Source organism: Pseudopodoces humilis, chromosome 6 (genome assembly GCF_049639895.1).
Source record: "Pseudopodoces humilis isolate 2021_Gansu_Grassland_sample_001 chromosome 6, ASM4963989v1, whole genome shotgun sequence".
In the NCBI taxonomy this organism is placed as follows: domain Eukaryota; kingdom Metazoa; phylum Chordata; class Aves; order Passeriformes; family Paridae; genus Pseudopodoces; species Pseudopodoces humilis.
The window spans coordinates 56,804,028-56,919,169 of record NC_142205.1 but is presented as its reverse complement, the minus strand read 5'-3'; the positions used below and the strand labels follow the sequence as shown (position 1 = coordinate 56,919,169).

The 115,142-nt window shown below is 41.1% G+C and overlaps 2 protein-coding genes across 10 annotated transcripts; both read right to left on the bottom strand.

The window, feature by feature from the left end:
• Positions 1 to 16,255: 16,255 nt before the first annotated feature.
• Positions 16,256 to 39,772, bottom strand: MMAA (metabolism of cobalamin associated A). Of its 7 annotated transcripts, none has more exons than XM_088056256.1 (10): positions 38,731 to 39,772; positions 38,347 to 38,394; positions 37,676 to 37,798; positions 36,832 to 37,145; positions 21,172 to 21,648; positions 20,017 to 20,139; positions 18,782 to 18,952; positions 18,402 to 18,487; positions 17,908 to 18,057; positions 16,256 to 16,619 (listed from the first exon to the last, which is right to left on the bottom strand). In XM_088056256.1, exons 5-10 carry the CDS (start codon positions 21,590 to 21,592, stop codon positions 16,332 to 16,334), a joined length of 1,239 nt encoding a protein of 412 aa, XP_087912382.1. In that variant the 5' UTR covers positions 21,593 to 21,648; positions 36,832 to 37,145; positions 37,676 to 37,798; positions 38,347 to 38,394; positions 38,731 to 39,772; the 3' UTR covers positions 16,256 to 16,331. The 7 variants fall into 7 exon arrangements, with proteins under 7 accessions (XP_087912382.1, XP_087912383.1, XP_087912384.1 ...); XM_088056257.1 differs by lacking the exon at positions 36,832 to 37,145 and adding an exon at positions 36,543 to 36,790; XM_088056258.1 differs by lacking the exons at positions 38,347 to 38,394; positions 38,731 to 39,772 and adding an exon at positions 38,058 to 38,170.
• Positions 39,773 to 39,916: 144 nt separating this feature from the next.
• Positions 39,917 to 82,625, bottom strand: SMAD1 (SMAD family member 1). 3 transcript variants are annotated; one of them, XM_088056253.1, is made up of 7 exons: positions 82,458 to 82,625; positions 61,497 to 62,120; positions 49,655 to 49,912; positions 46,902 to 47,018; positions 43,873 to 44,094; positions 41,659 to 41,915; positions 39,917 to 40,256 (listed from the first exon to the last, which is right to left on the bottom strand). In XM_088056253.1, exons 2-7 carry the CDS (start codon positions 61,894 to 61,896, stop codon positions 40,113 to 40,115), a joined length of 1,398 nt encoding a protein of 465 aa, XP_087912379.1. In that variant the 5' UTR covers positions 61,897 to 62,120; positions 82,458 to 82,625; the 3' UTR covers positions 39,917 to 40,112. The 3 variants fall into 3 exon arrangements, with proteins under 3 accessions (XP_087912379.1, XP_087912380.1, XP_087912381.1); XM_088056254.1 differs by lacking the exon at positions 82,458 to 82,625 and adding an exon at positions 82,198 to 82,331; XM_088056255.1 differs by lacking the exon at positions 82,458 to 82,625 and adding an exon at positions 69,903 to 69,920.
• Between the last annotated feature and the right edge of the window lie 32,517 nt (positions 82,626 to 115,142).

Sequence of the window (115,142 nt, the reverse complement as noted above, 5' to 3'; positions counted from 1 at the left end):
GTGCAATTGCATTCCAGCACAGTTAGAAGCAGTGCTTGTTTTAGCAATAAAAATAACTGGATCTTTCTTTCCTGAAACTGAGAAAACATTTTAAATGGGATGGGAATGTAAGTAAAGATAAATAGTCGCAGGAAAGTTCCCTCCATCAGCAGGGTTCTGAAATAATATGAATACATCAGTGGCTGTCACTCATGCAAGTGACACTTTTTAAATGTACCAGAATAGCTCTGTTCACAGGTGTTACCAGAGCAATGCCCACTTGCACTCTGAACATTTAGTAAGCAAGCATTAAGACTTCATGTTTTTATACTTAGATCCCTATTTTTAATGGGACTGCATACCCAGAACTTAATGAAAAGATCTAAATATAATGTCAGTGTGATTTAAAAATATGCACTGCATCTTTTAAGTTGACATTTCAATTAAAAATAAATAAGATCCATTTATATAGTGATACTGTGATAAGATTGCATCAGTCAAGTTTCATTCCTACTCAAAGTGACAGATTTCTCTAAGTCAGAGCCAGGAAATTCAGTGCTCCAGCAACTCCAACCAGGAAAATATAACTAAGGGTGAATTTAAGCATTTCACAAAAATTAGGGTATCATGTTTCAAGGATAAATGTATTTCACAGAATCCTATAATCATTAAGGTTAGAAAAGACCTCCAAGTCCCTCCTTTTGTTTTTAATGAATTTATTAAGACTTTTTTTGTTATCTTTCACAGGAAAGGCCAGATTGAGTTGCAGCTGAGTTTTCACCTTTCTAATTTTCTCTCTGTATGACCTAATGACATCCTTGTACTTTTCCTAAGTTGCCTGCCCCTTCTTCCAAATGTCAGAAATTCTTTTTCTTCCCTGAGTTCACCAAAAGCTTCTTATTCAGTCAGGCCAGTCTTCTTCCCCATCTTCACACTGTTACTATCCTGTGACTAGTCTATTAAAACTAGTAACCACACTCAACTTTTGTATTTGCCATTCAACCCAAGTCACATGAGTGCTGTCATTAGTTTTTTTCTGTCACCTAATCAATAGCTTGTCAAGATCCAGGCTCTTATTTGGTGATGGAGACTTCAAGAATCCTCCACATTTAGAGAGCCAATAGAAAACAGATGTGGTATGTTTTGCACTGTTCAGAAAATCTGTTTCCCATTGAAGTCTTTTAGTTTCTTGGGCTAGTTTATGAAAAGGACTGAGAAAACTCAATAGTGATGGCCAGATATAAATAAAAAGATCACCCAAAACTGTCACTGGCAGCAAAGAGGTCAGGACTCTGAAATGTCTAATGGGAATGTTTCCTAACCTGCCAGAAGCTTGCATGGTTCAAAGCTTGCTCTTGGCACTGCCAAATGACCAGGGACTACCTCCTCCCATGTCATCTGCCAGTTCATGACAGGCCTAAAACTCATAAGAAATCCCTCAGCTCTGCAGCTCTTTCTAGAAACTTCAAAAAGTCAGGCTATTGACCTCTGACTCCTCTGAGATCTGCTGTCTGTACATATGTTGACATTGAATTCACTGTGCAAACACTGGAAGCCAGAGAACTTCCACCCCAGCAGAAGTGCACGTACCTAGTCTCTTGCAGAGGGTGGACTGCTTGTTGTAACAGGTTGCAGCATCATAATGAACTCAAATCAGTTCTCTTGCTTCCAGTGTAAGACTGCCAAGTCCCTCACATCATCACAAGCTTTCTGAAAAGGACTTTCTGAAGACTCCTTTTCTGTAAACCAAAAAGGAAAAAGCACTTACCCAAGAACACAATTAACATTGTCAGTCAAGCCAAGTGAAATGTGACATCTTACACCATCCCAAGGATGCATTCAGCTTGAGTTCTTAGGGTATCCTTGTTTACCCTCTCCCTCCTGGCTATAAAGAGAACAGCCAGCAAAGAAAGCTACCCTCAAGGAAAAATACACTCCCACCTCTTTCAAAGGTCTTTGAAAGATCTCCCAGCAAGGTGAGAGAGCACAGGGAAACCTTCCAGCCACAGACAGAGACTGCTGCTAAGTGCAGAGGAAAATTACACCCTCTGACTCCAGGGCAGCCTGGGGCACTGGGCAGAGGCACCAGAAGACAGCAGCCTGTCCTCACACCATCCTAGTGCCCAGCCCAATGTATCTTGTGGGGTTCTTGGCAATTAGCACAATTTCTCTTGCTAATGGACAAGCAAGCATGTGCCAAAGCCCACCCAGTCTTCAGCTCATTACAAGTCATTACATGACCTGAGATTGGTAATAAATCTCTCCAGGAATGGAGAGGCAGGAGTTTGAGACTCTAATCAAAGACCTGCTGGAGGGTCCTGAAACCAACCCTTTCTCACCAGCAAGCTCAATATGGCTGTGTCCTGACAGAGCCTGCAGGTTGTTTTGGACATGAGAGGTGTCAGAAAATAGATTAATGCAGTTTAACTAGGAAATGGGTAATGCATATCTCATAGGCTGGCCATGAAGACAAGCAACTGGTTTTTTTCTTAATTTATAAGGCATGGGAGTTAACCTTGAGGTACTTCAGTTCAAAATGTGGTTCTTTTTTCCTGATAATGATCAAACAGAACACTGTAATTCAAACTCACATCCTGAAAAGGTGAAGAGCAGCCAGCCTTACCAACTGCTCAGGGCACCTGCTACCAATGATCTACCCTCTCCCTTGCACAAATGTCAGAAGATGAACACCTTCTTTAAGTAATTCCCCCTCCTCATCCCCTGCCTGCACATGTTGGTTTGTCTGTGCTCGTATCACATACACATTCAACTATTCAGGATCTCTTTAATTCAAAGCATGAATTAACATAATTACATGATTCAATTTAAAATAAAATAAAATTAACACTGTCATTTATAAAAAATGTTAATAATTTTATTTATTTTATTTAATTTTATTTTTTAATAAAAGTTGCCACGGTGCAGCAACTTTTTCAACACATCAGAAATAATATTTTCATTTTTTGCAGGAAAAAACTGTAGACAACTTATGTCGGAAGACAGATTAAAACAAACCAGTCTTTCTGAACAAGGTGCTTTTTCTAGAGAGTTGGGCTCATTCATTACCTTCAGATTTAATGGACTGCAGATTCCTCAGCTTTTGGGAAATACAATTTGACAGTTTGTAGAAGAAGACTGATTTTATTTATACACATCTATAAATAAAGGCTTCATACTGTGGCATCAGCCAGTCAGATGCAGGATATAACTTCAGTATCTCTTGAAGAGAAACAGCCAGGATTTTGGGCAAGAGACTATAGCATGGATCATTTTCTAACTCCAGATGAAAAATGCATTTTCCTTCATCTAACAGCGGTGAAGAGAGCTGCACCTGTGAGGTACCTGTGCCAGCATTGCCCTCTCAGGCTAGAAAGGGGTCTGTCAGTCATTGCCAAACAAGTCACAAGACAGAGATGCAAAGATACAGAGTGGAAAGAAATGAAAGAGAAGTGCTTTGCAAAAGTGGGACTTTGCCTCTAGTAATTAAAGGTAGCATGGATTTCACCCCAGCTCTAGCAGCTTTCCCTCTACAGGGAGAAATAAGGAAAAGGAGAATACACAATACAATTCACTGTGTGAATTATACAGTACTTCCAAAGAATCTAAAAGTATGAGCAGAAGGAAGCTTTGAGGAATGGATAGCTTTAGCAAAGCCACATCACATAAGCAAAAGATACCCTGAAAAAAAAAAAAAAAAAGGAAGAGTGTGAGGTGATCCAAATGGATTTTAATCTATTTGGGCTACAAAAAACAGGTTTCCTAAGAGAATGCCTTGAATGACTTAATCACAAACAGGCCTCTTCAAAAAAGTTATGCCCTTAAAGTTATTTACACGACAGCTGGGACTCTGAATTTTCCCAACCCTGCTTCTCCAGTGACAAAACATTTTATATCCTCAGCAGCTCTTGCCCGTTGCAAAGCAGTGAAAAAACCCTTGCCAAAAAGAGTCAGAAATGCAGAACTGAAGGGAATGAGACCTGAGACAATTGATTTAGGACTTTGCTCACCATTTTTTTCCTCCTGGTTCCAAATAGCCCAATACGCTTCTGAAGGACCATGGAGCAGTTTGACACATTGAGGAGGGAGGAAAAAAAGATGGTAACAAGTGGTTGTTCTTTTTACCTCAGCTGTAAATCTGAACACAACACCCAGGGAACAGCATCAATTCCAAACAAGTGCAGGCAGATATACAACATGCTGCTTGCCCTGATCAAGCCACAGAGCAGCACAAAAAAAATAAGGCTCTCTAGCAAGACATAAAAATACTCAAATCCATTGTAAGCAGGAGTTCTTAGTTTTAAGGAGGTCTAAACTCTGCTAACTCCAGAAAAACAACACCACTACCTAGACAGAGTAAGCCCACCCACATTCCCAAACAGAATTCCTATAACAGATGCAAATTTCAGCTGGCAATGTGAGCATTTTTAAGGAGCAGTGTGGTGCAAGAAGGCTAAACACTAGGAAATAACATATTCAAATCAGCTAAAACAACATCTTTGATACAGGCAACAGGATAGCTTAGATCCTGGTGAGTTTTTAGGGAGAAATAAAGAGGCTCTGAGGAAGCACAACTATCCCCATGTGAACCATCCAGGAATTTTATGGTAGGCAATCTAATCACCAGTGCCATGATTGCTTTGCTCTGAGGCCAGCCAATCCAGTGATGGCCAACAAAATCTACGGGTTGTTTCATGCCATGCTTGGTGCTTTAATCCTGTGTGTTTAGACAAGGAAAGTTGAGGAATGACAGCAACTCCACGAGCTCCTGGAAAGGATTCAAACCATGAAGAACCACAAAACCATCTGATGCCAGAAAATACAAACCACACAGACTTTGAAACCTCCCTTTCTGCCACAAGAACTCAAGCATGCTCCAGACCAGGAGCATGAACTAAGACACTCTAGAGAAATCATTTGTCTCTTTTTTTATTGGATGTTTTACTTGGGTCTCTCTTGAGCTCCCTAGTAGGTAAAGCAGATGTAGTCAATACTGAAATTATGTATCCATTAGCATTTGCCAAAAATCATTTGGCCTCAATCACAAGATGGGATTTTTGTCTCTCCCAGGAAATGTACTGGTTTTCCTATATGGCACTGCTTGACTACCTCTGGCTGACCTCACCATCTGAAAGAATGAAAGCAGGATGCCCAATCAAGTACCAAACATCACTCAAAACCACTAACGTTTACAATTCAATCTCTGATCAACAAGTTTCAGTTGTGAAAACTCAACTGTGGTTCAAGAAAACCAAACCAAAACACACAAACACACGGTGGGGGCGGGGAACAAAAAGTCAACCCAACTTCAAAAACTCTGAACCCACCAGAAGATAGTTAAAGATGAATTAGTAAAACAAGAACAAAACCAAACAGCACAATTCAGCACAAACAACAAACTAGATAAAGACAGGGAACACTGACATTGTTTTTTCAAAGCAGTGACTATTATGACTGGTACCTCTGAGAATGAAACAGAGCAAGCTCTCCAGTGTTTTGACCTCCAGAAGGTCATGCTCACTAGTCAGTGGCTGGAAGAGCCAAGCTGGCATTCCCAATGCCCACAACAACAGATCCAATTACTTCAAACAACAAGCATTAAAAAGCAAATGCAGCACATAAAGCTCACATTGCTCTGTTAATTCAAATACATATATCCACAGACATGAGTTCAGAGGAGACAACAGCACCCTTGCCATCTCTGGATGCTGTACGTGCTCTGCTTAACTTTCCTTACATATTTTGGCTTCCCCATTTCTTTCCCTGGTGTTTCCCAGTTTGGAGACTCTTTACCCCAAACTCAAACCATAATGAGTGAATATCAATTAATAAATTGATTCAATACCTATTTGCTTTGTGAATGTCATTCTTCCCACCATTATTCACTGCAATTCTTCAGACTTGGCTAAGGCAAAATACCATTTTGTTCTTCTTTCAATTGCAGATGCATAGATCTGGGTGCTTGGTGAAAAAATAAACTTGTTTCCTACATAGTACTTTTGAATTTGCTGAATAACCTAGCAGGTCAAATAATTCATTTTGAGAAGAAACAAAATCCTTCAGTAAATACACTGCTGAAGTAAAAGAGTTCAAAGGGGATCAACAACATTTTATAAAAGGCAAGTTGAAATAAAAATCTACAAGATCCAACAGCAGCTACCACATACCCCATCCCCAAGGTCATTTGAGGAACAGCTGGGACCAAACTTCAATGAAACCCCTTCACAGAACCATCTACCCTGTCCCACTGGGTGGGGATGGGGTTTGCCTGCCCCTCTGGGGAGGCCTAAGGCCATCACCAAACCTGGCAGCCCTGTGGGCTCCCATCCTCGTACCCCAGCTGCTGCACTGCCAGGTATGACTGCCACCAAAATCCATCACCTCTCTGTTCTCCTCAGGCAGAGCGAGCTCTGCTCAGTGGCTTCCGAGGGGCAGAGGAGCTGTGCTGACCTGAAAGGTGAGCTGGATATTGCAGTTTAATGTGGCTGCTAATCAGGAGGCCTTTCATGCCTACTTAGTAAGTGTCTCTATTTACTTTAAATAAAACTGTTAGAAGAGCCAAAACAAAAATACCTACCCAGAGTATAGCAGACAAAACTGTGAAAGTGATCCTGCTGCAGAAAAATATGATGTAGCCCATTTTGCACGGTTGCTAAATTATGTATTACTAAGGGTGACCTATTACACAGTGACTTGTTAATACATCTAGAGCCCTTTGTTGTCCTATTATCAATAACAAACCTTCTACACTATTTTGGGAAATGACCTTTCTCCACAGCGTGGTGTAGCACAAGCCAGGAACCTCCTGAGCTGTAATTCCAGCTCCACCATTGACTTGCTGTGTGGTGAGGGAAAGTTGCTTTAATGTCCCAGGTGCTGTTTCTTTTTCTATAAAGCTGTAGACACTGGCCACCCTCTCAGCTCAGTGGATGCCTTACTAAGTTCAAATATTTGAGCAGAGCTTTGGGGGTGCAAAATGCCACATCAGTGTGACACATTGCTGCAGCTGCTTAAGGACATTAACAGAGCAGAAATTCAGCTGCAGCTGGAAGAACATATTGTGCTGAGCTACAAGATTCTCTTTTCACAGGTGAGAATTTATAGTCACCAGCTTTAGGCTACAAATCACCACCCAGTAACTTGTCAGTGTTTTCAAGCCAGAGTTTCTTTCTCAACTCACAAGAAAGAAAATGTCAGTGCTTGGTCCCACCTACATGGCAGCAGAATTCAGGTTAATGTTAACAACCCATACACCTAAAATAACAGCATACAGGGACCACAGGATGAGAATTCCTGGGACAAGAGGAACGCACAGCAGATACTCAGCCTGGGACATTTCAAATGTCAGAAAAAAAAGTTGGGTTATAGGAAGTTTCAGAGATTAAAAACATAGACCAGAGAGAGCGGAGACTGTAACACCAGCTCTTTCTCTCTCTCTCTCTAAATAAACAAATAAAAGTCATGACTAAATGAAGTCATTCTGAAAACATGAACTATTTCATGTGCGTATTTTATTTGCTTTGGCAGAATATTCCCAGGCTTAACCCCCTCAAGCTGCAGGAACAGGTGTAAAACACAAAATACAGGAACGTGAATAAGCATGCAGTGAAACTATAGGAAGGCTATATTCCCAACTTAGAAAAAAATCAGTCACATAACTCCTTTCCAAGGGGCAGAGATCAATTTGTTTTCAATACCTCACTTCTCTCCTGTGTTGTTACAGATGATACCATCAGTATTTGAAAGTTGTCTAATAACTCTCTTTAATAATTTAACCAAGAGTTTCCAAATAAAATTTACTTTGCGGCTTTGAAACCCATCCTGCTAGAGGAAATTCCATTTCAATTCCATAGTAATTGACAGCACAACTCAAATTCCTAAATCTGTATCCCCAGTTCTTTAGAAATGAAATTTCACAGCCTGGAAGATTTAACCTGAAAGTCACACCATCACACCCATATTTACATCAGGAAGTTCCCAGGGTGAGCACTATTCTTCCATCAGGATGATCCTCGAATGCCCTTTAAAAACTCCTTAACTATTATTTAAAAGCCCTTTGTTTTACAGACAGGTAGCAATACATTTGGCATGGAAGTTTAAGCATGACATGATTCAAGTTTATAAGGACTACATTTACAGCAGTTATTGAAATCCAGGCTTGAATTTAATATTTAATCTGTCTCTACTGACAGATTTCATTTACCCTCCTAATTACCAGTGCCCAGAGACTGCATTTTCACCTTCTTTAGCCTGAACTACGGCCAAATGTTAGCTCTGAAGAGGGGCACAGGCATCCCTTAAGGCAGCAGAGGAGCCGACGAGCCGAGTGCTGCCATACAGCACCATCTAAGGGCTCTCCATAAGTACTGCTGAGGGGATGTATGGAATGACACCTATGGATTGGCTCGTGGATGCTCCCAGCCAAGCACACACCAGTGTCACCACAGCAAAACTCTCTGACCAACTGTTTCCTCTCTGAGTCGCTGCCACTGATTCATCAGGAATCACCTGGAAAACAAAGTTACCGAGAAGCTGCCTGAGGAATAATTTTCAGAATAACAAGATTTACCTCTGTCATTGGCAGCAATTTGTTTCTCTCTGTGGCAATCTCTTGGCATGCAGACAAGGTGGTTCATTACAAACACTCTAAGAACAGGAGGAGAAAATGTTATAGCTTCTAGATTTAGAAACTGAGAAAAAAAGAGTAGTTTTAATTCTACCCAGCTTGTGCAGTATTTAAATCTCTACTTCAGCTTCTCCAGGCAAATTTTTTTTTCTTCGTAACTTATACAAGTCTTGCTCATGAAAATATCTTCTTCTGCAGTGGTTTTGTGATGCAATCTACTTAAGGAAATACCATACTAACCAGAGGATCCACTTAGTCCAGCCTTAATCTCAAGGAACACCCAATAAAGAAAAAAAAATTATGAAAGCAAAAGTATTCAAACTGTCCCACAGAAATGCCTTGCATGTTAGATGTTTGTTAAGGTTCAACATTTAAAAATGTTAGATGAAAGATATTCAGAATAGACTGGTTTACAGGATCCGTGCCTGTCTCCACAGCAATGTTTTCTCAGATGAAAGAATTGGCAATGGGCCAAACAAAATTATTTGGATTATCCCAGTTTCCCTCTTAGATTTCCTGTCCTAGTGCAGATGAAGTTTACCACCCCAAAAACGGAGAACTGACCTGCCTAGCAGGACAAACCTCAGGCAGCCTTTATTCTAGGACCTTATTCCATCACATGTCGGCACATGCTCCACTGCTGACCTCTCCTGACCTCAGGGTGTGGAGAAGCAGCAGCATTTCTGACATGGAAGGAATTGTGTGTGATGAAAGCGAGTGTCTGGAGCAGTGTCTCCAGCTAAACTGAAAGCCACGTGCATTGTGCAAGACATGAAACTGGGACTTTCAACAAATCATAATTCAGAATAACTGCTTAATGCCAGTACGCAAATGAAACATTCAGTGGCTTTTAATCGTACTAGTGCTGTACAGTGGCAGTGCTCTGCCCCATCGTTGCAGGTATGGAAACGACAGTACTAAAGAGTCCCACATTAAAGACTCCTTCATTTCTAAGAATGTCACATTCTAATGGATAGTGAAAAAGAAAAGTGAAGGACAACAATATTTGAATTGAAATCTGAAACATTAATTCTCAAATCTCATCCGTTTCTATTGCCACTGCATACAGAAAGAACCAGTCAGGTTGTAAGAGCCGCATCGTAGCAGTCTTAAACAACAAAAAAGAGGTTTTTTTACTTTTACTGAAACTGTTTCTAAAAGCTTATTGATCTTGACCAGAGGTCCTTACTTCTGTAAATCAGAAGTTAAGAACATGACTTCAGCTTCTTGTTTTGAGTCCTGCAGATATCAGATATTAGCAGCTGTTGTTCAGTGAGGACAGACAAATCGTACTCACAGCTCAAAATAAAGAAATCCTGTTTGGGTGAACACAATTTGCTCTGTTCATCAAGGGCATGAAAAGTCATTCCTTTCAGCCTCAAAGAGAAGTCAAGATTTACAGGTAGATAATTTTGTTAAGATTCATGCAATATAAAAAAAAATAAAAAAGAAAAAGAAAAAAAGAAAAATAACAATATTTGCAACATAATTCCCTTTCCCATTTGCTGAATACTTTACTTGATTGAGCTCTGCCAGATACCATGCACTTGCCATGCTTTTGACATGGCATGTGTCTTACACAGCTGCCTGTTCTGGAATGAATATCTGATCTATCTGACCTCAATTATGCAATTACAGTAATATTAGTCCTTCGTGAATTTTACAAGACTGGGATAGCTGAACAGCAGAGTTTCTCTTTAAACTTCAGAACAGGAGGGACACCAGAGCATAACAGGCTTTTGAAACACATGCTGACCTTTCAACACATTGACCTGTCATGCTCTGAAAAGCTACCAATGAATAGAGGGGAAAAGTCAGTGCTGGAAGTGACAGGGTGGAAAGGAGAAAAACACCACACTGACAAGGCATTATTTTCCACCTAGTGTCCATGAGCACAAAGGTGGCTCAGGATAACAACATTTCTGGCAGAAAAAGTACACCCAGCTGTTTCTTACTCAGATCTAGGTGTAAAAGACATGCATCTGAGCAAGAGTAAAAGCTCCTGGTCTAAGCTTCTGATGTTGCAAGGCACATTAATTGTTGCAGCTTCTGGTGTCACTAAAGAGCCTTTGTCCAGTCAGACTAACAATTTACAATTTAGAGTTAAGGTGAAACAAGCAACTACTTGCTCTTACTTTACAGGCTTTGCCAGATTTGATCAGATAAAGGCACACATTCAGTGCAGACTGTCAATCATTTCCAACCACGTTCAATACCCCTTCTGGTTCAGTCTGTGAAATCTCTTCTAAAGGAGTTAAACCAGAAATTCTTAGCACCCCGATTTCCCTTTCCTCTATGGATTATTTTGCCCACTTCAAAATACTAGGAAAGCTTCTCTAAATAAGACTAGACCTTACAGTGATGGCTGAAGTCTTTTTCCTTCCATGAGAGGAGGGTCTGACATCACAGTCTGGGAACCAGCTTAGCTCCTCTTCTTGAAAAGAGGCAGGATACATCTTAGTATAGTTAACTTGTCCCTGTATTTCCCATCCTCCACATCTTCCTAGGATGGTGCCTGCTTTCTTCTAAGATTTGATGAGAGAGAGAAAGAGGAGTAAAGGGCAAAGGTAACCAAGAGGTCAAGAAGAGACGCATTCCCTCAGATGCTGCTAACAAGGCACAGCACAGGAGTTTCACACGGCTTCAGAAACCCTTGTTCTCCACTGGTGAGCTCCGTCCAAGCCCGGGTTCACTGAGGTTACAGCAAAAGAAAAGGTTGCACTTTTGTTGATCAACGCTGCTAAGCAACAAGTCATAAAAACCAACATCACCCTTGTCTTCTGCTGGTTGCAATTAGAGAACTACAAACAGGATCACAGATTCAGGGCTGGGAGAAAACCTTTAGCAGCGAGTGTGCACTGCTCCCAGCCACACAGCTTGTGCAGCAACTTCTCATTAGACACACATTCCGCATCCCCAGCCATTGCAGCCTGCACAGGGCAGGTCAGCCCAGGCCTCTGAAGCTGTAGCAGCCTTTGGCTTCTCATAGGTTGTAATCTTTAGGTTGTAGTGGTCACTTTCAATTGAAGAAACAAAGCAGAAGTGTTGTCAGTCCCTGATTAACTTCATGAATATTTGAGTCATGTTAAAATGTGTATAACTAGAGCTTTTATAGGCTACTCTACCAGCGGAAGAGATGTAAGAGAATATAAAGACACAGTAACACAGAGCAGGAAATCACTTTGACACAGTATTTTAAGGAAAAATACAGGAATTTTATAATGCTTTCTGAAAGGTGAAGCTTTTAACTTGTTAGAAATAAACCATGTTTTACTCAAACTACAAGAACTTCTAATTATTCCCCACTTAGAGCACAATTGCAAACAAACCCACCCAGTGCCAAAGGACAAGTGTCACATGGTCCCATGCAACACACAAATCCAAAAGTTAGGAATGGGAGTTGAATTTATAGTTTTTGTAAGTCTCACACAGCAAACACTGCCAGTCACATCAGTTTCTGTGGTTTCACAGTGAATTATCCCGGATAATTCTTATGCTCCCACAGGAGGAAAAACAGAAAAACAGGCATTCTTCCTACTGCTCCATAATGTACCTTCTCCATATACTATCATGAATGTCAGCTCTTCTTTTCCTTCCTTGTTCATCAGCTGAACCATACCTCAGTATAACGAGAGGGAACAGAGTAAGTCTGTCATCCTTTCATTCTAAGTATGCACTCTAATTGTGAGTCTTTAATTCTGAAATTTTTATTCTCAGTTTACAAATGCTGGTAATGTTCCATTATGAGGTGGGTTACTTTTAAATAAACTGTAAGGAATATTATTGTGGAGTAGCTGAACTGGTTTTCAGAAGAAGAATCCTGTTGCTAGTCAGTCTGTGCACTGATGATTGTCCAGCTCTTCAGGGGAACACGCTAATGTTTCCTTAAATACACTCTCTATCAACTTTTGTTCAATCTCTCACCAAATTATAGATGTTTCAGAACAGTCCAGTAGGAATACTTACAGAAGCACTAAGCTCTACGAAAATGTTTTTCTCATTTTAACTCGTGGAGTATGTTACTTACGACTCTGCATCCAAGGGGGAGCAACAGAGCACTCTGAGAAAGGAAAATAAAGGGGAAATAAGGATGTTTGCACTAGTAGAGAGCAAGTCAGTAATTGAATCCTGCCAGTCAGTAATTGAATCTTCTTTCTTAAGAAAGAAAACTTTAGGAAGGGGAGTACATACAGTTTACAGAATCACTAGGCTGGAAGAGACCTTCAAGATCATCAAGCCCAACCCATGTCCTAACACCTCAACTAAACCATAACACCAAGTGCCACAACCAATCTTTTTAAAACAAGTTCTTTTGTATTATTTAGCTTTACTAAACTCCCATGCCACAAAATCTTGAATAGCCAACATATTGCAGATTTCACAAATAAGCAATATATGTGAGGAGAATATAAAGGCTGAAGCAGCATGCAGAACAGGAAGTAATGCATTTACAGAAGCCAAGGGCAGATTAGATAGCAAAGAAAAGTTTTTTATTACTTAAAGCAGGACATTACAACAGAACAGTAGTCAAGAAGGGGTCACTGGGTCCTGTCACTGAAAACAGAGAGATTAGATATGAAAGGAATAAGTCACACTAAGAGCATGAACTTGCTAAGAGCATTTTTTCAACCTTAAGTAACATGGCTGTAAATATACGTGGGGCTCAGAGTAAAGACTATTGAACTGCAACCCTTACACTCTCTGACCTGTTTCAGAGTCCTGGGTAAATCACTTGATCTCACCACTCTTGTTTTTTCCAGCTGTGAAACACCAGAAACATGTATTACACAGGGACCTGGGGAAAAGTTTAACACTTACAGACAACTGCAAGACTTTGTAGGAATCGACCTCGTGTATCTGAAGTTTACTCCTTACCTCCCATACTAATCTGTCTAGCACTTTGTCATACCTTCATCTAGCTATTGGCTTCTCATGAAGTTACATCATTTTCCCATACAATTCTGCAATAGTTGTGGGTTTAAGTGTTAACATGAGAGCAGCTTGACAGCTCTAGAAACTAAGAATATGTCAACATTGTACTCAACAGATTTGTTTACTATCTTTTTTCAGAAGCCTGTTTACTTGGGTAACAATATTTTAATGCATTTTAGCCAAGTTAATCCCACAGAGCTAAAAATGATGAACTGAAACGTTCCTCCCTATCTTGGGACATAGTGGATTGTTTACAGAGTTGCAGCTGACCAGTTCTGCAGTCCTTCTGAAGACAATGCACCTGCCCACCCCACGAGAACACAAACAAAACTGCAGAATTAACTGAACAGCAGTTGACTCCAAAACACATCACAGCAAAATTTTACAGGCTGTAAAACAAACTATTTCATTATCACATGGAAGGCCCAGTTCACAGTTTGCATAGGACAGCTTTTCATTTTGGTAGAGGAATCACTGGAAAAAGAAAACAGGGACCTTCATTTACTGTTTTATTTCCAAAGACTTCTTTCAATGTAAGGATATTTCTCCATCTACTGAAGCATGAGGCATAACTGAACACATAAAGAAGGCAAATCAGATTTTCATTTAATGCTCTGCTTTAAGAGGAAAATGCAGTTTGAAGAACCTGCTTAAGCCATTGCTAACTTCTGCTAAGAGCTCATTTGTAAATTAACAATACTATAAAAGAAGCAACAAAATGAGAAAGTAATGATAGCCCATGGCTTGAGTGGATCAACATATCTGCATCCAGAAAATAAATACTGAAGAAGCTTATGAAGAACATATTCTGCTTGAGCAGGTGCCATTTAAACAAAGCTGCAGGTTCTGTTTTACTTGCTTGGCAGCTCATGTATAACAGACAAGGAAAACAGCAGCCCCTGACAGGAGTAATGACCATAATAAGGGTTTGATTTAACAGATAAAACACAAATGAGGTCACCTCAAAAACTACCACCTGAAACAAAGGGACAATCAAAAAGTTGAAAACTCACCAGCTAAAATGCTGCAGCTCTCATTAATTAATTTCCTACCTGACTCTCATTTCTTTTACAAGGTACCATAAAATACAGTCAGCATTTAAAGCTGAAAGGACTCAAAGGACGCAAGACATTGCTTTTGGTTTGGGGCACTCTCTGTCATATTCAACAGAGCTTGTTTAAATAAAAAAGAAACTGTAAGCACTGCATTTCTCTCACAATTCAGCATGGCCATAACGAAGTCACTGTGCTTCTGCCACTCCAAACATTCCTTCAGCTGCTTCTTTGTGACTGACTGCAGCAATCCCAAAGGAGTGATTAACAAACAGGAATAAGTGGCCAGAGCTCAGAAGTTCTGACAATTTAGGTGGTGGAAACCACTAACACCAGCTACCCCAGCGCAAACTTTCTTACCAAAGAAATGCTTCAGCTGTTTGGCCCCCAAAATACCACAATTCCCTTCCTGCATTTCACTGCAAACGGTGCCTAGCGGGTAAAAGTTGGGAACACGATATAACAACTGGAACAAGGGGAAAGAAGAGAAAAAATTATTTTGAGAGGAAAAAACCCAAACAAAAATAAACATCACGAAGCTAAAAAGAGGATTTAAGTAATCAAATTCACTGCTATACTGGAATTGGGTTGCCAGAAGCCAAACTGGCGAAATTGAGCTAAAGTCACTATATCCTTTATGTACATGTCCAGAAAATCAAAACTTCCAAGATATTTCTTTAAAAATTAATTTAGCTAAACATCAACAGGCTCACAAATTCTCTTTCAGATGTCCAAATTCTGTTCAGATGTTCAGATTCTCTGTCAGATGTCCAAAAATCAGCACTTTTCCACTTTATCCTAAACATTTAGTGGGTATCAGATGAGCTCTGCTTTCTAGATCATGGATCAGGAAAATGTTTCCTCCAGATTTTTCTCAAGGAAAAATAAAAGTGCTTTTGGTTGGAAACAGTCCTGTCTTCTGCAAAAGATAAAGAAAAAATACCAAACACAACTGGCCATTTTTTTTAAATCCAAAAAATAAGTCAGATAAGAAAACCACGAAATATTTTTAGAGAAAATTATTCTAGTATAAAGACATTTGCTATTAAAACATCACGGGTAACATTTGTTCCATCTGATGTCTGCATGTAAAAAAAAGACTAACTACATTTTGCTTTTTAATAAAACATCTGTTTTAAAACCAGGATGGTTAAAATTCCCTTCTCCTACTGTACAGCATGTAATAACTAACTGCAGCTTCCAAAGAGGGACCAAGCACCACTATGTTCTATTTATATGCATACAATTTATTTAAAACTAAGGCTGTGGTCTGGTGCTGCCAGGCAGTCCAATGTTCTTGCTGTCACTCAAGGTGAGGAAAGAAAATGCAATCCATTCTGCCAACAGCTGCTGCTACATTAGAATGGAAAGCTGCAGTGTCAACTGCTCTGAGATGACCCCACAACCAGAATCAAACCCTACACCACCCACAAACCTCACTCTCCTGCCCTCCCAAACCTAATCATTTTACATGGACATCCAGTTTTTATTAACAGATCTATGGCACGTACAAATAAAAGATTTGGAAATTTATTTTTTCCAACAGAGTATGAAGTAACCTCTTAGTGAGTGATGAACTTTGTCACGATCGCTGCATATACAGAATCCAACAGAATCCTTTTGCAGAGTACTGGATTCTATTCATGTCTGCTGCAGTAAAACAACTGAATTCACACACAGAAAAAGTGTATTTAATGTTCATGTTTACATAAAGCACTTATCAAGAACAGAGTAGAAAACAATGCTTAGAGACCATCTTTGAATGCCTTCAGCAGCAGGTCTGCTGCCAGCCCAGGAGACAAGACTCCTTTAAGAACCTTTTCTTCCAGAAGTGGGATCTTATCCTTGACTGCCAAGTGACTCCGGAAATGCTCCAGCATGTTTTCCTGGATGAGATTCCACATCCACACTTTCTGCTGTTTCCGTCGTTTGGCAACCAGCTCGCCACTTGTGAGCATGAGCTCACGGAACTCGGTCATTTTATCCCACATATCCGAGATCCCCTCCCCAGTTTTGGCAGAGATGCGCATTACCTGTTGGATTCAGAGGAACTGTTAAAGCCCTGTAAGCTGCTGGCCTTGAGGCTTCAATTACTGGACCAGGTAGATTGCATGGAAATTAAGAAATGTGTGAGGGAAGCTTCCTTCAATACTCACTTCATGAGGCTCTAAGCATTTCTGTGCCTTCCCCCCCAAGCCCATTCCCCCCGCCCCCGCAAATTTGGGATTCTACTAACTAGAAGTAGACCCTGAGATCCATACTATTTGGGATATTTGTCCAGTTGCTTGTTATGAGAATCATTTTTAGTAAGTCCTTCAGCTAAAAGGTACATTATTGCTCTTTTACTTAAATTTCGAGTTAAGTGCATATTCTGGTAGCTATTCTTTTGCACTTAAAATATGCCAGAAGTGAAGTATTTTGACCAATTTTTTTGCCTTTGTTTCCCAGACCAGGAATTAATTTTGCCAATAATATTTCAGACATGCAGCACAGTCTTTCAAATTGAACAGCCTGTTTCTTTTAAAAAAAGCTCCTCTCCTTTTCCACACTTACAAAACAAAGGCTAATCCTCAGGTAGCCCAGCTGATTTAAACTCAGCTTAATGGGCCAATTTCAATACCAGGGTAGAACAAACCTCCTTTACAGATAGTTTATTTATAAAGGAAGTGAGAATGTGTGTGTGCTTGTTTTATAAACACATATTAAAAAATAGTACTGAATCTTCTTAAAAATTCACCAAAACTTTCCAGTAGATAAAATACAGCATTAAAGCTGAAGATCCACAGGATGAGAATTCAAATTATCTAGCAATTTTCATCATGTGAGAAACTAAAAAAAAAAAATTAAAGCAATAAAGGAAACACGTGAACTGGTGAAAGACCAATGATAATCACAGGCTTCACAGTTATAGTGGAGGGAGAAGCAGATTAAAAGGACATTTTTAGACATGCACAATTTACAGAAAGCAAGTAAAGTTTGCAGCACCCCTGATGTCAGTAATAGCTCTGCTAGGGCAGAGATTGTAGCTCAGGGCAGAAGGACTGGCTTTGCAGTGTTTGATGTGGCACCTTGAGATCAGAGGTGAAGCACAGACAGTAGCAAACACCTCTCCAGCACATTGAGACTAAACAACCAACTGCTATTTTTAAAAAGAGCCTAGGGAGACTAGGACAGCTAGATGAGAAGATACCAATCTTAATGCATCAGCAAATTTTCTGGGGGGGAAAAATACAAAAACAAAAACCCAAAACAAATCACCAAACCCAAACAAAACCAAACCAGACCCAAGGAGCCCCACAAAAGACAGGGAAGTCCACAAACCTTTGGCCTCCAAACCTTTGAACGCTTGCGAAGCAGCTTCATAGCACTGACATACTCGGCCTGGATTCTCCGGGCAGGCACAACTAAGTCCCCATCAGCCTTATTGATAGCAACCAGATCTGCCATCTCAATGATGCCCCGTTTGATGCCCTAAATGCAACAGGGACAGAATCAGGAGTACCCAGAGGGGCTGTGACACACTGATTCATCACAAAAAGAAGGTCAAGATGGTTTGGTAGTTTCTAGTTTCCTCCCCAAAAATATATATAAATAGTAAACACGTCAAAGTTAAGCCACAGAGGATCAAAAGTTTCCATCCTAAAAAGGGATCTTAACTGTGCTTGTAAGTAATGTGGATGACACTGAAAATACCTAATAACAGTATAATGGACAAAACACTATTGATATGGACTTTCTGCACAGATACTACATGCAGAATTTAAGTTTCTCTTCCTAGTCCCGGGTAGTAACCAATAAGAGAAACTGAAAAATACCTGTAATTCATCTCCACCTGCAGGTGGTAGCAGTAATATAAACATATCAACCATATCAGCCACAGCAAATTCTGACTGGCCCACACCTAAAGAATTAAATTCAGAATTGACCATTTACTACAAACTTTCAGTCACATAATTATGACAGATCCCAGCATTGCCCCACAAACAAATCCCACTAACAGAACAAAGACAATAGGAAACACAACAGTTTAGTAAAAGATATAGAGGACTAGAAAATATGACAGAATGAGCATTCGTGTTTAACCAGTGACCATGAAGGAAAACATGGGCAAAATCAAGGCAAGAAGTATGCCATTATTAGCACATCTTATTTTCATACCACAACAGGACAGTCAAAGCAATCCCTACACACATACCTACTGTTTCCACGAGAACAACGTCATAGCCTCCTCCTTCACAGAGCAGAATGGCTTCATTTGTGGTCCTTGTGACACCTCCCAGTGTCCCACTGGTTGGAGATGGCCTGATGTATGCATTCATGTCTCTTGACAACTCAGTCATCCGTGTTTTATCACCCAGCAGGGAACCTTAATGTTAAATTATTTCAAAAGTTCCACACAGCCAAACTCGCCCTTCTCCCCTCACCCCACCAATAAATGAGTGAGTAAAGACACATCTTTTGTACAAAGTCAGTCAAATAAGAATATCCTAGTCATAGTTGCTCAAGACTTAGCTGAAAGCTACTGCCTGGTTCTTCTACTTCTCAGAAGCTGGAAAGGCCTGACTGTTACCAAATACAAAGAATTTGTGCTAGGTCAGAATGAGTTCTACAATTTCTGAATGGCTTTTTGAAGAAGCCTATACACATCAGGCCATGCAGATGATTCTACCTTGTACCTGTCCAAGGGGACAAATCTCTGCATTATGATTCTGACGTGCCTTGATGCTGAATGTTTCATTTTAAGAGAGCTGACACTCTGCCTTCCCTTCTACTCAAACAAATTGTAATTCAGATTCCGTGAGATCTACACACTCGATGCACACTCCAAAAGATGAGAGATGTTCAATTCTTCCAAATGGTGCAGTCTTGCTGTCACATTTTGCTATTCTACTGATGCATCCTGAAGGCATGCATTCAAGAACACAGTCTGTCTTAGCTCCATGTCATTGCAATGCTCTAGTTATTTCTTTATAAATAGTTACACACCTCTAACAGCACAGAAGCTGGAAGAATTAATGATGCTGCCTGGCAGCTGCCCTTTACAAAAAGATGAAAATCAAGATTGTATTATTTGTATCAGAGATACCACAAATCAGACATGGTCAGCTTATAATTTCCCTACAATTTTTTATTGGAGAGTAACAGATCACAGCCTGTCATCAGTAATCCTGCACAACTTCCAAAAAATTCAAATTTAGGAAAAAAAACTGTAAGGCAACATTTGAGCACTGGAAAAGAGGAAATCTGAAAGAATTACAACACTGATTCCTATTTCCCAATTCTGTATCACATAGGAAAAAAATATGAAAACTTGATTTATTTTATATTTTACTGTTATAGGCACCAAATTTTCTTCCACTTGGCCTGAAGACATACTTCTGCAGTTAACAAGGTATTAGAAACTTGACTCAAACTTTAATTCACACTCACCACCACTTGTACTAGAGGAAGGGTCTACAGCCAACACAGACACTTTGTGTTTTCTTTCCGTAAGCATTTTCCCAAAGCATTCTATGAAGGTCGATTTTCCAGCACCAGGAGGCCCAGACAACCCTAAATAATCACATTAGGAAGAAAAAACATTTTGTTAGTCAAATAAATAATACATCTCATGTATCAACATCTAAGTTGATAACAATTCATACTTTAACACAACATCACAACAGAAGCAAATAAAAGCTATGCCAAAACAAAACAGGAGTTTGGCAACACAGCAGCACTTCACCACCCCTCATCCTACTGACACCAACATAATATTGAGTTTATCCTCTCAAAAAAAATCACTTATACTGTATGACTTACCCTTCAGAACTTTCAAAATGTTATATATTAGAACTGCATTTTTCAGATTTACTGTAAAAGAAACACTACAAAAGGAAAAGCAAGCCCTTACCTTGAAGAGCTGTTCTTTCAAAAAAATGAGGCCATTTATTTGCATGTCAAAGCTCACAAACTAAGATTAGCACCAAACTTTTCTCACTCCTATGCCCCAGTTCTTGTTCTTACTACCGTTGTACAGACAGGAGAGATGACAGCCGGGCATAACACATGTTAGCAGTCCATCTCTTTGTAAGGGAAAAACATTTTACAGCTTCCAAGAGATGCAGGTTCAAGTCTCCTTCAGCTGAAAAGTAGGCTGCTTAACAGAGGGCCATAAAACAGGAAGGTGCATGTTTTCCCCTCTGTAGACTAAAAAAAGGGATTCAGAAAGTGTTCAAAAAAAAAAAACTCTGGGAAAAGACTAGGTGTGCTTGACTACATCTTTCCCTAAGTGTAGATAACACCTGCATCAATCTGCAAATTAACTAATGTTTCACCTTATAATGGTTACAAAACCCACCCTGAATAATACACTCCCGAAAAGCAATGATAATTTTTAAAGCATTTTCATCTCAAGCCATGATAATTTTTAAAGCATTTTCATCTCAAGCCATAATTCCACTGGAAAACAGAAGTAATCTAGATTGGTTATAAAACACAAAAAGATAAAAATCCAAGAATACAGACCACAAATAACAGTGATAATAAACAGTGAGGACAGTAATTACATGTAAGCAATACTAGACAAAGCATAAAAGGACTAACCCACTCTAAAGGCAAGTGGCTTTCCTTGATTTAACTTTTCTTGTTCCCTGTGGTAGGATAATACCTTCTGAAGGAGCACCTGGGCTACTTTCTTTTTCCTACTCTGAGTTGATTCTACAAGTGTAATGGCTTCAGCTAAACAGGCTCTATGACCCTGGATCAGCCCATGGTAAAGCCTGTCTACAAGTCTCTGCTCCTGATCAGAAAGTCCCTCTACTTGCTGCTCAGGGGCTGCTTGCTGGCACAGCTCTCTCCTCAAAGCATTTGATGAACAAATCCATTTTGTCTGACAGTGATGTGCTGGCCCAAGAGATTCAATGCCCAGGAAATCTGCTCGGGAAGTGAAGCAAAAGCTCATGAAGTAAGTTCTTCTGGAGAAATAACAACGAGGGAATCTCAGCAGCAAAGAGGGGATCTTCATCTTGTTTGGAATTAAAAAGTACCAGAGTTGTCAGTTCTTTTCTGTTTGCACACACCCTAAAGAGAAGGAAAAAAATCTTTACTTTCTTCAAAGTACTTGTGAGGACTTCAAATTTATGTACACCTGTGATTGTCAGCTTTTATTTGATCTGTACCTGCTGCCTTGAATAAAAATATGACTGTCCACTTTTCCCATTAAAGACACAATAAAAAACAAGCTATAGAATCAAAAGCACAGCATCTCTTTATTATCATACTTCATAAATGAAAATATAAGCAAGTACTTTCAAATAGCCTCTAAGAGCACACGCAGTACTAGTCCAGGAACAATCAATCCTTACGCTTACGGAAATGGCGGTATATTCTAGTTTGACGGGATATTTTTAGGGCTGTTTTTAACAATTATTCGGAACTAGAGCATATTTGCAGTTGTGAGAGAGATGAAAAGAAAAAACGGGGGCTGGGCAGGGAGTTCAGACACAAGAACACTGAGAAATAAACAGGAGGAGCTGAAGCCTCCCTGAGGCCCCCGAGCGGCCCCAGCCCCGCTCCCGCTCCGCCGCCTCAGCCCGGGGCGGCCGCTGAGGGGATGAGGGCACGGGAAAAGCCGCCGCTCCCAGCCATTCCCGGCCGCTGCCCGCCATTCCCGGCACCTACCGGAGCCGCCCCGCTCCGCCCCGGGAAGTGACGCCCTCGGGCTGAGCCGGAACCCGCTGTCCCGCCGGGAAAAGGGCGAGCAGGGCCGGGAAAGGGGGGGTGCTTCAGGGCGGGGAGCGGGCCCGGCAGCCCCCGGGCCCCAGAGCGAGAGGTCAAGGCCGCAAGGTTCGGGTCTGGCCATTCCACGAGTACGCAAACTTCCATGGCCATGGAGTCACTGTCTCCCTTGATATCCTCCCAGTGGAGGATATTTCAAACAATTTCTCTCCTAGTTTAGAAATACCCACTCTTGAATCCGTGCGTGGCGATTTATTAGGCCTCCCGCTTCGTTTCGCAGACCATGAAGGGGAGAAGAAATGCTCAGATCACCGCATGTACTTATTAAATCACGTTGACTTTCAGTCTTACTAAACCTCCTCTTTAAAGTTTCCTGTTGTGGAATGTTGATTTATTGTGAGGCGGGGTTTGTTTTGCTTCCTTATTTTTTATTTAACTATTACTCTTTCTCCAGTCATCACACCACCCTGTTTCTGCCCATCTTCTTGTTAAAGCACACAGATCTATTTCCAATAAACGTAAATGCATATAATCCACTGGCTGAGCTGTTCCCAGTGCCTTGCACTGTCCTGCAAAGACTTTTTCAGTGTCATCACCATGGGCAGTGAAAATGAGAGACTATTAAATAGTAAAAGTTTTGTTCCGAACTGCCAAATGCACGATTTAATTTCACTGCTGTTACTCTGGTCCAGAAGATGATGATACACAGAGAACTGAACACTTCAGGGCTAAGAAAATACGCGATTTTGTGTCCCTATCAGCATGGGATGAAACCACGGCAGAAAGAGACAAGAAGTTCCATTTCAAAATAGCCTTGTGAGGTCTTTCTGTTTAACCAAATCTTTATTCACCAGCGTTAGCATGGATCACTATAATCTCTTCATTAACAAGCTTTCTAAGGCTCTCTGTTTCAAGTGCTGGGCTTACATCTAGGTAATACATCCCCACTATTATTTTAATAAAAACAGAAACAAAAGCAACAAAAAAAATTCTACTATTACTTAATTGATCCTTCAATTTATGCCCCTTTGTGTTCTCCAAAATTGAATACTTTTGTCAGTGACCTCGATGAACAGGCATGAAAAATTGCACATTTCATCAGTGCTGAAGAGGAGAGGGGATTGTTCAGTTCTCTATGATAACCTTGTGGACTGTAATAATAAGAGTGAGATTAGTGTGCACTCAGCAGTTGAGAACAAAACTGCTGCTCTTTTATACAGTCCATCAGCTGTACTGCCAATCTGAAATGGCCACAAACAGGCATGAATCTGCTTTAGAGTGTCTTCCTGCAAGAACTGTTTGCAAGACTTTGCACACTGATGAGTTCTGGAAATCTAAATTGCTCAAGTCATCCTCTTTTTTTGTTCCTCTTTCCCCCCCCAGATCTGTTATTTGAGAAGTTTGCTTTCCATCAGTCAGAGACTACAGTCTCCAAATGCCAGATATGAGAGGAAGACTTTTTATTTCCTTGCCAATTATATACACCTTTTCTTTCAATATTCTTTCATATACTGAAGATTACATAGGTCTCCTAGAACTATGTGCTCTTCTACCACTCTGATTTTCTTTTACTCTAACCTCATCCAAAACAGGCAAAATACTCCCTGAGAGGCTGCATCATATCTAGAGTTTTCTTAATCTACATCCTGCCGTACTATACAGTGTTCTTCTGTTTCTCCTATGGTCTTTTAATATATGCAACTAAAGAGGGGGATGTTTTGGTCGTTATTACACCCAGTAAATTTTGGTCAGACTCACTGTATGTATTTGTGCTTTCTCATCTCCAGCATACAGATTTCTCTTTGCTTCTGTATTCTTTATCCATTCATCATTAATTTACTTAACATTGTTGCTGAGCTAATCAGGAGGGTAATTCAGTAGTGTTCCACATCAGCCTCTGTTTCTCCTTTATCTTAAGAATTATCTTGGAGTGGAGGGAGTGTGTTTGTGGATTTGGGGGAGGTTAATTTCAAATTTAACTCATATTCTGTGTTCTCTTTGCTTCTTTTCCCCAGGGGCGTCAGAAGAACAAAAATGTGCGCCCCGTAGTTACTCCATCACAGTCTGCAAACTTGTCAAAGATTTAAGAAAATTATCTGTTTTAACCTCCTTGCTGCGAATTTATCCCAGTGTTAAATAAAAGGATACTGCTGGTAACTCATGAAATAGCAGTCTTCCTTCTGAGCCAATACTAAATCAACCATCCTGTAAAGTGTTATAAATATTGTGCCACAACCTAGAGGTGCAGGGAGGCACAGACATTCAGGGAAAATGTGCAACCAAACCCGGATCATTACAAAAGAATAGAAAAAGACCCTTCTGCAACTTCTCACAGCAGGAATGCTATTAACATTAAAATCTCCAAAATTCAACTATGCAAATTTACGTTCCTTCTAACTGGTTTGCCCTTGCAGTTTTAGTTGGATTAGTTAATTCTTTCTTTCTTTCTCTGGCCACACTGATTTCCTTGCTCTCTTCAGCCCCTCTTTAAAAACCCCCAAAGTAATGTTTGTGCACGTAAATAATACAATGATATTTAATATAGAAATGCACCAATAAAACATTTTCTTTACAGAAAAGGCCAATACAAAATCACAGTCCCTGCCATGGTACAAAGAGTGGTGACCAAATGACCATTTGCCCTTTATTTCAGAAGGCACCCCTCAATTCATTTCAGTTTTCACAGAAACAGAGTAGTTTGATCCAACCTTCTCTTTACAGCAAAACACAAAGTAAGGTAACTGCTGATTACAGCCTTCCTTTCAAGAAGAAAGGCTAAGCCTTTCAAGTCCTTAGCACTCTTAGACAAAATATACCTCCTGCCTTATCTTAAAAGCTAAGTGGACACCTGAAACAAAATCACTAGAAAGCATATTCACAGCTGAAAGTTTGCCTGTTGAAATGCAACTTGAGCCCAGGCCTCAGATCTGCAAACACAACTCAGGCAAGGAAATGCCAGAAAAAAAAGTTAATCTCCCCAAAAGCTCTGCAACTGCTACATCAAGAGGCGATGGCTGATTGGAGCATCCCAAGGTTTTCCTACAAAGGCCAGGACAGGATAGCAGGACAGTTGCCTGGTTAGCAGTGGACAAAACAGCCTTTCCACAGCTTCCCAGGGTCAGCCACCTACACAGAGGGGACAACTCCCCAGCTGAGCAGATTCTCTGTACCTGTGCTGCTGAGGAGCCACAAGGTTGTCAGGGCTGCTGGAGCTTAAAAGCCTGGAAAAAACAGATTTGTTCTTGGAGCTTTGGCTGAGACCTGTAAGAGAGCATCTGAAGAAAGCAGAAGGAAAAATTATCTTAAATAACTATGGTTTATATTTGTGTAACATTTTTACAAACAAGGGAGCTGAAGTTTCTTCTACAAAACCTTACAGCAGTGACTTCAACGTTTACTTGTTGCTATGAACTGGGCAGCGATTGCACAGTAGTGAGATATCAGCCATTACAGGAAAGTTTTTACTGCTCATGCACCAGATTTTTAATTGTTAATGATGAGCTGCCTGATGTGAAATTATTTTTAAAGGGGACAGCCAAAACCATCTTTTTTATAAAAGCGACTATCTTTTCTGTAAAAAAAGGAAAGACATTTACTATATAGGCAAAACCCCCAAGCATTCATAACACTAGTACTTGTTGTAAAAGCCAGTTAAATAATGTTCTCCGAGACTGATTCATTGTTAAAATTATAAACCTGAAAGAGCAAGTCACTTGCCAGTAAAATATTATTTCTTTTTCTTTCAATTAAAAAAGTATTTAAGGGCTTGGCTTAAAGAGTATGTTTTTCTTCATGGCCACCAATGACTCATGATATCAAAGTATTTCTCATGTAGTTCATTACTGCTCAGCTCAAAAGGAAATCATTAATTGCCTCCTGTTTTGTTTTTTTTCCAATACAGCAATGAAACCATAGCAAGCATGCTATATTTTTATATATGCTAGCAAGCAAGCATATATTTTTTTAAACATAAAAAATATAATACAATCTGACACCTGACTTTGCTGAGACACCCTCATTCCCAGCTACTTTTTGCTTAAGGAAAGGCCTGATTGACTGCAGATTTTAAGTTCTGTAGTAAAACTCAATTCCTCAGCAGAGGACTGAGACTTAAAAGTGATTAAATATAACCCTCCTTCCCTCCAGCCCAGGGTGCTAAAGGTTTAAGTCAGTTTGAAATGAGCACAGTCTTATACACCAAAAAGTGACTACTGTGGTTCACAAGGTGAAGCATCCATTGGGGCAAGGAATCAATGATGAATGCGTAAGTCAGTTTACCATTGAAGACAATTTGAACACTGAGAGTGATAGCATAAATCTCTCATACATTCAGGTGTTTTTCCCTGCATCTCCAACAGCACTGGTGGTCAGAGATCTTTGTCCCACCCTGAGTGCCTCACTAGCACATGAAAACCACAATTGGTAGAAGTGAGATAGTGGGGAGAATTATCCATAGGAACGTAACATTACAGCAAAACAAATCTCAAAACATTTCTCTTCCAAGATGACACAGCCAAGATGAGGAGGAAGACCAAGGCCACAGTAAATCTGACAGGCAGGATTCAAGACTGAGATGTAGGAAAACCTAAGTGTTTCCAGTTGGGACCAAACCTGTGGTGTGAACAGGGAAGGCTGTTTCTGGCAGGCTGCCCAAGCCCCTTAAACACGAGGTACTGTTTATCATGCTGGAAGTCTCTGCTGTGTAGGTATTTGCTTGCTTACTCTCCAACATGCCCACAAAAGCAAGACTTTGGTCATACAACCCAAAATTGTGTGTGAGCTAAATGTCCCGTTTTTCCAGGCAGCTGTAACAGATGGGCAGGAACAGGACAAAAAGGGAAGATTCTGCTAAGATTCAATGTTGTAAGATCAACCCATCCAGAAAAACAGCACAACAGCATTCTAACAGACTGACTCAGAAAGGGCTTGTTAAAAAGCCTGTTGGATCATACTGTCATTGCTTTACACCACAAAGTAAACACCTTCATATAAGTGCACCCTACATTTACAAAGCTTAGCCTAATGATACAAAATTCTGTACCACAGAATTAAGATGAAAGAAGAATCCTTAAATAAGACAAAAAAGGAAGCAAAAAACTCCAGCGTCGAAACAACAAACCCCACTGCAATTGTAACTGATGCAGTTGCATGGGGAAAATTAGCATAGAGCATATGAAAAGAAGCAAAGTATTTGTTTTGAGGACCAGCTTATAGAGGTCCAGAAGGGAAATTTGGGATCTTTTTGTCCAGAAGTTGATATTTTCATCTAATTGCTTTCCCAATTAGGTCCATGTTTAGAAAAGAATTCTACATTCAAGCAGCAACCCCATCTCAGTATATCATTATATTGCAAGAATCAAAGATGTTCCACCTGCGTTTTCCCCCCACTGGAAGTTAGTCGTTAATTTGTTTTCTGAAAATTTATATTTATCTTTAGTGCAGAGGAGTAAAATTGGGAAGTAACTCTCGTGACTCTTGCCATGAGGCTTCCCTTACTTCTTCTGGCCAGAAGGGGAAGCTAGCGCTATGTGGTAAAGTCACACAACCTGGCTGGATTGTGAACACACGGGAATTCCGTTCACCATCACCATCGTACATCTGCCCGGTCTGGCCACGGCAGAGTTTAACTACCTGAGGAACTTAAACACACCGAACATTTATTGAAAGTGCATTCAGGAGGCTTCAGAGTGTAAAATACAAAAGCCTCTCTGCAAGCATGGGTTCCATCTCAGTCTGGAGAATTACTCACAGAAGATCGCAGCAGTAAGTGGGTGTAACCCTGTTTAGGAGTCCCTTACAGCAAGTTTCTGACTCCCCAGCAGGATTTTGCTGTTGCCTTATCTCTGGTCACTGCAGCAAGTCAGGGATCTCTGTGTAACATAAGGCTTACACAGAAATGTCATCTTATTTCCCCACCTACACCAGAAACGTAATACAAAGTATACATTTTAACCAGAATTCTGCTGCTATGTTAAGAAACCTGCTCAGAGTAACAGTGTGGGAAACAAACAGAAAATTTCATAGGAAATGCATGAATAGTTGCTTTGCTGCTTTAACATTAAAGGATTTTGTTTTATTGTTTAGAATGAAAACAAGAAATCTGCAGTACTCACAACTCAGATGGCTTGTTGTTATCAGCATCCTTCAACCTTTACAGAGCAAATTCAACTGGATTAATCTGATGTCTTGCAATTTCAGTATGGAAGGGGATAGACTGAGGGTTTGCTTTTTTTCTGATCAGCTATTCCATTTCAGTTTCTCAGAAACTGAAACCCAGCTGTTTATGTGTCTTAAGTTAATCTTGCAGACATGTTAGACGGCCCTTGTGCTGTAGAAAGAAACAGCAGCAGACAGATGCCAAAACTTCTATCTAGGCCTGTCCAGAATTTTACATCTATCTGCATGTCTCTAGTCTGGCCTAGACTCAGGCTTTCTGTCATTTCTGGAAGGAAACTCCCTGGAATACTTCACTTCTAGGAACTTCCAGGAATGCTCTGTCTTGCTCAGCCAGAGGCAGACTATTCAAATCATCAAAAAATGAACATGGGAACTCATAAATACAAGTCTGTGTTACACTCCCACCCCCCAATCCCTTGTCCCTGTTTGCCATTTATTCCAAGAGAACATATCCCTAGTGCTACTTTCTTCTCATGAAGCAAGATTGATACTAGAACAGATACTGAGTCTGTCAAGGAGAGTGCAGTCACCAATAATGGATGGCTGACAGAAGGCCTTACAGGCCCATTAGTTTTTTTAAATAGTCTAAAAGGATGGAATAAGCAAAAAATTGATAATGTTGCATTAAAAGTATTCTAGGAGGCCTCCTGTGTTGCAGTCTCTCCCCATCACCATCCTTTTCTGCTGCTGACTTCTTGTATGCACTTATTCTAAAAAAGACAGAATGAGTGGAGACTCAAAGGATTAAAACAGCAGTTACTTGCAGAATGAGATCTTTCTTGAAGGGATCTTGATTTTGTCTTTTCATATTTTATACCAAGCACTGAGCTATAAAGATCTTTTTGCTAACACCAAATCAAAAAAGTGCAAGAAAATTAGAGTTTGAATGAGAGCTCTCAGCTCTTATTCCACATTTCAGAATCATATTATCAAGCACATTTCACCTTCCCAGTGCTCCTGTTCCAGTGAAGGAAAAGTATGCAGTCATTCAAATCCATACTTTCTTTAGCTGGTGTTCTGGAAAAACAACATTCCGTATGTTAAACCCTCATAATCTACCCATCTAGTTGTAGAAAGCATAAAATTCTGATATCATCTCCTTAAGAGTGAATCCATTCTTGCAATTGGGCCTATAAGAAGAATAAAGGTGCCATCAACGATGTTTTAATGATGGTATTTGTATCATCTCCAATTACACAAGTAACATTTCTCCAAAGTCATTAGTGCCCTGCCATTATAGGTGTCACTGCTTCTTCAGTCTTGCTGCTCTGAGAGCAAACATTCTGTAGGTTCCTGTTAGGAATATTGATAAGCTGCAGGAAATACTCTTTTCCAGATGGTCTTGTATGAGGCATTCATACTCTAGCATTCCCAATGATAGTTAAATTCTCGTACAGAACACATTCCTGAGCAGAAAGTGAGGTTTGTTACTAGGATAGCTGTGCAAATCAACACATCTTTTAGCTGCAACTCATCGTTAACTACACAGGCATATAGAACAAGGAGAAGAGGGGGAAAAATAGCTTTGCCCTACTTTATATTAAATCACTGTGTCTCAGTAGGTATGAAGATATACTCAGGTGACAAAGGCATCCTCAACATCTCTGACAGAATTCAGCTCTTCAAAGTTCAGACCAAGCCCTAAACACTCACAGCACACAGCAGGAAAGCATCCATGAAAGCATCAAGACCTTTGCTATTCCCAATATGCATTTTTCTAACCTGTCATTGACAATCTCCAATGACCAACTCTCCTATCCAGATAATTTGTTAGTGTTTAATATCTTAACAGACAGAAATTCCTTCCCCCTGCCCCCAGTATTAGACTCAATTTTATTCTCTGCGGTTTAAGCCTGCTATTTCTTGTCCTATTCCCTTCAAAGCAGAGAAAAGGAACTGAACTCTTCTTCCTCAGAGTAGCTATCTACACATATTTCAAAGCCTCCAGGTCTGACCCTTTCAGTTAATTTTAAAGCACATTTTATTTACCATGAGGTTTAAGAACAAAAGTTAGTGCAGGCAGTTTCCTCACTTGATTCTGCCACCTTGCACACAAACATTCCTGCATTAGTTACTGATGACTGCAGTGTCTCAGAGGCTCAGACATCAGGGCAGCAAGTAATTCAGCAGAGGTTACTTCTGAAAACCCTTTGGTTAGCTTTTCTGGAAGAGGACTACAAATACAGACCTAATGCTAGTTATCTAACCACATACTTTCTTAATGAATACATTCTGAAAAACAAAGATCACATTTTAAAGGCTGACCTGCAAAAGAAAATTCTTTTTTGTTCATTGTGATCTAAGAAAAAGATGACAGCACGTGCATTTTTTCCATTGAAATAAGACAAAACAAAACAAAACCAAAACAAAAAAACACCCAACTTTTGCCTCCTCACTTTAAGGCAATTTTTTTAAACAGTAACTCTTGGATGATTATTGGATAAATGTTTTAACTCTTATTTAAAAATAAACACTGAATATTTAGGAAATAAGCAAACAACACTTTTAGGAGTTTTAGTGTTAAAAGGAGAAGACAGAGAAGCAGTGAAAAAAAGAAAAGGCAAGAACAAAAAAAATAGTTTAATCAAAGGGGATAATTTTTGTCAGTTAGTTTAACTAATCTTTTCAGAGCTCTAATCTAGACATTCCATTTGAACAGTTTCCAGGAGACAAAATTTAAAATTTTTAACTCAATCGTGCAGGAGTCCCGAGATTAAGCCAACTTTTTCATGGAATCATTGCTCATTCTCACAAGAGCCTTATGAAAGCATCATGACATGATGATTGCCTCAGAATTCAGGATTTTCCTGAATTCCCAGGAAAACACGATGGAAGCCCGCTGTATTTCTAGTGGAGTGACAATCACTAAAGGCAAATGCAAAAGACAATATAAAATACATAGACATAATACATAACTATCGAGCAAACCCATTTTGTATGAAAGGTAAATTTTAACCAAATAGTAGAAAGAAACATTCTAACTACAAAAGTGATGAATAAGTGAAGCAGGGTACGTAGGAAAGATGCAGAATACCTTCTAAATTTTACTTTAATCCTACACAAAGCCCTTCTGACTATCCCATACATCCCCACTGAAAGGATGCACGATGCAGCCAGCCCTTCACCTGACAGGCATTTAATGCACTTCTGCACTTGCATAACACGTACAAGGCTCAAATACACTTCCAATGCAGCATTCTTGAAAGAATTTCTTGCTAATCTTTATGCACCCAAAGTGATGTTTTAGTTTTTCAAAGTTATCTTCCCTCCCCTCATAGCCCTCCGGCTTTTAGACTGATCTTTTCGGAGGCTGAAATTCATAATTCATCTGAAGAACACAGCATCTGTTCCATTGCAAGATCTCTCCCTGTGGCTGGGTCAGCTTTAGCCAGAGGGAAACCACATGGAGCAAGTCCCTCCAGATTTTTCCCTTTCCTTCCATGAAACTACAGAAGAATAATTCATTTTGGGGAGGTGGCAGGGAAGAAAGTGAGGCAGATCTCTGTACTCCCCCTCCACAGGTAGGAAGACTTAAATTTCTCACCTGTTTTCATCCAGCATTCCAGGAAAAACAAAACACAAAAACCCAACCAAAAGTATTCCTTAAAAGTAGGAATATACAGAATCTGCTTTCTCTAAAAACCAGAATTTTAAATTATTTCCAATTCTATCATTTGTACCTTAGTAACAAACCAGCAATACCAGGTTAACCACCTCAGACTTGTAGTCTGGAAGCTACATTTCTAAAAACCCACAAAAAATAAACAGGATACTTCAAAAATGCCCAACAACAAATTTAAATACCCACACACACAACTGTTTGTTTTCCCAGGTATACACTAAGTATTTTCTCATGGTATCACATGAACTTATACTCTACTTTTTTCAGTAATCAGGCCTTTTGCTGTGCTCTCCAAACTTCTGTAAGCATGAAGGAAGAAAGGTGGAAAAGAGGGAGCAGGCTACAAGCACAGAGAGGTAGGAAGGAGCCTTCTAGTTCTGCATTTGAAAAACTAAAACCAGACTTATATAATCCACAGCCTATATATTTCAAAATATGGAAATTAAGAGCGCCTAATTATTACAGATGCCCAAAGAGGATATCATCAACCTATTGTTACACTCCATGGTGGTTTTTTTGAGGAAATAAAGCCAGCTTTCACAGACATTCTAGCCAGTACTTAAAAGTACGGTGCATTCCACCTCTGACAACTGCATATTTAATTTGCTACCTTTCTGGTTTTTACTGCTGTCATCAGAAACTTCAGATGACCAGAGAAATTTAACCCTGCTTCCAGTGGTGCAGGTCCAGCCTTGTTCCTGTGCAAACACCAAAACCTTCACATGCACAAGCTTTCACCCACAAGTGCTGTACACAGAACACTTGTGTCTCGGATGGAATTTAGAGAAAAAGAGTTCAATGTGTAAGGCAACATCTGGTACCCGCCATTCATCCCACATGTGGAAGCCACTCACAACCACGTTTTCCAAACTTGTGTGGCACTGAAAGGTTCCCAAATGAAGATGACTAACAGTTATTTGGTTTAGGCTTTCAGCTACTCTCAGTGCCTTACAGGGCTGTTTCCTGTTTTTGTGACAGGCCATATCACATTTTTTAGGCATTCCAGATACCGTTGTAGAGAGAATCTATTTTGACTGGGCTTCTTGTATACCCCACCTGTGTCAGGCCATGGTAATTCCCAACACAAGGAGACACAGTAATGTTTTACAAAACACAAGGGGCGACCAGAACACGGACAAAAACAGAGGAAAACCCACATATTCTGTATATCCTTTCATCCACCTTACTATCAAAGGAACAACAGTGCAAGAGCACCCAGACAACTCTGAAACAGTGAAAATAAACACCAAATACAAAAACACTCACAGTGTGGTCAGGCAATCCTTTCCTTTATTCAACACAATGCTCACATGCAAGACCAGCCTCCGTGCACATTCAGCTGTCTGACCATGCTTGGGATTGTTCCATGTAATGGCACTGCCACACCCCTGTCACCACCCACTGCTGCTGGCACAGAAATGGGCATTTCCTGTACTTTCTCAAGTGGTGGTAAGAAAACCTGGCTGTGAACCTTCTCTTGCCACTATATATACAAGAATCTTTTTCCATTGCTTCTGTTGATTACTCACAATATGGATTCATCTGGGGTTTGTGCGATGCCAGCAGATCCTGTGAGGGAATGAATGGCCCTTTATTCAAAGTACAAGTTGCCGAGTCAGGGTCCCCAAACTCGAGGTTCCTGCCTTGAGGTGACAGCTCAAACTGCTGTATGAGCCCTTGTCAACATTAATACATCCCAGTGCTTTCCTAAGAATCTTTCTGAAGATGGTCAATTTCTGAAGATGGTCAATTTCTAGAGAGTCTAGATAATATTTTGATTGTAAGCTGCTTTCTATCAGTGTAAGACCCAATTCAACTGAAGATCTACCACTTTATCTCTTCAAACTTGCTCCTGTGACCTGGGGAAATCAGGGACACCCGAGGCAATGACACGATTCCTGAAAGACCAAGAGCAACACAGTGGGTCAGAAAACTGAATGGCTCCAGTGCCCAGAAGGTATTCTGAATTAGAACCATATCAATAATTAGCAGTAGAGGTACAAAGAAACCCCACACTGTAATTAAAAGCTACCCCATGGAAGAAGAGTATTTACAGAACTGCTCTCCTAGCATAAGATTAAAACCCAGTTCCTGGATTTCTGAGTCTCCAGAGCATGCAGATCAAGGTAGCTTCTTTCTGTGCTGCTTGAGAAATAGCATGGCCCAAATCCAGCAGACATAGGGATCAAGCTGTGTTTGAGAGGTTTGAAAAGCATTTGTAGTCAAACCATCGGCCAAATCACATTCAAAATGAAGCCATGCTTGGATCCAGTTTCTAAATAATGCTGTTGCCAACACTATGGCCCATGGTGATTTTGACTTGAGGAGACTGGTCCACAAACCTGGAGAAATATCTGATGGGACAGCAGCCATCTTTCAGTCTCCACATGTATATCTGAAAACACTCAGGATCACCAATCCCTAAACTATCAAGTGAAGGGCTCAGAGATGAGACAGACCTTACTCACCTGCCAAGAACCAAGCGCTCCAAAAAAATAGTAAAGTGTTAATGCAGCACTACACACATCAAGTCTCATTCTCCTGCTTGTTCTAAGCTCAGCTCAGTAATCTAAAGGAACAGCAGACCAAGAAGTTCAAAGTTATATTAGGAGAAAGAGGAAGGGAAAGTTACGCATGCCATTTTTCTTTACAGAAAATAATGTTTTTACACGTTAAAGGGAAACCGGAGAAAGCTGCAACAGGAAAATCAGGTGTTTTACAAAGGCAAACCGTGCTCTTCCCAACACATCTAAGCAAGTGACCACTCCACATAAACCAAACTCTTTGAGCAAAGAAAGCCTGTAATATAGTTCTAGCTCATTTTCTATTTACTACAGTAGACAACTGTTAAGTAGCAGGTTTTTATCACTGTTATGAGGTATCTTAACTCCTGTCTACAATCTGGAGCAAGTGACAGTGCTTACCTCTTCAAAATTAAACTACAGCAGCCTCCAGATTTAGAGTCTCAGATGAACTGCCAGGATCATGAAGAGAACATACAGATTTTTCATTTCATGCTTTAATGGCAGGATGAAAAGGGGAAATCACAAACCAATTCTTAAGAAAAAATGATCAATCTGCACACATTAGAATAAAAAAAACATTCCTTAGAGATGACTGAACCAAATTCCACACTTTTGGATTTTTTGTAAAATTTGACATTATTCTTGATTACTTTGGTTGCACAAGGTCAATTAACAACATACACTGAGGCATTCATCAGACTTGCATAAAAACTGTACCCATCTTGTCCATTCCCTGCAATAGACCTGCTCAGCTCTGTAAGCACATCAAGCCCAGTGGATGCTTACATTATAAATCTTACTGGAGTCACTTTTGTGTTTGCAACAGGCTTTGATCAGGAGGCTGCCTTTCCATCACACTTGCCTCATTAAACACAGTTCACCACACACCCCAGGGGACACAGCCCTCGCAGCTGAAGGGAACATCAGCTCCTACAGGTGGGGTGAATGAAGCAGGAGCCACCTGTCAGCCACCTCAATTAAACTGAACAGAAGTGGGGAATCAGAACCCTCTGCCTTAGCAGCTCCCAGCACGTGAAGACACACAGACACATGACCCACAGTGGCACAGGGACAGCACCTCCTGAGCATAGCAAAAACCAATTTGCAGAGTTCGAAAAAACAAGGAAAGTCATCCAGGTTACAGAAGTCAGTGAGGGGACCTCAGGGAACAGAGAAGAGAGAACATCCCCTGAAGGACAAAAGGGCAAGAGTATCTCTCCACTGAGTTAAGTCAAGGACAGAGAGGGCCAGAGGAAAATAAGAGCTATTTTCCTTTCCCTCCTGCACAGAATCACAAATGTATTTAAGAAAATGAACTGTGAGATGATGCGTGTAAAAAATATACTGCTCCACCACGGCTGGCGATGGTAGAGTTATGTTGTATATTTAGGCAAGCATCCAGAAAAAGGTGACTGCCAGTTCATGGCCATGAATCACAAATCTCAAGAGCACACTAAGAGGCTACAGTGTGCTTCACAGAACAAACCAGCAGCAATTATGAAAGAGAGCACCAAAACACAGTTAACTTCCAAGATGTCCATCAAAGGTTTAGAGTAGGACAAGACAAAGGAAAATCAAGGAGACAGGTCCATATCAATTTCAGATACCTCTACACTGATTTGTTGGCTTCAAACAACGATACTCACACCTGTACTGTTTAGAGGCTAAAAAAAGACAACTATAGTTGTCTTAAGACAATAAAGGACAATAGCTATAGTAGCCAGGGGAGTGATTTAGCAGCAAATGGCTTTAACAGAATAGACAGCAATACCAGGCTAGCAAGCATAGAAAGATCAGGCCCATGATCACACTATATGATAAAAAATGAATTATTTTTATCCATACCTTCCTAAACTCATTCAGGTAAGCATGACTATCTTTCTTAGCTTTCAATGAATCTTTTAAACACTTACCAGATCCTCTTAAATGTTAAAAATTCATCTCCACTCAGAGAGAATTATTTGCTTTCCAGCACTTAAAAGCCAAAGCAGAGACTTCAAAACACATTCAGCTCCATGGCATTATTTGTGTCCACATACACTGCTTTTCCTCAATACAGATATCACTGTCTTTTCAGTTTCTCCTAACAGGGGCTTGTCTTGGCTTTTAAGTAGTGTCTTCTGTGTTTAACTCCTTTGTTCAGGGGACTAAATGGAGGACACTGTAAGGGGAAAAAAAAACAAATAAGCAGCAGGAACTTACCTGGTTACAGAGCTGACACTGTAGGCTCTGTCCATGTTTTCAGTTCTCAACATTCTCTGTTTTGTGAGAGGTCAGGAAGAAACTATTTTCCTTTCTTTCTTCACTTTGCTTTTACAGCTTTTTGACTCCAGCTATCCAAAGCAGGGCAAGTCAGTAGGACAACTTCTTCAAAATGCTCCAAAAATTTTCACAGCAGCCTGAGGCCAGCAGTTGCTTCCTCCCAGGTAACTTCTGTCCTACCTCCTCTGTTTCTGGCTGTTAGTCTGCTGTGGTTTAACCCCAGCTGATAACTAATCACCATGCAGAGGCTGCTCCTTCACTCACCCCAGGTGGGATGGAGGAGAAAATTGAAAGGGTGAAAGTAAGAACACTTGTGGGTTGAGATAAAAACAATTTAATAAGTAAAGCAAAAGTTGCACACACAAACAAAGCAAAGCAAGGAGTTCATTCACCACTTCCCATGGGCAGGCAGGTGTTCAGCCTTCTCCAGGAAATCTGGGCACCATCACACATAACTGTAACTCGGGAAGACAAACTCCATCACTCCAAACACCTCTCCTTCCTTCTTCCCATTTTACATGCTGAGCATGACTCTGTATGTTACAGGATATATGTTGGGTCAGCTGGGGATGGCTGTCCCAGCTGTGTGTCCCCTCCCAACTCCTTGTGCACCCCCAGGCTCTTCATTGGTGGGATGGGGCAGGAGGCAGAAAAAGCCATGGATCTGTGTAAGCCCTGCTCAGCAGTAAGGAAAACATCCCTGTGTTACCAACACTGTCCCCAAGACACATCCAAACCAGCCCCACACCAGTACTGTGAAAAAAATTAACCCAAACAAAACCACCTGAAAGTCTGAGGTGCTACTCCAATCCACTCATTCAATGAAGTACAGCTGAGATACTCTGTGCCCTCATATGAAGGTACACCTTCTCCTTGCACCTAATGTCTCCACACCACAAGCAAAAAGCTGGATAACAGATAATGAAAATATTAGGTACTCAGCACTTCAACAGTATTTTAGGAAAACTGACAACAGAAGCAACTCAGAAAAACTGGGATCCTGCACGTCCCACCTAATAATTACAGCTGAAAGTTTTTGAGACACTGCAGAGCTACTATTTTCTAATTTTAATCCCTATTTAGGAAAAACAGAGAGGCATTGCAGCCCAAAAAATAAAAGACAGCAACATTCAAAGCAGTCACAACATAAAACTGTCTTTTCTTACTCCAACGCTTTTTCAAAGTTTATCAAAACTTGCACAGGATCATCCAAATATGAAAACATCCAAGTAGAAACACTCCTTAAGACTTGCATGATGGATGGTTACAGCACTAATTAAAAAAGAAGTCTACTTCACAGCTGCATTCCATAAAAAGGAATGAAACTGTTGGGAACAGCTGGGAGTTTATGTAGCAGGGGCTGAAGATATCAAAACCAAAGACAGTGCTTGAGGAGCAAACAGCATTCTTTGTCCTTTTGGTCATCTCTAAATTTTATTTATTTTAAAGACTTACATTTGTGCTATGGCTGGTTCTTTATGAAAAAGATATGTTAAACTGAATCTGAAAAGAAACCAAAAAACCTGTTACTGCAAAATAAAAGTAGCAGGTTCTTCTCAATAGAGAACTTGTACATTATGGGTTTTTTTCTGTCCCCTCAGAAAGGGGACAATTTTTAATTTAAAAATTGTATACTGAGCCAGGGAGTGGAATTAACTTTAACAAAAAGGAAAAAAAAAAAAGGAAAAAAATAAGAGACTGAGGTGGGATTGACTCATACTCCAAAAAGGGCTATTACTCATTACAGAGACAGACAGATGCATTCTGTGTCTGGCTGAACACACACAGAGTTCTGCTGCTCAGCCTCCCCTCACTCCTGAGTTTACCAGGGCTACTAACCTGTACTAATCATTATGTCTAAGCTCAGCACATCTTCATTTCTAGTTGTTCCTCCTCCAAGACCACACCTTTATCTGGTTTGTTAAGAGTCTGCTAAGAAGTGGACAAGACAAGGTTTTAATCAAATGTAAGCAGTAACAACAGGTTTTATTCAAAATTTCCAGTAAAGAGGACCCACTAGTTTTGGAATAAAAGTACTTAAAAGTACTACAGCTTACATGAATATAAAAGAGCAAAGAGAAGAAAATAAACCAAGAAATAAACAAAACAAACAAACAAAAAATTAAAAATATATATATTTTTTAAAAGTTTGAAATAGACCCCCACAGGGATACTGAAGTCCTCCAAACAATTAACAGTTACTAGGTTTGGCAAAACAAGATTATCTCACAAAATTAAAAGCCTATTTTTGTTACATAAACTGTATAAAACTGCTCAATAGCTAAAGAGCACTCTGTACAAATTTGTCTTGAAATACATAGAGCTGCAGCCTTCAAACTGCAGTAATTAATCATTTTGTCCTCTTCATGGATAAAAGAAGCTGCACAATTGCTTTGAGGGTAAAAGAAGAGGCAAAAATAGTCAGAAACTTACAAGATGAAGCCAGTATGAAAACAAAATGCTCAACGAAATTCAGACCTCAGTTTAAACTAAGACGCTATGTTTACAATATATTCTACATTTCAGCTGTCGTTTCCCCCTCCCACTCCCACCTCCCCCCATTCAAATATTCCTAATTCCTTTATGGTCTAAATCTAATTAATTTCTAAACTTTCAAATACACCATACATACATTTAGCAAAAGAACATACCTAACATTCTTACAGCAGTATGGTCAGGACACAATTTCAGAGATAGCACACAGTTATGGAGATTAAACCTTATGATTTCTTTTAAGGAGAACAGCAACCATCAATGTAATGTTTTTAAGAAGTACTGAAGAGAGGCTGCAAGAAGCAGACTTGGCCAACATCCGCTCTTAGCTCTAGAGGACATGGGGGAAACCAGTGAGTGCTGAATGTAAGGAAGAAGAACCTTAAGAGTGCTGGCTGCAGAAAAATCCTTTGGGAACTCGGTCTAGCACACTGTGTTTGGCTTTGGCTCTATCATCCCTCTTGTACTAAGCCCTGTAAATCAACTCCACAATAGTACATTACAATGTAAACTAAAATTCTTTATACCAACAGTATGTCAAAGGGGTTTATTTATCTTTGTTTTCTGAATCCAACAGTTGGTCACAGAAGTCAAGTGTTTTCATGGCTCTTTTTCAGCTGTTGCCAGTTGAGGGGGGGAAAAAAAATAAAAATGTGTGTCTGACTCATACATCTTTCAAGTACATGCAAGGCTCAACTGTTTCCAAAATGCAGGAGGCTTGGGACCTTTTAAGACACTGAAGAAATAGGATTATGAGGCGAGCCCATCTGAGTAAGTACTTTATCCAGCCACTGAAGGGGACCATGGAGATGTATCTCTATCCAGCATGGAGTGCTCGTTACATCCTGACGATGATATTCAGCTCCCCAACCCTGAAAACAGAATCATAAGCAGGGAAAGAAAAAGCAAATCACCTTATAATACTAAATACATGAAAAGCATACTTCTTACCAAAATAGCTTTCAACAGTCATTATCAGCAGGGTGGCACAGCACCCACAGCAACCACCAACTATTATCACATTTCAACAAACAAATCAGAAGCTTGAAAAGTCATAAATGTGGGGAAAGTATAATTTCAGATCTCTTGGAATGGAAGTCTTTAAAGATATAAGCTGTAACAGTGCAAAATTTCTTTATACATCACTGCCAGCTGCCTGAGGTCCCTATAAAGCCTCTGGAGAGGGGGATATTCAAATCTTCTATGCCAAGACTGAAAATAGAACAAATTGGGTGGAAATGCTGCCAAACAGATCAAAAAATTAAAAGCTGAGGTGATAAGACTGGTGTGGAAATGGGGATGAGGCATCTGTCTGACAAGAACCAAAATATCATTCTCAGGATGGGGATGATAAATTGAGCACTAAGTCAGAAGCATTCCTCCTTTGACAAAAGAGGACATGGTCATCCCCCATCAGGCTGTTTCTCAACTTAAGACAGAATTTGTTTCAGCTCTGATTCTGTTTCTGTTTCTAACTGATTCTGTTACAGTGATTACCAAAGATATAAAGAGATACAAACAATTTTGAACGCTTTTAGGTAAGTGAACCATTTTCAGGGCAGGTCTGAAGAGAAGACTGACATCTGCAGGTACAGTTTGCTCTGCTCTGTATTAATCCCTAATGAAGGGATTTCCCAGCTCCCAGCACAGCTGGCAGCAGCTCTGAACACTGTGCAGTGCAACTTCCAATACACAAGATGTCCTTTTTGACTATTTAGGCAATACTGCCATACAACTCCTTAGGATGCAGTGCTGTAAACAGCCTACTCCATTTTAGGAACCCTGTTTTAACACATCTAAAGGTTCTCATCCTCCCATCATGGAAAGGACTGCAGCATATCATCATCTTCATTTGATTACTTTCATTTAAGGACCAGCCCTTTCATATCAGTACCTATGCTGACACTCACACAACCCACATCACAAATCCTGACCTTGCATGCCTTCCTAGAATAGAAAGGTATGCATATTATTCTAAATAATGACTGCAGCTCCTAATTTGGGAGTTGCTGGTCAAGATTTAGAGGACTTATGTGAAGAAACATCTTCTGGAAGTCACCTCAAGCTTTCTAAGTATGTGGGCCAGATGGTTTTCTGTCCACAAATACTTCATTTCACTAAGATCTGTCTTATACTTAACAAGCATTCCATCCTTAAAATTTAACAACCATTAATAGGCTGATGAAGGGAGTTACTGGACCATTCAAAATCACTACATTAAGAAAAAACAATTTACTTTGCTTACAAAATAATCTCAAGAAAATGCCCACATACCTTTACAAAACTCATCCGGAGGGTGCACATCTTAGTGAGCTCATACACTGTCTCAAAGCCATGGTTCACGGACTGAGCCAGGAGCTGAGCAAACTCTTGATTATTGAAAATCTTCAGACTGCAGCCACTGGGGATTTTGCAGACTGTGGTGGGATGGAACCCGTGGTGGTAGTTGCAGTTCCGACTCTGCACAAAGATGCTGCTGTCGCTCAGACATTCAGCGTACACCTCCCCTCCAACGTAGTACAGATGGACACCTGCAAGGAGAAGGTTGGCAAATTCATACTCTGTGTCTGTTTTCATGCTCTGTCTCCACAGAGATAGGCTTCTGTTCAAAGAGATAAACCTTAATTACACATCAGAGTATCATCTGTCTTCATTTTTACTTTTCTCTTTCATCAGCAGGCGATCTGAAATAAAGTTACATATGTATGTGTGTATGTATGTATGGGGAATCAACACGTTGCATATTCAACAACACTAAACTAGCAAGCACAGTAGTTTTGATGCCTTCCATTGGACAACCTGACCACCTGAACTTTTTCTCATTATATTTAAATAAAGCAGTAATTGGGTAGTAATTGGGTAATTTGTAGACACTGAAGCAGCCCCAAGCTCGATTCCCTGGAAAAGTCTTGAATGCTAATTTGGGTAGCATGAGTTTTGTCAGCTAGCTTTAATTCCAGAAAGCTAGATGGGAAAAAAAAAAAGAAGGCCTTTATATTCCTCAGACCTATCTGCCAAATGAGGGTACACACAATTTTACAGTCCTTTCCCCTTCTAGCGTCTGCTCCTTCACCTGTCATCCACAGCAGCCAAGCCCCAGAAAAGTAACAGAGAACCTTTGTGTCAGTAGGAGTCAATTCTAAAGGTTTTGAGAAAGCAAGAAAACTTACCTTCTGTGTTTAAAAATGGTTTATTTGCTACTTAAACCTTTCAGCTCCCACAATGTGACAAATCACAGAGATGAACACAGAGAATCAGAAAACTCGACTGCAGTCCAGTAAGAAAGCCTTGACTGTGCTCTGTCATGTAAGATTTTGCCATTGACTGCGTGGGTATATTCATACTCCCACCTGATCTGCAAAAACATTTATGGCTATGTCTTCAAGTTTGGGATTTACTCCTCCTTTCTCAAAGACTAACAGTTCTACATCACCGTTACTGTTACACATTTACTTATTCAGCTGCATCCTTGTCTCTCTCACGCTCTGCTTTGGTACACACGCAGTTAAGTGCTTCAGCAGAACTCTGCCTGCAGCTGGGCTACTCCTAACAGGAAAAATGAATGAGGTGTTAAATAAATATCCTGATACTTGGGAAGATGGATGGGGAGGAAAAGAAGGAAGAAGTATTAGCACTTGAGTGGCACAACACAGGTGTGGTGCACTACTGAGAGCTGCACAAATTCTCATGGAGAGAAAAGCTCTCCAGACTGGGGGACTCGGACTTGAGGACCTGACAGTTCTCTTCAGCTTCAGTTCTTTCCTCCTCTTCATGAACTGGCACATCTACCCCACTGCTTGGGCATGCTGAACCCCCAACTGTCTCAGAAAATTTCTGGTCTACTAGAAGTGTAAATACCTAAAAAATGTGCCTTGCAGGACTGGCCCATTGCAGGGGGCAACATCAGCTTTCCCTGCCATTTGCATTACAGGTGAGTTCTCAGGAAAGAGGACTGTATTAGTCAGGCATAAAGGTGAAGATTTTCTCTTTTGCAAGACTGTCACAGACACAAAAGGGAAGCACAAAATTCCCACTGAAAGAATCACCAGCCTGTGAAAAATGCATTTGGAATAAACTGTTTTAGCAGGTTATCTCCCAAAATACATGTTATGGTAGCTAATTTATGTTAGAACTAAGGCTAGCTAAAGCATTTGGTGCCAAGAACCACAATTTGGATTTCCATATACAGCAATAATCAAGATAAATCAAGATGTTTCATTAGACAAACTGGCTTAACCTCTAGTTTAGATTTCGATAGCCTTCAGGCAACTAAAAATTGATTAAGGGTAAAAGCTCCCTGTAATTACACACCAGGTAGGAACAATACTTTGTTTGTAAGACAAGGCCAGAAAACTGTATGTTTACCAACACAAGCACTTCTCCCACATGGTAGGGAAGAGCAGCTTACTCTTGAGGGAAGTGGCCCAGTTGTCATGTCTCAGGAAACACCACCCCCATCCAAAATGGATGGCCAGATCCCAAGCTCACCTTTGCCAATGTGCCGCCTCGTGTTCTCAATGGTGGAGTTGCGGTTGACATTGGAGAGCAGCCCCAGGCAGAACCTGTTCTTGTTGTTTGAGGGGTCAGTGAAGCCATCCACCAGGATGCTGGTGGAGGACGCGTGGAACGCCTCCCCAACGCGGTTGTTCAGCTCGTAGTAGACGATGGAGCACCAGTGCTTTGGCTCTTCGTAAGCAACTGCCTGGACATCTGGAAAGGCACCATGGAAAGCTTACAGCCTAACAGTGCTGGAACACAGGCTTGAGGAGTAAAGAGTAGTGACTCTGCAGATTTGGGCTACATAGAGTAAAATAATTTCAACTCAAGACTCAGAAGAGACGAAGGCTGGCACTAGGTATGAACAGAAAAATATAGAAAGCTCTTGGGCACATCCCAAGCAGTGCCCCAATATCCCTGGCCCCATTTTCTTACAACATGCTGCAGTGTGTGCTCAAACAGCAGAGAGATGCTTTAACTGTACAACTCAGCTTTCTTTCCTATTCAGTAGATGGATTTCTACTTCAGTTCATTTTACTAACAAGCTACAAGTCACCTGTTTGCTTACTGCAAAGTTGTATAGCAACAGGAAGAAACAGCATCGCGTAACTGCATCAAAGACTACTGCTCACTTTACAAAGAAGTACAGCAAGGCAGCTTAAATATACAGTCAGCAGATCAATCTTTCAGCATTCAGAGCATGACCAAATCTTTCTCCTGGGATTTTTGGGAGAACTGTAGGAGACTTCAAAAAACCTGAGATTGATATTTTTCTGAACATGCATGAAGCACATCCCCAAATAAAAGGAAGCCACTGAGAGGTTGTGGTTGCTTTATGTGTGCCTTCTTTTAAATGAAAGTCACTATTTCAATACTAAGACTAGAAAAGTTGGACTTGCTGCTGAAACACCAGCTTTGCGGATCCCACCTACAGAGCAAAGTGCCAAAATGAAAATCAGACTGGTATTATGGGAAAACTTGTTTTTTCTGGCCAGAGATTTCCTTCTCCCAGCTCCAAGTTTTTACTGATATCAATCAACTACGATTAGTGTTCCTATTTTCCTCTGTTCATAGATCACACCACTATGAGTTTTCGTTACAAAAACAAAAAACCAGAAGTCCCCCTCAAACCAGCAGTACACAGTAGATACAAAAAGTGGCAAATACTCAAGAGCAGGGTAACACATCCTACATCACTATGACAAAACTTCTGAGCATACCGTTCACTGCTAATAACTTGCTTAAAAACACTGGTAAAAAGCTGATCTTTCCTGATATTCTGGCACTTTCCATCCCTTCACATCACTTTTAAAAAGAAAAAAAAAAAAAGAAGGTAAAACAGTCTTTACTTATTAGTAAGAGGTTACTATGTTTTTAATTCCCATAAAGATGCCAGCAATTATCAAAGCTGCAGCTTTGCCCCGGTTCTCAAAGTCAGGAAGAAATCTTGCCAGCTGGCCATTCTTACAGAATTAATCATATCTCTCTCACACAGATTTCATACTGACTTCCTTACATTTGCTTTAAGTCATGCAGAGCAGGTGCGCCTAGTCTCTCTATTCCCAGCATGGGCCAACAATGGAAATTACCCAACTTCACTGACAGGATGCAGCTTGTTAAATCAAATCTCCTAAGACTAACAAATCACCATGAAGAACACGCTTCTACAAAGTCTGCAACAAAAAATGGTGCAGTAAGGTCACAGTAAAAACTTTTCTTCTACAACCTGTGGCAGACTTTTTTTTTTTAAGGAGTGCAATCACAACATAAATATGTGAATAATGAACATGTGAAGACACCCAAAAGTCTTTCTTTTTACTGAAGGGACAGAGATGAAAATCCATTGTACCAAACTACTAGAAGGTAAAAATACCAATAGACAATTTTTATTTTGAAATGGCTGAATGATAAAGAGCAAGATGAAGAATGTAAACCCTCTTTTCTTGATCATCTCTCATGTAGTAGAGGAATTCTATAACTCTCATGCATTTTGGGAGAGGGACACACATGCAGAGATCTGCAGTTAGGCATAAAATCTGATGAATGTATTTTGGGGCAGTAAAATTCTGGCCCAAAATTCCTGCCAACTACTCATACACACAGAGTGTAGTCTGTGTGATCAGCAAAAAAGTGGAAGTGCTACAGATGGGGTTTATAACACACAAAACTCATTCTAAGCAGAGGGTAAACAGGTTAACACTAAAACCATCCAAATTGTTCTAAGAAGGCAGATACACTTCCTGAAACCAGAAATTGAGCTTAGCAGCAAAACAAGCACAAAAAAAACCCCCAAAACTCAAAAACCTAAAAAAACCCACCAACACCAAAAAAATCCAGAACACAACAGTTAAACTGTTCATACGCTTGTGATCCTGATACTTGTTCTGGCACAGCATCCAGCTTGCTGCTCTTTCTTGGCATGGGCCACAACTGTGTAAGCTGAAGTGTTCTCTGAAGGGGTCATTTCTCACAATGTGATGATGAATGCACCGAATCCTTTACTCAGCAGCCACGGCTGCTGCTGCGGCTTTAACAAGCAATGTGTAAAAAGATGTCTGTGTCACAGTAGATAAAGCAACAGGCCTTTATTTCATACAGATTTTTAAAGTCTGTAGCAATGCCACACCTCAGGCAGATAACTCAGTATTTTGCAGCCTCATAGGAGTTCTTTCCATTCAGAGATTAGCGGAAGTTCCCAATAGAAAACATAAAATTACTTTGGTCTTTGGGTTGGTTGGGAGTAAGAAAGTAATAAACCCCATATATTTTACATTTTTAAAGACTTGTGGGATAGATTCCTGTCTTAAATAAATATTTACACTTATGAATAATCTCTAGCTTTACTATTTCATCCCTTGCAACAACAGAAGAAAAATTACATGGCCTTTTTTTCTTTTCTGCAGACAAAAATTTTCATGAACAACATCCATCCAAAATTAAAACTCAGTTGTTACTTGTAAGTTCTGGAGGTTCACTACTCTTAAGAAGCGAAGGAGAAAACACGAAGGATGTGTTCTTACCTCCTCTGTGCACATCAGGGGGAATTGCAGGTGCCATCATGTTGGTATCCATGGGCTGGGAGGTATCGTGTGTCATCGGATCTTCCGGAGGCAGGTAAGTGGGAGGGGGAGTATCAGCTAAATATAGAAAAGGCAGAGAGATACATGAGTCCTTTCCTCTCTTTAAAGCGTAACTACATATCCACATAAACAGTTTGACCCTGGAAATGCTTCCAGCCTGACTCAGCTATAAACTTCCACCCACCAGAAATCTGAAAAAGCAATCATGGACCTCGAATAAGGAAAGCAAAGAATTACTGTGCATATTAAGCACAACTGCAATAAAAACAAGTCACTTCACCCCCACATAAAGCCACAAAAGAAAGCTCAGCTGTATTTCCAACCCACAGTTCTGCAGGCTGAAAGTGCCATGCAGACATCAGGGCACAAAGAGGTCTCAGGGCCCAGCCAGCAGTAGATACTGGATTTGTTAAAAGTGAACAGAAGCTGGAGCAGAAAACTTTCAGTTTGAGCTTTTCTGTTTCCAACACAATTCCACCAGCACACTGTTTAAACATCTCAACTATATCCAGGGCCTTGTTGTCAGTGCAAAGTATTAGCTCTGTTTCCCTAGACTGGGAATAGCAGAAAGTGCTCAGGAACCCAAATTCTACAGAAGTGGCCTTGTGGCTCTGGAATTTCTCTGTCAGTGTCTCTGCTTTGTCCCAGCCAGGGCTGTGTCACCAGCACAGGAGCCCGTGCACAATGACCACACTCATTAACACACAGCTTTCAGCCCTATCTGAAGTGTCCCAGCCAGCACTGCCCTTCAGCTGCCTATTCCCACTCCTGGGAAAGCTTCCCAAAAGATTTCTTAGAAGCTGCAGGAAGTTGCCAATGTCACCATTTCCCAACATGCCGGAGGATACTCTCCTTCAGATCAATTGCACAGAGGTACATCCAAGAGCGAGAAACCCTTGTCTGATCCCTGCAAGCTTTCGCTGCAAAAGCTGGGATCAGATTACCACTGTGCTCTTTCTGCTGCTGCTCATCCCACATTTATTTCCATTACTGAGAGCATGGATTGCAAAGTACCACAGCAAATAATCACAGGGGATTCCAAAACTCTGAAAACCAAATTAGCAACAAAGGGCAGAATACTCTGTAAGTTTGGGGATTTTTTGTGGAGTAGTTATTTTGTTTGGATTTTTTTAATGTATTTTTTTGAGGAAACACATGTTTATGAAATTTATTAACTAACTTACTGTTTAGCAGGTATTTTGTTCAGAGCTTTACATCTAATGCTGGTAGGTGCCTGGCTAATTCCCTGACTTGAACACATTCAGCTGGATGAGAAAGCAGTAAAGAAAGACAGAGATGGCCACAGGGTTGCATTAGGAGCTTAACAAACTGCACTGGATTTTGAGTGTCATGTTTTACCAAGCCTTAAATGCTTGTGTGTATGCGCAAGCGTGATGTTGGTCCTACACAAGATTCCAAGGCCACGGGCAACAAATTAACCAGTATCTAAAGAGTTTTCAAGGTTAACTGCTTCGCCCCTTTATTTTTCTATATTCCAGAAATCAGTCTCTTTCCGTATTAGCAGAAGATGGACAACTGTCCAGGGCTAAGCATCAAGGACATCAGTATCCTGACCTCCCCTGTAACTCAATTTCTTCACTGCAGCTGCTGATATTAAGGGCATGTGGACAGAACAGACCTTCAAAGATCAAGTGAACTTCCACAAGCCAGCAGGCTCAGGAAGACCTTGTTAGGTCTTTATCTCTGTTGGAAGAGGCCCAACCACAGCAATCATATTTTAAAAAAAAGAAAAACAAAACAAAACAGCTGGTTTCACAGCAAATTCTCACATTTTTTAGAAAAGCCAACACAAACTCTTTCTTTCCTTCCAGCAAATTCAGTAGTCTTCACTCACGAGAGAAAAATTTGCAGCAATTATCAAGAGAAGAAATCTATGGATATTAACTTCATGTAATAGGAAACAGATTTTCACAAATCTGCTGCTTTGTTTACATATACCCTCCCCTCAGCCCCTGAAGGAGACAGGCAAACAACATCAGTAAGCATTTGTACTGCATCCTTCTCTCAGCATTTAGATCAACAAACCCACCACAGACTGCTTCTGCAGCCGCGTGTAAAGATGAAAAAAGGCGGCTTCATCGAATTTTCTACAGACACCAATCAACAAAGGAAGGCTCTTCTATGACTGTCGTAAAACAGCCTGAAGAGTTTAAGAGCTTTAAGGGCATGTTCTTCAGTTGAAGTGTATTTGCTTCTTGGAATTACACTACTATGAGAAGAAATTGTTTATCAGGTAGCAATAATGTGATCACCTTGAGAAATATCCTTTTTCTGCAGAACTAAAATCTTAGTTCTGCAGAACTAAAATCTCTAAATTGTGCTGAACAAGGATGTGCATAAACAAGGATGATCTCTGGCATCACACTTCTGGTGCACTGAACACTACACTTTGTGGGCTAAACTGCTGAACTGGTCCCCAAAACATTTTGGATCCCTCCCCACACCTCCCAAGAGTTCTACTGTAATGTTTTAACTGGGTCTGAAAGAGGCACAATATTAAAGCCTTCAGTACTAGCAGATGAAGAGATTCTATACTCTTTAGAATACCTTACATCTCTTAGCTTGCTATTGAACACGAGTGTTGGCTGATCATTTGGTTTTATTAAGCAAAAAACCCATGACAGCAGTGATGTCCAACCACCTTCTCCCTTCTCAATGGAAGCTGACTCTACCTGGCATCTGGAAAGGACTTCCCGGGTCTGAGCTGGCTGGAGAATGTGGATAGGTGCTACTGCTGCTTCCAGGTGAGTTTGGGTAGCTGCTGCTGGGTGAGTGGGGGAAGGGGTGACTGTTGGGCTGCTGGAAGGAGTCTGGGAACGTCGCGTTGTGCGGCATGTGGGGTTCGTTCTGACCCAGGTTGCGGAACTGCGCCAAGAGGCTGTGCTGAGGGTTGTACTCGCTGTGCCTCGGAACCAGCACTGGAGGAAGAACTGGGAAGGGAGAAAGAGAGAAAAGCCACAGCATTAGAAACTCAGCTCTGAAGGTATACAGGGGAAAAAAACCCACATTCTCCTTCCCGCCCCCGCCGGCATATCCACATCTGCCTCAAAAACAAGGCAGTCAAACCTGGGAGCACACGTCCAAGCAAGAACTTTTTCCCTTGCATCCGGTTACTGCACTGCTCGAATCCGCAGCTCCCTCGTTTGCTAGACAGGAGCTCGTCTTCACAGAGGGCCAGTGAAGAGGAGCCAAGAACAAACCACAGTTCTGTGTTTCAGTCTTACTTGCACGAAGAGATGCTGGGAAGAGCCTGACAATGCTGACATGCAGTTCCTCCTGCTGCACTCGTCATCCGACTGATCACCTAATGGCCTGTAACCCAAACCCTTGCTCATAAGAATAGATTTAATTTTTTTTCTGAAGACAATACTAATAAGCCTTGAACTCGGCCTGGTCCCAACAGCTGTAATTTTATTTTTAACCTGGACTATGTTCTTACAAGTTACTATTAAAACAGTTATTAACTCTTCAAGGCAGTTTACAAAATGTGCAATTTAAACAAAATTATGTAGTTCAAAAAAACCAACTGAGCAGCAATTGAGCTGCAACTATGTGCTACTATGGGAATCAGAGAAACATCAGAAACTACGAGTCTCACGACACTTCTGAAGCCTTCTCAGCAGCAAAACAAAAGTCTCTTTCAAACTGGGAATATGAACATGACACCAGATACACTAAGATAAAAGAATCACGTCTTTTTCCAGTTCCTCAGCTTCTATCTTTGAATGCCTCACAGCAAAGACCAAGCTAACTGAAGGATTAAAAGCTCTTCTTTCCACAGAAATTTTTGGGTGATGTATAGAAGAGGAGAGGCAATGTCTGGGAGAGAGAGAGGTCCATGCACAAAGTAGTGGAGGAGAAATAAAAAGGCAAGTCCTCTTCATGCCTTCCCCCTTTGGAACCTCCATTTCCCAACTCCATGTTTGAGCAGGACTGAAAAGAAACCCCGCCTTGGATAGTCTGCCTTCAAGAGAGGGTGCCAAAAACCCAACACCTAGAGAAAAAGAGCCAAAGCTACCACCCCCTCTCCTTGAGGTTTTTGCTCTGGCCTTGACACTTGGGCATACAGAAAAAGAGCAGGAGCATGTGTAGTCAACAGTAGTAGCAGTGTCAACAAGCCTATACAGACATAGCTATCATTCAGATTAAGAAAGGTGTTTTGGAGAGAGCTGCTTTATTAAAAGCCTGAATTACAAATTACTAATTGCCAAAAACAAAACAAAAAAAAGCACTACATTTTCTTGACATGACAAACAGGTTCTTCCAGGACACTGGGGCATCTTTACTCTTCCAGCACTTTGCTGTAACAGAAGCAGCACTCAGGTATTTATTTTAGTAAATAAGTATTTATTAATTTATTAAAATTTGGTCCTGGAGTCCAAGAGTACCAGGATAATCACTCGACACATACACCCGGTGTGTGAGGTCTAGGTTCATGTTTAAAAGGGATATAAATGAATGCCACATGAAAAACTCACTCTCTATTCCTAAAGTCACAAAGTAAGTAAAAAGAAAATAAGTAGGTTTCCCTTGCTCAGATTTTTTTTTTTCTGCATATGCCTAAGAGAGAAATTAAGCTCCCATTTTTGCCTGCTAGTGGTATTAATGCAGGAGCAGTCTGATCCCAGAAATCTTCATTGAACATACACTGACAAAACCCCAAACACTCACTACTGAAATAAAGGCTGCCCAAGTAAGAAGCAGGTTTTAAGCATTTAATCTGATCTCTCAATTTCTTAGAGCAACTTCACTGAGAATGCAACAGATTTCAAATATTTGAAGAGAAGTCACCCTTAAGTAGATTTGTTTAGATGTCAAAAAACACAACTCCACTTTACAAGGCATAGACAAAGCTCCTAATTATGGTGTTTTCTGAAACAAAACACATCCATCTATCATTCTATGGAAGTTCTCAACTGCAAAACGCCCCAGGAGAAGCTCCATCTCTCCCAGCCATGCAGACTGTTTCTTGCTCCAGCACAACCATTCTGACATGCCACTGGAAAGGCTGTAAAAATGTTACTCAGCATTCAGGTGGACATCACAAATCCCCTCATCCTCAACATGTCAGAGCCAAGCTCTCTGAATATTAGGTTTTCTCAGATTTAGGCTTGTTCTGTTAAACCAAGCAGTCCTCTTGCAGCAAGGTCAAGTACTATTTCATTGTCATACTCAACATTTGCTGGGCTAATAAATTACCAATGAAAAAATTAACAATGAGATCATTTGTTAAAAATGTGTTTTCCCTTTCCTGTCTTTATGACTCTTCCCTACTCTTCTAAGCATTAAAAGCACAGCTTTCCTATCTCTTCCTTTCCTATGGATGAAGGTCAAACCATTAACTTTTATGGAGTTAATTTGTGCAGAAAGTACATCACCTACCTTTTCCATCCCCTACCTCACATTAAACAATGACACACATGACATCAGAGGAAGCCACATGATTTACAGCATTTTAAAACAGCAGAACAGGATATTTTCTGTATGTTTTCTGTAATTAAATTAATGCAGTGCCAGATTTTCCCAAGGTATATATACATGTTTTCTCCTGTTGGGCAGAACCACTCGCAAAGTATAGAAGGACTTGAGATAAAAACAAGTCTCCTTTTCCCAGGTGTCCTTCATGCAAACCCACACTTTTTGTCCAACTCTACCAACCTCAAGCGATTAAATGCCAACTTCTTCAAAATACACACAGAAAAGGGGGAAAAAGAATACAACTGGTGTTGATACGGCACAAATAGTCTCAAAAATATCATTGCAGAATTAACTTTAAGTGCTGCCCCTAATTCACATCCTCCCTGCATACACAAAACCTTCAGCGAGGAGGAAAAGCCCTGAAAGGCCACATCAGATGGGACAGAGACTGCAGTGCTCCAATTAGTCCAACTCCGAGCCACTCACTGCCATAACCTGATCTCTCTGCAGCTCCCAGCTTTTTTTCAGGGAAGCTGTTCCTAGTAGAGCCACAGGGGAGTTAATTTGAGTGCTGTTCACTCAGGAGTAAGGACATGAGCAGGGACTGGGCCCTTTGGAGCATGGAAGGCTGCCAGGAGTTCAAACCATAAAGGGGGATGCACACCCTTCTTGCTCCCCTCGCCCCTGTGTAAGGCCCTGAGCTTCTGGTCAGGTTGCAGACCTCAGCCACATGGAATAACAAATTACTGAGGCTCAGTCCAGCAGGGGAGGAGGCTGATCTCTGCTGCAGCTGCCAGCTCCAGGAAGAGGTATAATTGAAGGGGAGAGAGCATGAGAGAGTTATTCAGTGCTAAGCCAGCACACCTGTTGCTATGAAATAATGAAGCAGTGCACATCCTTGCTGTGCAGATCTCTGCAGGATGTGGCTCTAACCATTTGCAAACACAATTTCTCCCTTCCTCTTCAGTGGAATGGAACACTGATACAATAAAAAAATTAATTTTTTTTTTTTTTTTTACTTTAACATCAGTATCATAAACATATATTTAAAGGAAACATAATATTGAATACACTCGTGTCTTAAAAAGCTGCTGCAACACATTTGCCAACTCAACCTCATTAAAGTTAATGGAGTAGAACCACAAGTCATCCGACAGCTTGATTTCTGTAATTCTTCAAACACCGGATTAAAAGGTTTTATGTGCTATATTGTGGCTAAACTTTCCTCCCAAGTTTTTCTATCCATGTGGACCTGGAGTTGAGAGTTAATACATGACTACTACCAGAAAGGTTACTAGTAAGGAAGAGGGGGATAAACCCCCAGGAAGCAGGCTGGGTATGTTTGTGTAACTGCAGCTGAGATCCTGTGTCTGTCAAGACAGCCTGGGAATTGGGGAGCTTGTTTTTCATGCAAATAAGACCAAGTTTGCCTGCACCAAACAAGAGGAGCTGTATTAAAGAAATTAGAGCTACAGGGCAATTTAACCCACAGGGCTATTTCATCTAGGAGCCAAGAATGCCAAAAATACAGAAGATAGACCAAAGGCAACCTGGCTATTCAGATAAATGTTCTGACTAACCACACCAAGGAAGAAATGCTTTTATGAAAATGTAATAGTGGCCTTTGAAGAAACTTACTGATCTCTACTCTTTTTATCTCCAGTATGTCACCCTGTTCTTCTTCAGAAAACTTACAGCTGTGCTATCCTAAATAAAGATCTTCTTGCTTTTCTTTTTTGTTCTATTTTCACATTCCAGAGATAATGATTTTAGCAAACACAGAAAGTCTCCAAGTTATGAACGTAACTTTTTTTTTTTTAAGTTTCTCTATGAAAAACCCCAAACTAATCCAATCCGAAGGACCTGCTGTACTTTCAAAGAAGCATATCTTCTATCCAAATGGGTTTTGGTTATCTTACACAAGCCCAGATGACAGCTAGCGTCCCTCAAGGGCTCATTTTTTCCACACCCTTTGCATGTTATGTGAAAACTTGGGTAGGTGTATCTCTTTCCACGTATGGAAATTGAAAGACCATGTAATGAAATACAAAGGGCCACATATAAGAAAGCAGACTTTGATCCACTTTCCTTGCCAAAGTAGATTCTACTTCTTCTGTAAAAAAATTATTTATAAAATAAATGAGAAAAGAAAAATACAAGCAATTGGTGCTGCGCTTTTTGCCCTTAAAAACCATGACTTGGTCAGCATATGTTCTCTAAAAGGGTTGGTGTACCACAACAGGGCCCTCAGCGCTAATGAAGACCTGACAACATTATCATTAGACAGAGCACTTTAATTTCCAAACATTACATAGTTGCATTTTCATCTGAATTTATGCAAAGGCACATATGTTTTGCCAGAAAAACAGAACTGCAGGTCGGGAAGGAGGAAAATCCCAAAACAAAAGTTCACACTATCTGGAAATAGGAAAATCCTGCAAAGACTAAATTGTAACAAAAACGAAGAGTTAAGGAAAAAAAAAACCAAAACCAAAACTAACAAAAGACAGCAGCAGCCTTAAACTAACAAATTTGAACCCTCCTGAAGACTCCCAGCTTCATTTCCTGCCTTGGAGGTCACGACAGCTGAAGCTGGCTGTGGCATCCTGATGAGCACTCCAGTCCCACGGTGGGAACACACCAGGTACCAACACATGCTCAGCTGAACGTGCTGCTCTCTGCAGCACCAGGGAGTCACTGAAGCATTCTGACTGCAAGGCCCTGCCAAGATCATGCTTGTAAATAGTAAAACACTGTGTAGAGAGAAGACTTTTTATGTCATTAGGTTTTCTCATGTTGCCTGAGCTATTATTGGTTAAAAATATAAAATTAATAAGGATTGTGTCAAAAGCAATCTCTGAGGATCGAACTACTTAAAGCTCTTCCAAAAACCCTTGGCTGTGGTATCACAGCTTCACTTTGCTGGCTTCTCAAAAGGAGAAATTCCAGCCTTTGAGACTTTCGCTCCAAATCTCTGTTCTAGTAATTGTCGCTATTCAGCAGCCTGTTTCAGGTGACAGAAAGAAATTTTTTAGTCCAGGAGAAAGCTGACAGCTGCCTTTTTTTCTCAACTTTTAATTTTATTTTGCAGTTTTGGGAGACCCCACAGCTTCAGTTGTCATTTTGCATAGTTACAAATGAAGACTGCATTTAAAAAAAAATAAAAAATAAAAAATAAAAAATAAAAAAGGCAAAACAGTTGTTACTTTACTGACTTTGCTTTTACATCAGACATCTGGTCTAAATGCATTTGACAAGTAATATTAGGACATTTCCTGCATTACAATATTCAGCTAACATTAGATTTTATTTGCGGATGCTCTGATAAGCTGACATTCTGATTAAACTGACATTTGTCAAGGCCAATATCAGAATTTAGTACTAATTGTACACACATTAGTGAGGGAGCCTTTGTAAGCAGATTTGGTGGAGGAGCAGTTCTGATGCAGGAGGAAGTCACAGTGATAGTGTGTATTAATTCAGAGATTTACACAGACCAGAGTTCAAATTACCTGTACAAAAGCCACAGTCACCATCCTACTGAGTAGGTTAAAACTTGGAAGTCTGGTCTTTCAAATCACAAGAAACATCTATATCTGGTTAATTTTGAAGAAAGAAAACACAGACAAAATAGGACAGGAATATACCTTTCTTGACAACTTTTATCCCTTTACTGCAGTTTCTTTTTCTGACACGTGGTAAGCTAGACAAGGAGAGCCCTGCTGTTAGACCATTCCCTCCTTCCACCTCCTCATTTCAATTCCTCTCCTTCAGGTCAGCTCTGGCGGGGAATTTAAGAACTGAATTCTGCAAAGCCAAAATGAAGGAAGTTTTATTCTGCTTGCCAAGCAAACTGACAGTTGCTTTTGCTATTTTGGGGAACCATCCTATAATTGTGCCCACCTGTTGTAGCAATGCTATTTTTAAAGTCACACCCAAGTGCACGCATGGCTGCACGGCAAAACTTCTGAGGGATGACACTCTGCTCCCTCACACCCAGCCTGCAGAGGTGCAGAAATCCTGCTGTGGGAATTGTACAGGAACAAGGATTTTTGTAACTCAGCTCTACATAATGTCTGAAGGGGTGCAGCAGTTTTGCTCTCCCTTAGATCCCAGAACCAGCTTCCCATTCGCCTTTTCCTCCCACCCCCCTCCTCTCCCCTTCTCCCAAATGCCTGGCACTACTGGCGTTATCCTCCACCTGGTTCTGTGGAAGCCTGCAGTAGGTGTGTTGTCTTTCAGAGCCTCACTGAGAGCAAAAAGCAAAGGAGATCAAAGACAAATATTAAAATAAACAGGTTAAAGTCATAGGCAGAGAGTCCACACCAAGAGAAAACCAGCATGACACACCTACCGCTCTCCTCAGCGCCTGGGGACCTGGCCCGTTCTTGTGGCAAAAAGCAGCTGTACATACAGGTAGAATTTTTCTGGCCAGCAACAAGCTTGCTGAAGCAGACATACACTTTGAATTCATGGTTATAATGGAAAGGAAAATCACAGTTTTCAGGAAAAATTGAAAATTCAACTGTTATGACACTGTATTTGTCTGAGTCACCAAAAAGCGACCACCGCTTGCCCCAAGTTTGGCTGGAACATTGGCACCATCAGCTTTGTAAAGCCCCTTGATACAGAGCAGCCAGCTCTCTGAAGAAGAGAAGCTTAACAGAGGAAAACTATTCAGCCTTTTTCATCTATGTTTTATTGGTAATGGCAAAAAAATGGGGCAAGCCATTTTCAGAAACACTGCCACACACGAAACGTGAAAACAAAGTTAATTTCTCTTTTGCCTCCTTTGTAACATATTATAAAGTCAGAACCTAGCAGGATGATGGAAACTACACTTAGCAGAGGCAAACACAATTCTGCATTAGCACGGAGGAGAGCTAGTGTTCACTAGCACTTTAAGAAAATTAAATATGCAGTTTCTTTGTCTTCCTTCCTTCCCCTTTAGCTAAGGCAAAAGAACTGAACCTCCTCTCCTAAAGCCACATTAGAGGTGTGACTTATTATTATTATTTTTAATAGCAGTGTCAATTTAAGCACCTCTTCATCCTCCCTGTTCCGTATTCCATTCCTTTGGTTTTGCTGCTAGAGCAAACAGGATCCGTGCCTTTCCCCCCCCCTTAAATCTGGATGATAGCTTTCATCTGGTCCCATTGACATAACTGAGGACAGAGGCAAGCAGCAGAAGCTGTATCTCCCCAGAAACCTAAGGAATAAAAGACGGGAAGGAAGTGCCTCAGGAGGGACTTTACACGTTGTCCAGCAAAACCTGAGAAGTCATTTGTGGCATTTTCAGAGGGATGAGAAACACCATGTCAGGTTTTTCCTCACAGCCTCTGTGTATGCAGTACACCTAATCATTTAGCAAGTCTTGATCATACTTAAGAATAATCACAACACGTATCTCTAAACCAAAAACTAAAACTGAGGAGAAGAAGCAGATTCAGCCAAGCAAGCACACCAGCTCAGCTAAGCGTGCCAATTTCTAAGAGGCATCAAATTCAGACCTTGCCCTCCTTAATTAAAAGCTTTGCTTTGCCTTGCCAAGGGAGAAATCTGACAGCCCTTAACTTCCCTGCTCCAGAAATAATTCTGCACACAACAGACCTAGGGAACAGCAGCAAGGTGCTACTTTAACCCATCTCGAGGAGATATTTCCTCCTGGCACTCAAAGCGCAAGGCTGCCTTCCCACTCCCAGCAACAAGTCTGTACTTTCTCCTCTCATGTTCCTCCACCTCCACTGCTTCCCAGATGTCCTCCACAGGGCCGTGTTGGTACAGATGCTCCTGCAGCCAGAACGAAAGCCCCTGTGCTGCCCTGATCAGCCTGAAAGATAACACAGCAGGGGAGAGGAAGAGTGACTGTGATCTGGTTCAGCACAAGGCCACGAGAACAGCTGTGCTGGCACAACACAGCGAGCAGGAGCAGTCCTGCCATGGAGCCCAGCCCCATGGCTCCATCGGCTCACTGGTTCCAGGCTGAAAGTGTATCCCAGTGTCACAGGAAGTGTCTCACCTCCACCCTGGGCCCCCACACTGTTGTGCCTCCAATCTGGTTCCACGTGAGCAAGCTGAGGGCATTGAGCTTGCCAAGTTAACAGTGCCAAAAAGCAGTTTTCTGTGAGTTTAGTTTTCTTGATCGACGCTCCACAGGATCAGACAGGCCCCTGTGCCTGTGCAGAGTCTCCTGGTCAGGTCAGGCATGAGCACGGTCTATCATGTCACACCCATGTGCCTGCCAGATGCCACGTTCCCCTCAGTGTGCAGGGACACCGGGAGATTCCCTCTTGGAGACTGCTGATAGTTTCCTGCCTCCTCTCACTGTTTATAACTTGCTCCTATCTAGCCTGGCTAACAGAAAAATCTCACTTGGATTCAGGTGTAGCTTTGTAGCTGGCAGACACACCACGGAGTGCCAGTTCTCATGCTTTCCAAGCTTATCTTCACAAGCTAAACAGTGAGGATGGAAAAAGGTGTCGAGGTAGAAAAATCCATTCATGCCTCTGGAACTGTGGAAACTGAGACATATCCACAGCACTGATTTCCCAACAAAGAACATTACCTTACTTTACATATTTGAGGATTTGCCACTAATCCATTCCTCAAACCTTACCCAGCACTGAAACAAATCACACAACAATCAGCAGAAGAATGAAGGGACAGATGCCATCCCATGCATGGATCATACCCTTCAGATCTCCAGTAACTGGTTCTGCACAAAACAGTTAAACAGAGACCATACTGTCAAGCAGAGCCAGAACTTCATAATGTACCTTGTACACAAAACGTGTATCATACACAATCTGAGTTTCCAATTTTGCTTTGTTAAGAGAAAGCACATTTCTAAGCCTTCTGGGAAACACAAACCTTGATATCTGCTCGAGTCCATAGACTGTTGTAAATGGTGACTCGTGCATGAATTCCCACTACCCATTAATCTCCAAGTGCAAGCACTTACATGGCAATTTTACATGGTATTTTAATGTCCTGGCAAAAATGGGAAAAAACAGTTAGCAGAATTTGGGAGTGACTGTCAGGAAATGAAGATAAAGACCATGCTTGGAGGACAGAAAGAACAAGGAAGGGACAGGAAAAAAGAAGTCAAAAGTTACAGAGCATAGCTCTCCAAGCCAAATGGGAGTTCAACTAGCACCTGTTTCCAGAAGCTGTTTTCCCACTCTGCTCCGTGCAATATCCCTCAAAACAATCTGTGGCTGACTAAATACAAACCCCTCCTACATTACATACCCAGCCTAAAATGTACATTTTAGTTAGATATCTTTTGGAAGTTTTATTCTATCTTGCATAACTTATTGAAGTGAACAAAGAATATGGACAGTCTCAAGCTGCACTAGGGAAGGTTTAGGTTGGATGTTGGGAAGAATTCCTTCACATGAAGGTTGATCAGATGTTGGAATGGGCTGCTCAGGGAGCTGGTGGAGTCACCATCCCTGTTTAAGGAAAGACTGGATGGAGCACTCAGTGCCATGGTCTGGTTGACATGGCCATGTCTAGTCAAAGGTTGCACTCAATGATCTCGGAGGTCTTTTCCAACCTAAGTCATTCTGTGATTCTTTGAAGTGACAATATTTACAAATACCTAGCTTTAAATATAACATAAATGGTCCATATGAAAATGTTCTCAAACTAAGTAATTGTTTTCAACACTAAAACAAAATGAGTTAGAACATGTAATCTGGCATTACAGTAAGAGCCCAGCTGTTCCCTAGTCTGACAGAAATAGAGGCGTTTCAGGAATATTAATTTTCAGTATTTTGGAATACTGAATGCAAGCAAACAACCCAGACATATGCACACAGCTAGCAGTACATGACAATTTCATTATCCCTCTCGTACTTAACATGAAATTGTTGAGACTTTTTTTAATTTTAAGTTTTTTCAGAACTGTTTTTCCAGTGCTGAGTTCTTTTGTTCAAGCTGCTGCTCCATAAACACATACATTATGGGTACTGCATCTGCCATTCACATGATTTCCAAGTTAATACTAACACAGCAAAGGGAAATATTTAACATTAAGATATGCACTGTGCATTGCAGATCCAAGACAAATGCAATTTCCATCCACAGCAAAACAATCTTGCAACAACCTCATTTCCATCATGGTTCTGTGTATCCTTGCCACTCTACAGACAGCTGCAGATCTTATGAAATTGAACTAACACTGATGGACTTCCCACATTTAAACCAGGGAAGTCCACCCATGCCTGCGGTGCATTTCTGCAGCTGTCCCTGTAAACCCTCACAAACATCTGGAGACTAGTGATGACACATCCAAGCACAGTTCAACCTAGTCCCTGGAAGTCTCCCTGATAATAAACTTGCATGAGAGAAATTAAGCATTGAGTTATCAAAAAGAGGTTTCGCCCTTGAAGAGGAGACGGGAGAGAGAATGGGTGGCACCTTAAGAAAGGATACTGAGGTAGTGGGTAACAGGCAAGCAAACTGTGTTTGCAGAACAGCTGACAGCAGTATTTCAAATACAATCAAACTGTGCTATCAAAGTTCAACTTGAGGGGATTATAATCCGATGTTGAAACTCAAAGTCTTTTTAAAAGGCAACAATTGTGAGAGATACTAAAAACAGTATTATTTTCTGTAGGATGAAGAAACTGAAGTGAAAAAGTGAAATAATTTGAAAATACTACCATTACTACTAGCAGTATTACTACTGCTGTGTGTCAGAATGGTTTTCAAGCACAGACAATGCAAATAAATCCTTTATGTTAACCTGCAATGTTTCATACAAAATCAAAGATCTGCACAGTTGAGTAAACAACAAATTAACTGAGGGATAGTGGGTACCAACATTCCCAGATGATACCAGGCCCAGCAGCCTGAGGCACATACTAAGACTGCCTCTGTGTAGTGATAAAACATTTACAGAAGTGAAGCATTCGCCCCGTGAAAGGGAGAACTGCTAATTAATGCCTACATCCAGATAAACTGCAGAGGAAGAATCTGACATGTGCAAACAGCCACTTTTGCTTATTTAAGCCAATGAGTCACATAATTAACTGCCACACTTTGCATTGTTCAGATAAGGTGTAAAGGTACAAACAAGGAAGAACCTACCAGGACTTTCCACCCGCTTGTAGTGGTAGGGATTGATGCAAACCTCCTTCTGTTTTGAGCCAAAGGGGAACTCACAGCATTCCAGAGGTTTCAGTTCGTGATGGCTCTGCAGGTCTGGCCAGCGCCACACTCTGCAGTAAATGACGTGTGGGAGCCCTTTCCGGTGTGACACCTGGAGCCGGCCGTCCAAGGAACGAGGAATTGTGACACAGTTGCTGGGCTGACCAGGACAGCTTAGTGCTTTTTCCAGCTCCTCCATAGCACCTTTTTTCTTCTTCAGTTTTTTCACTAATGCATCAACAGCTTTCTCTGCCCATTTCTCCTCTTCGTCCCCTTGCTTCCACCCCAACAGCCTCTTCACTGCTGGGCTGGTGAAGGAGAATAAACTTGTTACATTCATGGTGACCCTGTGGTGGTGATACCACAGAACCAAGCAGGAACGACTGCCCTGTTCTTCCACCACCACCGGGGTACAGCAGGCTGCGTCAGCAATCAAAAGCAGCCTGGATCAAACAGTTCTGGTCCTTTCTCCTTTTCAATCCTCCAGTCCCAGGAAGGCAGCGCTGACATCACCCCTTGATGGTCACAACCTTCTCATTGTTCTAAATCCTTCTGGTTGACAACCTAAAGGACAGTATCAGAGAAAGAGAAGAAAAAAGGATTTTACCTTTCAAGTTGACATACAGCAGTTAAAAATACCCCCACCTCAATCCAAAAGAGTGATGTGATCAAAAAACAGCCATTGACAAAACAACAACAAATGCTGACAACCTCCAGGACTGGACCCAAGGCACATCTGATGAAAACTTAAGCAGTAGCACCTGCTGCTGAACCCAGTACATCCCTATATTAGAAATGTAATTCACATTAAATCTAGCCTAAAACAGTCCCTCAATTTAAATTTTTTGCTATTAACTGTGAGAGTTGCTACAATCTGCCTGTCAGCTGTTGCAACCTCAAAATGTTTGCAAACCAGTAAAATATCCCAAGGAAACAGGATCACTAGTGCTTTTTTTATTATTTATTTTACAGAGTGGCTGGAAGCAATATTCCTCAACATCAATGTGCTGCCCAGCTCTCTCCAAACTGCCAGACATGAAACTCAAAAATCACGGCACTAGACCTGAATATAACTCAATCTGAAAAAAAACCAAAACAAAAACACCTACAAACCAGTTCAGTTTTACCTCTTACTTACTTTGAGGAACAAAGAAAAAAAAGAAAAAATTTACAAAAAAAAGAGTGAAACTAGAAAGATCTTAGCCATCACTCACTCACGTGGGAAAGAAAACTGCGTCTGCCCACCCCCCCACCAAGAGCCCCCAGAGCTCCTAAGCAGCCTCTGAGGGAAAGCTATCATGAACTTTACCAATTATCCACTGACCCTTCATGCTGCAATGTCTGCCTGATGACTCAAGGACTCATGAAGGAGTGGGAAGGACAAGGAAGTCCAGATAAGAGGATTTTAGACAGCACAGTAGTCCTCAAGCTGGGAGACAAGGGATGGGACTGAAGTGATGGGTCAAGAGGGGGAGGAATACCACATTTGAAGGAGTCCCAGCTGTAAGCAGCAGGTTTTGTCCTTGTCCAGGCTGGGACCAGGCAAAAGGCTCTGGCAAGGGAAACAGAAGAGCAGGACTGGCAGGGAGGGGAAAATGAGACAAAGAGCACCACACCACTGATTTTCAAATAGACAGACAAGACAGGAAACATATCCTGGACTGGACACCAACAGGTTGCAGAGGAAGGGGGAAGGGGAAAAGGATATGAATGTTTTTGTTGCCGTCAGAACAACACAAAAAACACCCAACCAACCAAGCAATCTATACACACAGAAAAATAGAAGGTGTCAGCACACCCACATCAGACAGGACTTCACAGCTGTACCAAGAAAACATTGCAGACCTTAAAATTGCAAATGCGATGGCACACTTACTCTCTTGACCGCCATACACTGCAATGCCTTCATAGTATACCCCTGTATTTGAAGAACTTTGAGCTGAAAACCATCCACTTTATTCAAATTAACTTGTCACTAGGACAGTTATCTAATTGCAGAGGTTCAGTTTTATTAGGCTGAATGTATAAACTACATTTATGTGAATAATTATTATGGACTAAGATGCAGGCCACATCTACCTACGCTTCAAACTGGTACATCCCATTTCTTTTATGCTAAGAACTGTATTTGAAATAATAATGTTAATGCAACGGAAGATTTGCATGAGCCTGCAGCAAATTTAAGAATTTGTTTTGTTATGTGGGCATGTGCTATACTGTTAAATTATCTGAAACTCCATTACTGTCACTGACTGTACTCCAGGTATACTTTACCCTTACATGCACTGTAAAGTGCTCTATTAAAATGCTGTGCTAATTTAAGAACTGAAGTACCAGAACCCCAGTGCATGTGCTTTAAATATGTTTGTAACTGAGAATAACCATAAGTTATTCTCAATTCATATACAGAATTTATCTCAATAAATATTGTAAGTATCTTTTTTTCTGCACTTTTCAAACAAAAGATACAAATTCCACACACAAAAGTTACTAGTTCCAGTAGTTTATCAAGTAAAGCTTTCTCCTTCACTTCCATTTGAATTAAACAAAAAAGATTTAAAAGGCTTGAGTTGAAGCTCTAATAAAGGAGGAAGTACAAAGTCTACATTTCGACCTGAGCTTCATTCAACATTGTTAATGTTTACAGATGTGGTTCTACCTAGGCGTGACCCATTTTTCACCAAGCTCCTTGCTGTGAAAAAGGAAAAGTCCTGTCTGTTAAGACTGTATGTTTATATCCGTGCCTGAATATACAGAGCATCGTCTAGTCCACATCTAACATGGGCTAGATGATGCTCAGATGCAGCCCCAAGCAGGCAGACCGAAAGAACCGATTCTCCAAGTTTTTGGATCAAATCCTGCAGCATACACACATCCCACTCCCGCAATCGCGCACTCCAAATCAAGTTTCACCCTCACCATCAAAGCTATGGTGGAATCTCTGTGGCAACAGCTGCTGGGAGCAGGAGGAACAGCAAGTAGGCACAGCGCTTGGAGGTGAGCTTGGAAGTAATGCAGCCCAGTAGGACCCAGCTGGGCACCAACCTCCAGCCAGGAATTCCTGCTGAAGTCCTGCCTCCAAAACAAAGCACACCCCAAGCCTTGAACAAGCAGAAAGATAAGGGAAGGGGGACAAAACTCACAGGCTGCTGTACACTTGTTTCTCTAAGCTCCAAAACCAATATTAAGCTAAAAAAAACCCCAAAAAACCAGCTGGACAAAGAAAAAAAACCCAACAAAACCAATCAAATAAAACCCAAACCACAATGTATGTGGAGATTTTAGTTTCCAAGAAGTAGAGAGGTTGTCTGCAGGGCTGAGCCCTTGCCAGTACATTCCATTTCCCTTTCTGCCACTCTTGGTTTCTGCACTGCATCATTTCCTGTATTACTTCTGCACAAAGTGGTCTTATCAGCTGGAAGTGCAAAATAGAGATTAAACCATGAGTCAGCAGATGACACAGTGTGCGTCTTTCTTCCCCAAATCCATGTGCCCTTCTGGGAAAGTGGGAGTTACTATTTCCAACAGCTAAGTGACCACCAACCCTTGAAAGGTCTGTATATTCATGAGATAGGGATGAAACAGAGACCTAGGCCAAACAACAGGACACTCTCCAAAAGGCAGTCTGGCATCAGTTTAAAGGAAATTGAGTTGTTTTCCACTTTTCGGACACTCTACACATCCAAACCCATGCACTTTTTATTATGCATTCTGTCTGATGATGGATGTATTGGAATCAGCAAACTTCTTACAAATCCCAGTGTTGTTTTATTTGTCTTCCTTCACTGCTGTTGGTTTTTTTTGTAATCTTTGGATTAACACAAACAAACCTGTAAGCAGCCTATAAAAAAATAAGTGAGCATTATATTTATTTAAGTATCTGTTTAGCCAGCCTTGTATTTAAACAAATACATTTAGGCAAAATGTGTAAGAATGAAGTTCTATTTTTCTAGCCCTCAAAGAAAAGATAGTTACTCCATCAGCAACATGAAGCAGACAGTAAAATACTCAATGAGAGTGCTTTAAAATTCCCACAGGAGATCCCATAGGAAACTGTCCTACTTTGCATAAATGACTGTTTCTGATGGGTGGAGAAGGCTTTGGACAATTAGATGATCCTCTCCCAGAGGGGTGGATGGGGGAGCAAAACAACTTCTAGCCCAAGTTTCATGCAAACAAGAAGTGACTGTAACTCTTCTACTAATTTCATTATTTGTATTACAGGCTCAGTGATGCAGGCAAAAAGGATCCTATTAAATATTTTTAATATATGCTTAGGACAGTTAGACATAAAAATGGGCAGGAACCTCAGTGAGGATAATTGTTAATAGAGAAAACTGTCTAGTCTATGACTGCATTTTAAAAATTCAATTTATCTTAGTCAACGTACCTCTTCCCAGCATCCATTACTTAGTAACACTATAAAGAAATAACAAGCAGAGAGATGTTAATTTGCTACTTTAAAATATTTAGTCATCTACCCTCTCTGAGAAACACGTTTTTTCAGCAACTCATGTAATCAGTACATTATTTAGACATTTTTTTAAAAACAAAACAAAACCCAAACAGATTTTGCCATAGAAGCCGGGGAGCTGTCTCTTTGTTCCAGCAGGAACTATCTCCATGTACGTTTTCCATGTATTACTAAAAGGCATGAAGTCTAAGCAGCTGCAATGCTAGAATGTGTAACAACACTAACTTAATCTAGCTCCCTATTCCTGGAGCAAGCAGCAAAAAGGTTTTATTTCTTTATTCAAGTAATGTGATTTGTGAAACAAAGTCCGTAATCTTCTGCTGAATTAACCTCCTTTTAGTCAACAAATTCGTTCTTTGCACCCTCTTATGACAGAAGATCAGATCTTGCTCAGCCTGAAAAAATGCACTAAACCTGGTAGAAACCTCAGTAACATGATAACAACACATGCAAAAAGAAAGCACATTTCACATCAGAGTGCTGTAGAACTCATTAGAGAGCTTGTACGGAACCTGACTTGGCTTCCTTTGTAGTTTGGAAAATGACAAGAAGAAAAAGAAAAAAAAAAAAAAAAAAATAACTCTTTTAAGTTCTCTTAGCAGGTAGAAAGAATTCCAAAACCCACTGAAATATGCGATCCTGTGTTCTGATATACAACACATCGTTCGAGGAAAGAGGAACACACTGGTGTTGAAAATACCTCACCATACCTAACAGAGCAGGCAGGGTTTTCCTGACACTGTATTAGACTCCCTTCCTTACTTAGACCCAGCACAGAGGATGGGTATCTGCAGCCAGTTCTGTGAAGTAACCTCGCTTACAACCCAAAATACTCACTCTGTCAAAATTCCTCTTGGGCCATCCTTCATGCTATTTGGCTGAGGGACTGCCCTTCCAAGAAAATCTCCAATGTATCACTGTACAGCCCACAGGGAAAATCCTGTCAGATACCCACCAGCAGGCAGGGGAGAGCAAACCACAGGGCCAATGTAGGATTTACCAGTGGAGGGAAGGAGGGCAACAGTGACCCAAAAACCCAAAAAGCCCATTGCTCTGTAGTCCAGAGCATGAAGGGATAACCTTACACTATCAGGATTTGCCAGCTCCTTCCCAGTGCTCCCCAAAGTTCAAACCAGGAACACAGTGTTCGGCCAGTTTCCACAGTGAACCGCAGCTTTTCTTCCGCCCGCCTCCCCACTTGGCTTCTGGCAGACAAGGCACTGCTCCTTGCCCTTGGAGTCTCAACTATCATGATTGCAAGAGTAAAACAACAGCGAATTCTTACAGGTCTTCTGGATTTGAAGGTACCAGATTTGACAGATTTATGGTAACTTCACTGTTGCTTCTGCAGAAAAAATACCCACTTTCCGTACACATTAGGAACTGAATCCTGTGTTACAATACAAAAAAAAGGGCACTTGGAAGTCTTTCTAATCAAGTATATCATTGTGAGAAAAGAACATAGCAAAGGTGCTTTCCCAGTTTTAACAGACACGCATCAACAATTAGATCTGCCCTTGCCCTGGTTAAGAACACTTCTTCCCAATACCCTTGCAACTGTTTTGACCTACTGAAAACCATACTCCTGAAAACAAATTCAAACACCACATCCTTCATGAGTTCTATCTCCATCATGCTTACATGTTTAAAAACACTAGCACTATTACAGCCTTGTAAGTGATCACCAGATCCTCAAATCCTGCCTTTTTCACCAGAGAGGAAAAACACACTGAATTTTACTGAATTTTGCTGAATTTTGCTCCTTGCATTCAGATGCATGTGGGATTCCACAAAGTCACAAAACACTAGCTCTTCCTTCACCGCCTGCTGGTCTCCTTGCCATGCTTATTTTATATATATCTTATATTGCCAAGACTACAGGAAAAAACTAAAACCAAGTTTGCCAAGATAGTTGGTCAGGAAGCTGGGTAAGCCTGGTGCACAGCAGGGCTAATACAAGTAGGATAGATCAAAACATCCACCCAGGTGTGCACAAATCCCTTCTGGTGTCGGCAAGCAGTCGGACTGAATCGGATGTGCTTTCAAAGATTATCTCTAAAACCGCAGCCTAGTACTTTAACCAAGGTCAGGAAGGAACTGCAACTTGATGATTCAGTCAAAACTCTGGCACAGATGGAACTGCAAAATATGAACCTCATTCAAATAACCTTTAAGATGAATACAAGGCTGTGAATCACAAAACTTGCCATAATAGTGTTCATAAGGTGTTTTTTTTTTTTTTCCTAAATGCTATGTAGAAAGAGACTGTTCATTCTTCATTCACTCCAAGCTAAAAGCCTCTTAAAGGAATCCTTAAACTATGACAAGGCATTCAAAAGAAAAGCATATCCAAAGAAACAGTTGTCAAGAGACATCATGAATTACTAGTCAAAGTGGGTATTTCGTCGTGCATCTTTGGGGCAGGTTTATCCATTTCCTTTGTGTTGTGGTGTACTTAAACTCCACACACTGTCCCACCAGGACACTAAGAGCACTCAGGAGTGTAGGAGCAGTCAAGAATCTCAGTCAGCATTGTTAGGTGACACAGAACAAGTCCTGAAAAATGCAGAAGAACCTCTAAGACCAGTCTTAGAGCACATGGCGTTGTGAACACCCACTAAGATGCCAGGACTAGCCTAGCTATCAAAGTAAGTTAGAAGTCCTTTTCTAAAAGGTGAAAAATCTGGGGAAAACAGATTTTTTTTTTCCCCTTTCATCATAAAACTCATGTATAACTCCCTTTTTCCACAAAGACCATTCCTTTTCCTGACTTTTTGAACTGTCTTTAGAAAACAGGTGCTGTTTACAACAATAACAAACACACATCTGTGTGGGTGTGTTAATACACACAAAGGCAGGATAACTGAAACCTCTTCCTATATTTAGATCTGTCTGGTCAGCTCTAATTGCATAATTTAATCAAAACCCTCTCCAAGGGAAACACATCCATATTCATCACAGGCATCAAAGGAAACATCTTTACAAACTATATCCTTTTACAAACCAACACATGGTCCCACATCACTTGTCCAATTGTTGAATTCCTCCTTTGGGAAGGGCATGGAATTTTATTTCTTTTTATCAGCTGAAAAAAGCATTTCCCTCCAATTCATCAGCACAGGGCAGGAGGAACTTCCTTCACAGGTGAGATGGGGAAAATTTACTGACATGTCACTTTCAGGGTTTTTTTAGGCAGTTAAAACATACATCTGCAGCATAAAGGAAAACCTTTAAAACAGAAGAGAAAGAAAAATGCTCATCACCACTCAGGCATCAAAATTTTTGACTGAAGCCCATAAAATGCAAGATGTGTTTTGTCTTCAGAGAACAGCACAGTCTAGCACAGACTGCATGAATTTAAAAAGGGCTTTGTCATCCCCAGCCAGAGCAGTGCTCCAACAGGGTATGTTTTAAAGAGGGAAACCCTACCAAATGCACTCCAGTTATGCTCAGCTGAGGCAAGTCACTGCTCCTACAAATGATTCATATCACCAAGAGCATCCACCAATACAGTTACATCAGCTGCATTAAACCACTTCTAAAGACTGTGACCCAGACATAATTTATCGGAGATTGAAATTTAAAATTACAGCTCAAGATCCCCAGCTTTAAAGCAGAATCCTTCACCAAATCAAGAGATGACAAAAACTGAGAAGAAAAATTACTTATTCACTAACAGAAGAGTTATTGGGTCAAACCTCAGCAAAGCAGAACAAACTGATGAAAATTAAACCAAAAATGTAATGCTGTTAAATTAAATAAATCTTTCCACAAATTAGTCCTCCACCCACCACTTATACACCTGAAATAAGAACAGTCAGTTTGCCAACACTAAAGACATTTCAGTGCATTTCATGAGATGCATGCTTTACCTTTTTTAAAGGATTCCTCCAGCTTTCCTGGTTTTAAAGGATTCCTCCAGCTTTCCTGGTTTTAAAGGATTCTTCCAACTTTCCTGGTTTTTGCCTCATCTGTAAAAACTGAAGAGCTATTTTTTGCCCTTAAACAACTTTTAAAACACTGTATCTTCTTCATGTCTTTAAAATGTCCATGTTGAATTTAATCAAGTGCCCTGCAATTCACGAACTACCATTCTGGACAAAGAAAGTGTTTAAACATGACCCAGCTTTCCAAGCCAAGTTTGTACAACTCAGACACAAACACCAGTATTTACCAGACTTCCACCATCCAATGAAACATTATTTAATTACAGCATGTCATGAGTGACCTACTGAAAACCGGGACTGGGCTTCAGATGACACAAAGCTCAGTGTGCTCCAGGTCCTCAGGACAGTGAGGAGCAGCTGCACACCCCCATCATAGCAGATACTTCCTGGCAGTTCCTTGGTATTTATCAAGCCAGCCTAAGTCACAGACTCTTTATAAATGGAAGATCACAGTGTTTATAGATGCCCCTTCAGCTTCCACACAAGACAATTAAACTCTATGAAAGTTTACGATTTACAGGCAAGTATAAATCAGGGATCCTCTTGAGACCAAGTCAAGGACGCTTCGGGTTAACGTTTAAAACACTCCCACAAACACACATAAAAGGTTGGTCACAGCCTTTACCAGCAGATGAGGTACAACCCAGCGTGCCTACTCTAAAAACAGACCCAGAAGTCACAGACACACCTTTCCCCTTCCAAAAGGGCAAAACAAGGGTACAGACATACACAAGGAGCCAGAGAGATACAAAAACCTGTGGGATGAGGCAAAAGCAGCTGTCACAGCCCTGTGCCAGAACATCTGCAGAATCTCACATCAAACTGTTTTCTCATATTCCTGAGATCAAGGCTTTGCAGCATTCTGTACAAAGGCTTCAACCCACAGATAGGAACTGATAGTTAATACAGCAGTTGGGAACAGCATAGCTCGAAAGGAAGTGGGAGTTATCCTCCTACATGGCTTACTGGGAATACAGAGGTTTTACAACAGGAGAAAAGGGCTGTAATCTGTCTGTCTGATTCTCTGGTTATCTGTAAGCTTTTCATGACTTTTGGAAGAAGAACCAAGCCACATAAAGAACTACTCAGTACCCTTCCCTTATCTGCAAGCTTTTCTTCTTAACAGAGCCTGTATAACTGCATTTGGCAATAAGACAACCTATTAAACACTCCACCATAATTTTTTGAGACCAGTTTGAAGTTTCAAAAGTCAGGTTTTGCAAAGTTGCAAGTCTCTTACAGCCGAGACACCGAAACACAGCATTTTCCAAACACACCATGCTCTGCAAGGTCAGCAGCAGGCTAGCTTAAAACAGCCATAATGCTTCCAAATTTGCCACTGTTGCCTGCTACTGAACAAACAGTCACAGCTGGCCTGGTACTGAGGATGGACAGAAGAACTCCAAGTTCCAAAGTTGCCTGACAAGTCTACTTACTTCCAGGCTACAAGCTAGTGCACAGAAAGAACACACAAAGATTTCAGACTCCTTGTATTTTAGCTACTACATAGATGTCTTTAATTCTGGGGCTGAAACCAGCACTCCCCAGCTCCCAAGATAGGAAGCCCTTAGGCTCAAACAACCCTGACTGCTGGCTGGCCTGGGAGATTGAAAGCCCTCATGTCCCAGATCAGTGAAAGCACGAAAGTAGGCAAAGGTGTGATGGAAGAAATCAGGAATATCAGACCTGAGCCAAAGCAGCCTGCCACCAGCACTGCGAGTTCTCAGCTGCTCCCCATTGACAAACCACAGGAGATGCATTGGGTCTGACCATGAGCAGGAGTCATTCTGGATAAACCAGTGGGGAGAAGGGCAAAGGGAGCAGTTATGCAGTCAACTGCAGCAATCAGCCCCGGAGCATTTATGCCAGTTGTGCTGATGCTTTCTGCAGAGAAGCTTCTAGCCAAGCCAGAGATAAAAATGAAAAAGATGTTTTAATCAGATTTCCATGTTCTGGAGAGTTCCTCAGCACAGCAGAAGGCTACAGGGAAATTCAGAGAGTATCTCGTTCCAGCACTAGGAAAAGTAGTAGCTCCCACTACTAGGGAAACACCTACAGTTTTTATTTTAAATCTGTAGATAGTCCAATTCTTTAAAGTTAAGAAATATACTACAAAGATGCAGGCAACAAAAATGAGTAAGGGCTTTTAAACACACTTACCATATAGCACCAAAACAAATGCTTTCTAAATTTCTTTTGAGAAAAATGGATTGAAAGCCCAAAATTTGGAAGTGGTTTATGCAGTGGTGCAGAACCCAGGAAAGCTACAAACAGTGCACTGGCTCACAGCACAGATCAGCTTCAGGTGTCTGAACTGTTGTCACTGGCAGTGATTTCTGGTAACACCAATCTGCTTTCACACAAGGGCTTTTAGTGAATTTAATATTTGCCTTTTCTCTGATTTCTTGATAATGCTGCTAACTGTACCCAGTTTGCCAATTGTTTCAAATTATTTCATCCTCTGAAGAGAAAAATAAAGTTTCTACTACCAAGAAGTTAAACTTGGACATTCTTTTCCTCCTGAGGAAAAACACTTGTCCTGTCTGACAGAGGACATGAAGTTGCATTAAACTAGAAAAACATGTCTAAGATAGCTTGCAGTTTATACCAGCAAAACAAGACTTTACCAGGAAAGCTTGTTTAAGTGTTGCTCTCCATCTGTCCTCCCTCACCCCCCATAAAAGATACTGCACCATTAATCACTGTCGTTTTGCTGCCAATAGAGCTGCACTGGGGCTTTGGGGCTGACGTAACTGTTGGCAGCCAGTCTCCCCCTGCTAATCACCAACATAAGTATCTGGGAAAAAAACCCTGTAAATTAGACCTTTCCTTGGCAAGCACTTGAAGGAAGTCTTCATCTGGGAGTGCTACAGCACTCGCCTGTGACTGGCTACCTCCAGCACCTGCCTCTGGCCAGCAAGGTCACAGGTCCACAAGCCAGTGAACAGCCCCAAGGGCTCGCTGCCACCCAGAGAGAAAAGGTTTCCCCTTACTCCCTTGTGCCAGCCTTAGTACTGCAACATAACTTCCCCTCCACCTGTCAGTCACTCACCTTCCTAACCTGGCAGAACCAACATAAAGCAAAAAACACGTTCTGTGGGATCAACTCAGAGCATTGAAGTCACCCAGCCAGCCTACACGAAGAAATCCATGGCTGGGATTGAGAGAAACCCAGCTCTTAAGAGTTCTTTCCTTGTCAGGGAGCTGCCACCCTCAAATTTTAAGTGATACCCAGGTCAAAGATTAGCTGACACTCAGACATGAATAGTTCAGCTGATTTGCAAAACCTGCTCTCATCCCCAGAGCAAGGAGCCCTGCCTTGGCTGGTTCTGAATAACCAAACACTCCAACAAGCAATTAAACCCCCCTCTACTGCCACTGCCCTCTGCTCTAGTAACTAGACAGCAAACTTGGGGAAAAAAAAGAGCAATTTCATATCCACCTGTCCAAAAATACCACACACTGCAGTTTTAAGCCGAGAGCATTTATAAAATATTTTCCACATGAAATATAATACAACACATTACAGAAACTATAATTGCATTATCCTAAGTTTTTAAGCTAATAAAGACAAAGACTTTTCCTTGGCTACTACATCCAAGAGAAAGCACTTAACACTGACACTATCTAGAATGGATAATAAAGGGCCTGTTATTAAATATGCCAGACTGTAAAGCCAGCAGCGGGCAAAAATGCAGAACAGGAAACTGTAATAGTCAAGAAGCAACCTATATGTAAGTCAGCTTTTCTAAGATATTCAGCAAGGTCAAAATTCACATTTTTCAGATTAGTGTACTTCATCACTGCATTCACCAGGTGAGATGAGGACATAACCAAGTTTCATTCTATCCATCTATCTATCTATCTATCTATCCATCTATCCATCTATCCATCTATCCATCTACCTTCTTAGTGATAAAAAGGAAAAGAAGTGTCCGACAAGAGCAAAGAACAAGAGACTGTGTAAAAGGAGACGAAATTCTGGTCTTGAATGTTGGAGACTCATGGTAAGACCTCAGTAAAGCCACTTAAGTTGGGTCTCTGTCCCTCCCATCTCCCTCTTCTTTCCCTCTACTGGGAAGCACATGCTTTAGATGTGTTTGGGATTCCTGAAATACTACCACACATTTGAAATTAACCACTGCAATGGTGCTATGCATGTAGCAATCCCTGAAGCCATCATGTACACATTGGCAGGTCTTTGAGGTTCAAATAAATTTCAAATCTACTTTATTCACTGTTGAGACTAAACAATAGAGCAGTTGTCACACAACTGGAAAAACAGAAGTCATCCAGATATGGTCCTGGGCAACCTATATGGCCATGACTGAGTAGGGGGCTGGACCAGATGACCTCCAGAGGTCCCTTCCAATCTCAACCATACTGTGATTCTGTGAAGCTCTCAAAACTGCCACCTGTCAATTAATTTGGTCACACATCTGAAAAGCAAAAGGCTCAAGAAAACTGGATAGAACTCTGCTTGCCTTGGCACAATTATATCGCATTAAGTGCTACTACTCTGAGGTAGGGACTGAGCTCTGTTTGCTGTGCACACGTGGGCGCACAAGAAAGCTGCCTTCTCCCTGATTTTGATGACTTCAGAGAATCCAGAATCCTTCTGAGTTGCATCACTCTTCCTCCCTTCATGCTTGTACCCCTGAAGTTTGGCTTCATGTATGGCTCTGTTCCATTAAAACCAAGTCCTCATCACTGTCACCTTGCTTCACATAGAGCCCTGGTAAGAAGCCACTTTTATGCCCTCTTTTCCACTGCTTGTGAGCTACTGGAAGATTCTGATCTACAGAGGTTCCCGTCCCATGCTCATCACTATAGCACCAGATACCTTAAGCCACCATGACTAAGCCCTGTCATGTTCATGTCCTGTTTGTCTCCCAGCCTATCAGCAAAGGCGGGATGGATTATTTTATTACACATGGAATTAAGTCAACAGAAAAAAAAAAATAATCTTGTAGTTTGTAGTTTTACTAACCTGAATAATGCCCTGCCTAGATTAAAATAAGTCCAAACCCACCTTCTGAAAAGTATATTTCAGCCCAGAAACCGTAACAGTGGTAAAAATATGCGAAATTTCACACCAGACTATTTAGACATTGAGAGAAAGACCCTTTATCAAACAGGACTGTGTTTTATTGATGAGCCAGTTTGAATAACTTCGCAGTACTTGAGAGCAGAATCTACACTCCTAAGCAGGTGCTATTGAGTGGCCTAACTTGAACATAAATTTCTTGCTTCATGTAAGACAGCTTGGAAACCCTTGGAAAAAAGACAACTGGCCAACAGTGAGCAAGGGTGTTCTGCCAACTATTTTGTCCTACCAGAACACTAGCAGAGTTTGTTTTACAACATCTTGGGAGGGCTGGAAAGAAAACGACAAGAAGTTAAAAAATAACTGAGAACAAAAAAACCCAACCCATACATTTTTTGCTATTCTTCAGCTGGATAAATTACAGGGACACTCCAGAGATTAAACCCTCAACTGAAAGAGCAGTAGTTGTCAGTTCCACACCACCTTCCACCCCCTCTGTTATGCACACTACCATGTTTACCTTGACAAAATTTTGGGACCCCTCCCTCCCCTGCCACAGAAAATATGTCCAGTTACAAGCTACGTATTTTTCCCTCAACAGATCAGTTGAATCAAAGTCCTTACTAATAAGATGCATGTAAGACAACAAGGGTGCTTGATTAATTCCTCCCACATCAATATTCAAATGAAACCTAACAGATACAAAGGTGAAATACACTAGCAGAATGATGTCAAATATGCAGCTCATTAATAGCATCTGACCAAACAGCATGTTTCCTCCTCCTATCACACTCAGGAACACACTTAAGGGGAAGCCACAATTTGTTGCAACATGATTCTCCAGTTATTTACTTCATCTTTAACCAAAACTGATTTTAAGCTTTTAAGCATTTAAACGGCATTTAAGTATTTATATATAAATAGTTATTACATTCACAGACCTTAATAAATTTACAGGCTCTTCTCAACTATATATAGGGGTAGCCTACCTTTATCTGATCCAAACAATTTAAATTTCAACAGCAGTGACTATTATTTTAGGTATTCATATGTGCACACACACTTCTAGCACACCGATCCACATGAAGGATCCTACATATACACCATTGTAAGAATAAAATATCTTTAAGAGTCTCATGCCCTGGTTTCAACACACTGCACCAGAAAAGAATGCTGATATTATTTTCAATGCCTTAAAATGCTTGAAATCAGAAGTCTGAAATTATTTACAAGAAAAATATCTCAGTCATTTAGTCTTTCATGTAAATACAGAAGAATGAGATACCAATTTGAAGTGCTAAACAATGAGAAATAAAAGCAAGTAAAGGTATTATCAACTATGATCACTGCATGCACCAATCAATCTGAACGTACAAGGTTCTCTGAACTCACGGAAAATTTTTCAGCCTGCTACAGAAGTGTCAAGTGCATGTGCTTGCAAGCACATACGCTTTTTTTTGCTTTCATTTACCTAGACACATCCTTAAACATGTACATTAGTCTTGCCACCTCTGTAGAAAAAAACTCTGTAATGCTGCAAGCCCTGAAATCCAAGCTCTACTCATGAATGAAATCTGTATTGAGAGAACGTATTTTCAGCTTCCCCTCAAACAAGTTCCAAGAACTGAAGGAAGCAAAGTCCATCGGTTAGAACTGGAGGGCAGATGAGAGTCTTAAGACACATGCTGGGGAAAAACACGAGGAGACAGCAAAACCTTCAAAATTCTGTCTATAATCACTTCAACACTGCAAAAAATTTTAATGGGTATCTTATTTTCAAGTTACCCAATACTGGATTGATAATCCATAGCTCACTTTGATGTGGATTGGCATTTTAGTAGTCTTAATGACAAAAACATGCAAGTGATATACTTCTGAATGCCATTAAGTGCTATAATTCAGACTGTCTACACTGACTTAGTCTCATCTACTGCCATGTTGGGAAGAGTGTTCTCTTTATGAGTACAGAAATATGAAATAATGCTTCAGAAATCATTGGTGAACCACATTAATGATTTGCTTACATGCCAACTCAACATAATAGTTGGGTTTGGATGATACTGCTTTGAACAGTGCCTAAATATAATGACTTATATAAAAGCATGTTTAAAAATAATTTGTTTTCCTCCTTGCACTCTAGACTTCGCCTGTGCATGCTGGAGAAAGGGTGGGGGAAGAATCAAATGGGAGAGACTGGTGACATCTGTTCTAATATCATCCTCCCCAGTACATACATAATACATACTGGAATAAAAGTGACATAGTCCAGAACAATTACAGAGCTACATTAGAATGACCAAACAGTGCAAGTGCCCAGAATAGCTCTACTTCCCTACACTGGCAAGTCTAGAGATAGGAAGAAAAAACTTCAACCCCTGATCTAAACCCAGCTTCTACACAGTCTCCAAGACAGCAATCACCAGAAGAGTACAACTGACCAAAGCTATCTGTGCTTGCAGAAAAGCCCTTGGAATCTGATGACGACTCAACCCAGCTGCTGTGTGGCACTATGGCCCCAAAATCCTTCCACCAGAGCAATCCTACTGCCACAGCTCTGACACATCCTTCCTCCTTTCCCAAAATAAAAATAATAAAATCGGACCCATCTCCACAGCTCAACAGAGTTCAGTGTTTCATGTGTAGGATACTTGACCTCACACAGTCTAATTAGGAGTAGAATGCTTGTCCTTTGTTCCTAATAAACTAAGAGGAACTTCCAGTGCCAATATATGCAAGTGTCAAATGGATGCAGGGAGAGAATCCTGTATGATCTGGGTCCATTCTAGAAAATGTTTTCATTCCTTAAAATCAGCCCATTTTATGAAATGTTTGCTTTCTCTACCCGTTAAAAAACACAGGCATCCCCCACTCAAATACGCATCAACCTGAAAAGCTTCTGTAATGCAAATTGCCATTTTTCTGAGGAGGAGGATAGGGATCTTTGTGGCAGCCATTAGCCAGCCAAGGGTGTCCTCACTACTGAATCCACCCTCTGTAAAGCCCTCCACAAAAGGCCCAATCAAAAGTGTTCTCTGGTTATTTCAAATCTTGAAGAATACTGACATTACAATGGAAATAGTTATACCCCAGACTGCAGGGATACAACTCTAAAACTTGAAAAATATCAATTTAAAATAACTTCTTTCCCATCCCAAGCAGAACCCTCCATTCTAATATAAAAAATCTGTATGACTTCTCTACCTTGAGCAAAATAGCTTGAAAATTGCAAGATGACTGTGTAGATGAGCCCCTAAGTCACCAGCATTTCAAACTATTCTTGCCAACTTGGGGTTTATATTTTGAACTCTCATTTTCCACTCAGTACATTTCAAAGGAAAACTTCCAGGAACTGCATATCATCTTTTAATTGTTAAGACTGGTATGCATTCAGTTTTTTCCTATACACAGAAGAAAGGCCAGTGGAAGAACATTAGTCTGCTGTAACTACAGGGGGAAAAAAGTGAAGTTTTTATGGGCAGAACAGATCTTTCCCGAGTCTGAAAGCAAAACTGGGTGAGTTTGTAATGAAAACCTATACCAGAAACTAAAAAAATAACCAGAAACAAAACCAACAAAACCCCCACACATCGGTAGGCTCACTTCACTAACCATAAAGCAGTTTGTGCAATCTGACTTTCATTTTCACAGACTATACGGCTTTCTCTCCAATACCGTAGTTTCTTCATCTGCACTGACACAGAAGAAGACAGCTCCACATCCACATTTTAAAAGCCACTGCACGCCAAAGTGAGCTTTAATTCCTTTATGTGTCACTCAAAAAGCACATTAGCTAAAGTACATGCTGTTGAGGTGCAACTGAACCTGGAAACTAATAAATCTCTTACCACTAGTGACCATTTATTCTGTCTGCTTCACTTGCATGCCTTAAAATTATTTTTTTACTTATATTTATGACTAAAAATAAGGTACATTTCTTTCTGGGCTGGGAGAACCTCAGGAGATTAAAAATTCACACCAATTCAGGTATGAGGAGCTGGTTTAAACACTAACAAATGCGAAACTCTCAAATCCCCAAGCAGCACACCGACTAGCAGAAAGAAGGAAAAAAGTTGTTTTCGCAGGATTTTTCCCAAAACACATCATAGTGATTTTACCAGCAGAAACAGCAAGACCTTAGATGCTGAGTATTTAGCAAACATTTCACTACCTGTGGCATGCTATTTTCTAGGGCTGCTAGAGGAAAACATGAACCTGAAGCCACATTTGTCTTCACTAAGGAAAGCGACCTGTGCAAACTCACATTCAAAATTACAGTCTCTGTTATAGAAGAAGTTTGGCCATATAGTTCAAGAAATTACTGAAGTGCTCTGTCTTATACAAGAACTCAGATCAGCAAGAATGTTTCAACAGGCAATTACAAACTTCAGTAGGATAGAAATACTAGGGGGAAAAAAGCCAAACAGTTGGCTTGTTTGTCTGTTTGTTCCTTTGCTATCTGACAGCACAGTCTGCAGGTAAAAGCTTTCTCAAGCTGATCCTTGAGAAAGGATGTATAAATTTCAGAGATCCGCTCACAAGCACTTCCCTACGCATACATCCTGAAGCTGCACATGCCTTCATCTATTTCAGCTCCTAACAACTGCAAGGAAGAGGTTGAGAGTCAACCTAAATTGGCACAGCTTTTGCTCTTCACAGGGCCACAAACTTTAATTTCAACTACTCTTTGCGTAACTTAAATAATACACACGATGCTCTCTTTATTTGATTCTTAAACCAGCCGTATCTGAAGCACAATGGGACATGTCACAGACACTTGCTTCGCTGCCCTCGTAATATGGTTTAATTACGATGACTGAACTAACAGGCTCACATCATAGACTTTTACAGGTTGACCCTGTGTCATCCTGATGTATCATTTTGCACCAGTTCAGTGCTGTAAATCAATTTAAGATCTCCAGCAGGTTGAAAAGGCTGGTAATGATGCTTTCTCTGCAGTCTCTGGGGACTCCACATTATACACAACTTACATTATTTATAAAGCTGAGATGATGCCTCCATTAGGCCTGTAAGACTACTCAAATGATATTTTACACACACAGCTTGGGCTGCACAGAGCAGAACACTGGCAATATGTAATATCCCAGTGCATTCATGCTTTAATTTAAAAAAAAAAAACAACAACAAAACAGTCATAGCCCTTTCATTTTTAAAATTTAAATCTTTATAGCAAGCAAGGAAATTCACAGTTTAAATTGAATAATTTCCCAGTACTCAGAAACACAAGTAGCACTTTTATTAACCTTTGTATTGTTTTTCTTCACGTTCAACCCTTCACTTCTGTTTTCAAACTACAGAGGAAAAGCAAACACCAAACTCATCAGTTTTCAAATATTTGATTTGATAGTTAATATTTATACCAAAACAGAAAGATCTCCATCTGTTTACTCAGTCACTTCTCTCAAATGTATCAGATCATCACATCTTCAAGGGTACACAAAAAAGCAAGTTGAACAGAACAGAGTAGGAAAAAAATGTATTTGATTACATACCCAATGGTAATCAGGTCAAAACAGATGCAAGGACAAACCCCTACCCTTAGGGTAACCTGATCATGCCTTGAACTGATCATTTCTCATAGCTGTAGAAGCCTTCTGGATCACCCAAATCAAGGGAAATTTCTCTCAAGCGCCTGCTTACAGTCTGAAGTAAATTGCACGACTTCATCCCTAAAACCACAGCAAGAACTCCAGAAAGGACCAGATCTCTCTCATTTTCATATTGATGTTCTTCCAGTCACAACAGAGAAGTGAGCACTCAAAACCTGCACTAAAATCCAGTGAGAATCTTGAAAAAGCTTCATAGCACTGCTCTCCGGTTCAAGAGGGAAATTAGGTACTAATCAGCTGCAACGAAGAAACTCACGACCCATAATTCAGCCAAGTCATTACTCACAAGTAAAAGAAAAAAATAAGCCAAACTTATGTTCCCTCACATGGTTTGCTCCTATTGTTTGACAGAACAAGGTGCATGCAGTCAGCAGCATGAAGAATTACAGACATACACCTGGGAAGAAAAGTGTTCTCCGTGGGCTGGGTGAGCTACAGTTTTCATTCTTACTTCTGAGTGCTGCTTCAAAACACATATAACTATTGGAAGAAAAAATATTAAATGAGTTTTCTTTTTTCTGACTTCCCCTCTGTGTGCAAAAGAGATCCAAGCTATCAGTTATGACAGCTCTTTCCTATGAAGCATGTTAGTTTTAAGGCGCAGTATCTTTGAACACTGACATCCATTAAACACTGGCATGTTTCAGGCAATGATCTTTTCCATTTGCCTGTATCTGAAATACACATCTACTTTTACTCTTCCCCATCTGGCTCTAACAATACTGTTTTTATGAATATCTGTTTAAAATACTTCCCCAAATAAAACAGTAGACATGCAGTGAGCATCATTTCATCCTAAAATACACCAAAATAACGATTAATCTTCAGAATAAGCTGTTGTTATCCAGCTACTGTGAAAGCAAACAGTAAGGTAGGACCACGTACCTTCTTCAGATTGATCTATTAACAAAAGAGCAATCACAGCAACCCTGCCTCGGTCAGAACTCCCTCTGACTTCAGTTTATATTAAAAAAAAAAAGTCGGTATTTGGCCCAGATCCTTTAGAACGCATGACTGAATATTTCCACGCCAGTAAATTTTAATAAGCTTTAAAGATCTATATTCAGGATAAGATTATTTGGCTGTACGAAACAACTATATGAAGCAACTATACTGAGGAGGGGAAAATCTCAAGCATCCAAACCCTCTAACAGGGAAAAGGAAAAAAAAAAAAAAAAAAAAGAAGTGAACTTTCCTTGACCTCTAAGCACAGATTTGTCATTAAAGAAGAAAGAAGGGGAGGGGAAGGAAAAAAAAAAAAAAAACAAAACAGGAGGGTAAGGGGCTGCGGAAAGAAAGGAAAGAAAGAAAGAAAGGGGGGGAAAAGCAGAAAGAAGATAAATTAGAGGGAGTGGGACGCGGATGGGCCGAGGCGGGAGGCGAAGGAGGTTCCCGCACACACAAAGGCGGCCCCTGCCCCGGCCGGCCGGGGCTCCGCCGCGTCCCCGCGGGCCACGATGGGGCCGGGGCCGGGGAGGAGCCGCAGGACGGCGGCTTCCCGGCGGGGAAGGGCTCTGCCGCCCGCCGGGCCCGGCGGGGCACCTACCCTCCAAGTTGGGGCCGGGAGCGGTGCCCGCCGGGCCGCCGCAGGGACGCCATCATGCCGGGGAGGAGAGCGGCAGCGCAGCGCTGCCCGGAGCCGCTCCCGCCGCGCCGCCCGGCCCCGCCGCCGGGGAGCACCGCGGCAGCGCCGGGCAGGGACCGCAGGGGAGGAGGAGAAGGAGGAGGAGGAGGATGCGCGGGCACAGCCGCCCGGCCCCGGGGGCAGTGAGCGGGGAGAGGCGCGGGGGGACGCGAAGTTGTTACCGGCTGGCGGGCGGTGACGGGCGGCCAGCAGGCAGCTCCTCCGCGCCGGGATCGGGATCGGGATCGGGATCGCGATGGATGTGGCCCGGCCGGCGTCAGGCGGCCGGAGCCGCCCCCGCCGCTCACCGGCACACTCGCACACACACACTCACACACACACTCACACACACGCACCGGCCCGGCCAGGGATCCTCCCCAAATTCCCGCCCCCGCCGCCGCGCCGCCGGGTCCCGCTGGGAGCGCTGCGCCCGCCGCCGGAGAGCGGCCCCGGCACGGCCCGGCACGGCCCGGCCGCTGTGTGCCCTAACCCACTGCCCGACCCCCGCCCCGGGTGTGAGCCCCCTCCGACACCCTCACTGGGGCGTAAAAGGCGTTTCTGCCCCTCCGGAGGGGCTGGGGAGCTCCGGCAGCGGGGCTTCGGGGACAGCGACCGATGCTGATAGACTTGGAGTTAAAGTCAATTGCTGGTCGAATTTATGTCTTGCCGGTGATTCAGCCTTGACTTGGTCTGGTCTTAATACTGAAGTAATTGCTGTAATACCTCCCAACGACAGAGCAGTCTCTATCCCCAGGTGTTTTACACGTGGACATCCTCCTGCCCATAGGTATTGCTGCACTTACTCCTCATTCATGCGAGTAAACCCATTACAGTGTGCGAGGCTTCTTGTGCAGTCAGACCCACAGTAATGAAGCCTCAAGCCGCTGTCCCTCTGAAATGCACTTGTGCTCCATTTGGATCTGCAAGTGTCAGCTCCAAAGTGGAACTGGCTGGAAGTTTGGAGCCCACGTGTGGAACGGCGAGCCTCTCCTGCCTGCTGTGTTTACAGGGATCATTACTGTAGTCAGATAAGTGTTGCGCAAGCAAGATTGAACTGAAACTGATTCTTCAACAAATACTTTGGCTTTTACCCAGTCATCTTTCCTAGAAGGACATATGAAGCAACAAGTGCAAGATGTTTCTACGTGGCAAAATATTCTGATACGCCTATGCTGGCATAATTACATCCTTATACTTAGGCCAGTAAATTTGCACATGTATAGGCAGTTCTGGGTATGACTTTGACCTCATTTTAAAATCCAGCGACACTGAGGCCCATAGGACTTAAGGCCCTGAGAGTTTTACCAGATGAACAGTGGTTCTGCCCACCCAGGTGCGTTGTGAGTCTGAAGACACAGAACTGGTATGGCTTGCCCAAGGTCACAGAAGGAGCACAACAGCAGCAGTAAAAAATGCCCAGGTTTATGCTTGTGAGGGTATCAGCGCTTCTGTCTAACTTCATAATCTAAAATTCATCCATTTCTTTGCCACATAAATGTGGTGGTGTATTTTTACTGTTAATGGTTTAAGTGTTTATAACAGTTGGTTGCTCCCAAATACCTTTCCCCCTAAAAGGGAATACTTCCTTCCTGAGTTTTCCCCACCTTTTCCCCTATGTCACTCACTCCGAAAGCCTTCCCTATCTTCCAGAATGAGTCCCTGTCATTCCCCCTCTTGTCCAATCACCCCAGGTTCCCAGTTGCCCATCAATATACACCCTGTCCTTTATTCCAGACCTTTCCTTGCCCATCAATGTAAACCCTGCCCTATATTCCAGATCCTTCCCTGTCCATCTCCTAACCTTTGAGGCCCCATTGGCCTAGGTGACTGGTCCTCTCCGCCCTCTCATCCCTGTTGGTCCCGATATTGTACTCTCCTCTCCTTGCTCCCCCCTCTTAGACTCCTTCTTGGTTGATGATTTGTACTCCCCCACTCTTGCTCCTCCCCTGTATATAAGTTGCTGTAGCGCTGGATCTTCAGCTCGTTTGGTCCCTGATCCCCCTGGGGAGTAAAGCTCTGTGGGATTCATACTGAAGGCTCCTCTCCATCCTTTACCCCTGTCCTCGGCGTTTTCCCTACTATCAAAAGCCATGGAGTGTGCCAGCCTGACCCACGTAACTCTACCAGCCGTACCCCTGAGTGACGCTTTCGGGGGATGGCCCACACATCTGCTGCTGTGCTGGGGGCTAGCCTGGGCTACCCAAACTCAAGCACGGCGACACATAAATACCACATAAATTGCAAACGGGTGAATTGTACTTGGTTATTAGGTACTGTGCTAGAATAATAGTAGAGGAACTCCCACACAGGGTGATGCCATAATATTGGTGGGGAAAGCCTGGAATAAAATTACTTTTTCTGCTTAAATTTTGAACCTTAAATGATTCAAGATGAGTGAACTTCAGTAATCATCTTTAAGGTGTATTTTGTGCTTACATTGCACACAACTACAGTTAGCAAGTAAACTTTACCTTTTAGGTGCAATCACAGATACAGTATAGCACTGGACTGCATATACAGCTGGTAAAGTTTATCTCAAGACAAACTGAAAGGTCTTTAAATTTTGTCAGTGTAATGAAGACATTTGCAAGCAAGGTACAGAAGAAATATGAACCTGATACTGTTTTTTGTACTGTGGTGGTGCTTAATCTGGGTCCAGGTGTCCTGGATCAAGAGTAGTAGATGCAGCAGTAGTATCTGCCCCAAGAGCTTGGCAGTCTCGGTGATCTGGTCTCACACAGAGGAGTACATGGAAAAGGCCTTATGTGTGCCTGAGCTCTGCTCTGCACGCTGACTTGGCAGGCACAAACTCCATCCACTGGATCCTGGTTGCTCAAGTATCAGTTCATGATTCACACTAAACAGATATGACAAGGAGATAATTAGGGAAGCACTGCAGTTTGTCAGGTGTCTTGTTAAAACCACGTTTTCACTGCTTTTGTTGTTGTTAGGGTTGACTGGTAGGTAGGCTTTGGCATGAGAGAATTAAATTATTTTCTACTTACATTGAGGCTTGGGGAGGATCAGATTAATATGCTGCTTTCCCTAAAAAAGGCTACAAAACAGCCTAGGAGAGTCTTTTGCTGGTGTTTAATAACCAGAGTGGTTGTCCTGGAGAGGGCTGGGTAGACCTGGCTTCAGACAGAGCAGTGGTATGAGAAGGCCAGGGGACAAGGCAGAAACAGTATGCCCTGGTCAGACCTGCTTTGAGGCTTCCCTGGCTGGGCTGTTCTGGCACACTGGCCAGAACAAAACTTCAGGTCTGCCCCCTGCTTTAGGATGTGCAGTCAGAGCTGGCTGTCCATGCCCATTACTCTGTGGGTGAGTAGTATCAGCAGTATCTTACATTGCACATTGATGCTCCTCCTTTCCACTGGGCTGAGTAACTGTGCTACCCCAAGAGGCAGCAGAGAATGGGTTCTTTCTCTTTTTGCTCTGAAACTACATAATCATTCAGACTGGTGCAAGGAAAACAGGCTGTGAGGCTGGGGCAAATGAAGAAAGATAAGAGCTATTCCTTCTGTAAACAGCCTGTCTTTTCATCAGATTAGGTGCACAATCTGATGACACCATCAGTCATAAGGCCAGTGAACCTGAATTTTAATGGAGTTGGGGCACTTACACAGATAAACTTCTAATATGATTCTCAAAGGAAACTTTAATCTCATAGACACTTTCTAACATCTCACCAAGCACCTGCCCAATCACCTTTAAAATCTGTGTCTCAGAAACCGATTATCAGAAGGCTGAATGCTAAAAGACATTCCTTATGCTGCTATAGTATGTATTTTATAATATCATATTATGTAACAAGTATTTAAGAAATACTACTACTACTGTAGCTACAACAACTATTAGCTTTCTATCTTCCTCTAAAATCCAAGTTTGTATGCAGGTTATGATTTGGTATTTCTTGTTAACTTCAGCCAGGCTTCATCTGGCTTAATCAAGAGGTTCCAGGGATGGAGAGTGTCTTCTGGAGATGGTTTAGCTCCAAAGTCAATAACTTTGCTTCACCTTCATGTACACCAGGTTTCTACCAGAAATTAAGAGTTTCATGGATAATTAAATAATTAAATTATATCAAACACACAGCTTATTATTTACATTAAAATCACTGGAGTAATTTTCTTTTCAGCCATTACACTGTTGTCCTAGCGTGGGAAAATACCAACAATATTTTCAGAGAGAAGAGGCGGTTCTCTCAAGAATAATAGCTTTCTAAGGATACTGGATTTCAATATTTCCTTCTTTCTTTGGCTGGCTGGTACCATTTATCACCCTCTATCCTTCATGGCTTGTCTGCTTCATCTTTGAGTAGGTGAGGTATTAAACAAGCCTCCCACCTCAGCATTATTCACATAGGATATGCAGACTGCTTAGCAACTACACAGGTCTGTTTGGGAAACATGCCTTAGGCAGAAGACAGCATGTGGGAGAAGGTAAGGAGAATTTTTTAGGAGGTCATTGTAACTGTGTAGCACTGCATATGGTTTTCTAAGCCCATCTGCATACGAGGTCCTGTCTAGCCACAGTACAAGCACAGGAAAAAAGGAACTAAGTTGTGAAAGGCCCTGTAGGCAGCAGTTGTGACATGAGGGTTCTCTATAGTCCTGCTTTGGGGTGTCTAGCCATTTTCTAGAATGAACCCTGCATGAGTTTGACTCTATAGAGTCAAATACCTTCTTGAGACCTGCCTTAGTGTTCTGACTCACTGTTAAAGAACAAAAAGAACAAAGAATCCAACCCAACTCTCACAAGTTCTTCCTAAACTGGCCCACCATGATTAAGTGGGATTCATACAGAATAAATGTGGAACTTGATAATTTTACAAGGTTATTACATGTATACCTCTGTTATATTAAATAAGGCTTCTGCCATAAATATATCTGCAGATACAAGAAAGGTCTTTGATCAGATTGAGTAGTCATTCATCTTTTCCACCATTGGGATGATAGGAATCAGAACCAAATTCATTACTTTCTTAAGATTAATGTGCCCGGCTAAAGCTGCCAAGGTCCTTATTAAGAGTTACGATTCTGAAAGGTTTGGGCTGAAATAAAGTACTAAGCAGGGCACTCCCTTATCTCCTTTATTGGCTGTTTTCTCTTTAGACTCTGATGTAAGGACTTTGCTCCAGCAGTGTTACATTTCTGGTAAAGAAGGGAGGCTGCCCTCTGCTCTGATAGCTCATCACGTGCTTCCACAAAGCAGTATTCCTGCCTGCTGCACTGCACCAGTATTGTACTTCCTAGAGAATGGAATTCTCCCTTTGGATCTTGCCTGAATCCACATAGAAGCTTTTGTAGGCAGTTTCACTTTCTTCTGGCTATCACCTCAGCAAGGGATAATGGACTCAATGTAATCAAACATTATTGGTTCTTTGAAAATTAAATTTCTCTTCAATCATTCTGCTTGAAAAGATTTACATAACTGGAATAACCTAGCTCTATTGCTGGTTTCTTGGAAGACACCACTAAGATTAATCTTATCTCCCACTTTAATTACTGTTTTCAAGTTCTTACAGTCCTTGTCCCAGTTACATATTGTTGCGAAAACCACCAGAGAATGATATATTAAAATTTATTCAGACAGGTGGCAGAGACAAAATTAAAGTTAATAACTCTACGAGAAAAGAAATCAAAGGTGGTTTGGCAGTCCTGAGGTGTTATTTCTTGGTCCCTGGGTTGTAGTGGCTGCACAAGCAGTGCCCAAATGCCTGGGCTGTGTGAGAGGCTGTGTGGCACAGCTTGACTGCCGTGGTCACACAGCTGCCCTAGCACCCATGGGATAAGGAGCCTTGGAGCAGGACTGCTCGTGGCAATATGTGAAGGCTGGAAAAACCATGGTAACTGTCTCAATAGAGGGTTCTGTCTCATTTATACCCAAAGAGGAGACTACTGTATCACACCACTGGAAGACTAACAAAAGGACACATACTGCATCTAAATGCATCCCCTTACTTCCATGTTTTTGTTGATTTTTTGTGAGAAAATACTCAGCCCATTCTGTATAATGATTGAAAACATAAAGGGAAAAGGCTCTGGATTCTAAGTCAGCTTGCCTGAGCTCAGTGTCACTCTTGGCTGAATAAGTCAGTAGTGAAACAGTCCCACCCTCCCTCCTCCACAAGGGCTGCTCAGCCCTAACCCCGTGTCACACACCCGCTCTGTGCTGGCACAGTTGTTGTGCAGCTGCGAGCTGAACAGGCCTAGGGAACTCGGATGGCTGGGGAGAGCAAATGTTTCAGGGGCCAAGTTCGTTTTTAATTTGTATCAGTTTCCTGATCTGGCTTGTTGTGTAGTTGTTCAAATCCTTGTGCTGATCTTGTGCAGAGGCAGGACTGAGGTAGGAGGAAGGGTGAAACTTATCTTTTTGATTGTGTTGTTGACTTCAGCCAGTTTAAGGTGGTTATGAAACTTAGTTATCGACCGAGCAAGCTTTTTTTGCTTTTTTTTTAAGCCAAGGTAAAATGTTTTAATGTTGAGCATAACTGCAAAGATGGTTTTAGAACTGCACTAACCAGCAAAGAGGGCTCACTGGTGAATAACAGAAGACATGGAGAATGTGTGACTGGACTGAGAAATTCAGTGAGCTGGTGTGATCATTGCATATTAGAAAAGGCAGCTGTTAAGACATTGCACTACACGGTAAAAAGAAAAAGACTCGTTACTCTTCTGCTGTTCATGAACCAACCAGAGGCCAAAGAATTGCAAGGATCCCACCAAAAATTATTCGTTGGCTCTTCAAAAGACAGAGTTATTCTCAGCTGACTTAAAAGAAGCCGATAGCTCAGCATGGGAATGCCTGCATTCCCATGGGTTTTTTTCTTTCCCCTATTCTCTAGAGTTTTCCTTTGCTCTTTGCTTAAGGCGTGGAAGAAACTGAACTTTGGAGAGTAAGTAAATCAGATTTAATTAGTCATCACAAGGCAATGGGCTCTTAGTGAGTTCTCAATAGCAGACAGCCCTGACAATGAATGCATGTGTGTTACATTAGTTTCCGTTTGCACTTTGAAGAGGAAATTACCTTGCAAGTTTCAGACAACCTGGCAGTCCCAAACAAAGTGTTGGAAAAGGTTGCCCACACGACAAAAGCTTTCAGACCAATTTTAAATGCCGCTATTTTCTTGCTTGACCCAAAACTGTCAAATTTTTGATGAACAGGTTTGAGCAGCTTTTAAATAAAAATCCTCCACACTTCATAAAATGTTACACAAATCACATTGGTAAAAGTAAATTTTTTAAAAAAAAATCAAGTTAAACACTTGAAAGTTGCAACCAATCAAAATTAGCATTGCTAGTTTAATCTTAGTTAACCACTCAGTTTGAGTACATCCTGTCTTTAATTGAGTGCTCCTCAATATATATTCCTTCCTTAAGACCCTGTCTTACTCAGTGAACAGAACAAATAGTGGTCAAATAGTGGGGAGTTATTTTGTTTTCTCCCCAGGTTTATGCTGGAGCTAGCCATTATGAACGCTGGTTTTGCAATACTTAGTTGCAAAACTAAGACTGCCTTGCAACTCACAGCTCATCCCTCAACACAGCTCATCCCTCATCTTCCCTTTCCCTGCCAAATTTAAGCTCTCATCTTGAGTGAACAGAGGCACTAGAGCTTCTCAAAAAAATTCTCTAGTGTTTTCAGCCCTGACAAATAAATGCATTCTTTTTTTATCCTCTTTTCCAATATACTTAAGCTGCTTCACTGATATTTTCTATGTATACTTTGCCCAAAGCACACACCAAGGACAATTAACATTTGATGATATTCTAAACACATAAAATCTATATAGTCTCAATGAGGGAAGCACTGGGCATTCCACAAATCATCACTGAATTACAAGTGATGATCTCAGTCCACTAATACTGTAGTTCAAAGGACCAAAGCACCCTATGCACATCCAGAGACCCTGTTGGTGTTGGAGGTGTCAGAGAGAAGGGAAAGGACTCCATGGCTTTAAATACCACAGGCAGTGGCTCTTTAGAGAGGGAGAGTAAATGAAGAAAAAGAATTAAGGTGCACATTTTCCTCTTGAGACCACTAGTAGCTTCCAGTGTGAAGCATTTTATCTGGATATCTAAAAGTATCATATTTACAGACAAGGATCAAACTTTCAGCATGGACATCACCACAGAAGGCCCCAGAAAAAAACTGCAAGGGATAGCAATGCTGCCTTATTCTGTCTGAAAACCTACAATCAAAGAGGCCTCACAGTCAGTGCACAGCTGGTCCAGCTGCTACAATGTCCATTTGCACAGGACATGAACCCTACATCTTGAGGGACCCTACAGCTACTCCACCCTGCTTATGTGCCCAAGCCTGCAGCACCTGGGGACAGCGCTGATGGACCACGTTCACTTGTCAGAGAGCGACCAGATGGAGGATTGCAATTTATGGCCTGCAGTTAGGCAGGCTTGCACTGTGATCTAATCAAATCTTGCACAAAATAGGTCAAGGTTGGTCAGTGTTCAGATGAGACACACTCTAGGGAAAACATGGATACCGTAAGAAACAGTTTAGGATTGGAATTTAGTATTTATCTGACAGAGGTCCCAAGGCACAGTCCCGATTTTAGGCTAGATTCCCAGACATCTGAGGTACCCAAACAGGTCCCTGGTCTGTTATGCAGAAGGGGGCCTGTACTGCTGGATCCACATTTCTCATTTTTCAGATGAGAAATAAAATTACAGTCATGTCTTGTGATTAATTAAATAAATCATGCTTGCCTTTGCTTGTGGACACGACATTTTCAGAGGCAACATAAATGGAGAAAAGGAGCTTGTTTGGTTTCTGTGATCCTAGTACAACCTGCTAGCCTTCTCCCTGCAAAATCCCATTTTAAAGCTTTCCAATACTAGGGCACCAGACCCAAGAAATTTAAATTCCTTTAAGACTGCAAACACCATGAGAACTTTTGAGCAAGACACGTGCAAAATAAAGTAAATTATATAATCTGTTGCTTTACAGATACATTCCTTTTCCTTTACATTCACATCTCCCATCCATTTACACTCACACCTAACAATCTTTACCTCAACTAATTTTCCCAGATGCTGGTCTAATGTGGTTTCATTTTTATAATGATTTTCAGCTCCTTGGTTTCAATTCTGTACCTTTTTCTCAGCCTGAAAAAATAGTATTAGAGTAGAATTTTATGGGTAACTATTATTCTCAAAAAAAACATACAAGTTCTTATCTCCAAATCATCAAGGATGATGATAGGCATGTTACTTGGGAAATTAAGTAGTCAGAATATAACAAATCAAACTGAAATTTAGCCAGGACACTGAAGTTACATGATGGGCTAAACAGAAATATGATCCTCACAGATTTTGGTAATTTCAAGTGGCCAGGACTCACTCTGCTCTCCAACTGCCCTCTCAGCAGAACACCTCCTGCATGCTGTGTGGTGCAGGATGCTGCAGAGTGAATGCTAAGGCCAAAATTAATTTATAAGGCTTGCATTCTCTCTATGATTGAATTGCTCCAATGTAGCAGTTTATCAGTCTACAAAAGAATTAATTTCTAGGTTTTTTTAGTCTGCAAAGCATCCCCATATTGTGTGCTTTGTTTTGACTTTTGTTTTTCTTTGCTTTATGGTCATTCATCTTTGCTGAAAGTGAATCAGAGGAGCAATGCCTGCCTTATGGTTTGTGGTGTATAATCACGTTAAGGACAGATCACTGGTCTCCTCCTTACTCCTGTGCCATTTATAACAGACAATTACCCCTGCATGGTGCAGTTGTCAGAGTCTCGGGATTGTAAATGCTCATTATCAGTACGGAGACAGCTGAATGCAGTGTGTTTCTCTTTAAAGCTGATTGGATTTTCCAGAGCTGCCTGTCATCCTGGAAGTTTTTCCTAGTGCAGCTCGGTTTTCCATCTACAGCCAAGTAAGGTCCTTTTGATGTGAACCGTGAGGGGCAGAATCTGGGTACTGCTCCCACCTATTCCAGGGAATGACTGCAGTCCAGAGGAAAGAACAGCAGTGTGTCTCCTGTCTCTGGGAAATCTCCAGCCAGTGTGTTGTGTTTAAAGAAGCCTTCCTAATGGCAGTGGCCATCTGCAAATGCCAAAATGAAGCGGGGGGGACGGGTATGAATGCAGTGGCATTGCCTACAAAAAGGAAACTTACCAAAGCACTCTAGCTGGTTTTAAAATTAGGTGGGGAAGATGCAAGGAGTTCTAAGTCTTAATGACCTCAGTTCTGCAATTTGCCACTAATTAGTTCTACAATGAGTAACTGGGAACAAAACAAGGAGTGACAGACTAGGTCAGCCAGTGGTTTGCCAACCCCTTGTCTTGTGTTTCCTACTGGGGCTTTTATGTGATAATTCTTGATTGTGTATACACTGTCTTTTACTAGTAATCAGGAGTGAAATTGCATGTGTTATACACTGTACAAACACACACTGAAACACTGCACTTGCTCTTTGGTCCTGGAGAGCATGGCTGATATTTGTGCAGCTCTTTCTGGTGGGCATGCACATGGCTTGATTTTTTTCCCTGCCAACCATCTCCCTGACTCCTGTTGTCCTAATCCAGTAAACCCCACATTTGTTTCTTCTATGTCTCTTTCTGCAACTTGCATTGTGTTTACGGTCTGGAACTACTTTTCTCTGTGTATTTACTTCCTTGAACTAACCCCTAACATTTTGTTCTTTCTCTCTCCCCTTCCCACACAACGAGACTTCATTAATTCTGTCAAAAGAGCATCTTATTTACTCCATTTACATTTTTTCTGCAAGCTAGCTATTTCTTCCCAGAGCGATGCACATATATACAGCATGCTGAAGAAATATTTCTGGAAGCCTCAAATATTCTATCACTCCCAAATGCCTCATTCCTCCTTAAAATCCATCAGACTTCCTCAGACTGCATAGGATCTGTACTTTGAGGATTCCTGGACATGTCATGCATTTCTGTATCCAAAGCAATTGCACATACCCCAGTTCAGCTTAACATATGTCATAAACAGTCAGTCAACACTGCGAAACTGAAACATGATTGGTTTGATGAGAAAACTGTGGTGCACAGCTCCCACATCATCTGGAATTGTTTTGTATTCTGCTTGCTTAGATTTGCCATTTGAGTTTATCTTGGAGGGAGGTGATCTTGTGTGCCTATTTTTCCTTTTAAAACTCATCAGCTCAGTGGCTACCAAGAACACAAATGCTGTAAAAAGGATATTAGGAGCTGTGTGTTATTACATCACCAGATCTGGCAGATGCTACCTCAGCGTCCTTACATTAATAGGCTGGGTAGAGAAACATCCCAAACCTAGACCACTCCACCACCAGGTATTATTAAGGTGTACAAGCTATCAAGAAGACAATACCCTGCAGGTATGCAGGTGTTGCTTATGCAGGGGTGGGGCACAGCTCAGCAACAGCGTTTAGAAAAGGAGGCCAAGGCTTTTAAAGGGACCATGCTCCTCTCACCAGTGAAAGAGCAAAACCCATTAGTTAGTCCGTCTTTTTTTTTTTTTTTTGTCCATTAAAGGGATTTCCATAGGTAGGAATGCTGTAGTTCTCTTCACACCATTAGTCATTATTTTGTTTTTGATAAGTGCTTTAATCAGGAGGTACCTGTTTACCAAGCAGTGGGTAGCTGGGAGGACTTCAGCCCTTTCATCCAGCAGATGTGGCCAGCAGAGTGGGCATTCCATCGCTCTCCTCCCATCCCTGTGGGGATTAATCCTGTGGTCTCCCCCACCACACACACAGTTTAGGAAGGTTAGATAAAGTGCCAGCTTCATTCTCACCTAGGCCATGCCAACAGAGGCACACACGCAGCACACACCCTACTGACAGACCTTTTTGCCCCTTTTTGTGAGGAAAGCAGTGGTAGCCTTGGAGCATCAACCTGTAGGAAAGTAGGCTGGGTTACACACTCTAGCCAGCAGTCTTGTGAACCCAGAGCCTTGCTTTCAGCAAGACAGGCATGATAAAATCTTCCCTCTTTCTTCAATAACATGACTAATAAGTGTAGAAATTCCTTTCTCCTCTCTCCCTTTGCCAATATCTGTCTTATCTCCGGTTCTTCCTTAGACATAATTTCAAACATGAAAGACATGTCTATACTATGAACAGGCAACCTTGATTCTGGCATGAGATCCGTGGCACGCTGCAGCTTAGTGCTGGAGAGCTGAAGCTTAGGATCTGGCCTCTGCAAAACCTGGTAACTGGAATTTCTGCTTCGTGGTGCCATCCTGCGCCTGGGGTTAGCCTGCTCTGTCTTGTGAGAGCAGCACCAGGCTCCACTGCAAATTTCTTTCCAAAGCAGGTGCACAGCTGAACAAACATGGCAAGCATTTATGAAATGAGCTTGCCATTAAACACTCTATCTAGCAAGTAAAGGGAACCATCATGAAGCCTTCCTGGAATTTTGGCAGCATTTCCAAGAGATCATCTGCAAATTGCTCGAGATGGGTATTACATGTGTGCTGCAGTCAATAAATAAGAGTGATTTTAAGGGGCAGTGTATATTGACAAAGTAACACCTCTCAGAATAGAACACAACCACTGGCATAAGCAGTAGAGATACACTAACAAAACCAGGATCTAGGGAGTGTTTTAAATGTGTATCTGATACCAGATAAACAGCAAAGTCCAAAGAATGCAAAAGGTTACAACCACACTAAACCCACTCAGTTAACATGCTGGTTTATTGTTACTAAAGATCACAGTAACTATACCTCAACCTAAGGATCCAGAGTGCTCCTAAACTCCTGGGGGTGCAAGCCAGCTACCTTACAGCCTTATCTCGGAGCAAGACAGATGCACTCATCAGGCTCCCACTTCGCTTTTCACCACAGGGGGAGAATCACAGGCACACTAGCTGAGGGGGAGCCATGGCATGCTTTGGCCAGATCCCTGGTCACTGAATTACAAACAACAACAGTTTCCTCATATTTTTCCCCCAGATCTGAATTATCTGAATTTTGTAAGAGCAAGATTTTTTGGGGTTTTTTTGTTTGTTTGGTTGGTTTGTTTTGGTTTTGGTTTTGTTTTGGTTTTGTTTTTTCCTTGAGACCATACATTTTTTTCCTCTGACTTTGTCTTTTTGTTTCCAGTGCAAGTGGCTACAAAGAAGGAAAAAAAAATCCTCTGGCACTGCCTTAAATGCAAACACTGAACCTTTGTTGCATGTGGAGGAAAACCTGCAGGCAAAATTGTAAAGCAGCAGAAACAAAATAGCTGTTTCCATCACCAGGCATGAACACCACAATGCTGTGTGTTGTGACACAACTCATAGAATCACAGCATGGATTGGGTTGGAGTCTTTAAAGGTCATCTGTTCCAACCCCCCAGCAAGAACATCTTCAATCAGATCAGGTTGTACAGAGCCCCATCCAACTTGACCATGGATGTTTCCAGAGATGGGCCGTCCACATCCTCTTTGAGCAACCCTTCCCAGTGTTCTACGGCCCTCATAAAAATGTCTTCCTTATATCTAGTCTGAACCTACCCTCTTTTAGTTTAAGACCTTTGTCCTTTGTCCAATTAAAAGTCTGTTCCCAGTCATGATCATGGGCCAATACTGAGATTCTCCTGTGAGGAACCTGATGTTTATGTGCCGGGTAAGGAGAGTTTTACAGCATATATTACACAGACAGGCATTCATCTCATGGCACAATTAATTTCTGTGTAATAATACCAAGGAAACCATAGCACTGGTACCATTCTTAGCCTGCTCCAGTAGGTTATGACATTTCTTTTGATACTCTTTTCCAAACCTGAATCAATTCCTTTCCAAATGAATTCCTCTTGCTCTCCTCCCAGAGCCAGTAGATTATTTTCTGGGACACTGACCTAATCTGATATATCCATTCAACACTGGACAATGTGTGTGGGGGGTGATCTTTTGTAGGTGTAGCTACACAACCTGTTTTGTGCAGATGACAATTGCTCCTACTCCATGCTCCAAGCTGGGCTGAAGCCCTTCAGCTTCATGACCATGGTACTGAGCTGGAACTAGTAAGAATTGCTAAAAGTGCCAGGTTAGAGCAGCTCTATAACTTTTCTGGCTGGTGAACAGCAAAAAGGCAAGTGCCTGCAACATTCCATGTTGTGTTTCAAGCATTCCCACTGAAGGTGGGATGCTTGTACTTTTTCAACATACAGTGATGTTTGACAGAGGTGGGAAGACTCCTACTAAACTCGGAAGGATGCTAGAAGGGACTTTAAGACTTTGAATTACCTTCACTAACATAGAATATTTTAAAACATGCTTTAAAAATTTAAAACTTTTTCTTTTATGGGAAAGACAGTTGTCCAAGCTAAACAAGATAAGTTTATGGTTTAAAAATAGCTTTTAAAACTACGTGGTTACCCAGCCCACCCCAAATTTTAAAGCACTATACAACCACATTACCCTACTGTGAATGACCACTAGCTAATGCCAATTGACTGCAAAGCAGCTCTTTTATTTTGTACTTTCTGTTTACATTAAACAGAGTTTAACATGTGGTTCTGCCAAACCAGGGGCCATAGCAGAATGGGAATTTGGTAAGAATTTTAGATGGATCAAAGGGAAGAGAAAAAGAGACATGAGTGCTCAGAATTTGGCCTGTGACAAAAGAAAACTAGAATTTCTTTTCTGTTGATTAGTTTGCCCTTCTGAGCAGAAATAACAAGATGAAGGTAGAGAGGAAACTGGTTTTACATACTCTTGCAGATATAAAAGATCATAAAGCCTTGAAATTCTGCTGTAACTAAACTTTTTTAACCCAGTCTTGCTTTTGTCTGTGAATTAAGACTATTCCCCTTGCCCAGGAAAAGCAACTTTATACTAGAAGAGGCCACAGATGGGGAAACAGTTTGATCAATGTGTGAGGGATCAGCCCAAAATACCAGTAAGATATATTATGCCATCAAAAAACAGCAAGTCTGGAAGGAAAGACTTGAGCACAAATGAATACTGACCTTAGCCAGAACAACTTGCTCTCTTCAACATCTGCAGCTGTGTGGTTACTAGGGAGTTATCTGGCATTGTAGGCTTTTTCACATCTGTCTACTAAGTCAGAGATAGAAACACAAAAATCCAGCACAGAGGGACATTATGTGGATTTGTGACACTCCCAGAGGGAGTTGGAGTCTTTAACTAACTTTAAACTAACAAAGATATTACAACAGGACACAGGTATAATGTTGGACTAACGTGTCTATTTCACTGTGCAATGGAAAAACTACATCTGTTTTCCTCTGATGAGCTCTCTGAAACTTCCAAACATGGGTAAACATGAACTACAGTATATATGAGACAATAAGTTTGGCATACATTCATGAAACTTCATACTTCTGGGATGAGCAAAATGAATAATCTCAATTTATATTAATTGCCTTACAACACCATGTGTGAGGGAAGGCAACAGTGGGAACACACTGAGAGAGGACAGAGAGATTCACAGTTTAATTCATATGGTATTTTCATCATTCTTCATCATTTTCAACCCCACTAGCAACTTCCAAGGACTAAGCTGTGAAGCCTTAGTAGTAGTGGGTATGACAGGGTTATTCACAGGGAGTAACAACATTTTTCAGCATATTGCATGTGAGTTAGTGAAATGAGTGGTATGTTGTATTTTCCCTGCCTGCATCATCTCAGGTCATGTTATGGTCCAGTCTAAATGACAAGGTGATGAAATTGCATAGGTGTAATGTGCCTTTATTTCAGCAGCATGCATGACACAAAATACTAAAATCCCTGAAGTATAACAGTCTTGAATAATATGGTTCTAAATTTTCAGGTGTCAGTGGGGATTTGTATATTATTGCCCCATGCTTGTAAAATATGGAAGTTGTTCTTAAATTATGTTCTGAGTGTGTATAAAAAAGCTCAACCAAATAAAAATGCAGTAACACTTGCCCTTATTTTGAATAGTGGAACTTTTAATTCATAAAATATTTGTAGTCCTTTTTATCTTTGTTGTAGTATAAAACTACATTTAGGTTTAAAAAAATAGGTGAAATTTCAAATTGGCAGTGCAAATTGATACAATTTTAATGTACTAAGAGATTTAAGAACACAAAGCCATAAATTGGTAACCCATATCAAACAAATATATGCATGAACAAACATAAAAAAAGGGTCAGTTTTAATTAGTAATAGTCATTGGACAAGATGAAGAAATGCCATTGATTTCCTCTGCAAAGTCACCAATATAACTTGAACCTTACAGAAATGGAATAATAGAATCATAGCAATCACAGAATCATAGAAAGGCTTGGGTTGGAAGGGACCTTCAAGATCATCTCATTCCAGCCTACCAGCCATGGGCAGGGACACCTCCCACTAGATTGGGCTGCTCAGAGCCCCATTTAACCTGGCCTTGAACACTTCCAGGGATGGGGGAGCCACAGCTGCTCTGGGCAACCTGAGCCAGGGCCTCCGCACCCGCACAGCAAAGAATTTCTTCCAACATCTAATCTAAATTTCTCTTCTTTTAGTTTAAAACCATTTTCCCTTGTCCAAATAACATTTTCATATAGCAAGAAGAATTGAGAAGGGGATTATAGACACATGGTAAGCAAAAGTAGTGGTGATAGATGTTAAGAGTAGTAGAGGTACTCCTTATGTGGCAGAAAACTATTGAATTTACTTTCTGCTGGATGAGCACAACAAGGCAGCTCAGACAGATGTCAGCACTAGTGTAAAAGAAGGGCTGCAGCAGCAAGATTGGTTTAGATGACTGAAAAAAGAGCTGCTGCTTTGAAGGAGATGCTTTTTAAATAGCTCTAATACCATGAAATATGATGTTCATCATTATCATGAATAATGTGATAATATGGGCCTGTCTCTTACTCTCTTGATATTTCTTTCTGCAGTGAAAAAGTTCTTCTCTTCCTGCTTCTTACCAGATAGTGGACTTTGCCCAAAGACAGCCTGTTCCTAAAAGCATTTTATAGCATGCTAAAAATCTGTGTACATGGCAAACCTGCCTCAGACCGACACTAAATGGAACGCTTGTGGAATGAATAAATATTTTGGATTTGTGTTTACTTGCCCCAAGTTTTGACTGACTTATAATAATTTCTTGCATTTGGTGATACCTATGGCTCTGACTCTCATAAAATACATCTTTAAAATACTCTGATTTAATCTAGGCTGTCATTCCAAGAGTTAATTTACACGTTCAATTAATGGAGGAGATTACTTGGAGCAAGGGAACTCAGAAGCCTAATTGCAGCACAAAAAAAAAATCTAAAGTGAATTAGATTTTAAAATTAATTTTATTCATCCTTTTCCTTGACCCTTCTTTTCTTCCCCATGAACACTGAAGTTGCTTGTGTATACATGTATACAGAAAGAAAATTTCAGTGTCCTGCAGGTGTTGCAGAAGAAGCTCAATTTACTTTCACAGGTAGAAATAAAAGAGATAAAAGAAAATTCCTGCACATTAAAATAGCATACCTAGCTAATAATAGCCAACCAAACACCAGCATAAAACAAATAATAAAGACTTTTTTAAATGTGCAAGCAATGCAGTGAAGATGCAGTAATGTGGAAAAGTGAGGGGGTTTTTTCCCAATCATAAATAAAAAAGTTGTTGTCCTAAATACATGTGAACAAGGCCACAGCTGGAGGTGAGGTTTCCCTGAAGGTGGTGTTTGGTGGCAGCCTCAGCGTAGCCTCACACCCTCCACATCATCATTATTCCCTCTGGCTGCAGCCCACCAACACATCCCTGCAGGTTACAGCCATACAGATGTTCCTTTCAGGGGCCCAGCTGTTGAACCATTCCTCCTCCAAGTCACATCATGAGCATTCTGTGGGACAGCTTATCAAGGCTACTCTTGAGGAAAAGTGTGATTGTGCATTCAGCCCTGCAGTCAATGTGTGGGCTACACTCACATCATCACTCCAGCTTTTCCATTTTTGGCTCTACCCTCCTTAGGCTTGTGTAATCTAAAATTCAAGCTTTTAAGCTTCAGCCATTACAGCCAACACTAAAGCACATCCAACAATCTCTTAATATCTATGAAGTTCTTTCAAGTAAATCCAACATTTCTTGAGAAGATAAAGCTGGTTGTTTTGTGATGATTTGGAACTGAAAACAGACTGCCTGGGTAACTGGAACTTAAAATACAAAATCAACAGTGAATCCAGTTTAGCTTTTGGCGTTGTGTTTGTCTCAGCAGTAATAACAGTTATTATGTTTGAAAACAAATATCTGGCAAACAAACAGTTAAGATGTTAAAAAATTGAAAGGCAGTGTATTTTTTTCCACTTGTTTGACAAAGTGATTAATTTCCATACTCTTTACTAAATCACAGAGTGATTTTAACAGGAGGAGAAATTTGGGGTTGCCTGAGATGCATAACTGGGTCAAGTTAACCGTCTGGAAGAAGTCAGGGTACAAAATGTGAAACAGAGGAATCCACTTTACCCTCTGAGCTTCATGCAAATCTGCTCTGGAAACTTGGTTATGCCTCATTTTCTAGGGCTTAACCACAGTGACATGCCTGCAGGGATGTACTTCCACCAACACCTTAAGCAGCCTCTGCTGCTGAAATAAAACCCCAGAGTCTTTTCCCTCCACTCCCATGCCCCACTCCTCCTGCCCGCTTGTCATTCATCGGTGAAGCTGATCTTGGTTAGATCTGAGCAATGGTTTGGCTGGTTTGGCTTTGGAGCCCGGCACAGTTCATCAGCTGTGCAAATGCTGGTGCTGGCACAAGGAAGGGGGTGGAGGGGGGGAGAGAAACCCAAGAGCTCTGTGAGACTGCAACAGGCTTAGCTCTGCTTGCAGCTAGAAGAGGCAGCCAAGCTGATTTACCAGTTTGCTGCTGCCAAAAACATCGGTCCCACACCCTCCTTCCCCCTCTCCTCTGCACCTGTCTGTAGCTGTGGAGCCAGGTCCTTCTTGCTTGTGCATCCCTAACCAAGTGACCTTGTGGTGAGCCAGCTCAGCTCATTAAACTATGGGACAGCTGTTGATGTGTTTTAAGTGCATTGGAGCTGGAACAGCTCACTGAAGGAACAGAGGAATACAGAGCCAGGGAAAGAGAAGTGGAAGTAGTGTTTGGCCAGCAGACAGGGAGACAGGCTGAGGAGAAGGACAGAAGAACCTCCCCCTTTCAGCAGCAATGACCTGTTAGTTTGGCTCAACTGGATCTTCTAACTCCACTCTTGCACTATTTCGGGCAGCAGTGCTGGCTTATGTCAGCTAAAAAAGTATTGTGAAACAACATCCTATGTTTCATTTCAGCCATGCAGGTAAACAAGATTTCACATACCTACAGTTAAGAATATGCTGATACACATTTTGCATTAAAGCCCTATCTCAGGAACCACATACACTTTCACAGGAAGCCAAACAAATGGCCTTCAGAGAGGTTTGCTGATCTGCATTTCAAAACTGTGGACCATTATGCCAGTAGTAGTTCTATCCTGAATGATAGCTTTAAGCACTTGTCATTGATTTAAATTTCGAACTAGTTTGTGTTGATTCAAAACATCATTACACCTACAACTTCATTTGTGCTGAGTTACTGTCCAAGTCTTCACATAAATTACTTCATCAGCTTGCCAGAAGTCCCAAGGCTGTGGTTCACTGTGCAGACACTGAGGCTGCAGGAACTCCCAGCATCCCCCTTTTGTTTGTCCCGACCTCAAGCTGCTGTATCCTGTTCCTTCAGCTTTGCCACTTTCTGGGACTATGCTGCAAAGTGGATATCCAGACTCAGGCACAATAAAAATATTCCAGCTGCCCCCTTTTATTTCTGGGGGGAGGTAGTGCCTCAGGCTGTAGCTTCAGCAGTAATACTGGCTCGTTGTGTAGCTGAATACTGTAATACACACAGAGAGTTTATACCTGTCCAAATTTCACTTACAGCACCCTTTCCCTTGTGCCAGTGTGCACAGCTGTGCCTGGGAATGGGAATAAGGGACCTAATCAAGCTGTAAGAAAGAAAAATAAAGGCACTTAATTCCGTTCTCTGGTTCACAGCAAAGCTACAAAGGTAGTGTGATATGCTCACCTGACTGATGTCATAGTTAAGCAGATATTTGCAGATATTTTCCCTACAGAAATCCCCACTGTTCTTTTTGCTTCCCCCTGGTATATTCCCATCCTTGAGCATCTTCCTGCATTGTGCCAGAACACAGGCAATTTGGTTTCTCTGTTAAAGTCTATAATAGCAGATAGCTCTAAGAAACAGGAATTCTCCATTCACTTCATTATTTATGCAAGCATTTTGTATTTTTAAACAAGCCAAGGCTTAAAACAATTTCAAAACTCACCCAAACAGTCACAAAACAATTAATGACATCCAAATCTGTAGCAACCTTCTTAAGAAGATCATCCAGCATGGAATAGAAAAGCTACTGAGCAAGAGCAAAGCACCCTCTGCACTACCAACAGGCACAGCAGGCTGTCCTGGCTGCCCCAGGCAGTATTGGCTTTGGCAGAGCAGACCATGCCAGATCCAAACCAGTTAAACTGGCTCCAGAAGCAGCAAAGGAGCCCAAAGGCAGCTAGTTGTTCACCTGACTGGGACGGATACAGAAGTAAAATAGTGTCAGAGGTTCTTTCCCATTGCTGTTGTCAGTTTTGATTACTGGGGTTGCTCGGCTGACAGATTTGACTGGAAAAGTATGTGAGCCTTGGAGATGGCAATTCTGCCATGTCCAAATATCCCAGCCCTGGTGAAATCTGCACTGTGGTAGGCAGGCTCTGCCTAGCACTGGTCTGTCCACTGTGAGAGCCCCGTGTCCCTTGACAGTGAGTTGGCCAGCAGTGTTTTGGCAGTGCGTGTGAGGTGAAGGGATTGCAGTTATCCAAGGAACGCTGCTGGCTATGTTGTGTCTGTGATAGTTTTGCTGCTGATGAAATAGGGTTCCTGGTCTGATAAGGAAGAGGTGGAGCACGTAATTAAGCAACCAGGTAGCTGGGAGCAAGTCTTGGGGTGTTTGTGTAATGGTTCCTTGGGTGGACTGTACCTGTTTGGGAGAAACAACTTCTGCTCTTTATTAAATGAACAGTAAAGATAATTTACATGTCAACACCGTTAACTATTTCAGCAGTAGGCAGGAGATAAAGTCACAGACCTGCCCAATTAACCGTGAGCAATGTCTCATTTTGGTGCCACAGTTCAATAATATTTGAAGTTACCTTGATTTCTGTCCCTCTGAAGAAAAAAGTTCAGTGGAACTCAAAACATATTCAAGCCAAATCAAGATGCCCAGGCAAGCAAAGCAGCAACTCAATCTATTGCCTTTTCATGACCCATATGAACAGGGCTCAGTTTAGGAGAGGGTCTTAGAGTGGTCAACTCATCTGTGGATTCCACTGCTGCCAGAACATCTTTGCTTTGTTAAACCTTCCAAAATTGTTCAGTTGATGGAAATGAAGTTCACAGCTCACCACTGCTGCTCACCTGGTCTCCCCACTCTTCTCACAGCAGCACGATCACTCTGCTTACCAGCTGCACTCCTCAGAGATTGTCAGATCCCTTTCCTAGGCCAGTTCAAATCACCAATTGAGCAGAAAAGGGATCCAGGTAAAAAAAGGTGTCTAGACTTTTGCTGAGCAAGTAGTCTGAACAAAGAGTGTAACAACATGCAGCATGTATCAGAAGTGATTCAAAAGTGAAGGCACAACACACATTTGAGAGCCATGAAAGTGGGGAGTTAGTTTCCAATAATCATCTTTCTACTGTCCAGAGCCCCTTAAGATGTAAAATTCCCCATTTTCTTTTTAACACCTGCCCCAAACTAGTTAAATTTGCCCTTCAGTGGAATAATAGAGTGGTTATTTTGTTGCTTGTTGGTGAGTGAGCTGTAACAGAGTCTAAATTTCTGACACTGACAGGGCAATTGCAATAGCATGGTTATGGGATTTAGATAATTAGGCTGAAGCTAGATAACTTGTTCTCAAAAATTAAGATTTTATCCAAGTCTAGACAAGGACATCTAAAGAGTGATGGATTCTAGAGGCCCATATGCTGACTTTACAATAAACAGGTGATAATCCACTGAGTCATGCCTTTGCATCCTCAGGTACGGTATTAGAAAGTGATCAGTGAAGGTGAGAAAAACAATTTGCAAATTCAAATCGATGTCAGTAAGAAGGAAAAATTTTGAGAAACTTGCAAATATTCTAACAAAGACACTGTAGAATAGTAATTTAGGATTCTAAATTATACAGATTCACAGAATTATGTGGATTTTGCAGAAACATTGGCATTAAGTTTTCCTCTGCTCCTACCACTGACTCTTCCTTCCACACCACAGTAGCCCACTGAGGCAGGTGGGATGTTTGATCTGTTTTAAGTAACACAATTGCAGATCTTGTCAGGTATTCCAAAAAATTGCATTTGTTCACTGAGTTACCTCACAAGAAGGAGGTATATTTCCTAACCACTTCATATCAGTAAAAGACAACCTCGCTATCAAGACAAAGCCATTGCTAATATTGGGCAGCAGGACACATCACTTACATGAAAGATTTTATGACTAAGGACTTAAAATGACCAGACATAATTTCTGGAGAAACAAAGACACAGGAAATTCTTCCATCCTTAGCTAGCCAGAGAGATGTTCCACATTTTGCTTAGGGTGGTTTCTTTACCTCCAGCCTTGCTTCCCAAAACAATCTTCACAAGCTGCTAAAGCAAGAGAAAAAAAGTTCAAGGCTGCTACAACCTTTAAGTAATGACCAGTTTAAGTAACCTCCCAGCTTTGGTAAGTTTTCCAACTCCTACTTGTTTTTTAAAAATATTGTTCGCATTTTCAGTCCTTTTGTCATCCTTCTTTGATCCATTCCTGTTTATTCCTATCTTCACTTTCTTGCCTATCCCAGCCCAGGTGCTCCAGTTCTTCAAGCAAAACAATGCCCACCTTCTGTTCTCCCTGCCCCAAGTCTTTGCATGAAAAAATATATAGCAGTGTATGTGCAGGCTTCATCCAGGCAATCTTGCTGCCCATGTTCCAGCAGGAGCCCCCAGCACCTCTAGCTGGTTCTCTGCACTCCTCAGAGCCTCATCAAAGCACTGCCTCCGGGCCCTTCCCTTCATTTCCCTAATACCTGCATCATCTGCTTGCTAAGGCACCTCCTGAGACAACCACCTCTTGCCCTACAGCCTTGCCCTTCCGAGCTGCCTTCCACAGCTGCCGTGCCCAAACCGGTGAGCCTGGGCTCTGGCAGGAAAGGAAGAACCACCGGGCTGCTGTGGCAGCAGCGTGGCTCACCCTGGGCCAGCAGAGAGAAGGGCACAGGGGAGGAGGAGGAGGAGGAGGCAGTGTTTTGGATGCTCTTGAAAGCAAAGGCTTTTTCTGTGAGCCAAGTTATTCCCTGCTTTCAACTTACTATGCTATCTACTGCTGTATGTTCTCCAGTCAGCTGCCTTTCCCACTTCTTTCTTCCCACTTCTCTCCCAAGATATGCATATTATTTTCTCTCCCTTTTTAAAGCTTCTTTAAACATTAGGCAGACCTCCCTGGAGAGGTGATACCCTGGCCCAAGAGAAGTGCAAGACTGAAATACACATCAGATCAATGTCCTGCTGCTAATATGTATTGTTGCCCTTAGCCAGACAGCGGCCTGGCATTTATGAGATTTGTATCACTTTGTCATAATAATTTCCCTTTTATTAGCAGAAGAATATCCTTTTAAAAAGGTCCCAGTCAGAATCAGAAAAATGAAATAGGAATATTACTTTCAGTTGCTGCAGAGTTTTCACTAAGCCAGCAAAATGGTAATTCTGTGCTGGGTTAAGTAAAATGGAAATCTCGCACCTGGAAAAGGCAATTGCTTCTGAAAACCCAAGAGAAACACTGCTTTTAACAAAAAAATGCTATCTACAGAACACATCTTTGTTACAAACTCACTAAATTTACAGGAGTCAGACCTCTATATTTCTTCATGGGTTGGAGGAGAGATGCTACCACAAGATTTGAAACCATAAAGGTGAATGCCAGGAAACGAATGTATCAGTAATTAATCTTCCTTCCTTTTCTCCCACATTACAATCTCCCCTAGTTCTTCTGTGTCAGCTATCTCTGCGATGCTCACAACAAACTTCTCCCTTGGTTATATTTGCTCCTATAGAACATTAACAAAATGTCACGCTTTTCCTGAGAACACTGTAAACAGTTAATTACTCACGGTAATTACTAACTGGGTGAAGTGTTTGCTTTACTGGGCTCTACAAAGATACATTTTAAATGCTTTAGGATAAGCTAGTTGCAAAGAGAAGTTAGTTGTTCGGGGGCTTCTTAAAATCACTGCTGCAGTTTGGATGCTGTGGAATGCAATTAGACAGATAGGTTTAGCCTAGTGAACGTGGAAAATCTGAACAGACTATTCCCATTTCCCCTGTAAGTCTATTCTTAAAGCAAAGAACTATGGAATGTTACTTCTTGATAGAAATAATAGATATTAACTTAAAAAAAAACAAAGAAGAAAAAGTCAAAATTAATAGTATATGCCCCCGTTTTTCCAGGGCAATGGCAATATTTTTCATCTGTAATTGCCACTAGTGTTGCTAGAAATCACAGAATTCTATTGCATCCTGCAGAAAGTTACCCTCATAGGGCAACACTTCACAACTCCTACTCTGCAAGTCACCAATCCCATCCTTCAAGACAGCAGTCATATTGATATCCAAAGTGTGAGTGAGACAAGCTTGGTTCTCCTATTAAGGACAAAAAAACCCCACAGGAAAATTGTCAACTCCTTACTGTTCTAGCTCAGAATGTATTCCCAAGTCTCAGTCCACTGACATTCAAAAATGTTTGCAGTATATAATGATATTGCCTGTAATATCTGTGAGATAAATTTTAAACATTTTTAACACAAGGAACATTCTTATATTAATGAAAGCTCACACACAACCTCATTGGATGTTATTCTTGAGGTGAGATCTTATAAATGCAGCATCTGAAGTAGAAAGAGCAAATGATTTGCCCACAATTATTCATTAAATCAGTTATAGAATTGGTGTTGGAAAATAAGACCTTCCTGAGTCCTAAAAACATGTCCTAATTACAAATCATGATGACCTGCCCATGTTTGTCATGTATGAATGGTATAACCATGCAGATGTAGGAAGGGATGTTAACCTGACTGCAAAAGAAATGGAAGCAAGCCTCTCTCTGGGGAGTTTTCAAACCACAGAAGTTTCCTAGTAAAACTATTAATCCCTTATATTTAAAAAAGAAAAGCTGTGTATTGCTGTACTCTATCAGGGTAAAATTAATACAAACTTTATTTTCAGTGCAACAGAAATACAGTTAACACAAACCTCAGTCTGGTCACGAGCATATAAACTGGTGCAATGAAACCAGACCAGATTTATTTCCTTTCTGCTTCTTAACTTATTTACTTTTATTTTAATACGTCTGCCAGGTATTTGGTTCCATCTCTAAAATGAATCTGATATTTTCAGACTCTTATTCAAAAATATCTCCATAATAACCTCTTGAATTCCATCTATTTCTGCTATGCTTTGCAATATAATAAACCAAGGTTTGCAGGAAGAAGTAATGTCTTCTATTACAAAAAGTGTTAGGGATGGGAAAATCATCCAAGCTTTCACATATAAAAGACAGAATGTCTTTTTGATGCAGACAGTATTAAAATTGAGTAAAGGCTCCCAGGTGAGTATCAATGAGGTTTGTTTATTGAGAAGCCTTGAATTATGTTTTATATTAGAAAGTTTGTATTTAAGAAAGCTTTCACAAAAACATTAGGTAGTGTGAACTTTACCAACACTTTTTGTTAAACGCTTAATCCACACCCACATCAAAACAAAGACAGAGGGCTGAGCTCTCTACATATGAGAAGGTGACTTTTCACACATAGCCTTAACAGTAAACCTTTTGCCTTTTTTTCACGGAAATACAAAGCTCCAAGATAATAAAGTTGCCTTAATTTACATTTCTCCCAAGATGTGGAAATTACAAAACTACAGACAACAAACATTGGCTAATCAGTCTAGGGAAAAAGTTACAAAAGGAAAACTCAAAAATGGGTTTGTTTAAAAGCTACAACAGGCAGCAGGGACGTTGAGCTATGAATGCTTTTGTTTTGCTAATCTACCTAATGTTCTATTGAAAAAAAGAAATCCTTGAATGAAAGATTCTGACTTTGTTCTAGTGTGAATTGAGTGGCAGCTTTTTTAAAAAATTCCAATACTTAGTTTGTATTTAAACAATTCTTCCTGAAGACCTTTTCTCAAACAGGTCTTTATATGGGAAAACCAACTCTTTATTTTGTAGTCATCATGTGAGTGACTTTAATAAAAGTCAGCAGGGCCTTGCCTACTGTGAGATTTTTTTTTGAACCTGTAGCCCTTAATCAGGATTGCTGTCAGCTGTAGAGCCCGAGGAAGCTGTCATACAGACAATATTCAAATGGAGCTGTGTTTTTCCCACAGCGCTGTTGGAAGGAAACCCTTTTTCGTCAGCAAAGCCTGAGAGACATCGGGATCCTGAACTGGAAACAGCAAAGAAGGGTGTCCCAGCCCAATAATCACTTTCCAAGTGCAGTGTGTCCCCAGAGCTGGAGCTGCACACCACCAACGATTTTTAAAATATTTTTCCCAAATATAGGTTAGAAGTGCTAAGAATTTGTGGGAAAGTTTTCCTTCGGAGTAGACCACGGCTTAATGTTTATTCATATGCTGCAGTAAGCAAATGAGAAACTAAGCACTTTGTAAATGCTGCATCATTTTGACTGCTTGATCCACTCCACTGACAGAACAGTTTGGCATAATTGCTGGCATACATAATATTTTCAAATGACAATTCTCCAAACAAGTCAGGGCCTGAGCTAACAGCAGTGAAAGGTGAGGAGATGCTGCCTACAAGTTGAGCTGAGTTCTAGACTATTAAATGCCACAGACAATTAAGATTTATAGTTGATGTTGTCCACAACATAAATGCATTCCTCTGCCTTCAGTACTTTCAGTTCCACAGCAGGTACTGGTATCTGTCTTCAGCTGTAGTTTTAGAAGTGAAACCTGATTTCTCTGCTGTACCCTTTCCCTGCCATTTGAACACAAGTGTTTTGAAACAGGCCCCAAACACTCCCAGTGCTGCCTCTACCAGCAGTTTTGATTTAATATTGGTAGTACCACTCATGTTGTTGCTTCTGAGTCATTCCAGAAGTGGAGCAGCTTCAGCTCCAGGCTGCTGTGTGTCTTCTCTTGTAAATCAGGCAGGATTACACATGGGGTTGCCTTGCTAATGAGAAAAACACTTCATCAGGAGTGACTGGCAGAAGACAATGGACAGTGCTTTAAAGAAATTCAAGAGATAACAAAGTAGGGCCAATCACAAAGGTCTAGGGCTTTCAGCAACCTTTCAGTACTGCATGATGCTGGGACACTGTCATGGGACTAGGATGGAGACCTTACATTTTCAAACACGGCCTATTTTGTTTTGGCATCTCAGTGTTTGGCTATCAAATTCCCAACATTTAGCTGCCACCACAATTAAAGAGCATCTTTAGTAGAAGCAGGGAAACAAGCAAAGATAAAGTGACAACAACAACACTGACGGCAAGAGGGACCCACAGAGCAGAATGCTGGCCAATACACCTGTAGTGCCTGCAGATACTTTGGCTCAAAAAAAAAAAACCACCTACCACTGAGTGTCAGCATGTCAGCTATGAGCAGCAATGTGGAGCTGGTCAGAGTCCCTGCAGGGATGAGTTGCACAGGCACTGGAGAAAGATCTGTCTGTAAAAAGGAGCCTGCATAGCCCAAATGATGAGCTGTTCTTAATGTGTCTCCTTATACCTAGTTTCAGAATAAAAGCTTGGTACTTAAAGTATCTTCCCTATTGCCAGAAAGAAGCACTTTTAATTTTTGTCCTAAATCTTCCAAAGGTGTAATGCCTACAGAATTTGCCAATACATAAAACAGGTTCTGAAACTCTATTTTTTCCACAGTAGGAGAAGGTCCAGGTTTCCTATCCTATCCAATCTTGCTTGGAACAAGAATACCTTGTAAGCAGTGATACCATAACACCACAATGCAACACATAATGCAATTTTAGGTCCTTTGAATGTTTAACCTATATTACATAGGCCAGCCAGATAGTTACTACAGTGCTCTCTGCTCAACCTGGTCAAACTGCACCTTGTGTTATACTCAGATTATCCTTCCTGATACCTATAGGGAGTTTGCCACAACCTCTTGCTCTGGTTGATAGCATCACAAATTGCTTTCCCAGCTAACCCTGTGGCATACAGCTATGTTTTTCTCTCCACATATAAGTTTCTGACAGAGAACCACAAATAACCTACTAAATCTCAGAAAAATCTGTGACCAGTCTTCCACCTGAGTGATTTTTTTTAAATCATGCTGTCTTTTCAAGGCACTCTTTGTAAGGAGAAAGACCAGAAGTATTTTAAAATCTCTTTCATCTTCCAGGGCTCACAAACTAGAGAGGATAGGCAGTCACAGGCTTTGGGAATCTACAAAATGCTAGCCTTTACTTCCAGCTGGTACTTTATCTTCTTACTTTGACTACTAGCAAAGGTAATAGCTGTGATGGTAGTCGTAATGATTTTGCTGTCAGACAGAAAAAGCTTCCACGGCAGCACATCCAGTTTGAAGACCAATATGATCTAATCAATAATACATGAAAAAGATACCTGTATGGCTAAAAAAAGACTAGGATTGACAGCTTTCTAGAGATGTCTTCCAGAATGTATTTTTTCTTGCCCAAGTTACAAATTAAAGTCATGCTATGCAGCTATTTCTCTTAAATAAACAGCCTCTGACACCTTGAAAAGCACTACCAGCACTCATATATAGAACTCAGAGCATGCACACACCCTCTTTTTTAACTGCACACCCACTGTGACTCTTAGGATTTAAGTACAACAGAGGAATCAATGGGATGCACATGGAGCGAGTGTACTCCAGATGAGCAGCAGCTTGCTGGAATCCTGATACCTCCCACCTCAGCAATAATACATCTCTCCCCTCCCTGTGGTTACTAAGCTAAAGGCATTGTCTGAGAATGGGAGCTCTTTGTTTTAGCACTCTGATGGAATTCGGGTTTCAGGCTGAACTACTCTCCTCACGTAAAAAGGCCCATTTTGGAGAAGCTATGGGACAGGCCTGTTGCATTAACAATTTTGAGACTTTCCCTTTATCATTAGGAGTTTGGAAAGCCGAAAGGTTACTGGACTTCTTAAGAGTGCCTAATAAAATTTCTCTTTACTTTTTGTCCTAATGGAAACAAAACCATTAAGATCCCAGTATCTCTCTGCACATCTTTCTGTCAGCTTGAATACCTTTTGCATCCATGCAGCTGGATTTGATAAAGCATAAACATCTCAAGGCAATTAGATTCCCACAAAGTTTTATGCAGAAAGGGCAAAGACTCTGAAAATATTTCTCTATTTATGCCTATCAGGTATGTGTCAGGGAAAGGCAGAAGCATGAAATTATTTAACATCTGGGAATTCACAGAGTCCCCTTTTATGAATATTGTCCTGAGACTATGAGAAAAACAAAACTCAGTCAGACCTTCCACATTCTGGGACACTCTGTCAAACAAGAAGATGCAAACCGATGGGAAAATGAATACATCCCTAGGCCAGCCCATCTCATTCCAGCACTTGGCCTAAATAACAGAGTCCTTGTTTTCCTGGGTTTTGACCTTGAACAGTCAGGTTTATCTCACTGGGTTCCGTTTGGCCTTGGCACAGCAGCTGTCTGAAAGAATTTCCAAATCCAGTATGTGATGACTCTGTTTGTCCTAGCACATCATACCCTGACCTAACATCTGAATGCGGCAACGTGGGTGAACTGTTTAGCTTGCTCTAGTACACTGACAGGGGTCACCTGATCTTCCAGCTCCTTTTGAACATGATGGCACACAAGCTCAGAGAATTAACAAGCAGGTAGTACTGTCTGTTGGCTTATTGTCTTTATCCTAAGCATTTCTGACTGGTCACTGCTGCTCCAAGATAGAAGTTAGGCAACATGGATTCATCTGTCTTCATGTGAGCAGTTCTTATGTTCAAGTATTCTCAACATATTATTCTAAATTATTTCCTAGCTCTTCATCAACCTCTAGTTTTAGCAACATTGTCCAGTCTGTCTCATAAGCTGTGGCCAGTTCTGGGTCCCCAACATCAGAAGGACATGAACTTCTTGGAGTAAGTCCAGAGGAAGGTGATGAAGGGCTGGAGCACCTCTCCTGTGAAGACAGGCTGAGAGAGCTGGGGTTGTTCAGTATGGAAAAGGCTCCAGGGTGACCTTATTGCAGCCTTCCAGTATCTAAAAGGGAGCTTATAAAACAAATGAAGAGCAATTTTTTACATGATGGAGATAGGATGGGGGGAATGGTTTTACATTAAAAGAGCAGAGATTTAGATTGGATGTAGGAAGAAATGCTGTGTTGTCACTGCAACAGGTTGCCCAGAGAATTGTGGATGCCTCATCCCTGGAAGTGTTCAGGTGTTGGATGGGGGCCCTGAGGAAGTTAATCTAATGGGTGGCCTCCCTGCCCATGACAGGGGTGGGTGGAACTAGAGAATCTTTAAGGTCCCTTCTCCCCAAACTCTTCTACACATAATAGATACGTGCATGATAAAAAACAGTGTCACTGTATGTGATGGTGGGGTGAGGAGAGAAGCACCTTTCCAGAATGTCACTGGTTTTAAATGATCTAGGCTTTGAGCTAATATTTGTTGCTAGCATAGAGGTTGGGGGTTTCCATTAATATCTTTCTCCCTTTTAAAATCCACTTTATGCAAGCAAGTGGAAGTTTTTGATCAGGGAAGGCAATAAAACATAGGCAAAGCATGGACAACACTGCAGGACTTCACAGGAAAAGTGAATAGTGCAGCTATTCTGGAATGGTGGTGTCAGCCTGCAATGACTCCCTACTGTGACATTTTTATTCCACAAAATCACTGATTTATTTTGGATGACAGTACACATATGCACAATTATTCTGAAGAGCTATTCTGGCCAACGACACTAGGCAGGCAAGCATGAAGCATGGCTTTTCAGAGCCATAGGCAGTTTTATTGCTGTCCGGGTCACATCAAAATCTGTGGGAAAATCATGGTTACGGCCTCTCAAATCCCAACACAAGGTAGAGCAGTATGAATTATATTCATTTAACTTAGCAGAATTTTATTTCAACTTCTTTAAAAACCCTTCTTAAAACCTATTAGTTTTAAATGCAGATTAAAACCAAGAGAATATAAGCTGGGAAACATACATAGATTTTACTCTTCGTATTTTAACATGCTGAAGAAATAATAGAACTTTGATAAACTTCAGTTAACATTTTATACTGAAAATAAAAGTGATTGTGTCTGTGCATGTGTGAAAGTGTACAGACTTTCAAGATAATCTTTCTGGAAGTTTTTTCATCAGGTCCTGGATAGGACTAGAACCTTGAACAACTTTCAGCTGCTGAGCCACAAAAATGCAGGAACTTGTGGAATTCAAGATGTCTCTGGGTGGCTTCCAGAGGGTCATAGAGAGATAAGGAATTAAAACCAGCAAATGAAAGTTTGCTGGGCAGATAGCTGCACTGCCATAAAGAATGTTTTGTGAATCTGCAAATAGAGAGCCTGATCTAGACTGTAATCAACAATTAAAGAGGAACCATCTGTGCCTGTACAAGGTCCATGTACAGAAATATCTGGAGAAGTTTGCAAAGTCACTGTTATGTGTTGGCCTTGAATCCTACCAGTATCAATTAAAATATCAATATTATTAAAGAGCTTATCACTACTACAGTTCTCAGTTTTAGTTGGGACATAACAATTTTTTTTACTGCTTACTCAGGAAAATTAACATGTTGGACTTTAACTTACAGGGTTTATTCTTTCTAAGTTCTAACACCATATAGACAATGAATTTTAAAAGCCAGGTGATTAAGTTAAGGGTTGAAGAGATAAACAGAAAAATACCTGTCATAGAGAACCTATATGCTCATGTTGTTCTATACATAAGTTCTTCTCAGAGGCCACAGATGTATTTATACCAGAATTTCTGTGACTATTGAACAAATTTCATCTTTCACAAATATTTGCATTCACCGGTTTTGAAAAAATGAAATAAAGAGAAAACATAGTAGCAGATGCCAATGCCACAGCTAGGAATAAACTCCTCTGTACTTGGGAACATTTTCAAAGGTGCTAAACTTTAACTTTAAAACCCTAGAATGGTTATATTGTTTCCATTACCTGTAACCAAACCTCAGCAGTAAGGTTAAACCTGTGATAGCCAACCTGACATTCCTGTATTTTTAGATACATAAATGAATTAAAAATAACCTAAAAAAGCTTTTACAAATAAGCAGAAGAAAAAAGAAAAAAAAAAAGAAAAATAAAGAAAAGAAGAGCTATCATGAGTGTGAAAGTGGATTTTGCACAGGATTAACTGCTTAGAAAGGCTCAGGGAGAAAAGCTTATTAGTCCTAATGTAGCTGAGAACTCTGTCTGCAAATAATTTAAAAAAACCTGCCTGAGATCTACAGGAGCTAATGACATTAGATTTAAAATGCTTAAATTTATACTCAGATTCATATTGTTTACAGAATTGGCATCATTGATAGCAAGGGAATTTGTTTAAAAGGGAGAGAAAGAAACCCTACCATCTTCATGGATACAAATCCCAGCTGCAGCTTACCTTACACTTGAGCTGAATGAAGTGCAGAATAATCCAAACTTTATTTGTGCTATTATTGAAAGTGAGCAGTGGTATCAGAAACACACATTTAGAGACGGCTGTCAAGTCATTTAGCAGTGTCATGCAGAACTCATACATACATACATACATCTAGAGATATAGATATAGATATATACATAGCTTTTTTTCATACTGATAAACATTCTTTGAAACTGCTTGTTTGCAGGATAAGAGGAGACCTTG

What these genes read in the sequence shown, in the direction of transcription:
- MMAA (XM_088056256.1), bottom strand. Translation starts at nt 21,592, where the DNA reads ATGAAGATCCCCTCTTTGCTGCTGAGATTCCCTCGTTGTTATTTCTCC. An exon ending in TTCCTCTAGTACAAGTGGTG is followed by an intron (nt 18,953 to 20,016) that starts GTGAGTGTGAAT and finishes TTTAACATTAAG; the next exon opens with GTTCCCTGCTGGGTGATAAA. An exon ending in TGTTCTCGTGGAAACAGTAG is followed by an intron (nt 18,488 to 18,781) that starts GTATGTGTGTAG and finishes TTAATTCTTTAG; the next exon opens with GTGTGGGCCAGTCAGAATTT.
- SMAD1 (XM_088056253.1), bottom strand. Translation starts at nt 61,896, where the DNA reads ATGAATGTAACAAGTTTATTCTCCTTCACCAGCCCAGCAGTGAAGAGG. An exon ending in CCCTGATGTGCACAGAGGAG is followed by an intron (nt 44,095 to 46,901) that starts GTAAGAACACAT and finishes GTGCCTTTCCAG; the next exon opens with ATGTCCAGGCAGTTGCTTAC. An exon ending in TCCGGATGAGTTTTGTAAAG is followed by an intron (nt 40,257 to 41,658) that starts GTATGTGGGCAT and finishes TTCTGTTTTCAG; the next exon opens with GGTTGGGGAGCTGAATATCA.